General features: G+C 40.3%; 2 protein-coding genes and 1 non-coding gene across 9 annotated transcripts; 1 reads left to right on the top strand and 2 right to left on the bottom strand.

The window, feature by feature from the left end:
* The first annotated feature begins 12,273 nt into the window (after positions 1 to 12,273).
* Hnrnph1 (heterogeneous nuclear ribonucleoprotein H1) lies at positions 12,274 to 21,625 on the top strand. Of its 6 annotated transcripts, none has more exons than XM_026414274.2 (14): positions 12,274 to 12,326; positions 12,818 to 12,930; positions 14,450 to 14,605; positions 14,810 to 14,953; positions 16,468 to 16,606; positions 17,546 to 17,724; positions 17,812 to 17,883; positions 17,939 to 18,072; positions 18,217 to 18,352; positions 18,686 to 18,745; positions 18,838 to 18,897; positions 19,667 to 19,759; positions 20,215 to 20,264; positions 20,858 to 20,945. In XM_026414274.2, the coding sequence occupies exons 2-13, from the start codon at positions 12,834 to 12,836 to the stop codon at positions 20,262 to 20,264; spliced, it is 1,320 nt and encodes a 439-aa protein (XP_026270059.1). In that variant the 5' UTR covers positions 12,274 to 12,326; positions 12,818 to 12,833; the 3' UTR covers positions 20,858 to 20,945. The 6 variants fall into 6 exon arrangements, with proteins under 6 accessions (XP_026270059.1, XP_026270057.1, XP_026270063.1 ...); XM_026414272.2 differs by having other exon boundaries at positions 18,838 to 18,927; XM_026414273.2 differs by having other exon boundaries at positions 12,279 to 12,326; positions 12,802 to 12,930; positions 18,838 to 18,927.
* A 4,012-nt stretch (positions 21,626 to 25,637) lies between these two features.
* On the bottom strand, positions 25,638 to 83,069 carry Rufy1 (RUN and FYVE domain containing 1). Of its 2 annotated transcripts, XM_026414281.2 has the most exons (18): positions 82,764 to 83,069; positions 68,932 to 69,105; positions 67,468 to 67,585; positions 62,773 to 62,874; positions 60,121 to 60,244; positions 54,655 to 54,716; positions 53,483 to 53,548; positions 49,623 to 49,692; positions 47,407 to 47,508; positions 45,878 to 45,994; positions 43,558 to 43,725; positions 38,328 to 38,425; positions 35,791 to 35,910; positions 35,022 to 35,151; positions 32,494 to 32,588; positions 29,175 to 29,223; positions 27,337 to 27,414; positions 25,638 to 26,304 (listed from the first exon to the last, which is right to left on the bottom strand). In XM_026414281.2, exons 1-18 carry the CDS (start codon positions 83,053 to 83,055, stop codon positions 26,161 to 26,163), a joined length of 2,109 nt encoding a protein of 702 aa, XP_026270066.1. In that variant the 5' UTR covers positions 83,056 to 83,069; the 3' UTR covers positions 25,638 to 26,160. The 2 variants fall into 2 exon arrangements, with proteins under 2 accessions (XP_026270066.1, XP_026270067.1); XM_026414282.2 differs by lacking the exon at positions 53,483 to 53,548.
* On the bottom strand, positions 33,129 to 33,201 carry Trnaa-cgc (transfer RNA alanine (anticodon CGC)). The gene has a single exon. It is a non-coding gene; the product is annotated as a tRNA-Ala (tRNA).
* Positions 83,070 to 115,705: the final 32,636 nt, after the last annotated feature.

The raw sequence follows: 115,705 nt of genomic DNA, 5'->3' as shown, positions 1-115,705 counted from the left end.
TTTTTATTTTGAGAAAATGTCTCACTAAGTTGTAGAGACTAGCCTTCAGCTTTTGATCCTCCTGACTCAGCTTCCTGAGAAGCTGGGATTATAGGTACATGCTACCATGCTGGCTTCAAATTCTAGCTTAAGCATCAATTTCTGAGTAACTTTTCCCAATTCCAAATTGTATAGCATAGCACAGCACTTGTTAAAGTTTCCAGTCATGTACCAAATTGTATAATTGCTCTTTTTTGTTCACTGCCACTGGTAGATTGTATGCTCCTCCAAGGCAGGGGTCTTTTCTCTTGTGATCATCCAGGGTATGACACATGGGATGCACTTGACCATTTATTGGATGAATGTATGCATTAAATAAATGCAGATAAACAAAGAAATAATAAACAGTGAGTCATGCATTCTTCCAAAAGGACAAAAAAAAAAATCATGAAGACTCAGTGATGGAAGAAACACCCCACAGGATGAGAAAAAAAATATTTGCAAATCACATATCTGATGAGGAAATAATATCTAGAATATACAAGGAACTCTGTTAAGGTTTAGATATGAGGTATCCCCTAAAAGATTATGTGTGAGACAATGCCAAAAAGTTTATAGAGATAAAATGATTGGGTTATGAGAACCTTAACCTAATTAGTGCATGAATCCACTTAAATGGATTTAATAGGTGGTAATGGTAGGCAGGCAGGGTGTGGCTGGAGGAGATAGGTCATTGGGGGGTGCCTTGGGGCATGTATTTTGTCCTTGTTGAGCAGTGATCTCTCTCTCTCTGCTTCCTGGTGCCAAGTCCTGAGCTGCTTTCCCTTTTCCACACCCTTCTGCCAGTGATGTTCTGCCTCACCAGACACAGAGCAATGGAGTGGGCCATCTATGGACTGAGACCCGAATATACTTTTCTTCCTCTAAGACAGAAGATTGTTCTTGTCAGGTCTTTTGGTGGCAGCAGTGAAAAAGCTGACTCAATAAATTCCTACAACTCAAAACCAATCACAACAAAAAGCAAACAACCCAACTAAAAATGTGCAAAGCAGGAGGGGTGGGGATGTAGTTTAGTGGTAGAGAGCTTGCCTAGCATGTGTGAAGCCCTGAGTTCAATCCCCCTCACCACCAACAAACAAGCAAAACCAAATCTTATTGATTGAATATGCATTCATCTAGTGGAGTTATATAAATGGTCAATGAGCATATGAAAAGAAGCTAAATATCATTAATCATGAGGGAAATGCAAAATGGAACTACCATGAGATACCACTCCACACTTAGTGGCTACTGCACAACCCCTCCCCGCCAAAAATAAATAAATAAAATCAAACAAACGAACAAAAAGCCTGTAATCCCAGCAACTCTGGAAGACAAGGAAAGAGAATCACAAGTTCAAAGCCAGCCTCAGCAATTTCCTGAGAACCCAAAGTGCCCCTGGTTTCAATCCCGAGTTCAGAAAAAGGGTGGTGGTGGGGGAACCTGCAATCATTTTATCTGCAATTATTGTGTTGATTTTTTTGTTCTTGAGAGGATTAATAAACTGTTAATACCTTAAAAAGGTTAAACCCAGTTTTGTGACACAGGTTTATAATCTCAGTGACTTGGGAGGCTGAAGCAGAAGGATCACAAATTGGAGGCAAGCAAAGCAAAAGGGTTCAAAACCTATCAGTTGGGAGATTTCGTCTCACTCTAGTCAGAATGGCAATTATCATGAATACAAGTAATTGTCTGCTTCTTTTTTTTTTTTTTTTTTTGGAGGGGTACTGGGGCACTCATCAGTGAGCCACATCCACAGCCCTTTTTTGATTTTATTTAGAGACAGGGTCTCACTGAGTTGCTTAGCACCTCACTTTTTCTGAGGCTTGCTTTGAACTCATGATCCTCCTGCCTCAGCCTCCACAGCCAACTCTCTGCTTCTTGATCACCATGATGGGAGCTGCTTCCCTTTGCAACACACTCCGCCATGATGTTCAGCCTCATCTCAAGCCCCAAGAAATGGAGCCAGCCTGCTATGAAACTAAGACCTCTGAAACCATGAGCCCTCAAAATAAATTTTTCCTCCTCTTGGAAAAAAAAAAGAAAAAAAGAAAGAAAAAAAAAAGAATGCAAGTAACAATAAATGTTGGCAAGGATGAGGGGAAAAAGATATACATTGCTTTTAGGACTGCAAATTGGTACAATCACTATGTAAAACAGTACATGGATTCCTCAGAAAACTTGGAATGGAACCACCATTTGACTTAGTTATCCCATTCTTCAGCATATGCCCAAAGGACTAAAAATCAGCATACATAGTGACATGGCCACATCAGTGTTCATAGCAGCTCATTTCACAATATCTAAGCTATGGAACCAACCTAGGTGCCCTTCAATAGATGAATGGATTAAAAAATGTGGTACATATACAATAATAATGGAATATTATTCAGACATAAAAAAGAATGAAATTATGGCATTTTCCCATAAATGGATGGAACTGGAGGCTATCATGCTAAGTGAAATAAGCCAATCGCAGAAATCTAAAGGCCAAATATGCCCATGCTGACTCACAATAGAGGGGGGCGGGGAGTGAAGGTTCACCCAAATGGACAGGGGGGAATGGGAAAGACAGTAGAATGAATTCCTATGAATACACAACCAGTGTAACTCCACATCATGTACAACCACAACAACGGGAAATTATACTCCATTTATGTTTATTTTTTTTTTAGTTGTAGATGGACCCAATACCTTTATTTTTTTTATTTTTATTTATAATTATTTTTTAGTTCTCGGCGGACACAACATCTTTGTTTGTATGTGGTGCTGAGGATCGAACCCGGGCCACACGCATGCCAGGCGAGCACGCTACCACTTGAGCCACATCCCCAGCCCCTATTTTTATTTTTTGTAGTTGTAGATGGACAGCATGCCTTTATTTTATTTGTTTCTTTTTATATGGTGCTGAGGATCGAACTCAGGACCTCGCACATGCTAGGAGAGCACTCTAATGCTGAGCCACAACCCCAGCCCCCACAATACCTTTATTTTATTATTTTATTTATTTATGTGGTGCTGAGGATCGAACCCAGTGCCCCATGCATGCAAGGCAAGCACACTACCACTGAGACACAATCCCAGCCCCTCCATATATGTTTGATATGTCAAAAAACATTCTACCGAGCCCAGTGTGGTGGCACACGCTTGTAATCCCAGCGACTCGGGATGCTGAGGCAGGGTGATCCGGAGTTCAAAGCCAGCCTTAACAGTGAGGCACTAAAGCAACTCAGGGAGACCCTGTCTTTAAATAACAAAATACATGGGGGCTGGGGTTGTGGCTCAGGGGCAGAGCAGTTGCCTCACACGTGTGAGACACTGGGTTGGATCCTCAGCACCACATAAAAAGTAAGTAAATATAATAAAAATATTTTTTTAAAAGCAAACACACAAATAAATACATAAATAACAAAATACAAAATAGGTCTGGGGATGTGGCTCAGTGGTTGACAGCCTGTGAGTTCAATCCCTAGTACCCCCAAAAAACAAAACAAACAAAAAATAAAAAGCATTCTACCGTCATGTATAACTAAAAAGAACAAATACACAATTTTTTAAAATGAAAAAAAAAATCACATAAAACCCACCAACACCTGCCAAAAAACCCCCCACAAAACACAAAAAGACAAAAGCTATCAGTTGGGCTGGAGATGTAGCACAATATGTAAAGAGCTTATCTAGTATGTTGCTAAGGCCCTGGATTCCATCCTCAGCATCGGAAAGAAAAAAATCTAAACCAAATCAAACAAACAAGTAAATTAGAAATAAAACCCAGGGCTGGGGATGTGGCTCAAGCGGTAGCGCGCTTGCCTGGCATGCGTGCGGCCCGGGTTCCATCCCCAGCACCACATCCCAACAAAGATGTTGTGTCCGCCGAGAACTAAAAAATAAATATTAAAAAAAATTTAAAAAAAAGAAAAGAAATAAAACCCAAAATTTATTGGTCATGTTCCATTATGCTCAAAGGAGATGCGCTGGGTGAACTGAAGAGGGCGTATTAGGGTCACCTTCCCACTTCGCCGTCAAACTGCGGACCCCGCCCCCCGCCCCTTGGGAAGCTCAGCCCCGGTGGCGCAGCCCTGGCGTAGGGCGAGGTTGCAGGCGCTCCTTTGTTTGCGATGCGCAAGGTCTCTTAATTCTCGACTAGGTTGAATGGTTACCGACCCACCAATTCAGCACCGGAAGAACTATCTTATTTAAAACAAGGAGGCACAAAAGACGCACTGGATCACCCAACAGGAAGGGCAGAGCCTCATTGCCTGGGGCGTGGGTGACTTCAACCTCATAATCTAACCACCGTGTGACTGCCGCAATATTTGGCGGTCCCTGCAGTTTTGAAGAGCGCTACCGCCGGAGCAGGCTCAGGAGGCAGCTGGAGCAGCGGAGCAAGTGACGTTCTCCTAATCCATCTTATCACTGAGAATTTTAAAGCGTTCAGCACTAAAGCAGCTGCAAACACTGAGGAGGAAAGCTACAAACATCCAGATAACCACACAAAATCACCGGTGCTCCCACCATCGACCTAAATTAGTCTATGTAAACATTTTGGAAATATGTATCTTTACACCCCCCCACATACACAAATTTTTCTATGTATGTTTGTTCTTGTACATTTCAGAAAAGTGAACCATACTGTGTTGTTCTGTTCATTAATTTTTTTTCTTTTAATGAAGATCATAAACATCTTCCCAGTCAAAAATATACTTCATCAGCACTTCTGATGTCTGAGTAATTCATTATACAGATCAGTTTTTCTCAACTTTTCTTTTTCATGTTTGCCACCCAAAGAATCTTTTTAGATATTTTCCCAAATTTCTCCCCTTGTAATTGTTTTCCAATGTTTATCTATCTATCTATCTATCTATCTATCTATCTATCTATCTATCTATCTATCTATTTATTGTTGCTGGGAATGGAACCAGGGCCTTGTGCATGTCAGGCAGACACCCTACCCCTGAGTCACATTCCCAGCCCTCACCATGTAAACTTTTAATAGCAAAGATATACGGTTTACAGTCATCCCTCCTTTGGTTACAGAACCAACCTCCTCTTCCTCCCCAGGACACCAATATCTGAGGATGCTCAAGTTATTTTATTTTATTGTTTGCTACTGGGGATTGAACTGAAGGGTCCTTTTGATCCCTGAGTCACATCCCCAGCCCCCCATTTTTTTTTTGAGACAGGGTCTCTTTAAGTTTTCAGGGCCTCACTAAGTGCTGAGATTGGCTTTGAACTTGCAATCCTCCTGCCTCAGCATCCTGAGTTGCTGGTATTATGGGTGTGCACTACCAAGCCCAGCTCAAGTCCTTTAAGTCCTATATCCCCGGGCTGGGGATATAGCTCAGTTGGTAGAGTGCTTTCTTTGCATGCACAAGGCCCTGGGTTCCATCCCCAGTACCAAAAAAAAAAAAAAAAAAAAAAAAAAAAGTATAGTACATACTACATACATCCTCTGACATATTTTAATTCAAACCTAGAGTACTTATTAAGATACAATGTAAGTGCCATGCAAATAGTTGCATTATTTAGGGAATAATGATGAAAAAACATCAGCACAAGTTGAATACAGACACAATTTTTTTTCCTGGATATTATTGACCAGGAATTGGCTGAATCCATGGATGAAGAACCTGATGATATGAAATGTCCACTGTATTTATGTTTGTGTATATTTCACACACTCCTGGTACTGCCCATCCCCATGTTTTACATGTGTTTCGTCTTAGTTTATTGTTTGTTTTTCAATTCTCTCAGTTGATTCCATGCAGGATTTTAAAAATTATTCTTAAGTAATCCAATTTATCAGTATTTGTGTTTGTGGATTTGTCTTTAATTTCATGCTTAGAACTGCTTTCCTCACCTTGAAACTTCATAGGTACATACATTGTGAGTGCCTTTAGTTTCCCACACTTTTAAATTGAAATTTCCCTAAGATATTTAAAGTTCAATATGTGATGTGAGATAGAGCTCTGACGTTAGTTTTCCCCAAATGACTAGTTATTTGTATTAACATCAGTTACTGAAAAGTCTTTCCATTCTGATAGGAAATTTTATCTTATCAAACGCTTAAATTCTAAAATTTGCTTCTAGATTTTTCTGTATGTGTGTATATATATGTGTGTGTGAGTGAGATACACTGAGAATTGAACTCAGGGCATTCATTTACTGAGCTATGTCCCCAGCCCTTTTTTAAATTTTTATTTTGAGCCAGAGTCTCAATAAGTTGTTCAGGCTGGCCTTGAACTTTCAATATTCCTGTTTCAGCCTACAGAGTGGCTGGGGTTACAGGTATGTGGCACCTCACCTAGTTGCTTGTTAATTTCATATTCTGCTTTTCCTCCATGTACTATTATATCATAAACTTGCTTTATATTAAAAAAAATCTATACAAGGGGCTGGGGTTGTGGCTCAGTGGTAGAGTGCTCGCCTTGCACTTGTGCAGACCTGGGTTCGATCCTCAGCACCACATAAAAATAAATAAATAAAATGAAGGTATTGTGTCTACTACAACTAAAAAAAAAAAGCTATACAATTATTATTTTAATGGCTGTAACATGTCATCACCCACCCCCCCACACACACACACAAAAAAAAACTAGCTTATACCAGTTTCACCAAATCTAAGATGTCACCAACTTTTTTCAGGGGTAAAGTACTGGGGATTGAACCCAGGGTGCTTTACCTCTGAGCTACATCCCAAGCACTTTTTAGTTTTTATTTTGAGATGAGGTCTTAGTTACTGAGGGTCTTGCTAAATTGCTGAATTTGGTCTTGAACTTTGATCCTCCTGCCTCAGCCTCCCAAACTGCTGGGATTACAGATGGGCACCATCAGGCCTAGCAGATGTCATGAATTTTAAAACCCACTATTATTTTATGTTGCACTACGAAGAAATTCTGCCATTAGTTTTTTTGTTAAAGATTTTTTTTTCACAAAACCTTTATTTTATTTATTTTTATGTGGTACTGAGGATTTGAACCCAGGGCCTCACATACCAGAAGCACTCTACCACTGAGCTATAGCCCCAGCCCTGCCATTAATTTTAAGACATATTCTTATTTTAGCCAGCTGTGGTGTCACATGCTTGTAATCCCAGCAGTTTGGGAGGCTGAGGCAGGAGGATCACAAGTTGAAGGCCAGCCTCAGCAATTTAGTGAGGCCCTAAGTGACTTAGTAAGACCCTGTCTCCAAATAAAGACTCAAAAGAGCTGTGGAAGTGCCTTAGTGTTTAAGCAACCCTGGGTTCTATCTCTGGTACAAAAAAAAAATCTTTTTTGAAGAGGTTAAACTGAAAAAAAAGTGTGTCTTATAATTGATGAAAAATATAACGAAGAAGTGCTTCATTTCTAGATGGAAAGGGCTTCCTAAGCTTAAAGAAAAATCTCAGGGCTGGGGATGTAGCTCAGTGGTAGAGCACTTGCTTAGCATGTGTGACGTGCTGGTTCAATCTCCAGCATAGAAGATAAAACAACAGACAAATATCAATGGCTTTGCTGTCATCAAAATTAGAAGATTTTGTATGTCTAAACGTTAAAAAATTGAAAATCTGGGTGCAGGGTTGCACATCTATAATCCCAGCAACTTGGGGAGGCCCTAAGAACTTAAAGGCCCTAGAGAACTTAGTGAAACCCCATCTCAAAAAATAAAAAGCACCGAGGATGTAGTTCAGTGGTAAAGCACCCTTGGGTTCAATCCCCAGTACAAAAAAAAAAAAAAAAAAAGCAACGTAAAATAATAACAGCAATTAAAATTTAAACAGGCTAAGAAAGGGCTGGGGTTGTGGCTCAGTGGTAGAGCACTTGCCTGGCATGTGTGAGGTACTGGGTTCGATTCTCAGCACCACATACAAATAAATAAATAAAATAAAGGGCTGTTGACAGCTAAAATATATGTATATATTTAAAAAAATCAGGGCTGGGGTTGTGGCTCAGCAGTAGAGTACTCAGCTAACATGTGTGAGGCCCTGGGTTCGATCCTCAACATCACATAAAAAAATAAATAAAGATATTAAAAAAAATAAAATGATGACTTCTGAACTAAGCATTCAGTTAAAAAAAAGACAGAAAAACTGGGGCATTAGTAATCTTAATAAAGAGCTCTTTGTAGCATGAGAAGCAATATCAAAATATTGCTAAGAAGTCAAACTTTATATGAGAAACCGTTTTTTTTTTTTTAAATATTTATTTTTTAGTTCTCGGCGGACACAACATCTTTGTTGGTATGTGGTGCTGAGGATCGAACCCAGGTCGCACGCATGCCAGGCGAGCGCGCTACCGCCTGAGCCACATCCCCAGCCCGAGAAACTGTTTTTTAAAATGTCAATTTATGTAAGAGAAAATTGGCTGTATCTATGACATTTATGTATGTTTACTCACTAGTAATCAAACATATGCAAATAGAAGATTTTTCTTTGTATTAAATTAGCAAAGATTAGAGGAAATTTTTCAGTGTCTGCTAAAAGGGGGTTGCAGAACTCTTACATATCACAGAAAAGATTGTAAAGTGCTATAACTTTTTATTAGTAGTAAAAAATACTCAGAGTCTTCCATTAAATAATTTCACTTTTAGAAGTCTATTCTATGGAAATGATCTTATCTTTCTATGATGATTATACATTTACTCTTTTTAAAAATATTTAGTTGTTGATGGACCTTAATTTTATTTATTTATATGTGGTGCTGAGAATCGAACCCAGTGCCTCACACATGCTAGGCAAGCGCTCTACCACTGAGCTACAACCCCGGCCCACCATTATTCTTTTTTTTTTAATTTATTTTTTATTTTTTAGTTGTAGATGAACACAATACCTTTATTTTATTTTTATGTGGTGCTGAGGATAGAACCTAGTGGTCCACACATATGAGTTGAGTGCTCTACCGGTGAGCTACAGTCTCAGCCCCACATTTACTGTTTTATAAAGAATATTTTTAGTTGTAGGTGGACATAATACCTTTATTTATTTTACTGTGGTTCTGAGGATTGAACCCAGGACCTCATATGTGCAAGGCAAGTGTACTACCACTAGAGCCACAAAACTTGCCCTATTTAATCTTATTATGGAATAAAATTCCAGAAAACTTTATTTTTTTAAAATTTTTTTTAAGAGAGAGTGAGAGAGGAGAGAGAGAGAGAGAGAGAGAGAGAGAGAGAGAGAGAGAGAAAGAGAGAGAGAGAGAGAATTTTTATTATTTATTTTTTAGTTCTCGGCGGACACAACATCTTCATTTGTATGTGGTGCTGAGGATCGAACCCGGGCCGCACGCACGCCAGGCTTGAGCCACATCCCCAGCCCATCCAGAAAACTTTAGAAAAATTTTAGGAAAAATAAACATCTTAGGACTATGGCTATGTTGTTAAAAGGGAAAAGATTGTTTTCTCCTTTAGAGAGAGTCTCTTCCCTTTATTTCGCATGCTGGTCTGGAACTCCTGGGCTCAAGCAATCTTCCTTTCTCAGCCTCTGCAGCATTTGGTATACCATGCCAGGTGAAAATGATTTTTTTCCCTTTTTTTTTTTTTTTTTTTTGGTATTAGGGATTGAACCTGCTGGGGTACTTTACCAGTGAGCTACATCCACAGCTTTTTTTTTTTTTTTTTTGAGAGAGAGAGAGAGAGAGAGAGAGAGAGAGAGAGAGAGAGAGAGAGAGAGAGAATTCTTTAATATTTATTTTTCAGTTTTTGGCAGACACAACATCTTTGTATGTGGTGCTGAGGATCGAACCCGGGCCACACGCATGCCAGGCGAGCGCGCTACTGCTTGAGCCACATCCCCAGTCCCCACAGCTCTTTTTAAATTTTTTTTGAGACAGGATATCACTAAATTGCTGGGGCTGGTCTTGTCTCAGATTTGTGATCCTCCTACTTCACCCTCCTGTCACTGGGATTTCAAACATGCACCATGCACATGGCATGATGGCATTTTTAAAAAAATGCACTACCAAGGGGATTAGGGTTTTCCCCTCATCTAATCAGAAAACAGTTTTCTTAGGTAATCTGATAAAACCAGAGCACTCAAATGCTGTAACCTACTAAGAAGGGTAGGAGCTGGGTGTGGTGGTGCACACCTGTAATACCAGCAGCTGGGGAGGCTGAGGCACGGGGATTGCAAGTTCAAAGCCAGCCTCTCAAACTTATCGAGACCTTAAGTAACTCTTTGACATCTTGTCTCTAAATAAAATACAAAAAAAGGGCTCGGGGGATGTGGCTCAGTGGTTGAGTGCCCCTGGATTCACTTCTATCTATCTATCTATCTATCTATCTATCTATCTATCTATCTATCTATCTATCTATCTATCATCTATCTATCTATCTATCTATCTTCTATAAATAAATGAGGAGGAGGAGGAGGCAGGTGTATGTGAAATCCTGGAAGGAGAAAAAAATGTTCTTGCTTTGAATGTCCAGGGATATACTTCCTGGCTGGAAGACCTGGGAGTCTGGCATCTTGATGACCTCAGCAAAAATGTCTTCTGCTTCTAGTGCTTTTTGCAGTTTAGTGTATGCACCTTCATTCCTCCTTCCTGTTCCATTTATCTCTCTCACACCCAGTAACTTCGTGTTACAAACAGTTCTATGGTTCCCCTGCTAAAGTCCTGGGATAGCTTCTTGTGCATATGGATTCTTGTTAAAGACTTATATGGGGCTCTGCCTCTATCTCTGGACTCCTATTTTTTTTTTTTTTTGGTCAAGGAGATTGAACTCAGGGGCACTTAACCACTGAGCTACATTCCCCAGCCCTATTTTATATTTAATTTAGAGACAGGGTCTCACTGAGTTGCTCAGCCTCTCCTTTGTTGAGGTTTGCTTTGAACTCGTGATCCTCCTGTCTCAGCCTCCCGAGAGGCTGGGATTACAGGCGTGGGCCACCGCGCACAGTCTTTTTGATCTTTGTTTTTGGTACTGCAGATTGAACCCAGGGGCACTTTACCACTGAGGTACATCCACAGCCCAAATTGCTGAGGCTGACATCGAACTTTTGGTCCTCTACCTTGAACTGGTGATCCTCCCGTCGTGGCCACCATGCCCTGCAATCCTATCTGTCCTTTGATGAGTTCTTTTGTCTTACTAAAACAGTTAGGGACTTGGCCTTCACACCTTTACATTCTGGAGGGAAACACTTTTTGCATCCCTCTTCCCAGGGAGACCCTCAGAGAGGCTCACTAACTGTGGTACTTCTGCAGCACTGTCCAACACTGACTTATTGTTAGTTTGTTGCTTGCGTCTACCAGGGCTGGGGGGCGGCAAACAGCCTTATCAGACTCTGGGGAGGCTTGGGAAGGTAGGGGCATCATATTAGTTTTCGGTGGTGCTGATGGAAATCACAAACTCTTCTGATCTCGCGCCACATGGGCACAGCGGGTGACCCTGAGGCCTCTTCGAACCGTGAACTGTGTCTCTACCTTGGAAATGGAATCAGTTTTGGAAAGAGTAAATGGTAACTGTCTCCCCAGCAACGTCCAGACACACCTGCAAGCTCATCCTGGGTTCACGAGGCGAGGCAGGACGTGGCACTGGGTGATCCCATCTCGTGAGAGGGCCCCGTGGCTTTCAGGCCCCACCAACCCTGGGGCAGAGCGGGGGTGGGGGGGTCGCCCCGTGTGAATTCGTTAAGCAAAAGCGGGGTATTGGCTTTGGCATGGGCACAAGGATGCTGTGGAGGCTGCGGCCTTAGGCCCTACGGCTGCAGGTAAGGGGAAGTAGTACACACGCTTTGGACTTGCCACAAGTCTGGGGTGGCTTTGGGGACAAGAAGTCTGCAGCAGGGTAGCTAAGGCTGGCTCTAGAGAAGAAAAGGGGACAGGTAGCGTGGGGAAAAGGAAGTCTGCGCCTGTCTTTTCAGGTTGGCCAGGAGCGCGCATAAAACCATGGGGAATAGGAGGACAGCTATCTCGCGACAACCCTGAGCTTGGGACTACCATATAGTCCCCATAGGAAACTGATTGCCGCCATTCCCCTCCCCCACTCTGGCGGGTAAGACTAGAGAACGGTTCGAAGAAAAACGCATGCGCAGGAAACTAAGTTATAAACCGCTGAGCCTCCAAGTTCAATATCAGTGGGAAGACGCAGGCGCATAAAAAGCCCGGCACCTTTACGAAGCCGGAGGCTGAGCCAAAAACGCATGCGCAAAATCGTCTGACTGCCGAAGGTGGGCCCACTGTATATATTACGCATGCGCCTAGTTGCTGTGTGATGCAAGGGGCGGTGCAGGGAGCTGGTTGCGCGTGCGCAGAACTTATTCAAAGGGCCTTATTTAGGTTGCGCAGGCGCCCGCTGGCCATTTCTTCTTAGCCACGCCGAAGTCGTGTGTGTAGGTGAGTCTCCGCGGATCCTTGTTTGCCGCCCAGCGACACCCAAGTATGCTCTTTTTGCGGGGATTGCTTGACTCCTAAGGCTCTGGTAGAGCCTGGGGGCCTTTGGCAAGCTGCGAATTGCCGCTAAGTACTGCGGAAATTTCGCTGAGCCTTGGCAGCGCCGCCGAGGCCTGCAGGCCGCGACGACTCTATTGTGTGAGATGTCGGAGGAGGCGGAGCGGAAGCGGCCGCCGCCATTTCCTTGCCTCCACGCTGGCTCTAGGCCAGGGTCCCATCGGCTTGGAGTTTGGGCACTTTGTGCCCCAAACGGCTTCGGGGTTCGGATCCTTGGCCAATGGTGTGGGGTATTGGAGTGGGTTAAGGTATCTGCACGGGTGGAGCTCCTGTCGCCTCTCTGGTTCCCGTGCGGCGCTCCGACGGTGGAGGGTCATTTAGTTAACATTCTTAGGTTTTATCCTCATAACCCGCCTTACAGTCTATTTCGACGCCAGGATCCTCAAAGAGACGATGATGTTGGGCACCGAAGGCGGAGAAGGATTCGTGGTTAAGGTCCGGGGCTTGCCCTGGTCTTGCTCGGCCGATGAAGTGCAACGTTTTTTTTCCGGTGAGTTTGAAACAGGAGGCTGGAGTTGTCAGCCCTACTGTCGGGCGGGCTGGCGAACGGGCCGGGCTGCGGCTGCGGCTGGGGCTGGGCTGGGCTGCGGCTGGGGCTGGGCTGGGCTGGGCTGGTCCGGTCCGGGGCGGGGCGGGGCGAGTGGGCCTTGCGGGTGGCGCCCCCTGGCGGGGCGCGGGCGGTAGCGGTTCCCTCTGTGCTCCTCGCGCCCAGCGGGCCGCTGTTACGCAATGGAAATTGTGAAAGCTCCACCCGTTCTCTCCCCCCCCCATGGGGCTGCTGCCCCCCACTGGAGTTTTTCTTTCTTTTTTTTTTCGATCTTAAAACAACTCATCTCTTGTGGATGTCCTTTCTAAAATGTCGATTTGGATAAGTGGGATTTTCCCCCTCAATCTTGAAAATAGACTAGTAATAGCTGGGCAAATTATAGTAATTTAAAGTATAACTGTTTTCTGATTTTGGTGGTGTTTGGAAAGGGGTATTTTTGTTGGGGAAAAGTTAAAATGGTCACTTTCTAATTTTAGTTTTCCTAATTGAGATTTGGTAAATGAAGAGTTCCTGCTCGTCTACTACTTAAAAAAATTTTTTTTGAAGTTGTAGATGGACAGCATGCCTTTGTTTAATTTTTTATGTGTTGCTAAGGATCCCAGTCCAGTGCATCACACATGCTAGGCAAGTGCTCTGCCACTGAGCTACACCCCAGTCCACGTCTGCTTTATTTAACTCACTTTACAGTTGAGGATTGTGAAGCCCAGGGATGTTTTCTTAGTTGTGTAGTTTTTTTTTTTTAAACAACTGTATGTAGCTTTTCTGAATAATTTCTCCTGGAATCTTCTTGTTCCTGGTATTAGTAAGAGTAGACTTGAGTTATATTTGGAAGAAGTTTTCAAGTTTTGGAAAAGATACTTGTAGTATTGACTTACTATCTGAATTTAGCTACGGTAACAGAAAACGACCTGTAAAACAAGAATCAAGTATACTGGAAGCCACTTTTGCAGGGGGCAAGACTGGGTTTGGTTTCAGCTGTGCAACTTGGAGCATTTTAGCTTGGTAACATGATCCCCTTTCAGGTGAGTATTGGGCCTGCATTGGATTTGATTGAGAAACTGTATAAACTTAGCTGTGAAACTGTCAAGTTGGTTGGACCAAAACTCAATCTAATGTGTTCAGAAAATGCTGTAAAGTCCCAAGGTCCAGATGTGATCTTGTTAGAAGTTCTAAGACTAATGAGACTTGAGTACCAAGCGTTAGAGATGAGTTTGATTGCGAACTTGCTTTGAATACTGGGTTTTCTTGAATTAAGATGTATTTAGGGAATGAGTTTCATGGATGATGAAATGATGAATGCTTAAATACCGAGGAGAGACATGCTGGGAGTTGGTAATATCTTCATTTAGGCTTCACAAGTTTAACTTACTTTATAGTGGTGACATAAATGGGCACTTCCATCTGTATCACCCACAGGTAGTTTAGGTTGTAAATTCTGTATTAACGGTTGTTTTCTTTCCAGACTGCAAAATTCAAAATGGGGCTCAAGGTATTCGTTTCATCTACACCAGAGAAGGCAGACCGAGTGGCGAGGCTTTTGTTGAACTTGAATCAGAAGATGAAGTCAAATTGGCCCTGAAAAAAGACAGAGAAACTATGGGACACAGATATGTTGAAGGTTTGATTTATGTTGCCCTAGTAACAGTAAAATGTTAAACACATAGAGTTCTTACCCTGTTCTGAATTTTAGGTATTTGACCGCATGGAAATGGTCATCTAAGGGAGTTTATGGCAACTCTTCTTAGTTTATCTAAAGACCCAGGAAATCTGAACTTTGTTCTATCATTTTCCAAAATTGACTAATTCTAAGCACCTCTTTCAGTATTCAAGTCAAACAACGTTGAAATGGATTGGGTGTTGAAGCATACTGGTCCAAATAGTCCTGACACGGCCAATGATGGCTTTGTACGGCTTAGAGGACTCCCCTTTGGATGTAGCAAGGAAGAAATTGTTCAGTTCTTCTCAGGTATGTAGTCCTGTTGCTGAGCAGTGAGTTTGGCTAGCTTCTCGCAACATGAATAATAGACATGATTAATTAAAATTGATTAGATTAGGTACTTAAATAGGTTGTGAGTATATGCTGATGAATTAATGTTTTCTTCCTAGAGACCTTCAAATAACTTAAGCCCATCTTAAAGGTGGAAATTAGAAGTACCAAAATGTTAACTTTGCTTATATTTAGTATTGTAGTTCAGAGTAGATCTTTGAGGACTGTCCTCAACAGCTTAACCACCTCCCTTACATTGCTGTTTAGCAAAGTACTTCAAGTTAAAGGTAAGATTCCTTAACGTTAGAATGAGTGAGGTTGTTGTAATTTATGAGTTAAGTGTCTTTGTTTCAAGACACTTATTTGGTACATGAGACCAGAAATAATTCTAATGGTCTGATTCTCTATAAAAAAATTATTATGGAAACATCTTGGTTTAGCCTGTTATAAACTGTTACTGAAAAGTCAAATGTAGTTGAGTACAGGTTGAATGCTTATAGTTTCATTACCTGAAACACAGTACAGAAAGCTTTGAAATTGTTCTGGGCCTAAAGTATTTGAATGTTTTTATGCTGAAGAGCTGATAAGATTGCATGTTTAGCAGAATGTTAGTTCATAATGTTTTGAATACTATTAATATTCTTGATATAATAAAATTGGATTTAAGAGCAAGAAATCCTTTCATGGTTTAGTGTAGGATGTGTTAAAATTTTGACTCAGATATGTATCAAGTCCTAATGTCAGAATTTCTGAAATCAAGTCTGTTTTGTTTTATCTAAATTGGTGAGAATTGAATGTATCTGTCAACGTTAAAAATGAACATAATTTCATATCTTCTAGGAAAGTGCTTTAAGCCCTTTTTGTAAGCTTGGGAATGTATCCACGGAAAGGATTTTTCATAGACGGAATTTCCAGAAGTGAATCATACTACTGTTAGAGCATAAGAGTGCATGATTGTGCTGTGTAGATAGTTGTTTGTTGAAAGTTTAGATTGTATGTTTGTCAATTATGTGATTTAAGTAATGTTTCAATTTTTATGAAATGTTTAAATGTGTACTTGTAAAAAAATTTTTTTGAAGTTCCAATAATTTAAAGCATTGAAATATAAAATGAGGTAAAAGGTGTGTCTTGAATTTAGTAAAACTGTTATTTTAATGCTTGAAAATTATATTAAATTCTTGTATACTTTTCAACATTGCATAGATAAGAGTGTTTTTAATTGTTGAATTCTTAATGCACCTTGTGTGGAGCAGCAGTTTTTTTTTTTTATATACATTCATACTGTACCATGGGGTGTGTTAAGAATTGAGTTATACTTTGTAATAGTGGAACTTCATATTATTGCAATGCATATTTAAAAGAATACTTGTTGAAAACATACCATTCACCTAAAGTTAAAATTCTGGTTTATTTAAAGCTATAAGAAGAATCATTTCTGGGCTTGTGATGTTAATATTGCCCCCCTACTGGGGTTATTTGTCCTTGGGTTGAAGGGTTGGAAATCGTGCCAAATGGGATAACATTGCCGGTGGACTTCCAGGGGAGGAGTACGGGGGAGGCCTTCGTGCAGTTTGCTTCACAGGAAATAGCTGAAAAGGCTCTAAAGAAACACAAGGAAAGAATAGGGCACAGGTGGGGATGGATGGTTGGTTGGATATGTCACTTTTCTTATGGTAAACAATTAAATCCATATTCTCTCTGCTTAACAGGAGGAAATAATCTATTTCCTATTCCCAGTTAATTGATATTTTGCCATGTTCAGACTTTTGCTAGTCAGTGTCCTATATTGCTTTTAAATAAATTTGAGGTTTTAAAATTGGCCCTAGTTAATTTGGTCTGCTATGTGATTTTTGAGACTCGTATTAACCCCAGTCAATGGAGTTGAGAGACTATGGCTTTAAAAATTAATGCAAACCTGGCTTTAGCTGTAATAACACCCACCTAGTAAATTAATATTACCATAAGAAAATGTGATACTTTCTGATCTTGTTTTTAAAGTTGAAATGCAACAAACTTTTTCTTGCTGTATAAATATTCTGCATATGTATTAATAAGCATAGCTTTCAAGAAATTGTCACAAAAGGTTTTATTCTCTCTGCTTGTGACTATTTTTCATTGAAGCATGCGCTTACCTATGCTGATTCCTACTAAAAGCATAGGCTGGGGTATATATTGGCGAGAGGAAATGTGTAGTGTGGGCTAGATTGTTGGTGGAGGCTGGCCTTTTAGCCCACTTGCTATACATACTGCCAATGGATTTGAGTTGAAATGTGTTGAAAGTTGAGTGGAATTATTTCCCTCCTAAATCATTTATTTATAGTACTCCTCTCTACCCCTAAGGTTGGGCTCTGCCTCAGAGGAGTTTTTTCCCTGTAAATTTTACATTTAAAGTAATATTATTGAGTGAATTTCTGGTCATTGCCTATGCAAATATAAGAAATCTGGCTTTAAATATTAGTCAGTTTCATGGCTATGACTAGATTGTTTTCTTGTATAGCTAAACACTTGTATGAAATGAACTAATGTTTTCTCTCCCCTCCCCATTCCCCTCCCTCTTGAACACTGCTTTAGGTATATCGAAATATTTAAGAGCAGTCGAGCTGAAGTTAGAACTCATTATGATCCGCCAAGAAAGCTTATGGCCATGCAGCGGCCAGGTCCCTATGACAGACCTGGGGCTGGCAGAGGGTATAACAGCATTGGCAGAGGAGCTGGCTTTGAGAGGATGAGGCGTGGTGCTTATGGTGGAGGTATGTGGTGATGTGCAAGATGGGACCAGTTTGTTCCTTGTTTGTCTAGGTATTTTCATTTGATTAATTGTACTTTTTGTCTTTCAGGCTATGGAGGCTATGATGATTATAATGGCTATAATGATGGCTATGGATTTGGGTCAGATAGATTTGGAAGAGGTAAGGTAAGAATTGAATTTCTCAGCTGAGGAGTATTACACTCTTGTCCATCTAGACCTCAATTACTGTTTTTCAGGAATGTCTGATCACAGATATGGGGATGGTGGTTCTACCTTCCAGAGCACAACAGGGCATTGTGTACACATGCGGGGATTACCTTACAGAGCTACTGAGAATGACATTTATAATGTAAGTACAAGATGAATTCATAAGTCAGATATTTAGTATGACAGTAAAAACTTGGACCTTATTCTCTCGATGAAAATTGGGTTTACAAGTTAGTTTTTCATAATAGTAGCAAATTGACTTGATTTCTTTGAAATGTCGTTTTAGTTTTTTTCACCACTCAATCCTGTGAGAGTACACATTGAGATTGGTCCTGATGGCAGAGTAACTGGTGAAGCAGATGTTGAGTTTGCTACTCATGAAGATGCTGTGGCAGCTATGTCAAAAGACAAAGCAAATATGCGTAAGTCTGAATTAATCACTTGGGGACACTTAGGTGGTTGTGAACATTTTAAGATAGAGAAATAGAATAGTGGGTTTGGATATGTTGGAAATTTGTGGGTTTTAAAATTAGTTATGACTGAAGGAGATTTGTTATGAACATATCTTGAAGTTTGTTTTTAATTGACAATTTAGATGAATGTTTAAAGACAAGTTTCTACAAACATCAGAGAAGCAGCTAGATTTTTTTTTTACCAAAAGTGTTTGAAGTTCACAGATCTACTTGTTAAAGAACTGTTTATCTTGTTTTCTTTCACCAACAAACATTTTCAAACTTTCTTTTTTCTCATTTCAGAACACAGATATGTAGAACTCTTCTTGAATTCTACAGCAGGAGCAAGCGGTGGTGCTTACGGTAGCCAAATGCTAGGAGGCATGGGTTTGTGTAAATATCACTTTAGTGTCCTTTTTTTAAGCTAACCTTGTATACCTTTTCTCTCATTTCAGAACACAGATATGTAGAACTCTTCTTGAATTCTACAGCAGGAGCAAGCGGTGGTGCTTATGGTAGCCAAATGATGGGAGGCATGGGCTTGTGTAAATATCGTTAGTTTTTTTAAAAACCAAAATATCTGTATAAGTCGATTATTGTAAGTTAAGTTAATCTATAATAAGTATAGCATAATTAATAAGTGTAGCATAATATTTAAGTTTAGTATAATTAAGTTAGCATAACAATTTAAGTTAGGCAAAGAAAGCAGTTTATTACTTTAAATGAATTTTGTAATTACTGTATTAGTTACTATGTAAATTTTGAGTTGAATCAACTGCTCAGGATAGATAATTCAAATTAGATTTAAGTACTTTGGGGGGAAATGTAGAATGCAGCTAAATTATTAGAGTATGAAGCTTACATCTAAAATAAAATAGTAAAAACAGGATTAAAATAATTAATTTGGGGGCATAAATAGCTGGGGATAATTAGGTGTTCAGTGATACCTGTGTATTGACATACTTAAACGTAACAAGCTAAGGGGGAAACCCCACTAAATCCAGTCAAGCAGTTTCATGAGATGTTCACAAAATGCCTCTGCTTAAGGAATCGTGGATTTAGTCCTGCTGATGTGTGTGCTGCTGTTAACCATTTGGTTCATAAATATTTGACTCAATGACGAATAGAAGAGTTAATCTGGTAAATAGACAATAGACAGAAGGAGACAGGGTTAGTAATATAAGATGAAGACTGGAAAATCATAGATATAGAATTACAAGCTCGGTACCACCAGGTACCACATTACATAAGGAACAAAGCTCTAATGTTCTCTTAACTTAACAGCAAACCAGTCCAGTTATGGTGGCCCAGCTAGCCAGCAGCTGAGTGGTGGTTATGGAGGAGGCTATGGAGGCCAGAGCAGCATGAGTGGATATGGTAAGCATGTTTTTTTATATACGTAAAATAAAGTTTTAGGTAGGTTTCTTTAGTTGGGAAATTATGCAGGTTTTTTTTTTTTTTTTGGTGAGATTGGGTTATTAAATGTATGCTTTTGATCCTAATTGTTCTTAATAGCTTAATTTTCAGAAACAATCATTGGGCGGGGGAAATGTTCTATGAATTTAATAAAAATTAGTGATTGCAACTTTGAAATACTGTCGAGCCAGAAACCATGCCTTCATTTATTAAAACATTAGAATAGTACACTTTTTCTGTCTTTTGGTTAAATCAATTTTTGATGGAGGGAGATTTTTAAATAGTAGAATGGTGGTTGGGTTTAGGACCGTTATTTACTAGTCAGTTAACATAGAGATGGTTTTATTTTTTTTTCAATTGGTCTAAAGAATGGTGATTTTGGTATTATAGTCTTACCCTACAAAATCCTTTTGCAGACCAAGTTTTACAGGAAAACTCCAGTGATTTTCAATCAAACATTGCATAGGTAAATATTTTCTCAAAAAATATAATTTAAATTCCCATAGCAAATACTGATATGTTGTAATAACACTATTTCTATAGCAGTCAATGGCTCTGACTTAACTCCATGGAGGCTGCCATTTTGGGCACAGTGAGTTGCCTTTAGTCCAACTTTGTCCTCTCACTTCCTGCCCACTATGAATAGGAAAAGCAAGAGACATCCCCTGTGCTCCCTATTCATACATGCCATTCGAAGAACACAATGTGATTGTTATGTTAAATTTTTTTTTTTTAATGCCTTGCTTAGCTTTAAAAACATGAAGTAATTTTGCAATTTTTGAAAAACACTAGTTTTCCTTTAAACTTAATTTTCCACGTTGATCCTGAAGAATCCATTTAAATGGTAGCACAAGAGTCTGGCAAGTTGGTACTGCAGAGAAAAGGGGTTAATTGAGACTTGTTTGGAGTCGGGATTCCCCTTTCCCAAACATGCTTCTCGCCACTTGGACAGCAGCCATTTGTACTCGTATACATTTTAAATTTTTTCTTGGAATGCATTATTTTATTTGACTGAGTGTCTGACACTACTTCTAACTTGTCAAATTGATCTCTTTGCAGGTAGCCAAGGAGCAATGAACAGCAGCTACTACAATAATGGAAGCCGTGCATCTATGGGCGTGAACGGAATGGGAGGGATGTCTAGCATGTCCAGTATGAGTGGTGGATGGGGAATGTAATTGATCCTGATCACTGACTCTTGGTCAACTTTTTTTTAAAGAAAAAACAAAACTTCAGTTTAACAGTTTTTGCAATGCAAGCTTGTGACTTATGCTTACTCTATATGTGGGAATCAGGATTATTTGAAAGATTTAAGGTTCAGTATTTTTGAACACAGCAGTCATCCAGGATGTTAACAGCAAAGTTGAGTAAACTATAACTGTTAAACAATTTTCAGCTTTTCTCAAGTTAGTTATATTGTAGGATGTACTTAAGCAGTAAGCGTATTTAGGTTAAAGCAGTTGAATTATGTTAAATGTTGCTCTTATACCATATTACATTGAACACTGTTTGGATGCATGTTGAAAGACATGCTTTTTGTAAAACTCAATATAGGAGCTGTGTCTACAATTAAAAGTGAAACATTTTGGCATGTTTGTTAATTCTAGTTTCATTTAATAACCTGTAAGGCACGTAAGTTTTAAGCATTTTTTTTTTTAAGTTAATGGGGAAAATTTGAGACGCAATACCAATACTTTAGGATTTCGGTCTTGGTGTTTGTATGAAATTCTGAGGCCTTGATTTAAATCTTCATTGTATTGTGATTTCCTTTTAGGTGTATTGCGCTAAGTGAAACTTGTCAAATAAATCTTCCTTTTAAAAACTGCACTTTGTCTTGTCTGTGCTTCAGTGTCATGTGGACTGTTTCTTGGTGCTCTATTCCTGCCTGGGGCGTAGGTCCTCGTATCTGACTGGCAGAGAGGCTCGGCAGTTGAGGCTGTTGTTAGATGTCTTCAGACTTCAGTTCCCTTCAGTGCAACTGCAGGTAAACTTGGCTTTGGGGTCCTTGGAAGAGCTGTATGGTTTGGCCTGGCTGCACAGGACCTGATCTGAGCTGCTTATAACTTGTAAGCACTTGCATAAAACAAAGGGGAGCTCACTGCATGGCCTGCATGTCTGGGAGGCCTTCAGGCATGGCTGCAAAAAATTCCAGAAGCAAGGGGGTGGCTGGAAGCTGCTCTCCCCACTCTGATTGCATTTTTTGAATTTTGTATATAGGTTGTCTTCTAAAAGGTCATAAGATGGTTTTTGTTCTGGTGAACCCTGGGGCCTCACCCATACAAGGCAAGCACTCTGCCACTGAGCTGCATACCCAGCTCACAGATGTTTTTTTAGTTGTATATGGACACAATACCTTCATTCTTATGTGGTGTTGAGGATCGAACACAAGCTAGGCAAGTACGGTACCTAACACTGAGCTATAACTGCAGATCCTTCACTGTCTGAAATTGCAGTTTTCACCTTTACATTTTTGCTTAATTCTTAAGTCCATTTGGGAGCAAAACTCCCATTGCCTTGCAAAACAATTAAAATATCATAAAGTGCTTCTTGGTGTGCACATAATTAGCTTTAATTTCATACACTGAAATGCATGTTTTGGTTGCTCAAGTTCAAATGATTTTTTTTAAAGAATATTTTATTTTTCAGTTGCAGTTGGACACAACACCTAGACATAAGTTAAGGCAGTTCTTGGAGATACAGACCAAGGAAGCTCTTTGGTAGATGTATAAGGTCCTTGTGGGAAACATTACTTATTTAAATGGTATTAACATTAGAGAATTTAGGTTGCAGTGATGTGGTGGGTGGGCTTATGGCCTTTAAAGCTGTTAAATTTTTACCATGCCCATCCTGAAGGTTTTTAAACTTGTTACTGTACAGTGAATAGACTTGAAAAAGTGTTTTGTTCATTTCTTGTTTTCCTTGGCAGCATTGCACATAGAAGACTTACATGGAGGGTTCTGCAGGTGTCACTTGGTTGCATGCCCTGCTGGGAGGAGGATGCAGTTCCACACTAGTGGAACTGCCTACAATATATCATGTAGTTTTTAATCTTAAACGGGCCTAGAGATAATTTTCAGGCCAAGCAGTATTAGGAGTTGACACTATAATGTCATAATTTGCTAAACTTGATGCTGCTCTTGTGATCTTGGTAAGTTAATCTACAACCAAGAACATTGAGCCTTGAATTCCTTCTCTGGATCCTTTGGGTAACAGTGCTCGGAATAAGAAACATCTTTATTGAGACACTTGGCCTGGCTAGAGCATGGTGGCACATAGCCTGTAATCCCACCGATTTAGTTGAGGAGGATTGCAAGTTTAGGCCAATCTGGCCTAGGCACTGGGATTTTAAAAATGAGGTTAAGAACCATTATGGCTCTCTTGAGTCCTGTGCTTCATGAATCAGTCCCTCATCTGGAACCTTGCAATGACTACAGAATCTTTTTTTTTTTCCCCCTTCAGTATTGGGATTTGAAATTAATACTAGGCAATAGCTATATCACTCTTCTATATACCCCCAGTCTTAAGAATCTGCATTGTAAACCAGACATGAGTGCATCCCACCCCTGACCCCTGCCGTGTCCCTCATCACCTGCATGTTTATACTTTAGAGGCACTACTTGGCTGGCCCTCTTGTTGGGATGAGTGGTGCCAAACCAGGGACTTAGCAGGTTCCAGAGTTAAGATGTATATTTCAATTCTGAGTATGTTATTTTGACCATCGAGACAGCTAAGTGTTTGTATCCTTTAGACCTGCATCCATTGTCAAGGTTGGGTGAAATATCAGACATATTAGTGGGAATTTTCATGTGAAATTTTTTTATTGAACGTTCGGAGCAGTGTTGAAGTAGGAAAGTATTACTTTCCTTCCTTTTCTGTGTGTGCAGATGAGACCTAATGCTCAGAAGTGAAGTGACTTGCCTAAAGCTCCCTGAAAGTTCAATTTGGGTGCACTGAAAATAAAGGTACAGATAGATGGTACCAGAACAGTTTGGGGATGTAAACTTTTCCTGAAAATTGGGCCCTGTGTGGGGTTAACAGGTGCTTTGTATTTATATATGTAGCCTATTGTGATGCCATGTGGTTCTATAATAGGTTTTGAAAATAGGGGTTGGGGTTGTAGCTTAGTGGTTGAGTGCTTGCCTAGTACAGGTGAGTCACTGGGTTTACTCCTTGGCACCACATAAAAAATAAAGGTTAAATTCTTGAAAAAAATCTCCAAACTGTCTTCCAAAGTAGCTTCATATTTCCACAAGCAATTAATTAAAATGCCTTAAAAAAAAAAAGCCTACGGTGTGGAATGAATGTGGCTTTAATGTGGGGCAGATCTAGTTTTGAGGTCTTGCTATGCAGTTCTGTGCTATAGGGCCCTGGGTAAATCCTGGGGCCTAAATTTCTGACCCTCCCACATTTTTAACATCTGTAAGATAGATGTTGAAGGGAGCCATAAATGTGGAGTTTGGTTTGACAGTACTATAGAAGTGTCAGTCAGGACTGACGGAGGCTGTAGGTGAACTTTCTGCAGGAAAAGCCCAAGGAAAGACGGCCAGTGTTGAGGGTTCTACTATGGCAGGGCTGGTACAGCTAATATCAAGCTAAGGAACTATGGGAAGTGAAAGCATGGGGTTTTAGAAAAGCAAGGTGTCAGTCTAGAAGGTCGGAAGCCTAAGACCTAGATTGGACTGACTTGTCAGAATAGTCCAAAACCAGCACCTGCCCTAGCATTTTTTTGGTGGGGGTGGGGGCAGGGGGGTTAGTGAGGCTGGAACCCAGCAGTTCTCTACCACTGAGCTACATTCCAGGTCTTTTTTTGGGGTGGTGGGGTACTAGGGATTAAACCTCTGGGGCATTCTATCACTGAGCCACATCCCCAGCCCTATTTTGTATTTGATTTAGAGATAGTGAGGCCTTAAGCAACTCAGTGAGATCTTAAGTGCTGAGGCTGGCTTTGAACTTGTGATCCTCCTGCCTCAGCCTCCCAAGCCACTGGGATTACAGGCTTGTACTACTGCATGTGGCCCCCAGTCCTTTGAAAATAAATGCCTCACCCTCAACTCCTGCCCAGGTCTTTTTTTGAGGAAGGGTTCCATTAACTTTCTAAAGCTGGCCTTGAATTTGCTGTCCTGCCAGTCGTTGGAGTTGCTGTATTATAGGAGTGGGCCACTAGGCACAGTGTACTCACTGCTTTTTTTGGGGTGTGTGTGGGGTACATTTTAGAGACAGGGTCTCACTGAGTTTGAGCCCCTTGCTTTTTTTTTTTTTTTTTTTTGCTGAGGCTGGCTTTGAACTTGCGATCCTCCTGTGTTGGCCTCCTGAGCTGCTGGGATTATAGGTGTGTACCACCACACCTGGCTTTCACACTGTTTATGAAATTAAAAAACAATGTGTGGCAGGTACTTTTTCCACAGGTTCTTCCATCTATCATTTATCCACTCCCATAAACAGATGGTCCCGATTCAAGATGGTTCAACTTGGGTCATTTTTCAACTTTCACTGGTGTTGAAGTACCCCAAAACTAGAGTTTTCCAATAAATCACATGCTTTATATAATATAAACAAGCTTTGTGTTAGATGAGTGCTCAACTGTAAGCGCATATTGCAGGCAGGCTATGATGTTTGACAGGTTAGGTGTAGTATTTTGACTTATCTGGACATAGCCCCATTGTAAATTAAGCAGCACCTCTATAAATAAATGAATGACTTGAGCTTTGATGACAAGCTTAAGGCCATAGCCCCAACTTGTGCAATGCCCACTCAAAAGCATCTTCACCTAAAACCTTGCTCTCCTGGCTATGGACCTCATGGCTCAGAACCCTAAGAGCAAGCTGGAGGGCAGGGTGCCCCAGGCTTCTGTACAGTTGACACAAACTTGCTTTTTGTACACACCAGGGAAAATAAATGACTTTATTGCATGGCCAACAAGAGGTATTCACAAGGGCATGGAAGAGCAAATCTAAAGCAGACAAAGCACAAGGACAGATGCTTTGTGCTATAAAGCATTGCACAAATAAAAATTTTGGGGGAGGAGAAAAACTGATTGCATACTAGAGTACAACTGCTATAAAAAAGGATAAATTTGAGAAGTGAAAAATGACAGGGAAATCATGTTTACATATGGACCAAAGTCAGTGATGGAACAAAGCAGATGGAAGAGTTTCAGTCCAGCAGTTAGTTCATACTAGGTGCTCAACTGCCACTTGGCACACTGTCTTCTGGAGCAACAGCCTCCAAGTGGAGATCTCATTCTCTGATTCTCTTGGGAAACAAACTTCCCAAGCCTCTGGTGTTCCCTGGAGACCCAGAGTTTGGCACTGTACCTGAGGCTGCCCTCCACGCTGAGGCTCTTGAAGGTGGTTGGCCAGGCCTCAGGAGGCAGTGGATGAGCAGCGCTGCAGCAGCAATGTGTGGCAGTTGTCGCACACTCGAACCGGCTTTGGGTAGGAGGGCAGGGCCAACTCGTTGCTGGAGCAGGTGTTGCAGAATATGTGCCCACAGTTCCGGCAGTGGTGCTAGAGAACAGTAAAAAGGTAGTCACAGACCCCTAGGGAGATGTGATCTGCATACCCACCCTAATACACTGAGGTCCCTCCCCACAGTGACATGTTATGACAGTGTTATGGAGATCCTGGGCATTCCAGAGTGGTGACCTAGTCAGCCTTCCTGGGGCGTGAGGGAGTCACTCTATAAAAATTGTTGCCACGAACCTCTTAGGTGCTTGGGCTCCTTGAGAATGTGACAAACACCAGGTGGGCAGAGTGGGCATCCTCTGCTCCTCCTGGCTCTACAGACTTGTTAGGCTAGACCCAGTCCTTGAACCAAACCACTCACCTGGGGCCAGTAGGCCTGCACTGTAGACAGACATGATGGAAAAGGCAGCCTCAAGAGGGCTATCTCCAGCTCTGAACCTACTCCGGCACTGGCAAGAACTCTGGCTTTTCCTTTCCCAAAGGATATTAATAGGAGCAGATGTGGACATGGAACCCAAAGGTGTGTGGACAGGGTTGGTAGTGGCAGTGGGACAGGACTTGCCCTTAAGTTCCCAGTGTTGCTTTGTTTGCTTTTCCATACTCAGCTTGTCTCTGCCCAACTGGTTTTGCTGAGGCTGCTCAAGACCCCTTGTATCCTAGACCAAAGGAGGAGGGCCTAGGAGTCTAACTAGATCCTGGAGGTGGCTATGCAAACAGGCAGATTTACCTGGGGCAAGTGCCCTGACTGGGGCCCCAGTGAGTTTTTGGTGACTTCCTGTGAATTCTGTTTTTGCCTAAATTGGCCAGACTTTGGTCCTGTTGCACACAGAAAATTTGCAATGGTGTATTTCCCTATAGCAGCTATGTCATGGAAAGGACGGGTGATGAGGGGCCTGTACTGGCCAGGGTCCCCAAAAGTGGGGGGAGCCAGGCTGGATAGCCAGTTGCATAGATACGTTGGGGGGAGGATTGCCCATTTGCAGACCAATGAGTGTGACCACATTCTAACACCCGGTTTGACAAGGAACTAGAGGAAAGGGGAATCTCAGTGGGTGACAACTCACCCCTACATACCTTCCTCCGGGAAATGGAGAACTCTTTTTCACACTGCTTACAGTGTGTTGCTTCGTCATCTTTCAGCCAAGTATGACCCTGAGGAGAAAGAAAACCCTGGAATTCCATTTTATGTCTTGGCCTCTGATGGGAGAGGAATCACCTGTGTTTGGCTGCATCCACTGTCCCTCCCTAATCACATCTGGTTTCCTTGTGAGGCATTGCTGCTTTCCTGCCAGATGTGGCCTCATACAGGGAACTGCTATGACTGCAGTTGTCATTCATGTGTTCCAGATGGTGCCTGCCCTCTCAGCCTTCTGGTCTGCCTCCCACTGGGCCTTAAAAGATTCTCTAGCATCCTGTTACTCTGAGCCTCTCCCTTGCCCTTTCAATAAATCCCTTTGGCTGACATCACCAGATTCAGTTTCTGGTGCTTGCTTCTCTTAAGCCCTGCCTGAGACACTATCCAGAGTGACTACCTGAACTAACAGAAGGAAGACGGGTAATGTCTGAGTGGGACCAGGACAACTGGTGACATGGGTCCCTGGGGAGATGTGCAGCATGTCCTCATGAATGCCCAACCCCCACCCTCAGCCCTTGGAAGCAGCTTAGCTCAGTTGTAGAGGAGGCATCTGGGGCTTTGAAAGATGAATTTTGGAGGACTTTCTCTGGGAAAACAGGACATGTCTTTTATTCAGCCTTAGGGACTGGGGTCAGAAATGATGCACTTTTCTGGCCCTTTAGTATCTGTTGGACATAAAAGCAGGCCCTTGGGGCTACTAAATGTGTGCCCAGGATGCATCCTACCTCAAAAGAGCTCTAAGTGGCTCCAGGGTCCTGTTCTATGATTTTGTCCTCCCTCTAAACAGTTAAACTGTCACTGTTGTACACTGCTACATATGGTGGGGGATATAAAGGCAGGTGTCTTATAGAAATTACAGCCAAGGAATTTTCAGTCTGTAAGGGAGGGTTGATTTTGTTTTGTTCCCTTGTGCTGGGGATGGAACTCAAGGTTTCATACACAATTGAGTATTGTACCACTAAGCCACATCCCCAGCCCTGGGGACAAAGTAAACTTACGTTACAAAGAAGTTCATACTGCTGTTAGTTGCTGTGACAGTTTTTGCTTCTGACCTACTATTGTACATGAGAAGTCAGATACAGCAATGTTGAGAGTCTCTGTTCTGGACACACAAAGGGTGACAGATGGAGCAGGACTGCTTTGGCACTGCTGCCAAAGCAGAATGGAGTCAGAAAAGCTCCTGCAAACAGGGAGGCTGCCCTGCTTTGAATAGCCTGTGTTGGAGGCCACGCTGCAGAGCTGCCTGCCCTGGGAGTGATGGCAAGCCTAGAAAGTTTGCCTCTGCTCCCATTCTCCACAGCTAGCACACACATGGATTCCCTGCTTGTTCCTGTTCTTAAGTGGTATGTTGCATTCTGCCTTCCCCAGAATTATCTAGAATCTTTCAGTTGTCCAGAAACAACTCAGGATTTGGTTTAAAGTTCCTGGAAGTAACATGGTGCTCTGCAGTGGGGCCTATATCATGATCTCTGGTTCTTAATCTGGGGGGGAAAAAATTCCAGCTTTCTTCCTTCTACATTTTCCTTCCTCTGGGGTACCTGTCATCTAGGCCTATTTTAAAGGTACAGCTGATGGCACAGGAACTGCAATCAGAAGATCTAGGTTCCAGCTCACACTTGTCCACTTGTCAGTCATTGCCACTGTCAAGTGACATGAAACTCTTGTCTTCACCTCCACTGCCTCAACCACATTCTCATCCGATTGCGGTACACATAAATGCACATACTCATGGCAATGAGTAGTGATTCTTATGCTAATAACATTAATAATCTAATACCTTAAGTGCCTTATTTACTTCTTTTATGTCTTCCATCTTCAGCTTGGACCTGGAGGGCAAAAAAGAGATAATTTTGTAGTAATGAGAGGTTCTAGAATTTTAACAAAACTAACTGCAGTGACTGTGGGCTCTGTGAAAACACTAGGACTAAGAAGTGTCATCCCAGTCACCTCATCACACTGGCTTATGTGTAAATAAAATGAAACACTCTGAGGCTGAGCTTAGAATCAAATCTGGGCCAAGAACAGACTGTAGCCTGCAAGGATTTGAAAAGATTTTAAAGTGGTTCCAATCATTTAAAAATTGATAATGACCTCATAGAAGCCCAGGTTTCTGGCTTGGAACTGAGGATTTAATTCAAGGGCACTTAACCATTGAGCTATACCTCTGGCCTCCTTTTTTTTTTTTTTTTTTTTTTTAATTTTGAGACAGGAGGGCTGGGGAGATAGCTTGGTTGGTAGATCGCTTGTCTAACATTAACAAGGCCCTGGATTCAATCCCCAGCACCCCTCACCCCCGACACACACCAAAAAAAAAAAAAAAAAAAAAAAAATTGAGACAGGGTCTCCAAGTTGTCCAGGCCAGCCTTGAACTTGCAGTCCTCCTACTTTGGCCTCCCAAGTTGCTGGAATTACAGGCTTGTAAATGACCACACCTGGCTGGTCATTTGTCTTGCTTCATTCATTCTCCACTCTGTTGTTAGGAATAATTATTTAGTTGTTTACATAAGAGACAGGACTGAACATGGTCTAAATTGGCAGAACTAAATCAAATAAAATCAAACTATGCATTTGCAGTTTGGGGGAAGTCTGAGCCTTTCTTAAAAGCTGAGATCAATCTAAATTGACATTAGATTAGACTGTCAAAATGGCAGGTCTCTGGGGGAAACAGGCCAGATTGCTAAATGAAGGATTAGAAAATAGCATCAGGCATTCACTACTGATCCTGCAGACAGCTCCTTTCCTCCCCTATTCAGTTGCAGAAATAGGCCAGCACGCTGACAGGATCAGAGACCAGAGACCGAGACCATCCAGATGGACAGGCTTTGGCAAATTAGGTCATGATGGCAGTCTGAACACACAAGAATTCTGGAAAACACAACTCAGGAAGCACCCAAATGTCGCCAAGATACAGGAACTTTCTTAGCTGGTAGTGGGGTCTGAGAACAGATTTTTCCTCTTCTGGCACCTGGTACTGGCTTGCAGGAGGGAGAAAGGACAAGGGGAGACAGCATGATAGCAACTCCTTAGATGGTCCTGTCTGGGTTGCACGTGACTGACCTTGCAACAGCTACAGAACTCAGCTGTGAGCAGCATGGTGACTGGGACATTTCCAAGATAAAAGACCACTGACATTTTTGAGGTCTCTGGCTCATTAGAAGGGTGAATTCTAGCTATGCCTTGAGTTTGTCTAGTGTGAGAGGACAGGTAGGAGCAAGCATAGTGCATGCTCCTGGCTGCAAACCCAAGTGGCCTGCTCTGGCCATCCCAAAGTTCCAAGTCTGCTTCTGGTGAGTGTTCCTGAGGTGCCTGAAGAACTGGCCTGTGATTGGAAAACAGGGATAGACATTTGGCTCTGCCATTTCTCAAGGAGCTGCCCTCAGTGGGGCAGAGGCCAGAGCAAGATGATTACCCAGCCAGGTGAGAGCACTGCAGGACACTCAGCCCCAGAAGATGGCAGGGATGAGGGTGGGAGGGGGCTAAGCAGCAGCCCTAAGCTTGTCTAAGCCCTCACTCACAGTCGGTGGGTGAGGATGGAGAATAGGCAGCATCTTCATCTGCATGTAGGAATATACAGAATATGTTCCCACCAGACCTGTCTTTCATTTTAATTTTTTACTATACTGGTGAATAAAACCAAGGGCACTCAGTAGTTACATTCCTATCCTCTTGTATTTTTTAAATTTTGAGATGAGGTCTTGCTAAGTTGCTGAAGCTGGCCTTGAACTTGTAATCCTGTTTCAGCTCCCTGAGCAGCTGGGAATACAAGTGTGTGCCACCATGCCTCTTATTTTTCTTAAAAAATGGAAGACCTTTGCTGGGACATGCCTGTAATCCCAATGGCTTGGGAGGCTGAGATAGGAGGATTGTGAGTTCAAAGACAGCCTCAGCAATGGCGAGGCACTAAGCAACTCAGTAAGACTCTTTGTCTCTATATAAAATACAAAATAGGGCTGGGAATGTGGCTCAGTTGTTGAGTGCTCCTGAGTTCAATCCCTGGTACACCCCCCCCCCAAAAAAAAAGACTTTTTGACCTTTTCATACTGAGAGGAAAAAAAATTCCAAGTTTGTTCACACCCACATGCAACATTAGTGTTTCTTAGCTTATTCTAATTTTCGTTCCCATCCATGAACCTGTGATGGCCACATAACACCTCAGCCCAAGCTATGCTGGTTACCAGGTCCCTATCTCTATGGTCATGGCACTTGTGTTAAGTGATAGTCCAAGACTTTGGAGAGCAGAAAGTAAACTCCTCAGGTCTCTGGGAGCTATGCAGAAAGATAAGTGGTCCCATTGGGTACTATCTTGCCCCTGTGGGGGCCAGGCACACCCGTGAGGTATATAATAGGACAGCAGAGGTAGGAGGTAGACTGACTCCTGATTTTTTTTTTTTAAGCCAGTTTGAGTTGGATTTCTATCACTTGCAACCAAGAGAGACTTAACCCATAAGAAGAAATAACTTATCTATCCACTCTTTGAAAATTGAATTATTGTAGAAATGGATAAGGTCTAAAATCTGCAGTGTGACCTATTTCTAGGGCCACGTGTGCAGAGCAATCTATCCAGACTGGGACACTGTGTAAGCCTGTCAAGGCTACCAGGGTCTGTGCTTCATCAGAACCTGGCAGAAAAGAGCCTCTGGTGGATCCAAGTGTCAACTCCCAGAAAAGGCAGGTGGGCAGGGCTGGCCAGTGTGCTGGCTGCATGGCAGTCTTTCTTAAACCAACCCTGTTCACTCTGACCTGACTGTAAGTTGACCCAGCATCATCCTCAGGACCTAGATGTTAAGTTTGTGAACATGAGTGTTCTGGTCAATAGAAAAGAATATTCACAATAAATTAATCAATAGCTGATTAAAATCCCCATAGTTGATATCAGGGCTTGATCCCCTAGAGGCCTGACTTCCTAGGAGGTCACCCTTGAAAGCAGGCAGGCCTCCTGAATAGCCCTGCCTCCTCCTAACAACAGGAAATAGGTTTGGGTGAGGTGGGCAGACTGGACTTGTGTGATACTTCTAATGGAGAGGCTATAGCAAGCCTGCTAGACCCAGCCTCCAGCCCTGCACACCAGGGGAAGGTGGGGGAATCAGGATTCTTACTGGCTGAGGTGCAGTCCCATTTCCTGGAGGGCTTGTTCTTGCTCATCACAGACCTTCTGTAACTCTACCTTCTCCTCTTGGAGTTCTCGCAGCTCCTAAAATGGATAAGCCAGGTCGGATATAGAATCACATTGTCACTGCACACCACTTAAGATTTAGTAGCCAGATCAACAAGATGATCAGGTTTTTTTTTTTTTGGGTGCCTGGAGATTGTACCCAGGCTTTTGTGCTAAGTAAGTACTCCACCACTGAGCTACACCAACAGCCCTTTTCACTTTATTTTGAGACAGGGTCTTGCTAAGTTGCCCAGGCTGGCTTTGAACTTGTGATCCCACTGCCTCAGCCTCTGCAGTAGCTGAAATTATAGATGTGTGCCACCACATGTGGCTATATCAGAAAATCTTGCAAGAGCAAAATGTGGTTTGTTGCATTATTGTCATTTAAGACATTAGTGGATTATTTTTCACCCACTTATTAAGAATGGGAAGCTGAAAAGTGAGTGCTATTGTAGGGGCTCTCAGCTGGGGACAGGGACATGGGACAGAGAATAACCACATTAAAAACAATTATCCTTACAAGGCAAGTAAGGCTTTGCCTGGGCTTCTATTAAAGACAGATATTTTTATTTGTTTATTTGGGGGTGCTGGGTATCGAACCCAGGGCCTTGTGCATGCGAGGCAAGCACTCTACCAACTGAGGTATATCCCCAGCCCAAGACAGATATTTTTAAAAGCAGCTATTTCAAAAAGTATATAGATGAGTCTTATACAAAACTATATGAAGGTGCTGGGTGCAGTGGTTATATACCTGAAATGCCAGCAGCTTGAGGCTGAGGTAGGAGAATACCAAGTTTGAGTCCACTTAAGACTGTATGAAAAGCTGTGTGAGGGAGGGAAGCTCAATGGGGGACACAGACTGTGATCTGGGACCAGCACACCTGGCAAGGGCAGAATGGAGACACAGGGTTTTCGGGCTGATGGGAACAACAATGAGACTTAGACCAAGCAGTGAGCAGCTCCCCCAGACATGCTCCCCCGTACCCTGGGAACCTACAACCTATCAAGGGCTCAAAGGCATCCTGAGGCTTACTGGTGATGTCAGACACATTGTTTCTTTTGTTAGGGGACGGGTGGAGGAGGTATTTCAAATACAGACCAAAATATTTTGAGGAGGAATAGAGGAGTATGTTTTGTGATGCAGCATAACTTTCTAAAGGTCCCCTCTTGTCCTCTACTTCCCCCCTCATCCCCTCTGAGTCCTGCAGAACCTTTCCCTTCTGCAGCAACTTAAGACACTTTCTAATGGCAACCAAGAGAACCTCTTGGCTCTAACTGCATAGCAGTATCTACTACCTCATCAATGCAACAAAACCTGGGCTGGGGATGTGGCTCGAGTGGTAGCGCGCTTGCCTGGCATGCATGCGGCCCGGGTTCGATCCTCAGCACCACATACCAACAAAGATGCTGTGTCTGCTGAGAACTAAAAAATAAATATTAAAAAATTCTCTCTCGCTCTCTCTCTAAAAAAAAAAAAAAAAAAAAAATGCAACAAAACCTAGGGTCTGGAAGCTGTGTTGGTGACAATGGACCCTTGTTACTGGAAGGTATGGGGAAGGCAGTGCACTTTTTTGGCTCAATCCTGCTTGGGAACCTGTTGTATGACCCCCCCCCCCCCAACAAGGGAAGACCTCTGCAAGTCACAGTACACCAGGCTGGAACTAACTTTATCCAGAATGGTAGAAACTTCTGGGAAGCTGGCTGACTATATTAGGGAAAACATTTTCAGATCACCTTGTAGTTTCCTGAGAGGTGTCCAATTCTATAACCAGGCAGTGATGCCATACTAGCACCCCCCTCTTCTCTTGCTCACTGAAGCCGCAGGATCCAGGACATATCTTCAAAAAAGTTGGGGCCTCCAGAGGACAGAAGTGATACCAGGGAAAATGTATGCCTCAGGTTTTCCCTAGGGCTTATTTTGGGCTCTGGTTCAGTCTGCTTGTAGAGATGACCTGACTCTGGACAGAGTGGCTGGCCAACCTCTGGGGTGAAAGTACAGACTGGCATATGTTCAAAAATATTGAACTCTCCTACAATACTCTAGTTTTCTTTCCTGCAAATCTGCCACTGACTCTCACCAGTAGATGGTGATTGTTCTCAAATGAAATGGATTGCTGGCCTGAAAGGTACCCTGCCAAGTCTCCTGGGCTGTCTTTGCTCATTATTCAAGCCTCTGCTTGTCAGTTGTTCTCTTCCCAGATCCTCTGCCTCACTGTGAGGAAACCCTCCTGTTTTATTTTTTTCATAGCACTTAACATTCTCTGAGTTTATTTGGTTGGTGGCTTACTGACTTATGATTTGTCTGTACCTTTTCCTCAGATGCTTTGCTGGGTTGGGAACAGCAACAAACCTTGGAACAGGGCCTGGCTCCCACACAAAGGGCACATGGAGGAGTAGGCAGGAGCATCTCTTTAGCAGAGGAGCATGGGGACTGCTGGATGCTCTTTTTCTCTCAAGGAAATTTCACCTTACCTTCTTTAATCCTTCTACTTGCTGTAGTTCTGTTCGGAGCAGAGAGGAGGTGTCTTTTTCATGCTGTAATTCTCGCTGAAGAGCTTGTCTTTGCTCTTTTTCTGATTTCAACTCTTTCTCTAGACTTGAACTGTTTTCCCAAAACAAAACCAGTTAGTCTCAATGGAGGTTTTTCATAGAAGATTCACAATTCACTCCACAGGGAAGGGAGAACCACCTGAATTTCCACAGGAGCATCTAAGCCCTTCAACAAGGTAGTGAAGTCAGGTTTCCTTTTCCCTAAGGGTCACCTGCACTTTCATAAGGACTAGGAATGCTAGTATTCACACCACACGAGTGGATACTCTTCCTGAGATAGAGACCTGAGGGTCAAAAAAATTCAGTATTTATTCTGCTTATGATAGCCTATAGACAGCCAAGAATATGGGAGGAAGGAAGCAGAAGAAGGTGATCAAGGTCAGAGATGACATTCCACTTAAATCCTGACTCTTCTCTCTCACCAGTTGAGTAGTCCTGCGTGGGGTCCCTGGAATCTGCTTCTAATATCGTTCGTCACATGGGGAAGAGCTATGTCTTTTCTCTCATTATTGTTTTTTTCACTTAGCATATATGATCTCATCCTAATCCTACATTTGCTGGGGTAAACTCTGGGATAGAACACTATTTGCTCCCAATTCTTCCTGGAGATGAGAAAAAAGATTGGAAGCCACCTTCCCAGTCCTCCCCAGCCCTCCCCAGCATGCTTCTGCCTACCACAGCTCTTTCCTACCATTGCTCGTGAAGTTGTGACAGCTGCAGCTGCAAGGCGCTGACCCTCCCGCCGAGCTCCTGCTGCAGCTTGTGGCTCCGCTCCTCTGCCCCCTGTCTTGCCCTTTCAGAATGCTGTAACCTAGAGGCAAGCACACTCATGGACTCCATCTTTGTAAGAAAAGGGTCATCTCAGTTTAAGGTACAGTTATCACTGGCTTGAATATTTCCTTTTTTTTTTTTTTAACAAGTCAGTCTTGCTATGTTACTCAGGCTGGTACTGAACTCTTGGGTTAATGCAGTCCTTCTGCCTTCTGAATAGTTTTTTTTTTCTCTCTCTCTCTCTCTCTCTCTCTGTGCATGTTAGTGTTACAGGGAATTGAGTTCAGGGCTTCGAGTATGCCAGGCAAGTGCCTTATCACTAAGCTACACCCCCAGCCCAGTGAATTTTTTCTTTTAAAACTAACTTACAGTCTGACTTGTGTGTGTATATGTAGAGTCTTAGCACCTATATAGCAAGACATAGATACTCCACAACCAAGATACACAACACTTATATCACTCCAAAACCCTAGTTTTGTCCCACTGTAATCACACCCTCTCCCCATCCCAAACTTGTGGCAACCACTCATCTGTTCTGGGACACTATGGCATTACCTTTTTGAGAATGATATAAATAGAATTATACTTTATGGAACTTTTTAAGACTGGTTTCTTTCTCTTGGAACAATATCTTTGAGATTGACAAAATTTTTGTGTCAGTGATTTATTCCTTTTAATTGCTGAGTTATATTTCATTGTATAATTGTACCACAGTTGTTTATCTACTCATCCAATGAAGGACACTGGGATTGGTTCTAGTTTTTGACAATTATGAATAGAGCTGCTGTAAATATTTGTGTAGTGGTTTTTGTATGGATATAAGTTTTATTTCTCTTTCGAATATGTCTAGGAACACAACTGTTGGGTCATGTGATAAAGATATTTAGTTTTTTTTGTGGGGGGTGGGTACTAGGGATTGAACTCAGGGGTACTCCACCACTGAGCCAAATCCCCAGCCTTTTTTTTGTATTTTATTTAGAGACAGGGTCTCACTGAGTTGCTTAGTGTCTCGCTCTTGGTGAGGCTGGCTTTGAACTTGAGATCCTCCTGCCTTAGCTTCCAGAGCCACTGGGATTACAGCTGTGAGCCACCTTGTGGCACAGATGTTTAGTCTCTTTTCCAAAGTGGTTGTGCCACTTTGTGTTCCCGTTAATTATGTATGAGAATTCCAACTGCTCTGTGTCCTCATCAGCACTTGGTACTGTCATTAAAAAAAAAAAAAAAATTCGCTGGGTATGGTACTACTTTCTTATAGTCCCAGGTACTCAGGAGGCTGAGGTGGGAGGATCACTTAAGTACATTCTGGACAACATAGTGAGACCTGGTTTCAAAAAAGAAAAGAGAAAAAAAAAAAACATACAAAAAAACCAACAAAAAACTAGCTGTTCTGATAGATATGTGGGATCTCATCATTCTACTGTTCATTTCTCTAATGGCTATTGATACTGAATATCTTTTCATGTACTTATGTTCTGTTCGTATGTCCTCTGGAGAATATCTGTTTAAAACTTTTGCCCATTTTTTTTTTTTTTTAGTTTTATTGGACACAATACCTTTATTTTATTTATTTATTTTTATGTGGTGCTGAGAATCGAACCCAGGGCCTTGCATATGCTAAGTGAACATTCCACCACTGAGCCACAACCCCAGCCTCACTTCTGCCCCTTTTTAAATCAGATTGTTTGCTTGAGTTTTTAAGAGTTCTTTATAAATTCTGGATACAAGTTCTTTGTCATATGTGATCTGTAAATTTTCTCCAAATTTACATCTCACCTTTTTATTCTCCTATGTCTTTCACAGAATGAAAGTTTAAAATTTTGATAGTCTAATTTATCAAGTTTTTCTCCTATGAATTATGCTTTTATGCTATACCTGCAAAAAAGATCTCTTTACCTACCCTAACATTATGAAGATTTTTTATGTTTTATTCTAAAAGTTTTATAGTTTTTAGTTTTACACTGAAATTTATTATCCATTTTCAGTTAACTGTTATAGACACATGAGGTGTAGACTGAGGTTCCTTGCTTTGTGTATGGGTATCCAATTGTTCCAATATCATTTACTGAAAAGACTCTCCCTTCTGTACTTGTACTCTCACCTTTGTAAAAACAAGTTAAGCATATTTGTGTGGTCTATTTTTGGAATTTACTGTGATCCATTGATGACTTGATATATAAATGTGAAATATCAAATATCAGCGAGAAGGCACTCATTATATGGTTCTAACCCCTGAGAGGACAATTTGATTTCACAGTGACCAAAAGGCAGATTAACTGATTATGTGCTTAGGTCACACTGCTGCATCCAGTCCTCTTGTTGGGCAAGATTATGAGTCTGGAAAAGGGAAGTCACCTCAACTTGTCTGTACTCCTAAGAGGGACTATGAGTAGGTCTCTAGGCCCCCAAAATGCCTAGCATGTTCTAGGGATGGAACTGTCTGCTAGGGGAAGTGATTACCTTTCTTCCATTTGTTTCATGCTAGACATAACTTGATTTGTTTTTCCTTCATAAGATGTGATGGCTTCATTCTTCTGCTGTAAACTGCTCTCTGCATTCTAAAAAAGCAAGGAAAAGGGTTCACATTGCTGCCCACCTTTCCCCCTATGTCTGTTCCACTTTATAAATAGGGTCTAAATGTTAACCTTGCACGTTTTAACACTTTCAAGAATACTGCATTAATTGCTGCTCTTCCCTAGATCCTTGGAAGACAAAGTAGGTCAAGGTTCTTAGCTCTGCTAACAGGAAGAAGAGCAAAGAGGGAGGTACTGAGATCTGCCCCTCCATAGCTAGAGCAGACTCAAGTGTTCCTGAGCTGTCCCCTGTGCCAGGAAAATCTGCCAATTCATCTGACACCTCCTCTCAGTTGTCTCAAGGGAGGCAATGATAGTCCCATTTCTCCCATTAAAAGAGGGATGCTTAGAAAGAGAAAGCAAGTAGCTGAATGTTAGAGGGCACGTGAGGAGTGAGGCTGGGTTTATTCCCACATCTGTATGACTTTCTCAGTTCAGGCTTTTAATCACAATACATTACAAGTAACCAGGAGGGGACACTCTTTTATGTTTACAAGTGACACCTTGAAAATAAAAGGACACAGACAGGCTGAAGAGACATTAGTCCTAATAAATTCCTGAATAACATCCAGCCTATACTCTCTGACCACCTACTCAGAAGGCTGAGGCAGGAGAATCCCAAGTTTGAGGCCAGCCTCAGCAACTTAGCAAGACCCAGTCTCATATTAAAATTTAAAAGGGCTGGGGACGTGTAGCTCAGAGGCAGAATGCTCCAGGATTCAATCCCCAATACTACAATAAAACAAAACAAAATTAAAATAAAATAAACACTATGTGGTATTTCTTTTTTAAAAAATTTTTATTAATTATTGATAGACCTTTATTTGTTTATATGTGGTGCTGAGAATTGAACTCAGTGCCTCACGCATGCTAGGCAAGTGCTCTACCACTGAGCCACAACCCCAGCCCATTATGTGGTATTTCACTACACTGAAGACACATCATCATTTTAAGTGCTGTGGGGAAAAAAACAAAAAACAAAAAAACTGAAACATGTCATGCCACTGACTGTAAGAGGCATCTTGATTTCAGGGATGCCAAAATGTGAAAATGGCTGGCTTTGATCTCATAATCTGCCTGCCTCAGCCTCCTGAGCTGCTGGTTATTACAGGCTTGCGACACCATGCCTGGCTCTCACAACAGACTGACATGAAATGTATGGGTATTCCCATACCAACAACCCATGCTGACAACAAATGGTATCCTACAGTTCAATTCAATTCTGATACTAATTATGCAGAGTTAGTGCCCACAGGTGGAAAAGTCAGTCCCAAAAGACTGCCCTTACTTCCAACACTAGTGGGTCCCATTGCTGATATCCACATTTAATTCTATTGATACTGTTGATGAGTATGAGAAGGTGCTATGGGCACACAGACAAGCATGCAGGAGAATGCTGTGTGAAGAAGACAGCAGAGATGGGGGTGATGCTTATCAAGAAAGGAATGCCAGGGTTGCCAGGAACCAGCAAAAGCTAAGAAAGGGAAATGGGAAAGATGCTTCTTTACAGCTTCCAAAATACCAACTCTGCTGACACCCTGATCTTAGACCTCTAGTCTTCAGAATCCTGAAACAGGAAATTTCTCTTAAGCCATCAATTTTTGGTTCTTTGTTACAATACCCCTGGCAAACTAACACAATCTATTATCAAAACATACTGTAAAGCTATGGTTATTCAAACAATAACCATCAAACAGAACAGAAATGTTAGAGATAGCTGGGTGTAGTGAGTGGCCCATGCCAATCATCCCAGGGACTCAGGAGGTTAAGGCAAGAGGATCTCAAGTTCAAGGCCAGCCTGAGCAACTTACTGAGACCCTGTCTCAAAATAAAAAATAAAAAAGTATTTGGGGATATAGCTCAGTGGTAAACTGCCTCTGGGCTTAATCCCTAGTACTGAAGGGGGAAAAACTCTCCAAGAGGTATTTAATATTATCACGTGCCTCAAAATGAGGAATATGATGAATTCAACTGTGTACATTTGAAGCCTAAAGTGGAAAGGGTCTGAAGTGAAAATAAGTGGATACAATTTTAAGAGGAACAGAGAGTAACTTGGATCACAGTGCTGCCATAATAAAAGTCTAACATATGTGCAGTGACTCAGCAGATGGGTTAGCGTTGTCAAAGCAGAAGCAACAAACCAGAAAGCTGGGGATCCTTGTTAGTTATGGCAAAGCAGTTAGTAAAACTATCACTCACCTAAACTTGGAAAACAGAGCACATGTCAACTCTGCTGGTGCTCCAGGAGAAGTGGCTGAGAAGAGCCAGAATGTTAATATGTGTTGACTATCCTTGCTATCTCGGCAAGGTGCTGGGAATAGGGAAGAGCCCAAAGAGTTGAGGTTTGTAAAGAGAGATGCACAGGAATACAGAGTCCAAAGGTAAACCCTCACAGGGTTTGTAAAGCCAGCTGTTCTGGACCTTACAATATATGAGGTAAGACTAAAAACTGGGTAATAAAGGCTCTATAAAACTTCTCACATGGAGGCAGGCACAGTGGCACATGCCTGTAATCCCAGCCACTCAGGAGGCTGAGGCAGTAGGATCCCGAGTTCAAAGCTAACCTCAGCAAAAGCGAGGTGCTAAGCAACTCAGTGAGACCCTGTCTCTAAATAAAATATAAAATAAGGCTGGGGATGTGGCTCAGTGGTGGAGTGCCCCTGAGTTCAATCCCCAGTATCTACCTCCATCGACCCCCCAAAAAAACTTCCCACACGGTACAGGGATACAGTTCAGTGGCAAATTACTTGCCTAGTATGCAATTAGGCCCTGGTTTTAATTCCCAGCACTAAAACAAAATTCTCAAGCAGCAAAAATCAGATCAAATTTCGTTTTCTCACACCTAAAACTATTGTTTTGGATTATCTGCTGTTAATAGGATGGAGAGAGAGACACACACACACACACACACACACACACACACAAAACAGACATTCATAGAGCAATGACATAGGTATGAGAACTGTATTCAATGAACTCTGCTCACTGACAGACCAGAGGTGATGAATGAGGCCACTGTATTGTCAAAGGAGCCATGAGTCTGGTCTGAAAATTTCTTGTGGCTGTTTGGTTCCTATTACAATTGCCATGCTGGCAAAGTGACACCAGCAAAAAGCTGGCCATCAAACCTGCTTTTTGTCTGTGGACATGGTCTCTTGACTCCCCCTTGAATATTACTGAGGAAGATGGTGGACTTTAGCTAATATAGAATCTCTTTCAGAAGGCAGTACAATAGAAGCAAGAAGTGCTAAGAAACAGCCTACCGTTAGGTGCCACAGCCTTTACAGTTCCTGCCCAGAGGGCATAAGCAACTACTTATGGTACTTATGGGCCAGCAACTGCCTACCATGTTTCCCTTTTCCAAATGGGTGCTTCTGTTGGATGCAGCTTTGTACCATCCTGTACTAATATGATGAGCTATTGTGAGAAACAACTGTCTTTCAGCTCCAGGGTACATGGGCTGTTGGAAAGTGCTAACCATTAGCCATGGCCTACAGTTTTTTTTTTTTTTTTTTAACATTTATTTATTTTTCTTAGTTCTCGGCGGACACAACATCTTCGTTTGTATGTGGTGCTGAGGATCGAACCCGGGCTGCACGCACGCTAGGCAAGCGTGCTACCGCTTGAGCCACATCCCCAGCCCCATGGCCTACAGTTTTGGAGGAGGAACCAGATGGGACTTCAATAGCAGTTCCTGTAGGGATGGCTATCATACAGACAATTGTGTTTACCCACAAATATTCTCCCCTTTCTCAGGCCTGTGGCCCAGGAAAGATGACTCTCTCAGAATCCCCTTGAAGCCAAGTGTGGCCTTGGTGACTAACTCTTTCCCATAGAACTGACTGGAAGTGATGTGTGCAACTTGTATCTATCTCACTGCTAGACAGGAAATCCTTGGCCCTGGACTTTTGTTCTTCTCCACCCTTCTTATTGCAGGAACGGTAACAACTAGAGTAGCCTGGAAAGCTTAAGGTGCATTAGCCTAGGCCCCTGAATGACTGTGGAGAGTATATATGCTAGTCTAAAATGGTCACATTGGAACTCTTCTGTCACATAAATACAAACTTCCATATTTATAAGCTATTCTATTTTAGAGTTTACTAAATTATTATAGTGGTTTTCCCCCAACACAACAACACTAACTAAATTTATGTTTCTCTATGGTCTCAAAACAGAAGAAAACATGAAAAAAATTAAAATAGATCATTTGTAAAAAGGGTAAAATTATTTTTCTCCTTTATTATTTCATCTTACATAACAGTTTTTATTTATTTTTTGTGGTGCTGGGGATTGAACCTAGGGCCTTGTGCATTCGAGGCAAGCACTCTACCAACTGAGCTATCCCCAGCCCTTAACAGTCCCCCCCCCCCCCAAAGGCAGAAGAAATTAAGTTTTTTAGTACTGTCTGCTCTCACATTATCTGTGACATAGACATTACTGGAAGTGAGGGTCAAACTATGTCCATGGAAAATGAAGTATGTCTATTTTGGCAATAAAATAGGAACCAGAACTTTAAAAAAAAAAGCTTTAGGACACAGAATGGTACCCTTGTGGATGGCTTCTGGGAAAAACCTATATAATTTTTAGATGCTATTTTTCAAACTCTGATCGATTCTTTCTGGGATAGTTCCCTTTGATCACTCTGAAGTGACAGAAGAGAAGTAAGCAACTAGCTGTGTGACCCAGAGGCTCAGCAAGAATAACTTCATGGCGAAGTTTGGAGAAGATAATACTAAATGCTATCTTTAATTCCTTTCTCCATCTCTTAGTGCATACAATGAATCACTGAAATAGAAGTAAACAGCTAGGAGACACTGATAAAGTTTGGCTTGCATTAAAAAGATATCATGCTTTAGTTGTGCCAGCAGGGTTATGTGATTTAGCCGCTTAGTTCTGCCCTGTCATTTCCATTCTCCTCCTTTCACAAGGACTGCTGTCAGACTCAAATAAAATAAATGTAGTAACACAAAAGGGCCAAGGACCAGGTCTGAAACATACTGGGCACTCATAGATATGTATATGCCCATTCTGCAGGAAGAATGATGTAAGACTGAAAGGGAGCACATGGAAAGCAGCAGGAAACCAGATTATGATATAGACCCAAAGCCAATTCCCACCTGAACTTTGTGAAACATCTGTAAGTTAATTGCTTTGACTTCTTCCAGCTGTTGGCGTAGGGCAACAAGTGTGTCCTGCTTCTCGTGGGTATCCTTTTCCAGTAGCTTCATGGCGATTTCCATTTCCATTTTCATTCCAATTTGTAACTCCAGCTCTTTTTCTAGTTCCTTTAAAGGATATTTACAAGAAAAATGCAATTAAAGTAGATAACAAAAATATATTTAACTGGGGTAGTATCTTGGGAAATGACTAAAAGACAAATTACAAATCAGGTTTGAGAAAAGTCTGTCTGGAGGTTAAGTTTCTCCCCTTTTCCTCATCATATAATTAAATTTGGCTTTACATTAAATCAATAGAAAGCTAACTTGGCAATAAGAGCCTACGGTTCTAGCAACCAAGTTCTCCAAACCCAGAGAATTAGAATCCATAATCTAAAATGTGTCTTGTGCTTGCATGCTAGAAGGGATCTGATGTTGCAATGTTACAATCTCTGGAATGATTTGCTACTTTATGGCAAAAAATATACAACCATTTTGAAAATGTCTTTCTTTCTTTCTTTCTTCTTCTTCTTCTTCTTTTTTTTTTTTTTTTTTTTGCTGAGGCTGGGATTGAACCTATTGCATGCTAACCATTTTGAAATGGTTCTTTTCATCCTGAATAACTTAGGCTACTTTGCCCCACACTCATTCAAGGAAGCAAATAAGTAAAGCTAGCTACAAATTGGATTTAAAAAAAGCAACTGAAGTCCTAAAAAATAGAAAAATGTAATTTTAAACTATTCCAATAAAGCTCAATGAGGAAGGAGGGAAAAACTGGGCTTGATAGGGAATGTAGTGGCAAAAATCCCAGCAACTCTGGGAGGCTGAAGTAGGAGGATCTCAAGTTTAAGGCCAACCCCTACAACTTAGCAAGATCCTGTCTCCAAAAAAGAAAAGGGGTGGGGGGGAGTCAGGAATGTAGATCATTGGTGAAGTGCTGCTGGGTTTGATTCCCAGTACCAAAAAGAAGAAGAAAAATGTGTTTAATAAAGAACTTGCGCCACTGACAGATAAATGGAAATAATAGCCTAAGAGTGTGGAGAGCATGGACTGAGAATGGAAGTGCAGAGTCTGAGACTGGGGTTGCTTGATGCTTGGTGCCTGGTAAAGTTTCTGTGCAAAGGTGCAGGATGCCTACCTGTTGTGGTAATGCCCTCCATGAGGAGGCTCTGTGCTAGAGTCTTATCAGCATCAACCTTGATCTCAGGCACACAATTCCTGGAATAGAGGAACTCTCTTGCTAGACAACCACAATGTTTCACCAAGCTCCCCTGCTCCTGAACCTACCCTCATAATAGTAACTTAAACAATGGACTTTCTTGAGAGCTACACAAAGCTGCATATTGCACATTGCAACTATAGAATGTAACTGCACAATAAGTTGCATAATGTTGCCAACTCTGTAACTTTCATGAATACAAAGAATAATGCTTGCATAGTCTTCATCTGATAATGAGACATATATAAATAAAGATTGCTGGTGTAATTCTTTAGACCTGTTTCTCCATTAGAGAGCAGCGCTCCATATGACCCCAGCTGTTATCTTCAAAATCTGAGTCTGTGAGTCTTTATTTTTCTTATCCCCCTTTGTCCCTCACTGGAACCTGCCAGACTGGCTGCACTGGTCACGGCATAAGACAATGGTATTGTCAAAGAAATCGTGAGTCTAATCTCCTAGCAACCTCTAATAAATGTTTATAAAATGGGAACAAAATATAAATGACAATGCAGAATTTCATTAGGATTTTAAAAAAAACTAACAACTTCTTTTTTTTTTTGTACCAGGGATTGAACTCAGGGACATCTGATCACTGAGTCACACCCCCAACCCTCAAACTAACCACTTCCTGTGAGTGGCATCAGGTTTTAGCACACACGTGAAAAGGGCTGGTTGTGTTGGTGCATGCCTGTAATTCCAGCGGCTCGGGTGGTTGAGGCAGGAGGATCACGAGCAAAAGCTCGTGAAACCCTGTCTCTAAATAAAATACAAAATAGGGGTGGGGATGTGGCTCAGAGGTCAGGTGCCCTTGAGTTCAATCCCTGGTACCCGCCCTGGCAAAAAAAAAAAAAAAAAGTGTGTAGACAGAAGGGTTGGAGTCATGGCTCAGCTTGCCTAGCATGTGTGAAGCACTGGGTTTGATTCTCAGCACCACATATAAATAAATAAAATGAAGGTATTGTGTCCATCTACAACTTAAAAAAAAAAAAAAGGAATAGAGAGATTTAACTTGGAGAGCTACAGAGAAATTCTTCCTAAGAATGCCCAGTCTTGCATACTTACCAGTCGAACTTTCTTCTCCTCCTTTAGCTGCTTCCATACATCACTGTACATTTCATCTAGACCTTGCCGGGTCTGCTTGTAAGTCTCCAGCTCAACTTTGGTGTCCTGTTTTGTTATCTATAGCAATCAAGAATACCAAGAGGAATGGTTTGCTTATGGAAAACAAAGTAGCTACAGAGTATTTAAACTTTGAAAATATGTAGGACAATTTCTGCTTTCTTAGCATGATAAAGGTGAAATCTATAAAGGTATTAGAATTTGAAGATAAAGAATGAGAGCAAGCCAATAGATTTTTTAAAAAGTTGGGCTCAAATAGCAAATTTATATTTAATTTTCTTTAAAACAGTACAAGAGACCCTAGCAGGAAAGGCTTTTATCCAATCTATCATTCAGTATTTATTGACCATTTTTTTTTTTTCACTGGGTGGATTTAGTGGTGAATCTGATAGGGTTTCTACCCTTAAAATTGTCAGGTGAGACAGCTGCAAGCTGGCAATTTTACAAAATAATACGTGGATTCTATGATGGAGGATGTATAAAGAACTATGGGAATACAGGAGAAGGGTATAAGCCCATCTGTGGGTATCATGGATGGCATTACAGAAGACTCAGCATATGAGCAGAAGTTGAAAAATGAACAGAAATCTTGGCATAAAGGCCCATAAGGCTAGGAAGTCCAAGTGGTCCATGGGGCCTGAGAGTGACATTGGCAGGGACAGAAACAGAAACAGGAGGTACTTTCTGACATCAAAGGCACATTCTGAGAACTGGATCATTATTAAACTATAGTCAAGTTGGGTGTGTGATGCACATCTGTAATCCTGGAGGCTCGGGAGGTTGAGACAGGAGGATCTCGAGTTCAAAGGCAGTCTCAGTAAAAGCGAGGTGCTAAGCACCTCAGTAAGACCCTGTCTCTAAATAAAATACAAAATAGGGCTGGGGAAATGGCTCAGTGGTGGGGTGCCCCCGAGTTCAATTCCTCGTATCAAAAACAAAAAACTATAGTCAGCTCTCATACCTGCAGTCTCTGCATCTCTGCATATTGCACATTGCAACTATAGAATGTAACTGCACAATAAGTTGCATAATGTTGCCAACTCTGTAACTTTCATGAATACAAAGAATAATGCTTGCATAGTCTTCATCTGATAATGAAGTAGATTCGACCAATCACAAATTGGAAATATTTGAAAAAAAAATTATTCTGTATTAAATATGTACAGACTCTTATTCCTTGTCATTATTCCCTAAATTATACAGGATAAAAACTACTTACATAGCGTTTATACTATATGAGGTATTATGAGTAATCTAGAGATTTAGTTATAGTATCTGGGAGAATGTACATAGGCTATATGCAAATACTACATTGTTTTATATAATGGAACTTGGATTTTGATATCCTAGGGAGATGATCCTAGAACTAATCTCCCACAAACACCAAGAAAAGACTATATGAGTTTGAGACTGACAATAGGTACATCTGAGTGAGTAACATGACACATATAACTATAAGGTCAATTTCTTACCTCTACGCTCTTTTCACTTCTTTCACGAATTAATTCATTTTGTTCTCTTAATTGCTGCTGTTCTTCTTGAAGTGAACAAATCCGATCTGTTGCAGCTGACAGCTGATTAAGAGAGATTTTTACATTTCTTAACATCAAAGTTAATCTTACTGTTAAAATTAAAACATTTACTTGGCATCTTCACAATTAACAACTTATTTTCAGATGCCTTATACTGAATAGGGAATATACGGTTCAAAATCCCAAAGACACAAAAATGTATATAGTAAAACTCCCTTTCCCATCTATCTACCTGTGCCCTTAGTGATCTCAGCTCTCCCCAGATTTTCTCCCTTTGCAAAAATGGTAATATACTATTACTTCATGTGGGCAATGATTTATTGACCAAAAAAATCAGCAACAGCCTGAATTCTACTATTAGAGAAATGGTTACATAAATTATAGTGGAAGTAAGTCAGGTACAGTGACACACGCCTGTAATCCCAGTGACTCGGGAGGCCGAGGCAGGAGAATCGTGAGTTCAAAGCCATGCCCTAGAGAAATCCTTCCTTTCCTTGATTATGTAGGGAAAAGTTTAGGGAAAAGTATATAGAAGTTGGATGGATCTGCCTGAGGAGAGGATATTACAAGAAGTAAGGGAGATGATAAAATATAGCAGCGAGGTCCCTCCTTATTCTAGACTCAGAACACAGCTTGCAGAGATGGGGAGGCTGGAGAAGGAGCAAGAAGCTTGATATCTGTCTCTGGTACCTGGCTCTGTCCTCAGCATCATTTCTCAGTGAAAGGACCTAGAGCCATTGAATGCATCTCTTTCTCTTTTGTCAAAAGTAGTAAAACTCCTCAGAATTACTTTCCATTCAGGCTTGGAAGCCAGTTGGGTTTCTAAGCCATTGCTCTGCCCAAGTAAGACACCTTAAGGTTTTAAAAGGGGTACTACTCTCAAAAGGGAAGAAGCAGATCAAGATCAATAAGCTACTTTTCTCTACTCTCTGAAGATACAGAGAGCATACTTTGAGGGAGGAATACTTTTCTCTAAAATCTTCTCTTATAATCATTTGCTTTTAACAAAAACAACCAGCTGTTCAGTTTTGATAGTGAAATCAGACCTTCAGTCAAAGCATGCTACCTGGTCTGAGAAAATATAAAGTGGTCTGCTCATTCTAAAATCAATTCACATTCAAGTACTCCCCAACCCTCACAACTGTTCTGTCAGGCATAGTCATGATATTCAGTTGGCAATCTTTATGACAATACTGTAAAGTATGTATTATCACCCAACTTTAAGACAAAAGTGAGGCTCAAAGACCTACCAAGGTGACTGTGTCTTCCTATGCTAAGTTCAGTGAAGTTTCTCCCATGATGCCCCTACCAATGAATACTGTCTTTGAATTTCCTTCCTCTCTTATAAATCTGAGCTCTTCCTCTGAAAGCCTTCAGGACTGGCCCCTCAGGAGAAAGCAGTCAATTAAAGTGCGCCTTAAACCAGGGTTCTTGTTACAAAGGTGTGCTCACTGAGTCTCCTTTCACTGTCCCCTGTCTCCATGTCTTGGAGGTGTTTTTTTTTCCATCTCAAAGTCCTCTTCCTTCCCAATAAGACTAGTGGGGAGGCCTGAGCAGCAGGGACCGCTACCTGTGGAAAGCCTCAGAAAGGCTGAGCAACCCCCCTCCTGCTAACAGGAGACAAGATGTGTCCACCAAAGAGCCTGCTGGGCAGCTGGCAGCAAGCTGTCTTCCTCGGCCTCAGCCCTCCTTCTTCCTGTCCTTTCATTCTCTCTTCCTAGTGAGAAAGCAGAGAAAGACCATGCTGTGGGGAGACCGTTTCCATGCTCCTGAGAGGCCAAAACAGAAGGGGTGGGCTACGGTGCCTCTCATAATGGAGTTTGTGCCTTCTAGGGCAGCAGGGAGGCATATGACATCACAGGAAAGGTGGAAAAGAGGAAGAAACTGCACTTTGACAGGCAGAAGCTGGACTGTTGCAAAGTACTGTTACTTTGGGATGATAAAACCTAAGACACTAAGAATTGGCTCATGATCAGCTGAGGTGTCTCACTGAATAGGGCAGAACACAGATATTCTCTCGTCCCATGTGCAGCTCAACCCAAGGTTAGTAATCCCCCTTCCTAACAGTGAGAAACTCTGGTCAGATACACCAACTGTACCATTTTTCTTAACTTTGGGTCATTATGTTTGTTCAAAGGTTTCAACACGTTACAAACCTCTTCCTGAAGCTTTGCATTAGTCTTTTCCAAACCATCTATCTTGGTCTGAAGATCTCCAACTGTGCAGCTGTAGAAAAATAAAAATATTAGGTAAGTGTGAACTCTTTTTTCTTTAAAGTTTTTTTTAAAAGATGGACACAATATCTTTATTTATTTTATTTATTTATTTTTTATGTGGTGCTGAGGATCAAACCCAGTACCTCACAAGTGTGAGGCAAGTGCTCTACTGTTGAGCTATAACCCCAGCTCCTAAGTGTGAACTCTCTGTTTACCCAAATTGTAAATGATGAGAAAGGAAATTCTTAGATTTCCTAGATGAAATGAAAAAGCAAAAGGACTTTAACTCAGAGGAGATGAGAATAATAAAAATATTGTTTTTATTTAAAAAAATTTAAAAATACTTTCCAATAAGTTTCACCCCTAAAATATGTGATTTATTCCCTTTTTAGTTAGCTGAAAATATTTTTATTCCAATACAATAGATGATGGAACCACATAGCTAAGGTAATAGTAACAAAGTATTGGTACTTTGGTGCAGGAAGATCAAGTGATTTTTAAATTTTTATTTTTTTTAATTTTTTAATGTTCTTTCCTACCCACCCTATTTTTTTTGCAGTGCTGGGGATCAAACCCAGGGCTTTGCACATGGTAGGCAAGTGTTCTACTGTTGAGCCAAATCCCCACTCCCTTTCCCTTAAACCCCTATCCTCCTTTTTTTTTTTTTTTTGCAGTACTGGTGGTTGAACCCAGGGCCTCTTACATGCCAGGCAAGTTCTCTACCGCTGAGCTACATCTCCAGCCCTTATTTATTTATTTATTTTTGAGACAGGGTCTTCCTAAGTTGCCAGGAGGCTAGCCTCATAGCAACTTGGCCTCCTGAGTAGCTGGGATAATAAACAGCTGCCATTGTACCTGGTTACTTTCCCCCTTTTTTTTCTTGACCAGGGATTGAATCCAGGGCACTTTGGCACTGAGCTACATACCCAGCCCGTTTTATTTTGAGAAAGGGTCTTGCCAAGTTGCTGAGGGTCTTGCTCAGTTGCCAAGACTAGACTTGAATTTACAATCCTCCTATCTCAACCTCCCAAGTTGCTGGGATTTTAGGAGTGCGCCACTGTACCTGGCATTTCCTCCATTTTTGAAATATTACATAGTATGTGCTTTTATATTAAAAAGAATGTAAAAAGCTAATATAATGAGTCATCAAATAGAAAAACAATGGACTTGATAAACAATAATGATAATCCCCACAATAATAGCAGTAACTTATTTTTTGGACTATGTGCCAGGCCCTATCTGTTCTAATTATTTTATATGCATCAACTCAATGACACCTCTCCCCCACCAATTTGGTGAGGTAGATTCTACTGTTAGTCTAGTATACATGTAAATAAATTATAACTTTACATTAAAGAACTCACTGGAGTTCATACCTCCCCCCTTTTTTTGGTACTGGGTATTGAACCCAGGGGTACTTAACCACTAAGCTGCATCCCCAGCCATTTTTTGTATTTTTATTTAGAGATGGAGTCTCACTGAATTGCTTAGGGCCTTGTTAAGTTGCTGAGGCTGGCTTTGAACACGAAATTCTCTTGCCTCAGCCTCCCGAGCTACTGGGATTACAGCCCAGCTTATAATGTCCAGTTCTTCTTCCTTTTTTTTTTTTGGTACTGAGGATGAAGCCTTAGCTTAGGGCATATTAAGCCCACTCTACCACTGAGTTACAACTCAAGCCTCTTTTTTTGTTTTTTACATTTAACTTAATTCAGTTAATTTATTATTAATTTTTTCTTCTTTTTCAAATTAATTTTTTTTTTTTTTAGTTACATATGGACACAATGCCTTTATTTTTATGTGGTGCAGAGAATCGAACCCAGTGCCTCATACATGCCAGGCAAGCTCTCTACCACTGAGCCACAACTCCAGCCCTCTAATTCTTTTAAAATATCCATGAAGAGCTGCAGACATCTGAAACCAGGGAATCTTGCTCAAGAGCCTGTAATTTAGAGCTGGGCATGGTGGCACACACCTGTAATTCTAGCAGCTCAGGGAAAGTCTTAAAAGAGTATTCAATTTCCAATTCTATACCAACTGTAACAGAAAATAGCAACAAAGAGAAAATACCATAAAAAGACATGTCCGTAAGAGAAAAAACCGAGATGAACAAAGCTGGTAAGCCAGTACCAAATATAAGCTTTGGGCAAATGACTAAGAAATTGTTCCCAGGCACAGAAGTAAGGCAAAATTTATTAATTCATTTTGTGAAGCTGTATAACCATGAGGCCATGCCAAAGATAGAAAACTGAGGAACAATTAAGTCAGATTGTAGGTTAAAAGAACAGTAAAAGTATTACATGTGATACAGGAATGGTTCAGTACGACGATATCCAGTAATAAAATATATAATATCAATAGATCAAGGGATATAAACCATGATTGCCTTAATGGATGCTAAAACGCATTTGATGAAATTCAACATCTGTCTCTTATAAAAACTCTCAAATTAGGAATCAACCAAGGATCTCTCTTAAAAACCAGCCAACAGTTAAGGGGTGCCTCCAGGCAGTGTTTCCTGAAGCACTTCTTTGTCTGTTCCATTGGTTTGGGATCAGGGGGCCTGCCCCTGGGAAGTACTGCTAACATTCGATGTACTTTCTAGAAGGGGGTTCAGAGAGAGAACAATATGTCTTCCAAGACTTTAGGCCGAGCGTCCCCTGACATTGAACCTCTCCCAATAATATATCTAAGCCCTAGTATTTCTTTCTTTTCTTTTCTTTTTTTTTTTTTTTGAGAGAGAGAGAGAGAGAGAGAATTTTTTATTTTTAATATTTATTTTTTAGTTTTCGGCAGACACAACATCTTTGTTTGTATGTGGTGCTGAGGATCAAACCCGGGCCACACGCATGCCAGGCGAGCGTGCTACCGCTTGAGCCACATCCCCAGCCCCTAAGGCCTAGTATTTCTTGGAACACATCAGTAGCCTTTCAGCTAAAATTTCTTTAAAAATCAAGAAATTTTCTTGAGATTGTGATCACATTGATCTTCAAAGTCTAGCCCAGTGGTTTTCAACCTTCTTCTAGTCCAATACACTAGGGGTGGGGAATGGAGGAGGCTATGTGCTGATTTCCATGAGTAACAGGGCTTGCTATGGCAGGGCCTGCCAACCACATGGCTATAGGTGAACAGTGGAAATTTAAGGTTTAATGTTATTTACCTGTCCATACTGTATAACTGCACAAAACAAAGAACCAAATATTCCCCAAAAGTTGTTTATCAAGAAGAAATCCTGGGCTGGGGATGTGACTCAAGCGGTAGCGCGCTCGCCTGGCATGCGTGCGGCCCAGGTTCGATCCTCAGCACCACATACCAACAAAGATGTTGTGTCCGCCGAGAATTAAAAAATAAATATTAAAAATTCTCTCTCCTCCCTCTCTCTCTCTCTCCCCTCTCACTCTCTCTTTAAAAAAAAAAAAAAAAAAAAAAAGAAGAAATCCTTTTACTTTAGTCTGTACACATGAACACTTTATGAATGATTATAACCCCTTTTCATGGTTTGGAAAAAAAAATCAGTACAAACATGTAGAAACTCAAAAAGTCCCAAGAAGGGGCTGGGGATGTGGCTCAAGCGGTAGCGCGCTCGCCTGGCATGCGTGCGGCCCGGGTTCGATCCTCAGCACCACATACCAACAAAGATGTTGTGTCCGCCGAGAACTAAAAAATAAATATTAAAAATTCTCTCTCTTTCTCTCTCTCCTCTCTCACTCTCTCTTTAAAAAAAAAAAAAAAAAAAAAAAAAAAAGTCCCAAGAAACAGTGACAAGATACTGAATACCACTGGAATAAAGGATCGAGTCCTACCTCAGGTGCCGGTTAAGTTCTTCCACATAATTTTTTTGATCAAGGACATCAGTAATTCTTTCATGCCTTATAAAGAAAGCATACAAAGGGGAAAAATTTATTGGTGGTTAATAGTTTGTAACTGTCCTCCAACCTTCTGATCATCTTGTAGAAATGCAAATGCCTTCGCAAACCAACAGTCAGAGCTGAGTAATGTCTGCATGGCCCTTGAGTAAATAGAGAGCAACACTAGCCAGGGACATAGCATCTGGGGCGTGGGGAACAAGTGCCCTTAGAGAAGGTACCCAGAAGATGTCCTCCCTCTTCTGCAGACTGGCCAGGTCTTTGGCAAAAGGGGCAGTAAAAATGGAGAAAATCTACAAGCATGCTCTGTTCTTCTGCAGAGCTTAATTCCTTACTGAAAATTAAAACATATTATCTGTTATTAATGAAACTAAACAAAAATAAAATCTAATTTTTTTCTTGGTGGAACTGGGGATTAAACCCAGGAACAGTTTACCACTGAGTTAGACTCTCAGCCCGTCTTATTTTTTATTTATTTTATTTTATTTTTTAAAAATGTTTTAGTTGTACATGGAAACAATACTTTTATTTTATTTATTTATTTTTATATGGTGTTGGGGATTGAACTCAGTGCCTCACATGTGCTAGACGAGTGCTCTACCACTGAGCCATACCCCAGCCCCTTATGTTTTTATTTTGAGACAGGGTCTTGCTAAGTTGTCCCTGAACTGTGATTCTCCTGCCTCAGTTTCCTGTGTCACTGGGATTATAGGCATGTGCCACTGCAATGCCCCCCCCCCCCTGCACAAAACAAAACAAAACAAAACAAAAAAACCAATAACCAAAAACTCCCTAAAATCTCAAAACAAAAACAAGAGTAGAGTTCTCTGGCTGGGCATGGTGGCACATGCCTGTAATCCAAGAGACTTGGGATGCTGAGGCAAAATGATTTCATGTTCAAGGCCAGTCTCAGCAACTTAGTGAGGCCCTAAGCAACTTAGCAAGACACTGTCTCAAAATAAAAAATAAAAAGGGCTGGGGATATTGCTCAGTGGTTAAGCACCCCTGGATTCAAACCCTGTACCAAAAGAAAACAAAAGAGTAGTATTCTACTACTGCCAAAATTTCATTAAAACTGTGAAGAAAATAGTATACTATGTAGTACTTACTCTTTGCCACCATCAAGATCCTGCACATCCTTTAGGTAGAGGGAAAAATCAATCACTCCAACCTGATTTAAATAAAATGCACAAGTTTAAATAAATGATAACATTTCTCATTTTCAATAAAGCCTTATAATTCTTGGAATTCAGGATATTCAATTCCACCACAGCTAGATATCTAAAGAATCACATTATTTATCAAGATTAACAAAGTTCTGCCAGGCATAGTGGTGCATGCCTGTAATCCCAGCAGTCTGGGAGGCTCAGGCAGGAAGATCTTGAGTTCAAAGCCAGCTGCAGCAACTTATTGAGGCCCTAAGGAATTCAGTGAGACCCTGTTTCTTAATAAAACCTAAAAAAGGTCTGGGGATGTGGCTCAGTGGTTAAGCGTCCCAGTACCAAAAAAGTTTAACAAAGTTCTTTGGGTATAAAGTAATTATAAAAGAGAAAGAGAATGCTATCTAGACAGAAGTAGATATTTTAACTGACACTTCTGAGTCCTTTTTTTTTTGTTTTAACATTTTCAGTTGTAGATGTACACAATACCTTTATTTTATTAATTTCTTTTTAAAAAATATTTATTTTTTAGGTGGATACAATATCTCTGTTCCATTTTTATGTGGTGTTAAGGATGGAACCCAGAGCCTCACACGGGCCAGGCGAGCGCTCTACCACTTGAGCCACAACCCCAGCCTCTTGTTAATTTACTTTTTATGTGGTGCAAAGTATTGAATCCAGAGCCTCACAATTCCTAGACAAGTACTCTACCACTGAGCTACAACCCCAGCCTTTCTGAGTCCTTCTTTACCCAAATTTTGGTGAAATGATCTATCTAGTCTCTATTTCAGGGAAAATTCTCTGCCAGTGCTCGGAGCTAGAGAAGACTAAGACCCCTTAAACATCTAAACATCAAAGGCTTTTGATATTTCTGTTAAGAAATAAAGCACTTGTAAGTGAAGCCATTCCTATTTAAATTACAGGAAAATTGGGTACAACTGAAATCTCCACCTAGAGGAAACACTTAATTCAACCATGTTATACCATATCACAAAGAATCAGTGGATCAATGTATGATAATTTGGAAAAGTCCCAAGATACAATTTTAAGCCAAATAATAATATGTATATCATTAACCCCAGAATAGTAACCCCACTATTTTAAAACCAAAGTTGTATGATGGATTTAAGACACAACTATACCTTTTCTACCTTCATCCCTTAAACCTACATGGCTTTAGTGCCAATCTTTTTTTTTTTTTTTTTGGTACTGGGGACTGAAACCAGGGGTACTTCACATTCCCAGCCCTTTTAATATTTTATTTAGAGACAGGATCTTGTGAGTTGCTTAGTGCCTCAGCCTCGGGAGCTGCTGGGATTCTAAGTGTGAGCTATTGCACCCGGCTCTTAGTACCCGTCTTGATAAAATGCAGTAGAAATGATGCTGTATGACTTCTTTAGCTCAGTTAAAATAGACAATACAGTTTCTATCTGTCTATTTCTCTTAGAATATATGCCACTGAAATTCTGAGCTTTCATATAAAAAGTAAAAAGGCTTGATACCACCTGGAAAGACTACACACAGATAGCAATGCCTAAGAAGCCCTTGCTGTTCCATCCCCAGCTCTTTTCAGTTTGCTCAGTTAGAGGACAGACACTGCAGAGAGCAAGCCCCAGGTAATTCTGGCCCCAGCTACCATCTAACTGTACCACATGTGCTCTTGAACAAGAACCACCTACCTGACCCCATTCAACTCCTAACTGTGAGAGATACAGTAACTGAGATAGTTTTCATGTCTGTTGATTTCTTACACAATAACAGAACATTAGAAGATTTAATTTAAAACAAAACCTTTGGATACATAAATGAAGAGAAAAGGCTGTAAAAGATTTCTCCCCAAATCTTTACCACAACTTGTGGAGAAGAGAGGACTGAGAGGGAAGAGAAGGGAATTCAAACTTCACTTTTTACTCTATATTCTTATATACTGCCCAAGTTTTTTTCAGCAAGCATGGATTTCTTTTGTAATAAAAAATGAAATCATAAAAACATATATAAATCAGCTGGAAAATACAATGATAGAATGAGAAAGAACTAATTAATAGTGAAAATAGAAATTAATGGATTAGAAAACAAAGCCCTATTCTCAAAGTTCAATCTGTACCAAGTGTGATCAATATTTAACAAGTGCACAGTATTATAGATGAGGACAGTGAGATTTTAAAAAGCTGCAACAGAAAGTTGTCATACAACTCTAGTCTAAAAGATCTGAATGAGGGCTGGGGTTGTGGCTCAGCGGTAGATTGCTCACCTAGCACGTGTGAGGCCCTGGGTTTGATCCTCAGAACCACATAAAAATAAATAAAATAAAGATATTGTGTCCAACTATAACTAAAAAAAAAAAAAAAAAAAATCTGAATGACATGATTTCCAGCTGGGCAGAGCGATGCATCTTTGTAGTCCTAGCAACCTAGGAGGCTAAGGTAGGAGGATTACAAGTTCCAGGCCATCCTGGGTAACATAACCACACAAACAATCAAAACACAAACAAAAAGGGCTGAGAATGTAGCTCAGTGGTTCAATTCCCAGTACTACAAACAATAACAACAACAACAACAACAACAATGACAACTTTCTATATGGCAAAAAGCTTTGAGAAACAAACAAAAACCCCAATTAATTAAAAACAAAGATTTCAAAAAAGGGTCAATGTCCTAACCCTATTAAAAAAGATACGAAACAACAAAAAAATGGAAAACAGAAAATTGGGCAAAGGACATGAATAGGCAGTCATAACAGTTCAAACAAAACTTGATACTTCTTTCCTTCTTAAAAATACAGATTTGAGATGAGTTGTACTGTCTATCTGAAAAGGACTGAGAACATGTGCAGTGTTAGTAAGAGGAAGAGGGTTCTCTTACATAAGGCCAGAGGATAGGTCCTGGAGGTCAATTTTACAGTATGTGGAATATAGTAGATACTGTAACAAAACAACTCCAAAATTTATCCTAACTAAGTAAATGAACAAGAGTACAAAGAGGACATTTATAATATTAGGACAATATAATATTAGGACATTTATAATATTGTTGCTATAACATGGAAATGATCTAAATTAGTAAGATATTGGTGAAATTATGGTATGAATTATGGTATGTTTAAAAAATGGAATACCATGCAACCATCTTAAAATGTTTTACATCTCTACTTTCATTGAGTGTGGTATGGAACGTATATTGTCAAATTAAAAAAAACACCAAGTGGACTGGGATTGTGGCTCAGCGGAAGAGCGCTTGCCTAGCACGGGCGGGACCTAGGTTCGATCCTCAGCACCACATAAAAAAATAAAGGCATTGTGTTGTGTCCATCTACACCTAAAAAATAAATATTTAAAAACAAAAACAAGGGCTGGGGATGTGGCTCAAGCGGTAGCGTGCTCGCCTGGCATGCGTGCGGCCCGGGTTCGATCCTCAGCACCACATACAAACAAAGATGTTGTGTCTAAACATAATAAAATATTAAAATTCTCTCTCTCTCTCCCTCTTTCTCTCTGTCTCTCTCTTTAAAAAAAAAACAAAAACAAAAACAAAAACCAAAAACAAAAACAAAAAAACACCAAGTGCTGGGGTTGTGGCCTAGTGGTAGAGCACTTACAGAACATGAATGAGACACTGGGTTTAATCTCGGTGCTACATACAAATAAACAAAATAGGTGCTGGGGTTGTAGCTCAGTGGTAGAGTGCTTGCCTAGCATGTGTGAGGTACTGGGTTCAATCCCTGGCACTACATAAAAATTAAAAAATAAAAAACAGGTATTGTGTCCATCTACAACTAAAAAAAATTTTTTTAAAAAATCAAAAAACCACCAAAATGTTGTGCCTAGGATATTTTATTCATGTATTCACTTTTATTCATGTACCAGATATGTACCTTGGAGTAATGATATTATGCGTGGTTTAGTTTCATTTTAAAATACTTCTAGGGGCTGGGGTTATGGCTCAGAGGAAAGAGTGCTCGCCTCGCATGCGTGAGACACTGGGTTCGATCCTTAGCACCACATAAAAATAAAATAAAGGTATTGTGTCTACCTACAACTAAAAAATAAATGTTAAAAAATACTTCTATTACTGATAAAACTTCAACAGTAAAAACAATAAAAAGTATTTTTCAAAAAAAAGGTTTGTAGGGCTGGGGATATAGCTCAGTTGGTAAAGTGCGTGCCTCACATGTGCAGGCCCAGGGTTCGATCCCCAGAACCAATAAGGAAAAAAAAAAAAAAAGTTGTGTGTATGGGCAGGGAGATGTTATAAAAAAAATGTGAGGCCCTGAGTTTGATCCCCAGTACCATGCATACACTGACATCAACAAAAGTTGATGTGGACATAGAGGGATTTGGGAAGCTTTAGTTTAGTTTTTTTTTTTCCCCATGGTACTGGAGATTGAACACAATGCTATATCTCTAGCCCCCCCCTCCTTTTAAAATATCTTTGTTTATTTATTTTTTATGTGGTGCTAAGAATTGAACCTAGTGCCTCACATGTGCAAGGCAAGTGCTCTACCACTGAGCCACAACCCCAGTCCCCATCTCTAGCCCTTTTAAAATATTTTGTTTTAAGACAGGGTCTTACTAAGTTGCTGAAGTTACTGCTAAATTGCTGAGGCTGATGGGAGAGGGGAGGAAGAATGGAGGGAATTGGTAGGGAATCATGAACTAAAATAGATTTCCATGCACATAATGTTTGCTGGGATGAAGCCAACTACTATAAAGTAAAGTAACTATAAAGTTCTAAAAAAAAAAAAAACCCAAAAATCAGGAAAAAGAAAAAAATTGCTGAGGCTGGCCTTGAACTTGTGATCTTCCTGCACAAGCCTCCCCAGCAGCTGAAAGTATAGGCACATACCACTCTATCTGGCTTATACTTTACTGCTTACTCTAATTTGTGTCCCATTTTATCAACCTGACCTCCCACCTGACTCTATTTTCCCACTTCTCATCCAACCTTCTGGAACTTTTGGACTAGTCTTCTCAATGTTTTTGCTATGTGTACTCTAGGCCACTTCTAACTCATGGCCTGAATGGCTACTAGATCAATCTTTCTCAAATCCAGGCCTGGTCATTTTAGTACAGTGCTTAAAAACCTCCAGCAGCTTTCCTAGGTTTAAAGGGTAAGAACTAAACCCTTTAATGTGACACTAATGGCCTAATAACCTGCCAGTTTCCAAAACCTTTACCTCACTGGACAAACTCTATTCCGGTATGAAGAACATACTAGGCTTTCTGGTGTGCCTCTGTCCATCACCTTCTGTGAGTTGCTTTCCCCAATACTTTCCTCTCTGCTACAGCACAGCACTTTGCTCAGTTTTCCACCAAAAGGCTTTTGATCTCTGTCCCTTTTTAGATTCAGTACATGTTTGCAGATTCCATGTAAAATTCCAGGGCTAATTCATTCATCTAGAGCCAAAATCCCATTTTACCTGAGAATCCAAGTCTTCTCCTTTTAAGCAGAGGTTGGCATCAAGAACATTGAGTCCCACCAACAGACCAACAATCACCATCCCTTCTTCCTCCATCATCAATGCCTCAGGTTCATAGAACTCACTAAAAGAGATTGACATGACAAAGGAGATGCTCAGAAATAACTTTTAGATTCCTTCACCACAACCTGCTCTGCTTTTTCAACTGTTAGCTGATAGGCTAGCTACTGACCTCATCCAGGAGCCAGTAGCTACATGGTGGCAAGTTCTTTTCATTTATTTCTACTATGTCAAGTACTACTATTCCTTATTGCTACTATTTGGATATTAAGTATCTCCTAAAGATCTGTGTGGTAAAGGATTGATGCTATTGGGAGGTGGTGGAACCTTTAAGAGGTAGGGCTGAATGAGAGATCTTTAGGTCATGACAGGTGTGCCCCAGAAGGGAATATTGGGATCTTAGTTTCTTCTCTCTTTTGTTTCCTGTCCAGGAGGTGAATGGTTTTTACTCTGCAACATGCTCCTGTTGCCTTGCCAGAGACCCAAAGCAACAGGGTCAACTGATTTTTTTTTAGAGTTGAAATCTCTAAAAAATTATAGGGCTGGGATGTGGCTCAAGCGGTAGCGTGCTCGCCTGGCATGCGTGCGGCCCGGGTTCGATCCTCAGCACCACATACCAACAAAGATGTTGTGTCTGCCGAGAACCAAAAAATAAATATTAAAAATTCTCTCTCTCTCTCTCTCTCCTCTCTCACTCTCTCTTTAAAAAAAAAAACTATAAGCCAAAATTAACTTCTTCTAAGATAATTCTCTCAGGGTTTTTTTTCCCCCCTTCTGATTGGGAATTGAACTCAGAAGTGCTTTACTACTAAGCTACATCCTTAGTCCTTTTTTAAAAAAATTTATTTTTATTTTTTATTTTGAAGACAGGGTTTTGCTAAGTTGCTGAGGGTCTTGATAAAATGCTGAGACTGGGGCTGGGGTTGTGGCTCAGAGAGAGTGCTCGCCTAGCATGTGTGAGGCCCTAGGTTCGATCCTCAGCACCATATAAAAATAAAATAAATATATTGTGTCCACTTATAACTAAAAAATAAATATTAAAAAAAATGCTGAGACTGGCCCTGAACTTGTGATCCTCCTCATAAATTGCTGGGATTACAGGTGTGCCCCATTGTGCCAAATTTTAGGTATTTGTTATAGTGATGGAAAGCTGACTGATATATTCTCCATCCTTTCCTCTTTCTGTGGTTTAGGATGGGCTCTTCCCTCTTTCTGTTTAAGGCTAATTCCTCCATTCAGATCTTGAACCCCAGTCCTTCTCATTATCTCTTGAACACTGCATTCCCGAGCATCATTCTGCCTCTCCTACTCTACATTGGTTCCCCATTTGCAATGATATGAACTACTTCTACATTTATGCTCTTGATAAACAGGAAATAGGAATCCACAGCCTCCCCACATCCAAGAATAAAACCCTTTCTTTCCTCTTCCTGTGTCCCACTGAGCGATCTGTGCTGTAAAACCTTCCTTACCGCCTAGTCATCTCAGTCATTTACAGTGGGGCTCCACCCCCTTTGCTATTGATTCTTATCACTAATGATTTACTAGTTTATCAAATCCACTGGCACCCAGGCAATTCTGTGTGTGTGTGTGTGTATGTGTGTGTGTACACATACATATGTGCATTCAGAACTTAATGTCTTAAGAATTAGCATATTAGAACAAAATCTGTAGCTCAATTTACTCAGTATAATTATATTCAGACTACAATGTATATGAAATATTTGAAATAAGTATTTATCACATAAAAAGATGTTCAATAATAGGCTATGACTTAAAAACACTGAAAATTTTGGGGTTTAGACCACACTGTAAAAAATATTTTTATCTCACTCCCTAAAAGAATTAACTCCAAAGTGATTCCTGAGTTGTAAATTCTTATAGTCTAGAGAAAATTCCTTTTATAATGACTACTTACTTATACAGATACAAATATAAAAAATGAGCCAGTTATAAATTTCAGTGATAGGCAAATTAAGTTTTTACTAATGATAAAAGATATAAAATTTTATAAACTGGATATGGAATCCTGAACTCGGTAATATAGATGTGTTCTGTTACAAAAAGCAGGATTTTATACTTTTAAAATTGCCCACTGTGGACTGGGGTTGTAGCTCAGTGTTAGAGTGCTTGCCTCACATGTGTAAGGCACTGGGTTTGATCCTCAGCACCACATAAAATATAAGTAAATAAAATAAAGATATTGTGTCTATCTACAACTAAAAAAAAAATTGCCCACTGTATCTAGTTTTAAACTCATTTCTTTCTTGTTATCATTCAATGTAATAAATACCATTTCATAGAAACTGGAATAGTTTGTCAGTTATCAAATCTTAGATATTGGTACTTTTAAAGAATTATATTCAAAATTTTTCAAAATGAAGTCATGTGAATATTCACTCATAATGACTTTCAGATATCAGTGCTCAAAAGAGAAACATTGCTATTTTAAAACTATGCCACAGAATAAATATTTAAGATGATAATTTCAATAAAACATTATGTACTCATATTTTAATTCAAAATGACCTACAGAACTATGCTCTAATTATTTACAAAGCAAAAGATAAGAAAAGATAGATGATGAAATACCTTAAGAGATGTTTATTGTCTATAAGTACTTTCAGATAATCTGCCAGTTTCTTTTGCATGAGAGCAAGATAAAGCCAAGCTCTGCCTCTTCCCACAGCTGTCCTAGAATTCAAACAGAACCAAACTGTTGTGTCATAACCATAACATACAGAAAAACCAAACCAAACCAAATCCCCCAAAACCAATCTTCAGTTAAGCCAGAGTGATATACATGATTGTGCTCTTGAATGCACAGAACAGTGTGAACAGGTGCTTTAGGGTGGAAGGAGGGATGTGCATCATTTGGGCATGCAGAGAAAAAGGCCCACTGCATAATACCTTTGTGTATTATTTAAGTTTTATACCATGGGCATGATATATTTCAATAAAAGGAAAATAACTTAAAGCCAAAAAAATACAATTTCTAGAATAAAACAAGATAAAATTTCATGGAGAGCCAGAAAATATTAGGTTAGATTTGTATAGGAAAAATGTTTTTCAAAAGACTGATCATCATGCATGTTAAAGTGCTGATGTCTCATGAGTTTTCTAAGGCATTGGCTCAAAGGGGCAATTTTGTTTTATTTTTAATTGTAGTAAAATACACGCAATATAAAATTTATCTTCTTAACCATTTTTATTTATTTTGCTTATTTTTTTGGCATTGGGGATTGTTTGTTTTTGTGTGGGGTGCTAGGGATTGAACCCAGGGCCTTGTGCATGCAAGGCAGGCATTCTACAACTGAGCTATATCACCAGCCCTTGGCACTGGGGATTGAACCCAGGGATACTTTGTCACTGATCTACATCCCCAGCTCTTATTTTTTATTTTGAGACAGGGTCTTGTTAAGTTGCTTACAGCCTCACTAAACTGTGCAAGCTGGCCTCCACCTTGGATCCTCCTGCCTCAGGCTCCTGAGTTGCTGAGATTACAGGGTGGCTTAACCCAATTTTAAACATATACTTTCAGTAGTATTAAGTAATTTACACTGTTTCCCAGCTGGTCACCAACTGCACAAAGATGCAATTTGGAAAAGGCTTGCATTAAACATTAAAAGAAAAAAAGCCTTCCTATTGTAGATCTAAAACCACTTAAAGAAAAAAAGATTGTTTCTAAGCACAGCAACTGCATTTGTAACATCAAAGAAAGTAGTGAAGGTAATCAATAATCTGCATAAAAGGAAGGTCTTCGGGCCAAAGACCTTGCTACAAAGGTCAAATGCAGTCTACGTTTCAGAAGCCAGGCTCAGAAAAGTTAATCTAATTTCATCAATATAAAAGGCTTTGAGCCAGGCTTGATGGCACATGTCTACAATCACAACTACTTGGAGGCTGAAGCAGAGGGATTACAAGTTTTGGCAATTTAGGGAGACCCTGTCTCAAAAAAAAAAGTCAGTATTGTGGGCTGAGTAGTGTGTGCTACCAGGTCTGACTTCAGTGGTAGAACACTTGCCTCTCACGTGGCACTGGGTCGATTCTGAACACCACATAAAAATAAATAAATATAATAAAGGTATTGTGTCCATTTATAAATTTATAACTAATATATATAATTTTTTAGTTGTAGATGGACACAATACCTTTATTTATTTGTGTTTATATTTTATGTGGTGCTGGGGATTGAAACCAGTGTTTCACAAATGCTAGGCAAGTGCTCTACCACTGAGCCACAACCCCAGCCCCCTACAACTAAAATATATTTAAAAAAATGGTCAGTATTGAACTGTACAGTTTTGTAGTTTTTTTTCATTTGATTTTTAACTTCTTTCCATATCAAATATTCATTCACATCTTTTTAATTAATATCGTTAAATGACATAATAATTACATATATTTATAGGGTACCTATATCAGCATTTTATGCATATGAAAATAAGTATACAAACTCTTATTGTCTTCCTTAAAAAAAAAAAAAAAAAACTAGCTGTTCTGCAACTTGCTTATTTCATTGACTATCTGTCATCTTGAAAATCTTCCCATATTAGTACACGGGTGATTTAACTCAATTTTCTATACCTTTAGTGTTTTATTATTAGACTGCACCATTGTTTATTTAGCTTTTTTTTTTTTTTTTTTTGGATACAGGCATTGAACCCAGGGACACTCAACTACTAAGCTACATCCCCAGCACTTTTTTACATTTTATTTAAATACAGGTTCTTATTGTGTTGCTTAGGGCCTTGTTAATTTGCTGAGACTGGCTTTGAACTCTCAATCATCCTCTTGCCTCAGCCTCTAGAACTGCTGAGATTACAGGCATTTGCCACTGTGCCCAGCTAGCTTTTTTTTTTTTTTTTTAAATAAGCTGGTTCTAATCTACTGTCAAATATAATTCTATATACTATATGCATCTCTCCCTCTCTCTCTCTCTCTTTTTTTCTCTGTTGCTAAGATGGTCTGGCACTTCTTGGCTCAAGTTATCTTCCTGCCTCAGCCTCTCAGGTAGCGTGTGCCATCAGGTCTGACTCTGTGTCATTTTCACATTACATCTGTAGGATAATATGCCTAGAAATGAAATTGCTGGGTCAATGGGTAGATGTATTTGTAATTCTGGTGGATAGTACCAAGCTATCCTCCACAAGAATGAGTGCAATATGATGCTATGTGAGGGTTGGGACAATCAAAAAAATATAAAATCTATTTGGCTGATTATACACTAAAAGGACCTGGAAGGATACTGACCAAGACATTAATAGCATTTTCTGTTTTTTATTATCTTTGTTATTGTTGTGTTGGGGATGGAACCCAGGGCCCTGTGCATTTAAACACCTGCTCTTTCACTGAGCTACACTCCCCAGTCCCAAAGTTTTTACCTAGCTAGTAGGAAGGTGGAAGTTTGAAATTTAAAATTTTTTTTGCCTTGTTTTTATGTCTCAATGAAAAATTAGCACTTAGGAAAAAAAAGTTATTTTTAATTTTCATAAAAGAGAAAAGGCTTGTCTAGGTTTAAGTGCCAATATGAGCAAGTGGTTTTTATCATATACAGTTATGTTCAATAATTAAACCATGGTGAAAACAAATAAGAATTTTGGATATTATGTCATGCTATAAAGGATAGTTTATGACAGGTGTGGTGGTGCATGCCTGTATTCCCACCAGCATGGGAGGCTGAGGCAGGAGGATAGTGAGTTCAAAGCCAGCCTCAGCAATTTAGCAAGGTTCTAAGCAATTCAGTGACACCCTGTCTCTAAATAAAATACAAAAAAGGGCTGGGGATGTGGCTCATTGGTTAAGTGCCACCAGGTTTAATCTCTGGTACAAAAAAAAAGGGGGGGGGATATTTTATGTCAATTGGATAGGGGTATTGAACTAGAGATTCCTCCTAGGATGCAAAATTCATCCTATAAGTTTCAAACTACCTTAAACAATCCTCCACACCCCTAAAAAACAAAAACAAAAAACATAAGCCATAATACTTTGTAAATACTGTAGTAATTTTAGAACTTTTGTTAATATTTAATAAAATAGTAAAAACATTGGAGCTCTTTATGAAATAAAACAGCCTTCAACACAGCTCTTCCTTCTAAAAGGTGGGGAACTGTTATATATCTTTTTTGGACATACATAAGCTTGTGGCTTGTTTAACAACCACAGAATTAACAAGGAAACAGATGTGGTAAATTTGGGTGAGAGTATGCTCTAAGTAAAATAAGACTTCAGAAATGCCTTAGGGTTGGGGGGTGTGAGGCCCTGGATTCTATTTCCAACATATGGTGGGAGAATCATTAAACAAACATTTGAAAAGCAGGGTCTGCAAAAACTTTAAAACTTATGTGGTATAGGCCAGAAGGTTGAACTAGGGATAGGGACAGAAGGCTTAAGTCCAATCTTAAGAAGAAGAATGCACAGGGCTCAGCAGCAATGAAGTTTAGTGGAACTTAAATGACTTTAGAATTCAACTGATCTTCCTGGCTGCACCACTCCCTTGCCAAGGAACAATGGACAAGTCACTTAAACACTCTAAGTCTCAGTTTCCACCCTAGCAAATAGGGATGTCAATAGCTATCCTAGAAGATGGGTATGCAGAATTAGACAATGAAGTGTTCTCAGTACAATGTAGCATGTAGCAGATCCTTAGGGTGGCAGCTGTTGTTATTATCTGAAAATGGCATAGGCTGGCTCCACAGAAGTGTCAAAAAAAAGGCTTAAAAGTCAAATTTTACATCAGTGTAAAGATCCCTAAGGTCCCTTCTAAATGCCAGATTCCATGACGATGCCTTGTGTGTGTTTTGCCTAGTTTTTGATCTTAAGCCTATGTATAGTAGTCCCAAGGGCATAGCTAGTCTTTACATAATAATCTGTTGGTCCCAGCCTGTTCACAAATGCCCCTTGTCCTGGAATCTAAAATATGGCCTGAATTGTATTATTCAAACTGCTCAAATGTATTTAAAATAGATTCTAAGAGAGTAACAATTCCTTTTCCTCCTGTTCTTTGGTTGACAATGTCTTCATAACCTATTTGACTTGCATGGCAAATAGGAATCACTGTCCTCATGTTAAAGAAAAGGAAACTGAGGCTCAGAAAGGTGCAAATCTTGCTGAAGATCATGTACATAATGAGCAGCAGAGCTTAAAAGTCTAAATTGAATGTGGTTAATGCTATAATTTGTTTCAAATTAGAAAAAGTTTCATTAGCAAGGAACTGAGAAATGGGTAAACAGAAGGAAGTTTTTTTTTTTTTTAAATATCAAATTAGTAAAACTATTTCTCACTCACTTTAATTCTGGCAGATTTCTGACACTAGTAGCTATATCTGATGCTTCTGGACAAAGTTTCTCCACCAGCTCCAAAGGACCAAAGAAAGATTTATTTTGGCCAATAAAACTCTTCTTAACTAAAAGGGAAAACAAAAGTGTTATTCATAAGAACAGGTTGCAAAATTTCTTCTCCCAAACGGTAATAGAAAGTTGCAGAGCTTCACTGCTTAATCCTTCTGATTCAATCTTTTTCTTCTTCTTCTTCTTCTTTTTTTTTTTTTTCCTGATTCAATTTTGGGGACTGGGAAAGACCAAAGAACTAAGTAGCACTCTTTTCCCCTGGTAACTGAGTTTCTCTGACAAACCTATTCTGCTCTTTCTCCAAGTATTATTACTGCTTCTCAAATAAAAAAGCTGCTTTCTATGCCCACCTTCCCTCTTTACCTTCTTGATGTCAGTATCAATAATTTTTTTTCAAATCATCATTGCTTTTTTTTTTTTTTAAAAACCAAACTGCTGTGATAATTGTTGGTCTCCTTACTCTTCATATCATCACCTTCCCACTCTTCCAGTCTGTTTTGGATATACATAGCTAGAAGTTCTTTTAAAAATACAAGTTAGATCATGTTTCTTCCTTGTTTTAAATCCCCCAAATACACATAGAATTAAATCAAACTCCTTATCATGACCTCTAAAGGCATACATTATTCAACCCCTTCTCACTTCCCTGACCTCATCTCAGTTCAGTTTCCCTCTCAGCATGCTTCAATTATCAGGAGTTTTCCTCAAACCAAGGTTGGTCACATTCAGGAGCTCTACATGTTGTTGGTGGTATTGTTGTTTTTTTCTCCTGTGCTAGGAATGTTCTTGCCTCAAATCTTTGTAGGACTGTTTAACTTCTCCACAGTAGCTGAAAGTTTCCTTCCTTGATTCTACTTTCTTGAATTTGTAGCATTCTGTAATTGTTTAAACATTTACTATCTTCTTATTCTCTAGAATTTTGCTGTCCAAAGCAATCACTAGCCACATATGCTACCTACAGAGTGAGCACTTGCAGCATGGCTAAGTAAAATTGAGGAACTGAATTGAGATGTGCTATAAGTGTAATACACAATGGACTTTTAAGCCTTAGGATAAAGAATGCAAAATATGACATTAATAAGGCTTCAAAATAATGATTATGTGTCAAAATGATAACACTGTGGATATTACAGGGTTCAACAAAATGCACTACTGATATTAGTTTTAGCTGTTTCTTTTTACTTTTAAACGTGCCTAGCATAAAATTTTAAAATGCCTATGTGGCTTACAGAACATTTCTTTTAGACAGCACTGCTCTAGAAAGAATGCTGCTTCTCAAGGGCAGGAAGTTCTTCTGTATTCTGTTATCCCTTCACTAAGAACAATGTTGGGCACTGGTGAAAAATGATGAGGAAACACCTAACCCACATTTCCACACTCCCGAACGCCCCCTCAGGCTCACCTTTCAGCCCATGTTTGAGGCAGTGTTCCATCACTACAAAAAATTGCTGCAAAGGGGCATGGTCCGCATCCAGGCTGCGACCCAGGCTCAGAGCAGACTGGAGCAAGACCTTGATGCTGAGTTTCATCATGTGCATCAAGTTGGCACGCTCCTCCATCATCTGGCCCTTGGAAGCTGTGGGGCACAAGCAGGGAGAGCTTCGTTAGTGGACTGCGTGTGGTCCAGGAATGGGGGATTTGAGGCTGGCTAATGGAGGGAAGACAAACAAAGCAGGGAGTCAGACGGTATGCTCAGGGTGCGAACGTGCCGAGTTGGAGGTAACTGGGGTTCGCAGTCATCGGGTCACTGATTTCTGGAGGCCAGAGTCCCACCTGCACCGCCAGGGCCTTAGGTCAGAAGAAATGTAGGGCTTCCTACTGCTGAAGCCCCTCCCAGGGGGCTCCGCGCGTTGCTAGGACGACAGCTCTACCAAGACTCACGGCAATTGGTCTCTCCTTATTCCATTTCCAACCAATGAAAGGGTGCAAACTCCAGGAAGCCCTGCCCCAAGCTAGAGGGCTTGCTGGGAAAGTGACTGTTCTGTGAGTATTGCTATTGGAAAAATTCAGCTCAAGGTACTGGGCGACGCAGGCGCGCCGTATGGTGGCTGGGACCCGGCAGACTCCAAGCCACACAGGCTGCTCCCGGGGTTCTTTTGTTCGGTGGTGTGGGCTGGGTCGCAGTAGGGAAGCATTCTTCCCCCCAGTTCCTGACTCAAATTCCTGTCAACGAACTTTCTTCCACAACTAGTGGGCAGTTCTCAGTTTTAAACACAATTTTTGTGGAGAGGGAGATAAAAAATGTCAGAATCAGGGCTGGGGCTGTAGCTCAGTGGTTGAGCGCTTGCCTAGCATGTGTGAGGCACTGGGTTCGATCCTCAGCACCGCATACATAACATACATAGTGTCAATCTACAGCTAAAAATATATATTTTTAAAATGTCAAAATCAAATCAGCTACATACCGACATCTATGACAAGTGCCTACCAAATGCTCTCGCAACCTAGAAAACTGCCATGCCAGAAATTAAAATTTTAGATCCGAAATTCAGAGCCCCATCAGGAAAACTAAACTCAGGTGCGAAGGAGGCTCTCCCTGGGGGCTGAAGCGCCCCTTTCACGGCACCTAAGCCATCATTCAATGTTTTCACTTTCCCAGTTTGGCTGAGGCACGCGGGGTGGTGGTGAGGAAGAGGATACGGTATTGTTTCAGTTTGCAGCTGATTACTATTGAGGTTAAGCCCCTTTTCATAAGTTCATTGCCTCCTAGCATTTCTTTGTGAATTGCTTGTTTAATCTTCTAATTTTTGTACAGAATTGTTTGCCCTGTATATTCCAGATACTGCATTAATATGGACATATAGTTAAAAGAATATGTATACACATGTACACAAACTCTTTTGTATAGCTATAAGTAAAGCTATTTAAATCTAAAAAAATGATGCTGTTATGACTGAACTTTAATGAAGGTCTTAAGAAAATAGGGTGATAATCTGGGACTCTCTATCTGCAAAACCCAAGAAGATAGGGAGAGAGCTGCTGGGAAAGACAGTATAATCGTTTTATCTTGGTTGTGAAGAGGAAAACATAGGTTAAGTAAAGTACAGAATTTGGATATGGGTGGTATAATTATGTTTAAATTTTTAGAGAACCCTGTTTATTAAATTTATAAATTTAAAAAATTTTTAATAAAAGTGATGATTAGAAATGGAAAAGGAAATAAAAATTGTAAAATCTCTTCAAGAGAAGGGAGAAACCATCAATTATCACAGAAACAGTTTGTAAAGATTTATCTTTTAAATTAAAGACACCAATCCCAGTTCTATAAGCTAGTGGTTTTCATATCAGATACATATAGGGTAAGTCTTGCCAAGGACTGGTTATGCCCGGATATTTTAAGGAACTCAATTTCCATATCCTCAGGTTTCACAGGCATTTTTTCCCTTTCATTTTATAGAAAGGCAATTCATTTCCCATCCCATATCTTGCCTTTATGCAGTGACCTAAGGTGCAGAATATCTCCCATACTAAAAGGAGGTGAAGCCTCCTTTGATGATTAATCAAGTCACCAAAAAATGTGAAGAATTTCCAATCTCTTATTGCTTAATGTACTTCCCACAAATACAATGTCCCTCCTTATCTGTGAGACATATGATCCAAGATGTTCCAAGGATGTCTGAAACCTCAATAGTACCAAACCCTATACATACTATGTTTTTTCTTATACATACATACCTATGATAGTTTAATGTATAAAGCAGGCATAGCAAGAAATAGAATAATTATAATAATAAACTGTAATAAGTTATTTAAAATTTATAAAGTATCTAGTTTTGTAATTTTCCATTTAATATTTTCAGACCACAGTGACTGCAGGTAACTGAAGTCACAAAGTGAAACTGTGCATAAGGGGAGACTATTATTTAAGTTTTAGTCAGTTCTATATGTATCTCTATGATGTGCCATTAACTTGATTGACGTTTTCCATAAATTGAGCCAAAACTATAGCTTCAAGTTTTCGATGAAAATGGATTTAAGGTACAATAAGCTAAAAAACTGTTCATCAAAATATATTGCATAGGAAAAGTGGAATGAAATAAGCAATATTTACATGTCCACAACCATTCAGAGTATTCTGGGTTAAACAGGGTGCCTAATTATCATTTGATAAGTCTTAGTAGAGCTTTTTTTTTTTTTTTTTTTTTTTGTGGTTTGGGGTTTTGAATCCAGCTCTACCACTGAACTATACCTCTTTTCATTTCTGAGACAAGGTCTTGCTAAATTATGCCAAGGTTGGTCTTGAATTTATGATCCTCTGCTTCAACCTCCCAAGTTGCTGGGATTATGGGTGTGCACCAACATGCCTGGTGCGATATTTCTTGAATATATCCAGATTGCATACTTTTGCAAGGCAGGTAATTTTCAATTATTTGCTTTCTTTGTTGAAAGGAGCAAAAATAACTTTTGATATTAGAGCAATGCTATGTAGTATATAGCTTGGAAGGAGTTCAAAGATGAGCAATATTGTTATAACAAAACTCCATTTCTATTTCTTATTTATGTATAGCAGATATCTCAGTGATCACATCTATAAAAAACAAAACAAAAAAATAGGTCTAAATTTGATGGTGAATTCTATCCTATTTTAGCAGTAAGTCAATCATACATAAAAGGAAAAAATCAACACCATTCAACATCATTCAGCAGTATTCAGCTTGTTAGGAGATGTAAAGACAGATTTATTCATGTTTAATAATAATTTAGAAAAATTACATTCCTTTTATCAATGAAACATCACTAATAGTTTTAATGGTAATTCATTCCAGGAGAAAAAAATCTTTATATACTTAAGCTTTAGTTATGAGAAAAATATATAAAATTTTGACTTATTTACATCTTTTTGCCAAGATTTATGATAGGTTGTCCAGCAATATTTGTAACAACCTATCATAAATCTTGGTATATTAAGATAAAATTCTTTTTTTTTTTTAAAGAGAGAGTGAGAGAGGAGAGAGAGAGAGAGAGAGAGAATTTTTAATATTTATTTTTTAGTTCTCGGCGGACACAACATCTTTGTTGGTATGTGGTGCTGAGGATCGAACCTGGGCCGCACGCATGCCAGGCGAGCGCGCTACCGCTTGAGCCACATCCCCAGCCCATTAAGATAAAATTCTATTGCAGCAGTAGTATGGAAATTCAAGTTCAAGGAATAAGTGGGAAAATGGATGATGGAGCCAGGCATGGTGGTACAGGTCTGCAATCCCAGTGACTTGGGAGGCTGGGGCAGCAGGATGGCAAGTTCAAAGCCAGCTTTAGAAATTTAGCAAGGACTTAAGCAACTTAATGAGACCCAGTCTCAATCAATCAATCAATCAATCAAAAAAGGGCTAGGGATGTGGCTCAGTGTATAAGCACTCTTGGGTTGAATCCCCTACACCAAAAAAAAAAGAGGGACAACGGTGCTTATCAAATCATTAAGGTATTTATATACCAATTGATTTCACTCAAGGAAACCTGTATCAGCTTTATTTTTAAAGGTTAATATTTACAATAAAGCAGAAAATGTTTTCTGAATAACTTCAAAATTATGATGAATTTTATGTGTCAACTGTAAAAGCTGCAGTGTTCTCCCCCCACTGCCCTGGTTCTAGGGATTAAACCCAGGGCTTTGTGCATGATAGGCAAGCACTTTACCACAGAACCATACCCTCAGCTCTCAAAGATGGAGTCTTTTAAGAAGTCACATGAACAAAAACATAAGACCAGTGTCTCAGGCAGTTGGAGCTGGGTGGCAGTAGTTTTTTCCACCGTTTCTGGGGGCACAGCAGTATTTGCAATCACCTCACACATCCCTTGTTTTTTCAGTACCTATTTCCATTTGTATTCAGTATAGAGGATCATGGAAATTAAGAGCATAGGTATAATCCCATCGATCCGAGTCACTGAGGCAGGAGGATTGCAAGTTTGAGGTCAGCCTCAGCAATTTAGTGAGATCCTTAGCAACTTAGCAAAACCCTGTCTCAAAATAGAAAATAAAAAGGGCTGGGAATGTAGTTCAGTAGTACAGTATCTCAGGTTCAATCTTCAGTGCCCCCCAAAAAGAAAAAAAATATGACCTTGAACAATCTTTTGGCCATTCAATTTTTCCAGATTTGTGATCTTGGCCAAACTAAACTCCTTTAAAAGTAGTTTAATGGTTAGGGTGAGATGGCACACACCTGTAATCTCAGAAGCTTGGGAGACCAAGACAGGAGGATCAGGAGTTCAAAGCCAGCCTCAGCAAAAGCAAGGCACTAAGCAACTCAGGGAGACCCTATCTTTAAATAAAATACAAAATAGGGATGGGGATGTGGCTCAGTATTCAAGTGGGCCCCTGAGTTCAATCCCTGGTGCCCCCCCAAAAAAAAATTAGTTTAGTGGTGGGTGTGTAGTGGCTCACACCTGTACTCCCAGGGATTTGGGAGGCTGAGGCAGTAGGGTTGAAAATTCAAGGTCAGCCTAGGCAATTTAGCAAGACCCTGTCTCAAAATTTAAATAAATAAATAGTGCTGGAGACCTACCATAGTGGTAGGGTACCCCTGGGTTCATGTCCCAGTTAAAACAAAACAAAACAAAAACAAACACACAAACACACACACAATGCAATTTACAGAACATCACAAAGTCTACACTTTTTGAATTACCAAATAAATGATCTGATCGGGGATATCAATCTTGACTATTTTACAGGGTCCAGGCCTGTCATCTAAAGGAGTAAAGCTGAAGAAAGACTGAATTAGAAAAAAACATGTCCAATCTCAAGGAATTTTAGGGATTCTTTTTGTTGGTTTCTGAATTACAGAAAAGTGATGGAATTTCTTACAGTGGTCCATGTTATGCTTTGAATATACCTTGCTGCTCTGTCACTGCAATTTATTTTTAAAATGGACATGTTTCTTTCTCTCCCTCTTTCCCTGCTCCTCTCTAATCTCTCTGTCCCTAATCTCAGGGGAAACAGGATTACCTTTCTTCCCCATCCTAGGGAGATTTATCTGTCCTTGAGCATACATCCACCATAGGAATGAAGTAATCCAGACTTTGGGGATGGCACCAGATCTCAGAAATTACTATCTCCTAAGTAAGTTACAACTCCAACAGAGAACAGGTGGAATGTAGTCTTTGATTCACCTCTTAAAAGTCTCCTGCTCCTTGATGTGCAGAATCACAGCCTCTGGGAGAGGGTTGTGCTTCTTCTTTGCTAGCAAAGCAATAAACCTTTTTCTTTTTTTCTCAAAATGATCTCCTTATTATTGGATTGGCATCAGAGACAAGGACTGAGCTTTTGGTAACAAATTCTTTATAAACTTTTTTGAGTTGTGAGTAACCCTTTGGTGTATTGCGTAATCTTTTAATAAGTGGTGTTATTGTTTATGGAATTGATAATAAAACATTTCTGTACTTGCCTAGATTTCACTTATCTCTGTGGCTAACTTAAGGAGTTTGCCAATAGGAAAGGGAAAAAGTGTGCTTCACTTTGGAAGGAGCTGTATCAATTATGCAGGGGCCTTTTGACACAGGGAAAATAAAATTTGTCATGGAAGGTAACAGAAAAAAGCATGATATGTACTACCAACCTAATGAGAAATATACATCTAACTAATGTTATGTTTTGTTTTTAGTTTTTGTTTTGTTAATGACTTCTCACATGAGCACATTCATATGAGTATGTACGCATAAAACATTACTCATCCTTTAGGAAGTCTCATCCTGTTTGTATGAAATCAGTGTGTTGGGAGAAGAAAGTACTCAGGCTATATGCAAAGACACTTGGATACAATAGTGCTGAAGGCAGTTTTGGGGAAGGAATATAATATGCTGAATGTTCTTTTATGTGTTTGGATATTTTTTTTAAATTATGTGCATTTCTTTAACAACAACCCCCTCCGCACCACCCCCCCCAAAAAAAAATACAGAATAACTGTGGACAACACAATCCCTGTGGGGCCAGATCCCACATTGGATAACTTTAACTGTTTTTTTTTTTTTTTTTTTTTTTTTAAAGAGAGAGTGAGAGAGGAGAGAGAGAGAGAGAGAGAGAGAGAATTTTTAATATTTATTTTTTAGTTCTCGGCGGACACAACATCTTTGTTGGTATGTGGTGCTGAGGATCGAACCCGGGTCGCACGCATGCAAGGCGAGCGCGCTACCGCTTGAGCCACATCCCCAGCCCATTTAACTGTTTTTTTTTTTGAACTGGGGATTTAACTCAAGGATGCTTTATCATTGGGTTACACCTACAGCCCTTTTTATCTTTATTTTTTTAAATTTTGAGACAGGGCCTCACTAAGTAGCTGAGGCTGGCTTCAAACTTGCAATCTTCCTGCCTCAACCTCCTGAGTCACTGGGATTACAGGCAAGCACCATACCCAGTCTTTTGGATAACATTTTAAAACAAGCATTCAAAACATTATCCAAGAGTCCTTTAAAATTGCTTCTGAAAAAATGTTATCTGGCAGGGGTGCTACTCACATTCAACCATCTCTACTCCTAAACTGCTCTCTGAAAACTCCTACTGTCCTTATTACTTGGATTAGCCAGCTGTGGCCCTGGTCCTGAATCAAGTGGGATACTCTTTCTCCCAATTTACTTCTTGGAGGCCTCTACAGAATGTGCTGTGCAGGGCCCATTTCCTTCTTGTCCCACCTGATGGCTTCAGTTCCTGGTGACCTTTTGGGACCAGCCACACTGCTCATCCCTATAGTTATCTGAATTTCAGTCCTTTGGAAGTCATGTTCATAATTTTGGCCAGATTGAGCAGAGCAGTTCATTATTTATTTTTTTTGTATTGGGGTTGAACTCAGCGATGCTTAACCACTAAGCCACATTCTGATTTCTTTTTATATTTTATTTTAAGATAGGACAGTTTTTTTTTTTTTTTTTCGAGAGAGAGAGAGAGAGAGAGAGAGAGAGAGAGAGAGAGAGAGAGAGGGAGGGAGGGGGGGGAGAGGGGGAGGGAGGGAGGGGAAGGGAGGGAGGGAGGGGAAGGGAGGGAGGGAGGAGGGGGAGGGAGGGAGGAGGGAGGGAGGAGGGGGAGGGAGGAGGGAGGAGGGAGGAGGGGGGAGGGAGAGGGAGAGGGAGGGGGAGGGAGAGGAGAGAGAGAATTTTTAATATTTATTTTTTAGTTTTTGGCGGACACAACATCTTTGTTTGTATGTGGTGCTGAGGATCCAACCTGGTCCGCACGCATGCCAGGTGAGTGCGCTACCGCTTGAGCCACATCCCCAGCCCAAGATAGGACAGTTTTAACTGCATGCATTTCTGTCTCTTGAGGAAACTATTCTCTTGCTAAATTGCTTAGGGCCTCGTTAAATTGCTGTAGCTGGCTTGGAATTTGCAATCCTCTTGCCTCAGCCTCCTGAGTTGCTCAGATTACAGGAATGTGCCACCAAGCCTAGCACTTACTATTTTCTTTAAACTGACTAATTAAAAAATAATCTATATAGTACCTATTATGACATTTTATATATAAAGTTATTTAAAAAGAGAAGCTGAGAATAGGCTCAAAAGATACACTGTCCTGATTCAAGTTTCCTTCTTTGTAAAATGGAATAATGATGTTACCCACACAATTTGTCAAGATCAGTGCAAAATTTTGGACCAGGGCCTGGACCAAAGTACAGAAGTCAATCTCCTTTTCCCTAATCCTAATGGACTGCAACTTTGCTGCAAAGATGGTGTGGGTAGGAGGCCCCTGCCTACATGCCTGCCTAATATGCTGCCTTGCCCTGAGATTCAGAGGGTTCTGACCTTAACCTCCCTGGCCACCTGTGGTTGTGTGGGGTTAAGGAGGATAGAGAGAAACCCCAAGGCTTCCAGAATGAGCCATAGCACCAGGGAGGAAGTAGAAGGTGAGACCCCACTGGAGCCTGGCTCCAAGGCCCCTTCATGTGCTCCCTGGTCCCAACAGACTTCACTTATGAGACAAAGTTAAAGAAAAAAAAATTAAGAATTTCAAGCATGGGGCGGTTTTGACTGGCTCTTTGAACTACACTGATTAGACTGAATTGATTGCACACCCATGAAGCCAGTCCTGCTACCTTCAAGGATTACTGTGAAGATTAAGGTCCATGTACAGATAGTACATGTACTAAATTACTAAATTGCTTAGGGCCTCGCTAAATTGCTGAAGTTGACTTGGAATCTGCAATCCTCCTGCCTCAATACCAGAAAAAAAAGATAGTACATGTAGAGTCTCACTAAGTTGCTTAGGACCTTGCTGAGGCTGATTTCAAACTTGAAATCCTCTTGCCTCAAACTTCCAAGTTGCTGGGGTTATATGCCCAGCTGTTGTTTTTTGGCAGTACTGGAGATCAAACCCAGGGCCTCATGCATGCTGGGCAAGTGCTCTATCAATGAGCTATCAATGAGTCCTGGCCCTTTGTTTTGAGAGAGATTCTTGCTAAATTGCCTAGGCTGGCCTTGAACTGTGATCCTCCCAATCCAGCCTCCTGGGTCCCAGCTGCCTGGCAAATGTTGGCTATTTTTATGATATTATCCTAAGTGGAAAACCAGAAATTTTTCAAATATGTATTTATTCATCAAATATTGATTACTTACTATTCTTGCTAGGCACTGGCTTATTTTATCTATCAATAAATAGCTCATGTTTATTATAGTCAGGCATGGTGAAATGATGTTTCTTTTAGTCAATGACAGACCAATGCACACTTCATATTTGTGGTGATACTGGTATAAACAGACCTCCTGTGCTTCCAGTTATATAAAAGTACAGCACATACAGTTAAGTACTATAACTGTAATACTATAATATTTGATACTGTACTACTATAATATTTGATAGTGATAATAAATGACATTAATGGTTTATGTATTTATTATACTAGCTTTTTATTATTTTAGTGTTTACTCTGTTTAAAAAAGTTAACTGTAAAACATTAACCTCAGACAGGTCCTTTGGGGGTGTTCTAGAAGAAGGCATATTGCTATCATAGGAGATGACAGTTCCAAGTGTGTTCCCACCCCTGAAAAACGTGTCAGTGGGATAAGATTGGGAGGTGGAAGAAGTGGTATGATGATCTTGACCTTGCATAGGCCTAAGTTATGTGTGGATTTTATTTTATGGTATTGAGAATTGAACTCAGGGGTGCTCTACTACTGAATTACACCCCCAGCCCTTTTTATTTTTATTTCTCAGTCTGGCTTCGAACTTGTGATCCCCCTGCCTCAGTCTCCCAAGTTGTTGGGATTACAGGTATATGCCACTGTACCCTATTGTATTTTATATCTTTTTTTTTTTTTGTACCGGAGACTGAACTCAGGGGCACTTGATCACTGAGCCACATCCCCAGCCCTTTCAGCCCTTTTTTCTATTTTATTTAGAGACAGAGTCTCACTGAGTTGCTTAGCACCTTGCTTTTTGCTGAGGCTGGCTTTGAACTTGTGATCCTCCTGCCTCAGCTTCCCAAGCTGCTGGGATTACAGGCCACCGTGCACCCAGCATACCTTCATTTTTAATTGACATATAGTGATTACACATATTTATGGGGATATAGTGTGACTTTTCAATACATATATACAAAGTAATGACCAGTCCAAGGTAATTGGCATATCTAGCACCTCAGATAGTATTAGTTCCCTGTGTTGAGAAAATTCCAAATTTCTGTTAGCCATTATGGAACATTCAATCAATTGTTGCCAATCAGGCAGGGGATGTGGCTCAGTGGTAGAGTGTTTGCTTGACATGTATAAGGCCCTGGGTTCAATCCTTAGCATCACCACCAAGAAAGAAAGAAAGACAGAAAGAAAGACAAAAAAAAGAAAGAAAGAAAGAACTCAGTAATTACCAATCATAGTTATCCTAGTGTACTACAGAACATTAGTAGTTTTTCCTCCTATCAAAATGCACCCCATATCCATTAACCATTCTCTTTCTATCACCCTCCCTCATCCCTGGCTCTGGTAATTACCACTCTATTTTCTATGAACCTTAGGTTTTAACAAAAAAGCTTAAAAAGTAAAATAAATAAATAAATAAATGAAATAAAGATAGGGCTGGGGATGTAGCTTAGTGGTAGTGCACTTCCCTAGCATATACAAAGTACTGGATTTCATCACTAGCATAGCAAAATAAATCCATCAATACATATACCCAGCAAAAAATCAATAAAAACAAAAATAGAGCTGGGGATGTAACTCAGTGGTAGAGCACTTGCCTAGCACATGCAAGGCCCTGGGGTTTGATCTCTAGCACTGCAAAATCAATCAATAAATAAATATTAAAATTTTCAAAAACAGATAAAGGATATAAGAAAATATTTCTGCACAGCTATGTAATATGTTGTTATGAGAATCACATGGTAAAAAAATTTAAAGTTTATTAAGCCAAAAAAGTTATAGTAAGCTAAGGTTCATTTATTACTGAGGAAAGAAAAAAAATTTTTGTGAACTTTCAGTACAAGTATACAGTGTTTATAAGGTTTACAGGGACATATAGTAATGTCCTCGGTCTTCATCATTCATTACTCACGCCTAACTCTGAGCAATTTCCAAGTTTGTAAGCTCCATTCACAGTGAAGTGTTCTATACAGGTATACAATTTTTACCTTTTATATTTTATTTTACAATACTGTAGATGTGTTTAGATACACAAAAACCACTGTGTTACAGCTCCTACTGTATTCAGTTCAATATCATGCCATACAGGTTTGCAGCTTAGGAACAATTGGCTATACCATGTAGCCTAGGTGCATAGTATGCTAGACCACCCTGGTTTATGTAAGTACACATTATGTTCACACAATGATGCAAGTGCCTAACAATGCATTTCTTAAAATGTACCCTCATTGTTAAGGGCTGTATGACTATTTTGCTTACTTTGTCATCTGAGCTAAGAGGTTACCAGGAGATCCTGTGTCTCGACTCTAAAGACTGTTGTACAATCAAACTTTCACTGACATGTGGAAAAGTCTCCAAAAAGGGGTCATCTTAGAGGGCAGTGGAGTCCTGGATTGAGCAGGCTCTTTCCTTACTTTGTAGTCCTACTTTGCATTGCCTGAATCTGACATCGACAGATGTACCAATGGGTAGAAGGGAATAAAAAAACCGCAAAGGCACCTTACAGTATTTTTTTTTTTCCTGTTTTTGGTGCTGGGGATTGAACCTAGGGCCTTGTGCATGCGAGACAAGCACTTTACCTACTGAGATATATCCACAACCCACATTACAGTATTTCTTAGAAAGCACTATAGTCTTTAGTCAGCTCTGTCCCACAGCCATTGTGGATGTTCTACACTGCACTATCCAATACACTATCCAATAGCCATATGCAAGATACTAGGCACTTCAAAGTGTGGCTGCTGTGACTAAGGAACTCAATGTTAAATTCAATAAAATAGTGTCCCTCATTATCCACAGGGGATTGGTTCCAGGATTCCCAAGATACCAAAATCCACAGATGTTCAAGTCCCTTCTCTAAAATTATGCATACTTTAAATTATCTTTAGATTTCTTATAACACCTAAAACAATGTAAATACTCTGTATATAGCTTCCATATGATAGTTTAGGAAATGACAAGAAAACCAGTACATGTTCAACACAGACATAATTTTTCCCCTGAATACTTCACTTTTCATCTGCAGTTGGTTGAATTCATGAATGCAGAACCCATGTATAAGACTGCCAAATGTATTCAATTTCAATTTTTAAATTCAATTTAAAAAAATGTCAGCCAGGCATGGTGGCATATGCTTGCTGTTCCTACTACTCAGGAAGCCAAGGCAGAAGGATGGTGAATTTCAGGCCAGCGTGTGTAACATATAGAAATGTGAAAATAAAATAACAAATGAAAACAACAACAAAAAAGAAGAAGAAGAAGAAGAAGAAGAAGGAATTCAATATATATTCTTTTAACCCAGGGGTGCTGTACCACTGAGTTATATTCCAGTCTTTTATTTTTTGACACAGGGTCTCACCAAGTTTCTAAGGCTGGCCTGCGACTTGTGTCTTCCTGCCTCAGTCTCCCCAGTTGCTGCATAGGCAAGCATCATCATGCCAAGCAAGAAATTCAATTTTAATAGAATCTTAATTAATTTTTATATTTAAATGTCAGGCAGGTCTAATGATTATTGGATAGCACAGCTCTAAATATTTAGCTTATAGGACTAGGTCAAATCTTAATATCATAATCATTTAATGTTTCCTTTCCTCTCATAGACATGCTGAAACATTAGATTACAAGGCTTTAAATGGATTTCTTTCTTTCTGTACTGGAGATTGAACCCAGGAGCGCTTTACCACTGAGCCACATCCCCAGTCCTTTTTATTTTGAGACAGGGTCTCCCTAAATTGTTTAGATCCTCACTAAGTTGCTGAGGTTGGTCTTGAACTTTGGATCCCGGCTGGGATTACAGGCATGCGCCACCATGCCCGGCTGTTTAAATGGATTTCAAGAGCTCATTGGGTGATTTAAAAAAAAAAAAAATCCCCATTTTTACAGGCTGGAAACTGTGTGAGGGGTGATGGCTTCTCCCGTTAGTGGCAGTGCTTGAGGAGAACCAAAACCTACCGACTCCCGACTTTATTGTTCTTACTCTACTGTGAGTCACAGATGCTCTTTCAACACCCGCGGGAGGAAGGTGGGAGACCCACTGGATTTTGAGTTTTAACAGCAAGAGAATGGTATTGTGTACGATTCTTGTTTTTATTTTTTTGTATTGGGGATTGAACCCAGAGACGCTTTACCATTGAGCAACACTCCCAACCCTTTTTTAATTTTGAGACAGGGTCTCGCAAAATTGCTCAGAGCCTCCTTAAATTGCTGAGACTGCCCTCGAATTTGCGATCCTCCTGCCTCCGCCTCCCAAATCGCTGGGATTACAGGCGTGCGCCACCGCGCCCTACGATACTGGATACTTAAGTATTCAAAAGTTATTACGGATTACTTAAATCTAAATCCGTACCTTTTCTTATCTACAGTCAAATCCGTGAGAATAGTGCTGCTGTTCCGGGGCGTACAATTACTAATGCAAAATGACGAATGGCCGTGGCCCAACTTCAGGCGGTCCAATCCCCTGGCCGTATCCCGTTTCAGCAGAGCAGCGTAAAGACCGCCGGCGAGCAGCGAGCAGCGAGGCGTGTAACAGGTTGTTTGTTTTGACAACTCGTCTGACTAGCTGAACTGGACCCAGTACACCCTCGCCAGCCCGGACCCCACCGCGACCCGGAGCCTCAGGGACCAGCTACCCACGCGCAGCGCGGCAGCAGCACCACAGGGGCGCCCCCTGGCAGAGCCTACCTGCGCGCACCGCGCCGTCCCCGCCGCCGTTCCCGCCGCTCAGCCCCGCAGCCGCACGCAGCGCGCTCCCGCAGCTCGCCGACAAGTTCCCGGTGGCCTTTCGCGCCAGGGTCAGGATGGGCACAGACCAGCCCTCGGCCGTCGCCCGGGACCTCGCGGCGCTCCGCAGCTCCCCCGGGCTTGGCAGCTGGCTCCGGTCCACTATCTCAAACTCCTCTCCCGGCTCCGACGCGGACCCGGGCCCTGGCTCCGGCTCCCGCTCCGCCGGGCAGCCGTCTTCCCCGTCGGCCATCTTGGCCGCGTCACGTGCCCGGCGGGCTGGCGGCGGCCGGCGTGTGGGCGCTGTGCGGGCGGGCGCTCCAGTTCCCTCCTAGCCCTTTTATTTCTGTTCCCCAGGTTTATCTCCCTTCTCACCGCCCGCCTGGCTTTTCTTTCGCATTCAAAAGTTCAGGAAAGTACAGATCACCATATACGAAACCCCCCATAATCCCATCAGCTCGGAAGACTTACTTGCACGGAAGTTGCTCTTGAACTTTCTCTCTTTCAGGACTCTGCACCCGGGCTGCAATATAATGGGCTCCCTAGGCCTTCATTTTCTTAGTGACACGATTTCCTCTTTTTAATTTCATTTCCTGTCTAATATTTTCCACTGTATCATTTTTTTCTGCAACATTCTTAAGAATGAGCCCTAAACTGGGCGCGGTGGTGCAAGCCTGTAATCCCGGCTGAGACCGGAGGAGTTCAAAGCCAGCCGCAGCAATTTAGCGAGGCGCTCAAGCAACTCAGTGAGACCCTCTCTCTATTTAAAATACAAATAATAGAGTTGGAGACGTGGCTCAGTGGTCCAGTGCTCCAGAGCTCAATCCACGGTACCCGTCGCCACGCCCCTCCCCCCAAAAGAGTAAGCCCCAAACTGGCGGCTAAGCAAACTTGGACAGAGAAGTAAAAAACTGTGATTTTTTTTCCTTTTAAATCAAATGACTACATACGACAGCTTGGCAGGAAAGTGTTTAATACTGTGGTGGACTGGGAATTAGAAGATCTAGGTTTTGCTATTAATTAGTTAAGTAGGATAATAATAGGACTGGCCTCATTGCTAAATAAGATTTTGCAGTAAGGACTACATAGCAGATGTTAGCCATTGTGAGAAACCACTGGCTCTAGTTACCAACCATACGGTTTGAGCAATTCACCTAGAGTTATTCAGTCTGGATTTTTATCCGGAAAAGGAGGAAATTTGGCTAAATAGCAACTCAAATTTCACTAGCGTTTAACACTGTAAAGTGAGGCATGTGGGCTAGCAGAAGAGCCATAACGGTGGCACACACCTCTAATCCTAGCTACTAGGAATGCTGAGACAGAAAGATCACAAGTTCTAGTCAGCCTGAGCAATTTAGTGAGATTCCCTCTCAAATTTTTAAAAGAGGGCTGTGGACCATGAAACAAACAAGAAAGAAAAAAAAGCTGAATATTTGATAAAAGTTGTCAATGTTTAGAAATAAGATATTTCACCTAAAAGTCTGGATTTTAGCTTTCTCCTGAATCACTAAGATTTGAAAATTTGGTGTATATTCCCTGTTGGTAATAAACTATTGGGGTGGGCGGTGGCTGCTGTCAAAAAGTATTCAATGACACTTGTAATGAAAAATAATAATCAGGTAAAGGGACCATTGTACCAGGTCTAGCATTGGGAGAGATTGGGCTCAACTCCCAGTATGGCAGGAGCCAGTGTGAATTTATAGCCAAGGATAGAAAATTACCAAGCAGAAACATCATAAGGGAGATTTTTGGCCTCATTAACCTAACAATTCTTGCTGAAGACAAGTGATCAGGATCACTGGGGGGATAGGGAAGGATGAAGATCCTGATCAGATATGGAGGATGGGGTTCTTGTTAAACTGACTTAAAACAAGGCCTCCTGGCTGAGGCAGGAAGATCACAAGTTCAAGGCTGGCCCCAGCAATTTAGTAAGGCCATAAGCAATTTAATGAGACTCTGTTTCAAATAAAAATATAAAGGGCTAGTGATGTAATTTAGTGGTTAAGAACCCCTGGGTTTAATCCCTAATACCAAAACAAAACAAAAAACTGAGGTAAAGCAGTTAAAACTGGATTTTACAAGGTTGTACACAGAAGGATAAAGAGATTTAGATGCCTCACTGAAGGTCAGTGAAGAAAAATATTGTTGTCATTTCCCCTTAAAACCCCCTGGCACACCAGGCATGGTGGCACATGCCTGTAATACCAGTGCCTTGGGAGGCTGAGGCAGGAGAATAGTGAGTTCAAAGCCAGCCTCAGCAACAGCGAGGTGCTAAGCAACTCAATGAGACCCTGTCTCTAAATAAAATACCAAACTAGGAGCTGAGGTTGTGGCACAGCAATAGAGCACTCCCCTAGAACAGGCAAGGACTTGGGTTTGATCCTTAGCAACACATAAAAATAAATTAATTAGGGGCTGGGGATGTGGCTCAAGTGGTAGCGCGCTCGCCTGGCATGCGTGCGGCCCGGGTTCGATCCTCAGCACCACATACAAACAAAGATGTTGTGCCCGCCGAAAACTAAAAAATAAAGATTAAAAAATTCTCTCCTCTCTCTCTCTCTCTCTCTCTCTCTCTCTCTCTCTCTCTCTCTCTCTCTCTGTCTCTCACTCTCTCTTTAAAAAAAAATAAATTAATTAATTAAAGATATTGTATCAATTACAACTAAAACATAAATATTAAAAAAAAACCAAAACAACAAACTAGGGCTGGGGATGTGGCTCAGTGTTCAAGTGCCCCTGAATTCAATTCATGTACCAAAAAAAAAAAAAAAAAAGAAAGAAAGAAAGAAAAAGAAAAAGGAAAAAAAAAAATCCCAGGCACTCCCTGGGTTTCAGTCTTGGTCCAGCCCACTTCATCAATTTTGACAATCTGATCTCTCATCTTTGCAAGACATTTGTGGAACCACTGCCCTCAGTGGGGTGGTCCTACTTCATAGGAATTTGTGAGGATGTTGTTTGGGTTGTTTCAATAATAGAGGGCATGACACTACTTCTTTATTGGAGGTGGACAGAAATGAAGATTGTCTGGAATCACAAAGAATTGTCCAAACTCCTTTGTGACTTTCCAATGTTACTAGACATTATGTAGGTGAAACTGTTTTTGTATAAAATTTTTTTGGTGAACAATTTTATTATTATATCAAGAAGTTATGCTTCAGTAACAAATAATCCCTAAATCTCAGTGGCTTAACATAAAAGTAAGTTTCTCATCATTCTACATGACCATGTGGATGGAAGGAGTACTTGCTCTAATGATCATAGGCTCTTATGTTGGAATGTTGAGTTAATGTTAAATATGCCAAACTTTGCTTATGCACATTTCATTGGCAAAAGCAAGTCATGTGGCCATGTCCAACTTGAAGAGAGTTGGGAAGTTCAGTCCTGCTAGTGTCTTGGATAAGGTACAATGACTACCTTAAGTGTACCCTGAATTGTTCCAGAATGCAGTTAAACTGGTTTGTCAGAATTTAAGCATTTCAGAAAATCATGTTGCTCTCAAAAGCACTGCTTTGGGAAGTTGAAACTTCAAAGCAATAACTGAAATCAACACTTGTGCTATTAACAGTAATGGCTATTTAACATAAAGGTGCAAATGTCTGGCTACATTATTTCTTTTAGAGGTAATTGTGTCACATTTATGTATTGAAATATATATCTTTGTTTCATATACATATGTTTTGTGGTAATGGTGTTAGGTACTGGATAGACATGAGCAATGGGTCAGGGATGTAAGAAAATACTTAGTATATCTGGGCACTGTGTTGCGCACCTGTAAACCCAGCGACTCTGGAGGCTCACACAGGAGAATCGAAAGTTCAAGGCCAGCATTAGCAATTTAGTGAAGTCCTAGGTACCTCAATGAGAGCTTATTTCAAAATAAAAATAGAAAGGACTGGGGATTTAGCTCAGTAGTAAAGCATCCCTGGGACAAATTCCAGAACTCCCCCCACCCCACAACAAAAGAAAGAACTTAGTACAGAACAAATCAGTTAATCAACAGTCCTGCCTCAGCGGTGCCACAAAGTCTGACAAGCTTAAGGACCTTTTCCTGATCTCAGCCCTATAAACTATTTCTTTTGCAACAAGAGGAAGACAAATTAAACTTAGAGTGAGAGCCAAAGGGCAAGAGTATGATTGCTCAAAAGGACCTAATTGCTAAAATATCTTCAGCAAGTTCCTGCATAAACAACGCTGACCAGACTGTGGCCTAAGATAAACATGATACAACCATAAACCTCACGATGGTCACAAGATGCTGAGTCCCTGGGAAAGCAGGATAATTAAGACCAGAGCCTACTGATCATAAATTGTGTAAAACCAGTTCCAAGACCTGTGAGCAGGGCCAGGATGACCAAGAGTTGCCCTTAAGTTATTAGCATAGTCTTATAATATCATTGTAAATATAGCTTTTCTTCCTGCTCATGGGTTTCTCTTAGATATCTATGGGTATATAAACATGTGCAGCAGAGGTTTAGTAATCTAATGTAGTCTGTCATCCAGAGCCAAGAGAGGATAGTTGAGTAAGACCTTCTAACAACTTCCCCTACTCCGAAAACACTGAACTCACCAGAAGTGAGTTGTGGGTCTCCTCTTTGAAATGATCCACCTTCTCCCTTGGGGATGCCTTCTTTCTTTTTCTTTTTTTTTAAATTTTTTTTGTAGGTGTAGATGGATAGAATGCCTTTATTTTATTTGTTTATTTTATGTGGTGCTGAGGATCGAACCCAGTGCCTCACGCATGCTAGGCAAGTGCTCTGCCACTGAGCTACAGCCCCAGCCCTGCCTCCTTTCTTAATGAATTTTATTGTTCTTCTACTATACCTTGTGTCTTACTGGAAATTCTCTTATGAGATCACAAGAATCAAGAAACACACTGTGAATCCCTGGTAACATTAACATGATGCCAGATCCCTTCTAACACTAGGGATTGAACCCAGGAGCTTTCTACCTCTGAATTACAACCCCAGAACTTTTTGTTTTGAGGCAGGTTCTCACTAGGTTGCCCTGGCTGGCCTCAAACTTTCCATCCTCCTTTCTTAATCTTCCAAATATCTGGGATTACAGGTGTGCCCTGGTGCATCCCAGGAGGCTTGACTTTCTTGGTTCTGTGTTCTGTGTTCTATTCTCCAGACTCAGCTCAAGGTCTTTCTAAAACTCAGGTTTGACCTCTTTACCTTCCTGCTTACAAATCTCCTGTGGCCTTCTGTGTTGTAGAAGAGTCTTGCCCAGGTGGTGCAGCTGCAGACTGCTCATTTTCTACTTGGTATAGATGAAAAATAGTTATGTAGAACCACGGGTAGTTTGGGTGCCTTGCCTCAGCCCAAAGTGGTATCCAAAAAGATGGGTCCACATGGTTTTATTGATATTGTAAGTTGGCTGGAGCTTTACTAATTTTATTCCACATGAAACAAATTTTTTAGGTGGTAGTTATTGAACTCATGGCCCTGCACATGGTAGGAAAGGGCTCTAACACTTAGCTGTATCAGTGGCCCACATATGTAAAAGTTTTATACTTGTTTTTTTTTTTTTGAGAATTTTAGAGGATTTTAATATTTATTTTTTTTTTAGTTATTGGCAGACACAACATCTTTGTTTGTATGTGGTGCTGAGAATTGAACCCAGGCCACACGCATGCCAGGCGAGCTCGCTACCACTTGAGCCACATCCCTAGCCCCTGGTTTGGTATTTTATTTTATTTTATTTTTTAAATATATTTATTTATTTATTTATTTTTCGGTGGACACAACATGTTTGTTTGTATGTGGTGCTGAGGATCGAACCCGGGCCGCACGCATGCCAGGCGAGCGCGCTACCGCTTGAGCCACACCCCCAGCCCCTGGTTTGGTATTTTATAATGTAGGAGATTCTCACTGTATGGACATAATTGATATCAGGAATAGGCAATTAAAATAAATTACTGGGTATGGTGGCACATATCTATAATTCCAATAACTTGAAAGTCTAAGGCAGGAGGATCACAAGTTCAAGACCAGCCTCAGCAACTTAGGAGATACCATTTCAAAATAAAAATAAATAAATAAAAAGCATTGGGAATGCAGCTTAAGGGCAGAGCATCCCTGGGTTAAATCCCCAGTAACTACAAAAATAAAATAAAAAAAATAAAATCAGTGTTCTAAGTACACATCATTAGTTATAGTTTCTTGCCACAAATATTTGCCTAAAAACAAATTAAGCCCTTCAAGCAATGCTATTCAATAGAATCTTATGAGCCGATGGAAATTTTCTACTTTTCCATTCACCAGTATGATAGCCACTAACCCCAGGTGGTGACTGAGCCCTTGAAATGTGGTCCATGTGACTGAAGAACTGAATTTTTACTTCAAATAAATTAATTTAAATTTAGATGTGACTGGTGGCTATTATATCAGCACAGCTTTAGATCTTTCAATTTGCAGAAAATACACAGAAAAGAAAAACAATGCCTGTAGCAGCAATAAGACATAGCCAGAGGAGGCAGCACGTTTCAGGGCCTTGTTGGACCTTAGAGACAAACCTGGTAGATAAGAACAGCCAGGGAAGAAAGGCTTTTATTTTTTTTTTAAATTTAGGAAATTTTAACATGGACTGGATATTAGATGAAATTATAGAATTATAGTTATTTGTATTAGATGTAATAATGGATTGAAATTAAGTCAGATAATATCCCCCCTCCCTTTTTGAGCTACATTAGAGTTGTGGGAAAATATCATGATATTTACAGAAAATAAAACAGAGTTAGAATTGTGGCTCAGTGGCACATCAGTTGCTTATCATGTGTGAGGCTCTGGGTTTGATTTCTAGCACTGCCACCTGTCCTCCCCCAAATAAAATGCAGGTATGGCAAAAAATTGAAAAATTTTGTATCTAGGCTGGGGTTTGGCTCAGTGGTAGAGTGCCTGCATGCAACCCTCAGCTCTTCAGGGGGAAAAAGAGTTTAAGAAAAGTATCTCTGTTTAGTGTATGCATTTCTCTACTTCTCTGAATGTGTGGATTTTCATACCGAAGAGTGAAATTATGTATACCAATGTGAATCTATATGAAACAGGAACCAGATTTTCATACATAGTGAAAAAAATTTTTCAAAAGACTTGATTGATATTTTATTTTGAAGAGTAAAGACAAAAATTGTGGAAATAAATGTATTTTCTCCTATATTTAACAAAATGTAGAATGTATTTAAAAGTTTGGAATCATCAAGTATTGATTTTTTGCATATTTTTTTTTTCTGAAAAATTATATTATACCAAGATACAGTATCATTCATTTCTTTTTAAATATATATATTTTTAGCTGTAGATGGACACAATATCTTTATTTTTACTTATTTAGTTTTTTATGTGGTGCTGAGGATTGAACCCAGGACCTCAACGCGTGTGAGGCAAATGCTCTCTCTACCACTGAGCTACAACCCCAGCCCACAGCATCATTCATTTTATAGAATGAATCCAGTGGAGTCAGGAAAAGGATCCAAAATATTTCTCTTCCTCCCTTTCTCTCTCTCTTTCTCTTTTGATGTGTCTACTATTTCATTTTATTTAGATGTAGCTAGTACTCAAGCTATTTGGCCCAAAGTGGTAATTATTCCATTCTTCTTGCTATTTATCATTCTATTTTTGTGGGATCTCATACTATAAAATAAGCTATTTTATGATATTGTTACTCAATTCAGTATTTTGTGCTGAAAAATATCCAAGCTCACTCTCCGCTTTACACTTGTTTTAAATTTTTTATTTTTTTCTAACTATTCTATTTAGAAGCTCTTATTGAGTTTCAACATCAATTTTTCTTGTCTTCAATTGTTGACTGGTCCATAATTCTGCCAAACTCATGTGCCAGTGGCTTTCTGTGGGGAGATGAGTAGCTTTGTGTGAGTTTGATCATGACTTTTGTTTATTTGTAAAATCTTGCATTGTGTGCAAGATTCACAATTTCACTGTGAAATCCAGATGATTTGAATTGTAGGCATCTGGGACAATAGGGAATAGACAAGCTTGCCATTGGTATAGTACATTGGGAATGATGCTTTGTGGTTCAGTAGGGAGTGAACTTTGAGTAGGGAACTTTCTTTTTCTTTTTTTGGCCCTCATATTGGGAATTGGATCCAAGGGCATTCTACCACTGAACTACATCCTCACCCCTCAGCTTTTTTTTATTTTTATTTTTGAGAGAGAGAGAGAGAGAGAGAGAGAGAGAGAGAGAGAGAGAGAGAGAGAGAGAGAGAGAGAATTTTAATATTTATTTTTTTAGTTTTCGGCGGACACATCTTTGTTTGTATGTGGTGCTGAGGATCGAACCCGGGCCACACGCATGCCGCGCGCTACCACTTGAGCCACATCCCAGCCCACCACTCAGCTTTTTAAAATAGTTTTTGGTATTGAGACAGGGTCTTGCTAAGTTGCCCAGGCTGGTGATCCTCCTGCCTCAGACTCCCAAGTAGTTGGGATTATAGGGAGCAACATCTTGCCCAGGTAGTAGGAGCTTATTTTAAAAGTGATTTATTCCTGCCAGGCATGGTGGCACATGCCTATGATCCCAGCGGCTCTGGAGGCTGAGATAGGAGGATTGCGAGTTCAAAACAAGCCACAGCAAAAAGCAAGGCACTAAGCAACTCAGTGAGACCCTGACTCTAAATAAAATACAAAATAGGGGTGGGAATGTGGCTCAGTGATTGGAGTGCCCCTGAATTCAATCCCTGGTACCCTCCCCCCCCAAAAAAGTGATTTTTTTCCTTAGTAAATTTTTTAGTTGTTGGATGTACTTTTTTAAAAATTTATTTATATGTGGTGTTGAGGATCAAACCCAGTGCCTCACACATGCTAGGCAAGTGCTATGCCACTGAACCACAACCCTGGTCCCATAAATATTTTAACATTATAAAAACTTTTGCTTCGTGTGTGTGTGTGTGTGTGTGTGTGTGTGTGTGTCGGGGGGTTGGGTACTGGGGATTGAACTCAGGGGCACTTAGCCACTGAGCCACATCCCCATCCCTACTTTGTATTTTATTTAGAGACAGGGTCTCACTGAGTTGCTTAGTGCTTCATTTTTGCTGAGGCTGGCTTTGAACTTGTGATCCTCTTGTCTCAGCCTCCCAAGCCTCTGGGATCATAGGTGTGCATCACCACACCCAGCAAACTTCTGCTTCTGTAAATGGCCTTGTAGCTTCAGGGACTTGTGTAAAATAGCTTCAGATAACATGAACCCTTTCTATTTTGAGTTCAGAAACTTTAGAGCTTAGTTGGATACAAGTAAATGGGATATAGGCACTGTTGCTGAGATGGCATCAAAATATAGCACTCAATTTATGAAAATAATCTTGTATTCATCCCCAAATAGATAGCTTAAAGCAAGAAAGTTAACCTGAGAATTTGCATAGTGGATCCCCAGTAGAGCGAGCTGTCATGTCAACTGAATGACTTGTGACATTTTCCTGCTTGGCGTCTCACACTGGCCACAGAATACCAGAATTATTATTTATTTATTTATTTTTATTGTTGTGCTAGGGATCAAACCCAGGACCTTGTGCATGTTGGGTAAGTGCTCTACCACCAAGCTACATCCCCAACCTGGAAGGAATCTTTAAGTTCAGCCAGTCATGCTTTCAGGTGAAATGCTAGGAGCCAACAAGACCATGAAGGTGGCCTTAAAGTCCCTGCCGGCAGCTTCTAAATGATGACCTTTCTGATTTGATAACATTTTCCTATGACAGGCCATATAAATTTACCTAGTTCTCCCTCTGCCCTATAACATTTTTGAAGCAGAGCTGGGGATATAGCTCAGTTGTTAGGGTGTCTGCCTTGTATGTACAAGGCCCTGGCCCTGGGTTTAATCCCCAGCACTACCCACACAAAAAAATTCAAGCAAGGAGTATAACATTTTACCATCTCTATTCATTTATTATTTTTAAAATTCTTTCATTAATCCATTTTGCTTTTTGATGTATTTCAAAGGGAATTCCAAATTCTAATACATAAACTTTTTATGTAGAATTTATTTCAATCTGGGCTGGGGTTGTGGCTCAGTGGTAGAGCACTTGCCTGGCACATGGGAAGCACTGGGGTTGATCCTCAGTACCACATAAAAATAAATAAATAAAAACAAAGGTATTGTGTTCATTTACAACTAAAAAATTTTTTTAAAAAAGAAATTATTTCACTCTTACAGGAAAGTTACAAGAATAAAGATAGTACAAAGTACATCTGTATACACTTTATATTAGTTATCATTTCACTATAGTTAATATTTCACTATGCTAGTTTTATCATCTTTATGTATACATGCTTTCTCTGTAACTATATAAATAAATATATATATAGATATATATAGATATAGATATAGATATAGATATATAGATATATATTTTTTTTTCTTGGACTTTATTTTTCTTGCAGTGCTGGGCATGGAACCCAGGGCTTCATACATGATAGGCAAGTACTCCACTACTGAGCTGTACCCTCGGACCTCCTTGGATTTTTGTTAGAGCAAATTATATAAATATGACCCCTTATCTTTTAATCCTTCAGGATACATTTGTTCAAAAAATTATATTCAGGTTTTATTGTATCAAAACGATGCTTGAGGTTGTGGCTCAGCAGGAGAGCACTCGTCTAGCAAGGTGCTGGGTTTGATCCTCAGCACCACATAAAAATAAATAAATAAAATGAAGGTATTGTGTTCAACTACAACTAAAAAAATAGAATATTTAGGACTGGGGTTGTGGCTCAGTGGTAGAACGCTTGCCTAGCATGTGTGAGGCCCTGGGTTTGATCCTCCGCACCACATATAAATAAATAAATAAAGTGAAAAATCCATTGGCAACTAAAAAATATTAAAAAAAGAACAACAACAAAAAAAGATGTGTGAAATATATAGCCCATCAATTAGGACTTGAAGAACTTTGACTTATAAAAATTATTCTCTTTTGCTTTTGATTATTTTTCAGCTTTATTAAGGGCTAATAGGCAAACAAAAATTATATTTATGATATACAATATAATGTTTTGATGTATGTATACACTGTAAAATGATTAAATCAACCTAATTAACATATTCATCATCTTACTTTTTTTTTGTAGTGAGAATGTTTACAATCCACTTAGCAACTTTTTTTTTTTAACATTGGGGATTGAACCTAGGGGCACCTAACTACTGAGCCACAGCTCCAGACCTTTTTAAAATTTTTTATTTTTTGAGACAGGGTTTTGATAAGTTGTTTAGGGCCTTGCTAAGTTGCTGAGACTGTCTTTGAAGTTGTAATACTCTTGACTCAGCTTTTCCAGCTGCTAGGATTACAGGCGTGTGCCACCACGCCTGGCTCTTTTAGCAATTTTTAAGTGTACATTATTAACTATAGTTAATATAGTTATGATATTACATCTCCAGGGCTTATTTTTAACTGAAACTTTATACATTTTAACCAGCATTGCCTCATTTCTCACCCACATCTTCAAAATTCCATTCTTAGTCCCTAGTAACCATCCTTTTCTCTGATTTTTATGAATTTGACCTTTTTGCATCCTATATGTAAATGGGATCATGCAGTATTTGTCTTTCTGTGCTTGCCTTATTTACTTAGCAAAATGTCCTCCAATTTAATTAATGTTGAAAATGACAGAATTTCCTTTCTTTTTAAAGGTTGAAGACTTTCATTGTGTATGAATACCACATTTTTTGGGTCCATTTATTTATTGTGAGATAGGTTGATTCTATATCTTGGCTGTTGTGAATGAAGTTGTGAGGAATAGGAAAGTGCAAATATTTATTTGAGATTCTGATTTTAATTCTTTTGAATAAGTATGCAGAAGTGAGATTGGTGGGTCATATGATAGTTCTATTTTTAATTTTTGGAGGAACTCATACTGTTTTCCATAATGGCTATATGAATTTATTTTTCCACCAACAGCAAGAAATATTCTTGAGAACTGGAATAGTCTCTGTATAACCATGGTAAAATTCTGAACATCAGTAATTTAATATCATTGTGTACACTTTTTTTTTTTTTTGGTACTAGGAATTGAACTCAGGGTACTTGGCTACTGAGCCACATCCCCAGCCCTATTTTGTATTTTAGAGTGCCTGGCTTTGAACTCGTGATCCTCCTTCCTCAGACTCCCAAACAGCTGGGATTACAGGCAGTGCCACCATGCCCAGATCATTTTGTACTCTTATTCTAACCTTGCATTTGTATCAAATTCCTAGTTTTAAAAATGACCATATTTCATTGCATTGTATGGAAGTATCTTCATGGATTTTTGCCAATTTCCTATCATAGGATATGTGGATAGTTTCCAAATTTTCTTTTTCTTTTGAGAAAGGGTCTCACTCAGACTTAGTTTGCTCAAGCTGGTCTCAAACTCCTGCGCTTCAGTGATCTTCTCACCTCAGCTTCCTGAATGCTGGGCTCATAGGCATGTGCATCATGTTATGTTCTAATTTTTGTTGCAGAGTGATACAAAGTGGACATTATGTTTTGAAGGAATGAATAATGTAATTTAATTCCATATGCAAATTACTTTTCTGATAGAGAGTACAGGATGAATATTTATTTTTCTAGAGTAAGTAGTTCCCCCTTAAACTTTAGATTTTTTTTTTTTTTTTTTTGGTGGGTACTGGGGATTGAACGCAGGGCCTCATGCATCTTAGGCAGGTTCTCTACAGCTGAGTTAACTGAGTTACACCTCTGCCCAAACTATTTGAGTTTTTTTACTCTTTTAGCAGGACAGCATCTCATATTTTTCCTATCATGACTCTCCTAGGATGCAAAGATATTTTTGTGCATTGTATATGGGTGAAGGCTGTTTGCTGCAGAGGTAATACTCAGAATCTGGCTTCTCCAGACTTTTCTGTGGTTCCTTGGACCAAAGACATTAATACCTCTGTACAGCCAATTTTCCCAATAGCCATACTAGTCAGAAAACTCTGCTCTGCTCTGCGGAGAGTGAGGTATTGTCTACTTCCTGGTGAAGAATATCCTGAATATTTTTAAATTTGTGCTAATATACAAAAACAGCTATATAGCAAATGTAAATATTTGCTGCCATCTTGTGTCCTAAAATGGATTTGAGTTTCAAGATGCGATAGTTACTATCTCATGTACGCATACATCCATCCTTTGGTTCTCCCATGCATAAGGATGCTTATCCATCCTCCAATCCATCCATACTCATCCATCTGGCCATCCTGGATAACAAGGCTCTATGTGATCTGGCCCCTGCCAATCTTTCCGACCCCAGTTCATATCACAATGTAGTATGTGCATCTGCAGAGTCCCACATGACTTTTTTCTGTTCTTTAAACACACCAAGCTTATTCTTTGTATATACTTTCCCCCCTGCATGGAATAATTTTCTCCCAGTCTTTGCACATCTGGATTTTTATTATCATTCATATTCTAGTTCAACTTAATTTTTCAAAGAGATTTTCTCTAAATCATTCTAAAATATGCACCCCTCCCAACCTCCAGTCCCTCTTGGTCACATCACTCAGCTTCACTTCATGCATAGTACGTATCCCTTCCTAATATTTTCCTGTTGAAGTCTTATTTGATCTTGTCTGCTTTCCCCCTACCAGAATGTAGCTCAGAGGGAAACTTATCTACCTTATTCACTGCTTAATCCTCTGTACTTAGAATAAACTACTCCAATATTAGTGACTTTAAACAGCAGCGTTTATTTTGTGCTCACACTACACAGCCATGTTGGGTGAGCAGAGTAGTTCCTTCGAACTTCCACCCTTTGGAACTTCCTTTCTCACCTCTGAAGTGGAAAGGGTACAGAAGGACCTCCTGGAAGTGACTTACACCCTCAGCTCACATTCAACCACCAGAGTGAACATATGGCCATGCTTAACTCTCAGGTACCCCCTTCTTCTCCTCTGGCTCAAAAGTCAAGGTGTTTGTCTTCTGTTTCTTCTGTGCCTTTTCTGTGACCAGGTATACCTTTGTGGTCAAGTGGTGGAAAAAAAAAAAGAATAAAAAACAAAGAGTTGTAGCTTTAGAACTGTCTCGCCTTGGACCAGAACATGAGAGGAAAATGAAAAACAGACGGCGACTATCCCTCTTTCTCTCTGTCCTTCTGGGGTTCCCTTCTTGCTTCTTAGGCAAGAAAGGGAAGTCTTTTTATTTACTTATTTATTTTTAAAGCTCCATTTTAGTCAGCTTTGCATTACTGTGAAAAAATACCTAAGATAATCAATTTAGTAAGGGAAAAGGTTTATTTTATTTATTTATTTATTTTTATATTTTTTTATTGGTTGTTCAAAACATTACAAAGCTCATGATATATCATCTTTCATACATTTGACTCAATTGGGTTATGAACTCCCATTTTTACCCCAAATACAAATTGCAGAATCACATCGGTTACACACTCACATTTTTACATAATGGCATATTAGTGACTGTTGTATTCTGCTACCTTTCCTATCCCCTACTATCCCCCCACCCCTCCCCTCCCATCTTCCCTCTCTACCTCATCTGCTGTTGTTCAATTCTCTCCCTTGTTCCCCCCCTTTCCCCTCACAACCTCTTCTATGTAATTTTGTGTAACATTGAGGGTCTCCTACCATTTCCATATGCTTTCCCTTCTCTCTCCCTTTCCCCCCCCCACTCATCTTTATTTAATGTTAATCTTTTCCTCATGCTCTTCCTCCCTGTTCTGTTCTTAGTTGCTCTCTTTATATCAAAGAAGACATTTGGCATTTGTTTTTTTAAGGATTGGCTAGCTTCGCTTAGCATAATCTGCTCTAATGCCATCCATTTCCATGCAAATTCTATGATTTTGTCATTTTTTATTGCTGCATAGTACTCCATTGTGTATAGATGCCACATTTTTTTTTTTATCCATTCATCTATTGAAGGGCATCTAGGTTGGTTCCACAGTCTAGCTATTGTGAATTGTGCCGCTATGATCATTGATGTGGCAGTATCCCTATAATACTCTCTTTTAAGATTATCAGGGAATAGTCCGAGGAGGGCGATAGCTTTGTCAAATGGTGGATCCATTCCCAGTTTTCTCAGGTATCTCCATACTGCTTTCCAAATTGGCCTCACCATTTTGCAGTCCCACCAGCAGTGTACAAGTGTACCCTTTTCCCCACATCCTCGCCAACACTTATTGTTGTTTGACTTCATAATGGCTGCCAATCTTACTGGAGTGAGATGGTATCTTAGGGTGGTTTTGATTTGCATTTCTCTGACTGCTAGAGATGGTGAGAATTTTTTCATGTACTTGTTGATTGATTGTATGTCCTCCTCTGTGAAGAGTCTGTTCAGGTCCTTGGCCCATTTGTTGATTGGGTTATTTGTTATCTTATTGTTTAATTTTTTGAGTTCTTTGTATATTCTGGATATTAGGGCTCTATCTGAAGTGTGAGGGGTAAAAATTTGCTACCAGGATGTAGGTTCTCTATTTACCTCTCTTATTGTTTCTCTTGCTGAGAAAAAACTTTTTAGTTTAAGTAAGTCCCATTTGTTTATTCTTGTTGTTAATTCTTGGGCTATGGGCGTCCTATTAAGGAATTTGGAGCCCGACCCCACAGTATGTAGATCGTAGCCAACTTTTTCTTCTAACAGACGCAGTGTCTCTGATTTGATATCTAGCTCCTTGATCCATTTTGAGTTAACTTTTGTGCATGGCGAGAGAAAGGGATTCAGTTTCATTTTGTTGCATATGGACTTCCAATTTTCCCAGCACCATTTGTTGAAGATGCTATCCTTCCTCCATTGCATGCTTTTAGCCCCTTTATCAAATATAAGAAAGTTGTAATTTTGTGGATTGGTTTCTGTGTCCTCTATTCTGTACCATTGGTCCACCTGCCTGTTTTGGTACCAGTACCACGCTGTTTTTGTTACTATTGCTTTGTAGTACAGTTTGAACTCTGGTATCGCTATACCGCCTGATTCACACTTCCTGCTTAGAATTGCTTTTGCTATTCTGGGTCTTTTGTTTTTCCATATGAATTTCATGATTGCTTTATTTATTTCTACAAGAAATGCCGTTGGGATTTTAATTGGCATCGCATTAAACCTGTAGAGAACTTTGGGTAATATTGCCATTTTGATGATGTTAGTTCTGCCTGTCCAAGAACAGGGTACATTTTTCCATCTTCTGAGATCTTCTTCTATCTCTCTCTTTAGGGTTCTGTAGTTTTCATTGTATAAATCTTTCACCTCTTTTGTTAGGTTGATTCCCAAGTATTTTATTTTCTTTGAGGATATTGTGAATGGAGTGGTTTTCCTCATTTCCATTTCAGAAGTTTTGTTGCTGATATACAGGAATGCCTTTGATTTATGTGTGTTGATTTTATATCCTGCCACTTTGCTGAATTCATTTATTAACTCTAGCAGCTTCTTTGTAGACCCTTTTGGGTCTGTTAAATATATTATCATGTCATCCGCAAATAGCGATAATTTAAGTTCTTCTTTTCCTATTTTTATGCCTTTAATTTCTTTTGTCTGTCTAATTGCTCTGGCTAGTATTTCAAGAACTAAATTGAATAGAAGTGGTGATAGAGGGCATCCCTGTCTTGTTCCAGATTTTAGAGGGAATGCCTTCAGTTTTTCTCCATTTAGGATGATGCTAGCCTGAGGTTTAGCATATATAGCTTTTACAATGTTGAGGTAAGTTCCTGTTATCCCTAATTTTTCTAGTGTTTTGAACATAAAGGGATGCTGTACTTTGTCAAATGCTTTTTCTGCATCTATCGAGATGATCATATGGTTCTTGTCTTTAAGTCTATTGATGTGGTGAATAGTATTTATTGATTTCTGTATATTGAACCAGCCTTGCATCCCAGGGATGAATCCTACTTGATCATGGTGCACAATTTTTTGATATGCTTTTGTATTCGATTCGCCAGGATTTTATTGAGAATTTTTGCATCCAAGTTCATTAGAGATATTGGTCTGTAGTTTTCTTTCTTTGAAGTGTCTTTGTCTGGTTTTGGGATCAGAGTGATGTTGGCCTCATAGAATGAATTTGGAAGAGCTCCTTCTTTTTCTATTTCTTGAAATAGCTTGAAAAGTATTGGTATTAATTCTTCTTTGAAGGTTTTGTAGAACTCCGCTGTATACCCATCCAGTCCAGGGCTTTTCTTGGTTGGTAGTCTTTTGATGGCTTCTTCAATTTCTTCCTTTGTTATTGGTCTGTTTAAATTTTGTGTGTCTTCCTGTCTCAATCTGGGCAGATCGTATGACTTAAGAAATTTATCGATATCTTCACTATCTTCTATTTTATTGGAATATAGGGTTTCAAAATACCTTCTAATTATCTTCTGTATTTCTGTAGTGTCTGTTGTGATATTGCCTTTTTCATCCCGTATGTTAGTAATTTGAGTTCTCTCTCTTCTTCTCTTCCTTAGCATGGCTAAGGGCCTGTCGATCTTATTTATTTTTTCAAAGAACCAACTTTTAGTTTTTTCAATTTTTTCAATGTTTTTTTTTTGTTTCAATTTTGTTGATTTCTGCTCTAATTTTAATTATTTCTTGTCTTCTACTACATTTGCTGTTGTTTTGCTCTTCCTTTTTTAGGTTTTTGAGGTGTAGTGTGAGTTCATTTATATATTGGTTTTTTCTTTTTTTGAGGAAAGAACTCCAAGAAATGAATTTCCCTCTTAAAACTGCTTTCATTGTGTCCCATAGATTCTGGTATGTTGTGTCTGTATTGCCATTTGTCTCTATGAATTTTTTTTATCTCCTCCTTTATGTCTTCTGTAACCCATTGATCATTCAGTAACATATTGTTCATTTTCCATGTGATGTAGGATTTTTCCTTCCTTCTTTTATCATTGATTTCCAGTTTCATTCCATTATGATCAGATATGGTGCATGGTATTATCTCCATGCCTTTATATTTACTAAGAGTTGCCCTATGGCATAATATATGGCCTATCTTTGAGTAGGATCCATGTGCTGCTGAGAAGAACGTGTATCCACTTGATGATGGTTGATATATTCTATATATGTCGGTTAAGTCTAGGTTATTGATTGTGCTATTGAGTTCAATAGTTTCTTTATTCAGCTTTTGTCTAGAGGATCTGTCTAATGGTGAGAGCGGTGTGTTGAAGTCACCCATAATTATTGTGTTGTAGTCTATTTGACTCTTGAACTTGAGGAGAGTTTGTTTTATGAACGTTGCAGCTCCATTGTTTAGTGCATACAAATTGATAATTGTTATGTCTTGTTGGTGGATGGTTCCTTTTAACAGTATATAGTGTCCTTCTTCATCCCTTTTGATTAACTTAGGTTTGAAGTTGATTTTATTCGATATGAGTATGGCCACTCCTGGTTGCTTCTGAGGGCCATGTGATTGATATGATTTTTCCCAACTTTTTACCTCAGCCTGTGTATATCTTTTCCTATCATATGAGTCTCCTGAAGGCAGCATATTGTTGGATTTGCTTTTTTGATCCAGGTTACTAGCCTATGTCTCTTGATTGGTGAGTTTAGGCCATTAACATTTAAGGTTACAATTGAAATATGATTTGTACTTCCAGTCATGTTTATTTATTTATTTATTTTAGTTTGGCTAGTTTTTACTTTTTGGTTATTTTCCTCCCCCTTTACTGAGATACCCTCTGCTGTTAGTTTTGGGCACTATTTTTCAATTCCTCTTCTTGTAGTATTTTGCTCAAAATGCTTTGCAGTGCTGGTTTTCTTGCTGCGAATTCTTTTAGCTTTTGTTTATCGTGAAAGATTTTAATTTCATTGTCAAATCTGAGGCTTAATTTTGCTGGATACAGTATTCTTGGTTGGAATCCATTATTTTTCAGTGTTTGAAATACATTGTTCCAGGATCTTCTCGCTTTCAAAGTCTGTGATGAGAAATCAGTCGTTAACCTAATTGGTTTACCCCTGAATGTAATCTGCCTCTTTTCTCTCGTAGCTTTTAATATTCTCTCCTTGTTCTGTATGTTGGCTATCTTCATAATTATATGTCTTGGAGTTGGTCTATTACGGTTTTGAATGTTTGGGGTCCTGTAGGCTTCCAGGATTTGGCAATCCATTCCATCTTTCATCTCTGGGAAGTTTTCTAGAATTATTTAACAGGTTGTCCATTCCTTTGATTTGATTATCTATGCCTTCTTCTATCCCGATGACTCTCAAATTTGTTTTTTTTTATGACATCACATATCTCTTGAATAGATTGCTTGTGGGATTTAAGCATCTTTTTGTGTTGACCATGTTCTTTTCAAGTTGATAAACTTTGTCTTCATTATCTGATGTTCTGACTTCTACTTGATCTAGTCTATTTGTAATATTCTCGTTTGAATTTTTAATTTGGTTTATAGTTTCCTGCATTTCTAGGATTACTGTTTGATTTTTTTTAAGATCTCTATCTCCTGGTAAAGCTCATTCTTTGCCATTTGAATTTGTTTGTTTAATTCATTTTCAAAATATACTTTTATTGCTTGGACTTGCTGTCTCATGTCTTCTCTAATATTCCTTTCCATCTGAGTTAGGTATGCCTTGAGTTCTTTCCCTATCCCTGTTTCTGATGCTTCTAAGTCCTCCTGTAGATTTAAGTTGTCCTGCATTGTTTGTACTCCTTTTTTCCCTTGTTTTTTCATGATGTTCACACTACAGCTCTATTTGATTGCTGTGTTTCTGCTCTTTTCTATAAATTTGTTTTGGTTTTTTATATCTCTGTTGTCTCTCCTTTGTGTTGGTAGACTATGGTTGCTAAAGTGGATTCCGCTGGGAAGGAATTCCGAAGGCTGAGCTCCAGTGACATCACCTCTCTGCTCTGGCGAGCCCCAGGCTCCTTACTGGGGTGTCTGAATGGAGGGGTGGGACTGGACTGTCTCTGGTTGGTTTCAGCTCCCGGACACCGGTGGCTGGGTGGACTCTAGCCGCCCAGTTGCGCGGACAGCGGGTGGGCTGTCGCTGGTGGGCGGGTGATCTCTAGCTGCCCAGTCGCGGGGTCGGTTGCCAGCGGGCGGGCGGTTTCCAGCCGTCCAGTCGCGCAGGCAGCGGGCGGATGATCGGTTGCTGGTGGGTGTGCGGTCTTCAGCTGCCTAGTCGCACTGGCAGCGGGCTGGCTGTCGCTGGCGGGTGGGTGATCTCTAGCTGCCCAGTCGTCGGGGCAATGGGCCGGCTGTCACAGGCGGGCGGGGGGTCCCCAGCTGCCCAGTTGTGCGGGCAGCCAGCGGGCGATTGATCGCTGGCGGGCGTGCAATTTCCAGCTGCTCAGTCGCAGGGGCAATGGGCCGGCTGTCGCTGGTGGGTGGGCGATCTCTAGCCGCCTAGTTGTGTGGTCGGTCGCTGGCGGGCAGGCGGTCTCCAGCTGCCCAGTTGTGCGGGCAGCCGGCGGGCGATTGGTCGCTGGCGGGCGTGCAATTTCCAGCTGCTCAGTCGCAGGGGCAATGGGCAGACTATTGCTGGTAGGCGGGTGATCTCTAGCTGCCCAGTCACATGGTCGGTCCCCATGGGGGGGCGGACTCCAGCCGCCCAGTCGCGCAGGCCTGGCCTCTAGTCCCCTGGTTTCTCCTGCTAGTCCTGGTTTCTCCTGCTAGACCAGATTTCCCCTGAGTGATGGCTCTTGGCAATTCAAACTGTACTCTGGGCCTGCCGTTTGTTGGGCGTGGAGGGTGGCTATTTAGAACCCCCCCCACACACTCTATTGTTTTGATTTTTTCCACTTGCCCCTCCCCCCGGGCTGGCAATACAGGTTTCGTTTTCCCCGCTGATGGGAGGGGGAGTTGAAGGTCGGGTGTCTCTAGTTTTCCCCACATCTTTATGCAGGCTTGCTCTGATAATCCCTCCCCCGGAGAGCCTAGGAGAGATTTTATGTGAATTCCCCGCTGTATGGGAGATGAGCTGAGTAAAATGCACCTGTTTTATTGTTGCAATCTGTGGGAGAGTGGTGGTGGTTACTTCAGCTCTCCAAGATGGTGGCTGCTGGTTTCCTTGGTGGAGTTTCCATTGTGGGGGATAGAACTGTCCCGCTTCCTTCCCCGTCTGAAATCCTGAACTCAGCCCGGGGCTCCGTGAGTGCTCAGGCGGCAGGATTCCACAGAATCTGCAGCAATCTCCCTGCTTGCTGGTCGCTTCTCAGCGGCTCTCTGCCGTCTGTAGCCGTGGGGCGGGCCGTTCGGATCAGTCAGCCCGGATCTCCGGTCGGTCGCACAGTTGGCTCGTGTATGAGGCTTAATTACCGGACCTCGGTGCTGGAAATCCTTCCTCTAGGTTTCGGTGCACCCCCATTTTGCTGTAAGTTCCTAACAAGATAGTTTTTTGTTGTTCTAACTTGTTATTCACCCGTGCAGCGGCGCGGTACACGGGGTGTGATGCACTCTATTCGCGGCCATCTTCAACATCCCCTATTTTAAATGCTTATCTTATCTATCTATCTATTTATCTATATATCTATTTATTTATTTATTTTGGTATTGGGGATTGAACTCAGGGGCACTTGAACACTGAGCCACATCCCCAGCTCTATTTTGTATTTTATTTAGAGGGTCTCATTGAGTTGCTTAGTACCTCGCAGTTGCTGAGGCTGACTTTGAACTTGTGATCCTCTTGCCTCAGACTCCCAAGCCTCTGGGATTACAGGTGTGCACCATAACCTGGCTCATTTATCTTTAACACTTTTTTTTTTCTGATAAATCTGTTTTCCTTCCTTCCTTCCTTTTGGGTACTGGGGATTGAACCCAGGGATGCTTTACCACTGACTTACTTCCCCTGTCATTTTTATTTTTTATTTTGAGACAGAGTATCACTGAGTCGCTTCAGGTTAGTTGCTGAGGCTGGCCTCAAACTTGTGATCCTCCAGCTTTAGCCTTACAAGTTGCTGGGATTGCAGGTGTGTGCCATTGCAGCCAGGTCATGTTTTTCTTGAAGTATTGTGCTAGTTGAGACCCACAAATTTTGACATTTATATGGTTCAGTTTTCAATATTTCATAATTTGCTTTTTACTATGAATTATTTAGAAATGCATTATTTCCTTTCTAATAATTTTTTTTGTTTTTATCCCTTCCCTTTCTCTCTTCTTCCTTTTCCTGCTCTTCTCCCTTCCTTTCTTTTCCCCCTTCCTTCCTGCTATGGATGGATAACAGTACAATATTGACTTTTTGGAATTATTAAAACTTCCTTTAAGATACAACACATGCCAGGCACGGTGGCACATGCCTGTAATCCTAGCAGCTTTGGAGGCTAAAGCAAGAGGATCTCAGGTTCAAAGCCAGCCTCAGTAACTTAGTGAACTAAGAACTCAGTGAAACCATGTCTCTAAACAAAAAATATATATAAAAAAATGGCCAGGGTTGTCGCTCAATGGTTAAGCACCCCTGGGTTCAAGCTCCTGTACCCCCACCCCCTGCCAAAAAAATTAAGATGCAACACATATGTTTAATTCTTGTAAATGTTCAGAGTGCTTAAAAATCATACAGTTCTTTATTGATAATGAAAATCTTCAGATCTTTGCTTTTTTTAAAAAATCTGCTTGGTTTATTGGTTTCTAAGAGAAGTATGTTAAAACTGTTGATGGCATACCAACATTATTGACTTATTTCTCCAAGAAATTCTTTCCACTGTGACTTTCCATAACTTGAGACTCTTTGTTTGGGCATATATGTCTATGTGGATATATATGTTTTTTCTATTAGGGTAAATGTATTTGTAATTTTGCTAGATATTGCCCATTTCTGTTCCACAGGTTTTATCTCACTGTATTGCTGGTAGATATATGAGAGTGATGGTTTCTCCATAACCTTACCAGTAAGACGTATGGAAAGTTTGAGAAATTCTGTTACTATAATGACTGAGAGAGTATATGTCAATGTAGTTTTAATGTGTATTCTTCTTTACTTTATTTGTGTTGCTGCTTTACTACTTTATTTGTTTTGCTATATCAAAAATGAGACTGGGTAATTTGTAAAGAACAGAAATTTATTTCTCATAGTTCTAAAGACTGGGGAAATTGAAAATCAAGGAGCCAGCAAATTGGATTGTCTGATGCAGTTGTTCTCTGCTTCCAAGATGGTATGTTATTGCTGAATTCTTCAGGAGGGAGGAACACTATGTCTGATACCAATAGATGGTCCTTTTCCTCAATCCCATCTAGTAATGAGGACAAGGCTTTGAGAAAAAGAAATAAAGAAGTTTTTTTTTCTTTGTTAACAAAGGAGAAAGGAAATGGACTCATGTCACAGAGGCTTGGGAGAAGGAATGGAGAGCTTTAAAAAGGGACTACAAGAGCTGTTTTCCAGTTATTATCAGTAAGTAGATGCAAGTGTTCAACTTTATGCTTAAGAGAGCTGCTTTCCCATTTCAAGGTTTGGAGTTTCTTTATTCAGGTGGGCAGTAAACAGGACAGATAACTCCACCTAGGATAGGAAGAATGTTAATCTTGCCTCCCCCACCCCTGCCTGCTGCCCTGCAGTTGCAGGGTGAGAGGGAGAAGAAGAAGAAAGAAGTCAGTTTAAAATAAGCTTCCAACCGTTTATATGTTTAAGATAGCTCCAAGAGGAGGTAGATGTTGTAATCCACCAGCTTTGGGGATTAGAGGTTGCCATGGTGGACAAGTGATGCTCTGTGGCTTTTGGTGGCTGGATAACTCACTTCATCAACTTATTTTCCTTAAAGTACTTTTTTGTTTTTTCAAGAGAGAGTGAGAGAGGAGAGAGAGAGAGAGAGAGAGAGAGAGAGAGAGAGAGAGAGAGAATTTTTAATATTTATTTTCTAGTTCTTGGTGGACACAACATCTTTGTTGGTATGTGGTGCTGAGGATCGAACCCGGGCCGCACGCATGCAAGGCGAGCGCGCTACCGTTTGAGCCACATCCCCAGCCCAAAAGTACTTTTTTTTTTAAAAAAAATTTTTTTTAGAGAGAGAGAGAGAGAGAGAGAGAGAGAGAGAGAGAAAGAGAGAGAGAGAGAATGAATTTTAATATTTATTTTTTTTAGTTTTCGGCAGACACAACATCTTTGTTTGCATGTGGTGCTGAGGATCGAACCCGGGCCGCACGCATGCCAGGCGAGCGCGCTACCGCTTGAGCCACATCCCCAGCCCCCCAAAAGTACTTTTAATCTTGTGATAAAATATTCATAGCATAATATTTATCATTTTAGCCACTTGTAAGTGTAGAATTTGATGGCAATAATTGCATTCATAATGATGTGTACTCACCACAACTATCTATAACTAGAACTTTTTCATCCTCCCAAACATAAACACCAATTTTCTACCACTGTGACAAATTCTGGAGAGAATAAACTTAAAAGGAAAAAAGGTTTATTTTGGCTCTTTGTTTCAAAGATTTCAGACCATGGTTGGTTAGCTCTGTTACCTTTGGACTTGTGGCAAATAAGCACATCATGGCAGGAGCATTTGATGGAGTAAGAGGTTCACTTTATGGTGGCCAGGAAGCAAAGGGAGAAGTAGGAAAAGGCTAGGGTACAAATACCCCTTCAAGAGCACATCTCCAATGATCTAACTTCTTTTCAATAGGCCCTACCTCTTAATAGCTCCACAGGCTGGGGAGGAGGGGACATTTTATGAAAATGCAGAAGTCATAAAATTAAAGAACAATATAAGTTCCAGAAAGTCAAATCAAAGAAAATCAAGCAGACTGGTGGCACATGGAGGTAGGACAGATTATCAAAGAACTACTTTGAGATCTGGAGTTGTGGCTCAGTGGTGGAGTACTTGCTTCACCTGTGAGGCACTGGGTTCCATCCTTAGCACCACATAAAAATGAACAAATAAAGGTATTGGGTCCATCAATAACTTTAAAAATGTTAAGAAAGAAAAGAAAGAAAGACTTTGAAACCAATTCCATAAAATTAGAATCATGAGGTTCTAGATTGAAAGTGATCATCAAGTGCAAGGAAGGTCTTTCAAGTTATAATGCAAAATCTGGAGGCCACAATGACACTGCTTCCTGCCCAGTTGGCAAACCAGCAAGCACTGTAAATGGGTTCTGAGGAACAGAGAAGAGAAAATGGAATATACATTTTTATGTATGATGTGATGCAAGAGTTTAACTGAATTTCTCCTCAAAATATTAGCCATTTATGTAAATACCTTATTCAATAGTCCATCTTTTCTCCATTGACTTGAAATGTGAAAGATTGATTTTTGTTTCTATCTACTTTATTGTTCTGTTGCTTCTATTCATTTATCAATTGATTCTCTTGAATTTTATATACAATCATATCTTTTGCAAAATATTTTCAGTTTTTTTCTTATTTTATCAACATTTATATCTTTGTCTTTTTCTCATCTTATTCCTGCTTAGAAACTTCAACTGTGGCACTTCTTTCTTTTTTAAAAAAATTTTTATTTGTTCTTTTTAGTTATATATGACAATAGAATATATTTTGACAATATATGTGAAGTATAATTTCCCATTCTTTTGTATATGATGTGGAGTTACACATCATATGCAGTTTTAAATATTTTAAGTCAGTTGGAGGACACAGCCATCAAATATCTTTTTCTATGTTACCTTTATAATTTCAAAAATAGTTACACTGGTCCTGTGGGGTACTTCTTTCTTGCTACAGGTTTATAAGAAAACACTTTTTAATTTTATCAAGTTAAGCAAGCTTCCTTCTATTGTTCAACTTTAAGATAAATGTTATACAATGCCTTAAAATATTTATCAAGGTATTAAGAAAAATTTTCTCACTGATTTGTTAATGCAGTGTATTCCATTAAGAGACTTTCTAAAAAAAAATAAAAAAATAAAAAGAGACTTTCTACTGTTGAGCCATCCTTTTACTCTAGAAATAAACTTTACTTGGTTATGATTATTATTTTTTAATAGGATGTTGGATTCTATTTACTAATATTGTATTTAGATTTTTTCATTTGTGTTTGTAAGCACATTGTTATATCCCTCTTTTCTTACCCCTTCCCTTCTTTTGTTCTTTCTTCCTCCCTCCCTACCTCCCTTTATTTCTTCCTTCTTTCCTTCATCCATCCTTCTCTCTCTCTCTCTCTCTCTCTCTCTCTCTCTCTCTCTCTCTGCACTGGGGATTGAACTAAAGGGTGCTTAACCCTTGAGCTACATCCCCAGCCATTTTTCTTTTTTATTTAGGGACAGGGCCTTGCTAAGTTGCTGAGGTTGGCCTTGAACTTGTGATCCTCCTGACTCAGCCTCCTGAGTTGCTGGGATTACAGGCATGTGCCACCATGCTTGGCTCATTTTTCCCTTTTAAAAACTTGTTCTTGTTTGTCTAGTTTGACAGCAGGATTAGGATAGCCTCCAAGAGTATCATACTCAGGGAAGACAAATTCATATCCCAGCTATACAACTATCACTGTAAGAATAAATTCCTGCCCTCTCCATGATAGAATTGACTCAGGGTAATCAGTCTACCTTGAGTAGTCTGAGTGGTCTTTCCAGGAAGTGTTGTCATCATTGCATCTGTCTGGCAGACTGGGCACTCAACAGTGGCTGTAGCCAGAGCAGGCTTGATGGAGAAAGGCTGTATAAGAGCCTCCATCCTTGCTTCTATGGCCACTTTGAGCCTAGACCTAAGCAGCTGGAGAAGAGGCTTGGACAACAACAATGGGATAGTTCATTTGGTACCCTGGTTGATGAGAGCTTTTTCTCTCTAGAGATGGAGGCCATCTGATGAGTATTCTACTACTTTCCAAACTCTTGACCAACTGTTCCAATGGTAAACCACTGCCCATGAACTACTGTGGGGAGCCATTCTCACACGTGACTGGACAACTCCCAGTTTGGGTATGAGGCGTTCTGGTTAAACTGTGTCGGAGCTTTCCCGACCCTCTCCTGATGCGAGAGCTTGTCCGTGTGGGGGTGTGACTGACCACTGACCCCGGGGCCAATCACTGACCCTGACCTTGGAGTGCTGCCCCCCTCCACCTTCATTGGATGGAATTCTCCCCTGAATTTCTTGTTCCCCAATAAAAGGCCACTCCCTGGTGTGCTCTCTTTCTCTCTCCTGCTAGTCCTGAGTAATCCTTGCTGCCCTCCCGGGTGGTTCAAGGTGGGAGCCAGAGGGGGAGCCGTCTCAGACCTGGTCATAGAAAAAGGTAACTGAGTGTTTATTTGATCTCGCTAGCTAACTTTTATGCTAAGAACCTCTTTAATGAAACCAGTGCGCTGGTCGCATGGTGGAAAACTACTGTAGATCTATATCACAGGACATCTTTCTTTTCTTTTTAAATTTATTTTCATTTCATTTGTTCTTTTTAGATATACATGACAGTAAAGTGTTTTTTTTTTTTAGTTGTGGTGGACATAATAACTTTATTTTATTGTTTTCTTATGCCGTACTAAGAATCAAACCCAGTTCCTTACACATGCTAGGCAAGTGCTCTACCACTAACGAGTAGTAGGTTTTGACATATTATGCATATATGGAGTATCACTTATTCTAATTAGGATCCTGTTCTTGTGGTTATGCATGATGTGGAGTTTCACTGTGGAGTTTCATGCCCAGCATCACCAGTATTTCTTTTTTTCTTTTTTTGGGAGAGTACCGAGGATTGAACTCAGGGGCGCCCAACCACTGAGTCATATACTCAGCCCTATTTTGTATTTTATTTAGAGACAGGGTTTCACTGAGTTGCTATGTGCCTCACCAAATTGCTGAGGATGACTTTGAACTTGAGATCCTCCTGCTTCAGGCTCCGGAACTACTAGGATTAAAGGTGTGCACCACTGCACCCGGCACCAGTATTTCTTGTATACTTTATCTTTTCCCATCTTGAGGTTATTCTGATTTAACTTTTTATGATAATTTCCTTAGAAAGTATACTTATGGTGGACTTCCTGAGAAATATGTTGGAAATCTGCTTTTCTTGTGTTGGAAACTCATAAGATTTTTCCTTTGATCATGGTTGTTAAGATTAATTTTGTAAGATATGTCAACATTTATGACTTTGAAAACTAATTTTCCCTGGTGCTTGGTTTGGCATTTTCAGTCAGAAAATACAAGTCTTTTTTCAGCTAAAGGAAGTTTTCCTGTATTGCATCTTGTATTATTGCTTTCCCCTACCGATTCCTTTCTATCACTCTGGAGTTCCTATGATTTCATTCATTTTCTTTTAATGAATTATCCTTTTGTGTGTATGTGTGTTTGGGGAGTTGCTTTATGTATTTTTTTCGACAAACATTATCCAGCACCCCTTTATGTTTAAATTTAGGTACTGAAGTTAGATTAGTAGAAGTACAAATAATACTGCCCTCATGGAAATTATTTGTTAGTGGAAAGAGATAATAAATATATTAGAAGGTGAAAACTATTACTGAAAAAAAAGCAGCAAGTAAAAACAGGGTAAGAGGATCAGGAGTGTCAGGCAGGGGATAATTTACAAATTTTAAATGGTATGTTCAAGTCTCATTGAGATGAGATTAGAGAAACACAGGTAGGGAGTGAACCATACAGAAAGTGGGGATGGATATTCTAGAAAGCAGTTAGTGCAAAGACGCCAAGATGGGAGTGTGCCTGGAGTGTTGGATGTGATTGAAACAAGGGGCTTTGAATGGGTATCAGGCCACAGGTACTTTTTGGGCCCCAGGCTACAGTAAAGACTAGTTTCATTCTACTATGAACGTGTGTGTCCTTACCTTCTGAAATTTGTACATTGACACCTAATCACCAAAGTGATGATGTTGGGATGTGGGACCACTGGGAGGTGATCAGGTTAGAAAGTTCATAAATAGGATTAGCCCTTTTAAAAGAGATCCCAGGGAACTACCTTACCACTTCCACCATGTGAGGACACAACTACAAGGTACCACGTATGAACCAAGAAGTAGAACCTCACCAGACACTGAATCTGCTGGTACCTTGATCTTGGACTTACCATGCACTGGATCTGGGAGAAATAAACATATGTTATCTATAAGCTACTGAGTTGATGGCATTTTGTTAGAGAAGGCTGAGTGGATTAAGACAGAAGCCATTGAAAGTTTTTTTTTTTTGCAGGAGGGGGGTGGTACTGGGGATAGAACTCAGGTGTACTTGACCACTGAGCCATGTCCCCAGCCCTATTTTGTATTTTATTTAGAGACGGGATCTCACTGAGTTGCTTAGTGCCTCGCTAAGTTGCTGAGGCTGGCTTTGAACTCACGATCCTCCTGCTTCAGCCTCCCAGGCCACTGGGATTACAGGCACATGCCACCAGGCCTGGACATTGTAAGGTTTGAGACATAAGAATGACTTGATTTGACATAGATTACGAAAGGATCTCTTTGGTTGACCTATGGAGATTAGACTGCACTTGAGCAAAGATTGAAGCAGAAGACCAGATAGGAGGCATTCTGGCAATGCAGGTAATAATTGATGATGATTTGAAGCAGGGTGGGAGCATTCAGAAAAACTGGAATTGACCATTTGGAATTGGGGTTGCTGTCACCTGAAATGGGAAGTGTGATGGAGGTAAAATAAAAAATTCAGTTTGGGACATGTTGACTTTGAGATATCTGACATCCAAGTGGAGTGTCAAGTAGACAACTGGATAGCTGAGTCTAGAGACTGGGAGAATCTATAAATTTGGAAATTATTGGCATGTGTACAATATTTAAAACTGCAAGCCTGGACAAGATAACTATACTGGTCATGATAGACTCGGGCATTGGCCTTGGTAACAAACAGCTCCCATTTTCCAGTGGCCAGATACAGGAAAATTTTGTTTCTTGATCATATGAAGCCTGTTACAGGTCTGGGCTCCTTTCCAGGACATCTGTCTTTCATGGAGTGACTCAGCGATCCAACTGCTTTGGTTTTTTGATCTCACGTCTCAATGTGAGGACCTTTCCAAATAGCTGCAGCAGGAGCAAAGACAGCTGGAGAGTGGTGTGCCAGGCTGTGCTGGGAAGTGACCTGATTCTTCTGCTTGCAAACCACCGTCTAGAATCAGTTGCATATGGTTGTCCACTTGCTGGAAAGAGATGGGAGGAGAGAAAGATGAATCAAGAGACCAAACAAGGGAGGGTAGACAGGAGCAAAGAAGGTCATAGAGAAGAGAAGGAGCGTGTAAAGGAGATAGAGAAGGAGTGTTGAGGGAGTGGGGAAGGAGAGCTAGGAGAAGGTATAATGAATCCAAGGAGAGAGTGATCAAAATGAGATAGCAAGGTGATGACTGAGGACTGGCTATTGGATCTAGCCAGGAGGAAGTGACCTGTGATCTTGAGAAGAACAATTTCTCAAAGCCATACATACATAAAATGAAATTCTTATGTGGAGTAGGTTTAAGAGAGATGGTGGAGGATGAAGAGGAAATAGAGGGAATTAGAGACAAGTATTGCCAAGTAGCTGGCAGAGGAAGTAGGTTTAAGACAAGGGTGGTTTTGTTTGTTCTTTTCAGCTGGAAGAGGTAACAGCATCTTTCTATGCTGTTGAAGAAGGTGGTAGAGATAAAACTGATGATGTTGGAGAGAGGTTGGAGAGAGCCCTTGGGTAGGCAAGAGGGGTGGCCTGCAGAGGGCTGGGTGTAGACAGAATGCCCAGCTGTGGGTGGCAGGTGGAAGGTGGAGACAGTGATGCAGATTCTAGGGGAGGAGGGCTAGAGAAGGCAGAGTCCTGGGGGCTGGGAGGAGAGGGGAGAAAGTGTGAAATTGCCTTCCGTTGAGGGGGGTGAGGTGGGGTGGGGTGAATGTAGAAATATTGGGGAAGCACAGTGTGACCAGGGCAGGAAGAAGAGGCTGTTGAAAGTCATGAGTTGAAGTGAGACCCAGTTTGATGTGGCTTGTAACTGTGAAAAACATGCTCACCTGCCCAAACCCAGAGAATGGGCTCAGAGACACAGGTACATCGGGAGTGAGACTTTAATGTCACTCTTGCAAGATCAGGTATCTGGTGAACAGACACAACCAGAGCAGTTACAATCTGTATTTTGTCTCCTAATATTCAAGGTTCCTCCCCTGGTTCCTCATTGGCTGAGTACTATGGGGTGCACAATCTTGCCTGAAGGTCTCCTAGGTTTTACTGGGTTATTTAAAGAAATGCACCTTTAACCGTCTCCACTCCCTTTGTGCTCTTGTGGTAGGAAAGCCTTCCTGGGGTGAATGCATTGTTCCAGGAAAGTAGGGTGCTGAAACTCCAGACCTTGGTTCTAAACTTGGTTCTTTTGTTCCAAAGAAAATTTAAAGTCAGACACCAAAAGCTATGCAAGAGAACTTTATTATAAGTGAAAGTAAAGAGAAAGTGAGGTAAAAGTAAGGTAAAAGCAAAGAGAGGCTTAAGCAGAGAATACTCTTAGAGAGAGAGTGGGACATCTCCAAGCCGAGAAGGACAAAGGAGACAATGCTGTCTACAGGTTTGTTACTGTTTGATGTTTACCAGGAGATCTGGGGGACCATCTTCTGTATTCTGTGCCAATCAGGTGTCCAACTCCTCCTTCACTTCCCGTGGTGCAGTTTTTGACCTTACTTGGTCCTCTCCAGAACTGTCAGGGTGGCCATCCTGTTTAGGGGGTGGCTACATCTACAAGTCAATCCTATGCTAATGTGGGCGGGTGCTGGAGTCAAGAGCTGGTCAGAAGTTACCTTCCTGCACTAAGGAATCTAAAGGAATCTTACTAAAGGAATCTTGCTTCCCAGACAAATGGAGTCACTTACAGCTATAATCCCTAACTTCACCTAACCTCAGTGAACTCTGTCGAGAGTTAGTCCCATTAATCCTTTTCTTTTCATGTATTTTCCCATTAGCTCCTTTGCTTCTGTTTATTTTCTACAAATTAACTACCACCCTTTGCTTTCTCATTTACTTTGAAAGTAGTTTAAAGAAGGCCCTAAAGTAATTTAAAGAACACTTGTGACCTTGTCATGTATTTCTCTGCTCATTGCTAGTTACTACCTAACAGTGCATATGCAGTTCTCACTTCTTCATTTAAAATTATGATTTCTTAACAGAGATATTTCTATTTCTGTTGGTCAGACAGACCCCTCCCCCCACCTCCTGGTTGTGAAGGGACTGTTTAGGTGCAGGAACTTTGAATCTACCACATCCACAGGCTATGGGGCTATTGTGTGAGTTAACTGGTAATTTTCCACTCCACTCTATTTCCTCTCTGGTTGTTTGTCTTATATCCCCAGTAATTTTACATTTAAGGCTAAATACTGTATTCTGAAAATGGGCCTCTGGACTATTTCTAGCATGACTTACTGAGTTTCATTCCGCTAGAGAGTTGGATTTAACCAAGCTGAGAGGTCAAGGAAGTGAGAGGGCAGGGAGTGTGTGTGTGGGGGGTGTGAGAAGCCGATGGTAATTATGATCATATTAGTTCTTTTTTTAAAATATTATTTTTGGTTGTAGATGAACACAATACCTTTATTTTATTTGTTTATTTTTATCTGGTGCCAGGGATCGAACCCAGTGCCTCATGCATGTTAGGCAAGCGCTCTATCACTGAGCCTCAACCCTGGCCCCTCATGTTAGTTCTTCTATTCAATATTTTGGATCATAAATTATGTGGCCAGCAGCATCCATTTTATTTTTCACTTCCTAAATAAATATATATAATTACTTATTTACTTATTTTTGGTACCCAGGATTGAACTCAGGGGTGCTTAACCATTGAGCCACATCCCCATTCCTTTTTTTGTATTTTTATTTTGAGACAAGGTCTCTAAATTGCTTAGGGCCTCACTAAGTTGATGAGCCTGGCTTTGAATCTGTGATCCTCCCGCCTTAGCCTTAGCTGCTGGGATTATAGGCCTGTGCCACATAACTAGTGAGAAACTAGGGAGAGTTTCTCCTGGAATGTACCCCCCCACCCCCCGCCACAGTCTTTGACAGGATAATTCAACTTAAAATTTTTTGACTTTACCATGGTACAAAAGAATACCCACACAACCATTCAGATTTTCATTTTTAGTACAGTATTCAATAAATTCCATCAGATATTCAACACTTATTATGAAATAAGCTTTGTGTTAGATGATTTTGTCTAACTGTAGGCTAATATAAATGTTCTGAGCTT

The sequence above is a fragment of the Urocitellus parryii genome, chromosome 1 (assembly GCF_045843805.1).
Source record: "Urocitellus parryii isolate mUroPar1 chromosome 1, mUroPar1.hap1, whole genome shotgun sequence".
Classification (NCBI taxonomy): domain Eukaryota; kingdom Metazoa; phylum Chordata; class Mammalia; order Rodentia; family Sciuridae; genus Urocitellus; species Urocitellus parryii.
This window is presented reverse-complemented; position numbering and strand designations above follow the sequence as displayed.

Coding starts and splice junctions, on each gene's coding strand:
- Hnrnph1 (XM_026414278.2), top strand. CDS start 12,834: ATGATGTTGGGCACCGAAGGCGGAGAAGGATTCGTGGTTAAGGTCCGG. Junction 14,606..14,809: donor GGGACACAGATATGTTGAAG/GTTTGATTTATG, acceptor CACCTCTTTCAG/TATTCAAGTCAAACAACGTT. Junction 19,760..20,857: donor GAGCAGCATGAGTGGATATG/GTAAGCATGTTT, acceptor ATCTCTTTGCAG/GTAGCCAAGGAGCAATGAAC.
- Rufy1 (XM_026414281.2), bottom strand. CDS start 83,055: ATGGCCGACGGGGAAGACGGCTGCCCGGCGGAGCGGGAGCCGGAGCCA. Junction 67,586..68,931: donor CCTCAAACATGGGCTGAAAG/GTGAGCCTGAGG, acceptor TTTCCCTTTTAG/TTAAGAAGAGTTTTATTGGC. Junction 38,426..43,557: donor AGATGTTTCACAAAGTTCAG/GTGGGAATTGGC, acceptor TTGCTTTTTTAG/AATGCAGAGAGCAGTTTACA.